Genomic DNA, 142,049 nt, shown 5'->3' with positions numbered 1-142,049 from the left:
GACATTTTAAGTTAAGAAACGGTGCCAGACCAATCCCCCCCCCCACCCCCCCACCCCCCTCCACTTCCCTCAAGGTGTATTATTGCAAGGTCAAGACCATGCAATAATACACAGAAACTCCAACCCCCAAGAGCAAGCACTTTGGCGACAGTGGGAAGGAAAAACCCCCTTTTACAAGGGGGAAACCTCCAGCAGAACCAGGCTCAGGAATGGGGTGGCCATCTGCCTTGGCCAGTTGGGGATGAGGGAAGGAAGGCATTTTTCTCATTTGCACTCATTTAGTGTGCACATGAGAAAATCCTAGAGATGACACTTCGTCTCTTCAGCTTGGCATGTTTTTTGAAAGCGTTGACAATTATTTCGTCAACCGTTGGGTTGCTTAACTTCAGGAACTGTCCTGGAGAATCCCACTTTTCACGGAGCTCATTGTATGCTGTCAAGCTGAGTTCTTCAATGTTCTCTAGGGAGATTTTATATTTTTTGGACAAAATTTTGTTCCAGATCTTTTGGCTAAGCCTCTGTACAATGAAGTCAGTTGTTCCTGAATGCCATGTCGTCGTCTCATTTAGTTCGGCCATGCTGTGTATTACCAGATCTCTAGTGAATTTTTCCACAAGTTCCCAGTACTCGTCCCAGTTTTTAGATACACTGAGTACTCTTTTTGGTAATCCCAGCAGGTGTTTGGTGAAGATTGGAACAGTAATGTTATCAAGCTGCTCCCTCAGACTAAAAATCAAATATTTTTCCTTGCATTTGTGTGTTTTGCAAAGATCCTTTAAAATGGCCTTGTGGATATTTTTTAGGCTTTTTGGAGATAGATCCAAATGCTTGTTATTAATTTCTGGCCACATTTTCTCAAGCAGGCGATCACCAATGCAGTCAGGAGTGAGGCGCTCTGTGAAGAGCTTGTGTTTAGAGGCCACGTTGTCTATGGCCTCTGAAACCACCATCTGAATGACTTTGTTGACACACAACTTTTCCTCGCTCAGAGAATCAGATAGTGGACTGATCTGACAAGAAGTTAAAGACTCACTGTCACTGAGGACTCCCTGAAATCTGGGGGTTGCCTCATCTTTCAGTCCTCGACTTTCTGTTTCATCTCTGTAGCTTGAGTTGTCTACAGATATGCAGCCTACAACTGGTTGAGCCTCCAATCCCTGGTCTTGTACAGAGCTTTCACTTAGAGAATCAGACAGCGGACTGATACTAGAAAAAGTTAAAGACTCAGTGTCAGACTCAGGTACTTCTAGCTTCACATTGTTTTCCAGGAGACAAGATTCTGCTTTGTCAAAGTCTTTTGTATCAGCTGTGAAGTTTGCTGTGTCTATTGTTTCGAGTTGTGTGTTTGAATTGCCCACAGATATGCAGTCTAGGGCTGCTTCAGCCTCCAGTCCTGGAGTTTCTAAGTTTTCATGATCACTGTGGTCATCCACAGAGCTTTCATTCAGGATGCTGTCCTTTGCTCCTGTATCCTCTGTTTTCTCGGGGCAGTCTGTGCCCATGGACTGAAGACAGACCTCAGAGGTCTGCATGGAGGTTGGATCTCCATTCTCTGTGGGTTCCCTGGTTGATCTCACTAACATTTTACAAAACTTCAGCATGTCTGTTAACAAAGTGGAAAGCAGACGAAAGTCACAGTACTCTGGTTTGAACGGTACCAGAGATTGCCACTGTGGTACAATTGTACCAAAAAAGTGGTTGATGAGTAACTCCCAAGTTTCCACTGAGGTGTAAGTGAGTGGAGTATTCATGTTAAAGTCTGTACTATTTAAACTCTGAACTGGAGAAGTGGGATTCATTTGATGTGTAGTTGGAGTTGGGCTAGACATGTGTGCTCTTTGTAAACTAAATGCGCTTAAATTACACTCGCTGCTCTGATGCGTAAATGCGTTGAACTGAGCTTTACTGGAATTGTGCAGGGGTATTTAATGCCTCGCATGTCCGAAGCCACGCCCACTCCGAAGAACGTTTTGATAGATCAAAGCAGGCAGCCAGCGTGACGTCGCACGCAGTTCTTGGCCCGAAGAAAACCGTTTAAAGTTAAAAAATAATAATAATAATAAATCCTGTTTCAAGTACGTATTAGCTCTCATGTGGCTCATTTATCAATAACAAAGAACCTTAAACGTTTTTTTAGGTTAACAGCGATAATATATCCATAAGCACCCCAAGGTGAAGAAATACAGACAGGCTTTGAATGCTACCTTGTTTTCATTGTCGCTAATAAAGTCTCGTACAAACGTCAGCTAACGACAGGAGCGAGAACAGCCTGGAAAGCCTTAAGATAGATAAAAGAAATCTAACTTTGATATGAACTAAAGTCTTTTTGTTGTTATTTCGTTATTGTATTTTGTGGCGGGGAAAGAACTCAACTAAGTATATCTGGTACTAAGCTGGTAGTATTTCCTAAATGTATATGTCATCCAGGGAAGGACGGATGTTGTTTTGCTTTGCTGTATTTTAATGTGAAGTGTGCTTATTTATTTTTTTATATTGCATGTTTTGGTTATACCGTCAATCTGTTCTGGAGAGACTCCGCCCTTTCCCCCCCGTTTTACTAAGTTAAGAGCTCTGCCCACCCGGGGTAAGTCTTTTGACTTGTCCCCTTTTAATGAATGAAAGCTGCCTAAAAGAGTAGTGACTGCCGCTGCCTCCCTTTCTTTAGCGCACCGGGGCGCAGAACGCGGAGAGGAAGGCGAGGACGCCGCCGGGTTTCCCTTCTGCACCGCTTCTGCACCGCTTCACTGGATTTTTAATTCTTAGTGACTCTTATACCGCGGCGGACGCCACTGGACTTTAAATGTTGTGTTTTATTGATTTTTACTGTGTTGTCCCCTGGCCAGGGTTGTTTTAATTCATTTTATATTTTGAACTATTTCAATATAATAAATTATATTTTAACTATACAGTTTTTATTCGTGTGCTTTCCCTTGGCGGCTCCACTGCTCTGTCCGTTTGGAGGAAGGTTTCCCTCCTTTAAAAAAACACTGTGGAAATAAAATCACCTTCGCTCCGTTACATATATTAAATTGCAAACCATTGGAAAGAGATCAACAAATGTCGCGTAGCTGTGATCATTTTGGCTGGATACACTAGGTGGAAGCAGCGATTTCTAATCCAAGGTACCTCAACCAAAGAAGCACAGAGGCGAGCGATCCTTTCTAACTAACGGTGAGCGAAGTCCTTACACATGGAACGTGTCCTGCAGGCAGTCGGTGTCTTGGAGGCGGTCATCCTTCGCGGTTTTGGCCCTGAAGGAGGACAGGTGCTGTTCACACGGGACAGGCGATGTTGAGCCGCAGTGGGACACGCATTCTTCTCACGGCACTACATCTGGAGCATCCGTTGGCCGGGTTAACAGCAGGCGCGAAACTTCTGACAGAGTGAACAGGATGTATGCAGGTAAACTCCAGATTGACACGAGCTGATCGGTGGAGTCATGGGGAAAATATTGGCTTGTGATCTACGTTACAGAAAGACAGAGAGAGGTACAACACCAGATGGAAGGTATTTTATTTACACACTAAACTAATCTGATATCCCATTTTCAGCAAATGAAATGAAACACAAAATGTATTTTTATTTCATTTTATTTATTTTATTTTTTTATTTATTTTGGTGTGGCACTGTTTCTTAACTTAAAATGTCCTGCTGTAATTGGACATTTTAAGTTAAGAAACGGTGCCAAACCAACCCCCCCCCCCCCCCCCCACCCACCCCCCTCCACTTCCCTCAAGGTGTATTATTGCAAGGTCAAGACCATGCAATAATACACAGAAACTCCAACCCCCAAGAGCAAGCACTTTGGCGACAGTGGGAAGGAAAAACCCCCTTTTACAAGGGGGAAACCTCCAGCAGAACCAGGCTCAGGAATGGGGTGGCCATCTGCCTTGGCCAGTTGGGGATGAGGGAAGGAAGGCATTTTTCTCATTTGCACTCATTTAGTGTGCACATGAGAAAATCCTAGAGATGACACTTCGTCTCTTCAGCTTGGCATGTTTTTTGAAAGCGTTGACAATTATTTCGTCAACCGTTGGGTTGCTTAACTTCAGGAACTGTCCTGGAGAATCCCACTTTTCACGGAGCTCATTGTATGCTGTCAAGCTGAGTTCTTCAATGTTCTCTAGGGAGATTTTATATTTTTTGGACAAAATTTTGTTCCAGATCTTTTGGCTAAGCCTCTGTACAATGAAGTCAGTTGTTCCTGAATGCCATGTCGTCGTCTCATTTAGTTCGGCCATGCTGTGTATTACCAGATCTCTAGTGAATTTTTCCACAAGTTCCCAGTACTCGTCCCAGTTTTTAGATACACTGAGTACTCTTTTTGGTAATCCCAGCAGGTGTTTGGTGAAGATTGGAACAGTAATGTTATCAAGCTGCTCCCTCAGACTAAAAATCAAATATTTTTCCTTGCATTTGTGTGTTTTGCAAAGATCCTTTAAAATGGCCTTGTGGATATTTTTTAGGCTTTTTGGAGATAGATCCAAATGTTTGTTATTAATTTCTGGCCACATTTTCTCAAGCAGGCGATCACCAATGCAGTCAGGAGTGAGGCGCTCTGTGAAGAGCTTGTGTTTAGAGGCCACGTTGTCTATGGCCTCTGAAACCACCATCTGAATGACTTTGTTGACACACAACTTTTCCTCGCTCAGAGAATCAGATAGTGGACTGATCTGACAAGAAGTTAAAGACTCACTGTCACTGAGGACTCCCTGAAATCTGGGGGTTGCCTCATCTTTCAGTCCTCGACTTTCTGTTTCATCTCTGTAGCTTGAGTTGTCTACAGATATGCAGCCTACAACTGGTTGAGCCTCCAATCCCTGGTCTTGTACAGAGCTTTCACTTAGAGAATCAGACAGCGGACTGATACTAGAAAAAGTTAAAGACTCAGTGTCAGACTCAGGTACTTCTAGCTTCACATTGTTTTCCAGGAGACAAGATTCTGTTTTGTCAAAGTCTTTTGTATCAGCTGTGAAGTTTGCTGTGTCTATTGTTTCGAGTTGTGTGTTTGAATTGCCCACAGATATGCAGTCTAGGGCTGCTTCAGCCTCCAGTCCTGGAGTTTCTAAGTTTTCATGATCACTGTGGTCATCCACAGAGCTTTCATTCAGGATGCTGTCCTTTGCTCCTGTATCCTCTGTTTTCTCGGGGCAGTCTGTGCCCATGGACTGAAGACAGACCTCAGAGGTCTGCATGGAGGTTGGATCTCCATTCTCTGTGGGTTCCCTGGTTGATCTCACTAACATTTTACAAAACTTCAGCATGTCTGTTAACAAAGTGGAAAGCAGACGAAAGTCACAGTACTCTGGTTTGAACGGTACCAGAGATTGCCACTGTGGTACAATTGTACCAAAAAAGTGGTTGATGAGTAACTCCCAAGTTTCCACTGAGGTGTAAGTGAGTGGAGTATTCATGTTAAAGTCTGTACTATTTAAACTCTGAACTGGAGAAGTGGGATTCATTTGATGTGTAGTTGGAGTTGGGCTAGACATGTGTGCTCTTTGTAAACTAAATGCGCTTAAATTACACTCGCTGCTCTGATGCGTAAATGCGTTGAACTGAGCTTTACTGGAATTGTGCAGGGGTATTTAATGCCTCGCATGTCCGAAGCCACGCCCACTCCGAAGAACGTTTTGATAGATCAAAGCAGGCAGCCAGCGTGACGTCGCACGCAGTTCTTGGCCCGAAGAAAACCGTTTAAAGTTAAAAAATAATAATAATAATAAATCCTGTTTCAAGTACGTATTAGCTCTCATGTGGCTCATTTATCAATAACAAAGAACCTTAAACGTTTTTTTAGGTTAACAGCGATAATATATCCATAAGCACCCCAAGGTGAAGAAATACAGACAGGCTTTGAATGCTACCTTGTTTTCATTGTCGCTAATAAAGTCTCGTACAAACGTCAGCTAACGACAGGAGCGAGAACAGCCTGGAAAGCCTTAAGATAGATAAAAGAAATCTAACTTTGATATGAACTAAAGTCTTTTTGTTGTTATTTCGTTATTGTATTTTGTGGCGGGGAAAGAACTCAACTAAGTATATCTGGTACTAAGCTGGTAGTATTTCCTAAATGTATATGTCATCCAGGGAAGGACGGATGTTGTTTTGCTTTGCTGTATTTTAATGTGAAGTGTGCTTATTTATTTTTTTATATTGCATGTTTTGGTTATACCGTCAATCTGTTCTGGAGAGACTCCGCCCTTCCCCCCCGTTTTACTAAGTTAAGAGCTCTGCCCACCCGGGGTAAGTCTTTTGACTTGTCCCCTTTTAATGAATGAAAGCTGCCTAAAAGAGTAGTGACTGCCGCTGCCTCCCTTTCTTTAGCGCACCGGGGCGCAGAACGCGGAGAGGAAGGCGAGGACGCCGCCGGGTTTCCCTTCTGCACCGCTTCTGCACCGCTTCACTGGATTTTTAATTCTTAGTGACTCTTATACCGCGGCGGACGCCACTGGACTTTAAATGTTGTGTTTTATTGATTTTTACTGTGTTGTCCCCTGGCCAGGGTTGTTTTAATTCATTTTATATTTTGAACTATTTCAATATAATAAATTATATTTTAACTATACAGTTTTTATTCGTGTGCTTTCCCTTGGCGGCTCCACTGCTCTGTCCGTTTGGAGGAAGGTTTCCCTCCTTTAAAAAAACACTGTGGAAATAAAATCACCTTCGCTCCGTTACATATATTAAATTGCAAACCATTGGAAAGAGATCAACAAATGTCGCGTAGCTGTGATCATTTTGGCTGGATACACTAGGTGGAAGCAGCGATTTCTAATCCAAGGTACCTCAACCAAAGAAGAAGCACAGAGGCGAGCGATCCTTTCTAACTAACGGTGAGCGAAGTCCTTACACATGGAACGTGTCCTGCAGGCAGTCGGTGTCTTGGAGGCGGTCATCCTTCGCGGTTTTGGCCCTGAAGGAGGACAGGTGCTGTTCACACGGGACAGGCGATGTTGAGCCGCAGTGGGACACGCATTCTTCTCACGGCACTACATCTGGAGCGTCCGTTGGCCGGGTTAACAGCAGGCGCGAAACTTCTGACAGAGTGAACAGGATGTATGCAGGTAAACTCCAGATTGACACGAGCTGATCGGTGGAGTCATGGGGAAAATATTGGCTTGTGATCTACGTTACAGAAAGACAGAGAGAGGTACAACACCAGATGGAAGGTATTTTATTTACACACTAAACTAATCTGATATCCCATTTTCAGCAAATGAAATGAAACACAAAATGTATTTTTATTTCATTTTATTTATTTTATTTTTTTATTTATTTTGGTGTGGCACTGTTTCTTAACTTAAAATGTCCTGCTGTAATTGGACATTTTAAGTTAAGAAACGGTGCCAAACCAACCCCCCCCCCCCACCCCCCTCCACTTCCCTCAAGGTGTATTATTGCAAGGTCAAGACCATGCAATAATACACAGAAACTCCAACCCCCAAGAGCAAGCACTTTGGCGACAGTGGGAAGGAAAAACCCCCTTTTACAAGGGGGAAACCTCCAGCAGAACCAGGCTCAGGAATGGGGTGGCCATCTGCCTTGGCCAGTTGGGGATGAGGGAAGGAAGGCATTTTTCTCATTTGCACTCATTTAGTGTGCACATGAGAAAATCCTAGAGATGACACTTCGTCTCTTCAGCTTGGCATGTTTTTTGAAAGCGTTGACAATTATTTCGTCAACCGTTGGGTTGCTTAACTTCAGGAACTGTCCTGGAGAATCCCACTTTTCACGGAGCTCATTGTATGCTGTCAAGCTGAGTTCTTCAATGTTCTCTAGGGAGATTTTATATTTTTTGGACAAAATTTTGTTCCAGATCTTTTGGCTAAGCCTCTGTACAATGAAGTCAGTTGTTCCTGAATGCCATGTCGTCGTCTCATTTAGTTCGGCCATGCTGTGTATTACCAGATCTCTAGTGAATTTTTCCACAAGTTCCCAGTACTCGTCCCAGTTTTTAGATACACTGAGTACTCTTTTTGGTAATCCCAGCAGGTGTTTGGTGAAGATTGGAACAGTAATGTTATCAAGCTGCTCCCTCAGACTAAAAATCAAAGATTTTTCCTTGCATTTGTGTGTTTTGCAAAGATCCTTTAAAATGGCCTTGTGGATATTTTTTAGGCTTTTTGGAGATAGATCCAAATGCTTGTTATTAATTTCTGGCCACATTTTCTCAAGCAGGCGATCACCAATGCAGTCAGGAGTGAGGCGCTCTGTGAAGAGCTTGTGTTTAGAGGCCACGTTGTCTATGGCCTCTGAAACCACCATCTGAATGACTTTGTTGACACACAACTTTTCCTCGCTCAGAGAATCAGATAGTGGACTGATCTGACAAGAAGTTAAAGACTCACTGTCACTGAGGACTCCCTGAAATCTGGGGGTTGCCTCATCTTTCAGTCCTCGACTTTCTGTTTCATCTCTGTAGCTTGAGTTGTCTACAGATATGCAGCCTACAACTGGTTGAGCCTCCAATCCCTGGTCTTGTACAGAGCTTTCACTTAGAGAATCAGACAGCGGACTGATACTAGAAAAAGTTAAAGACTCAGTGTCAGACTCAGGTACTTCTAGCTTCACATTGTTTTCCAGGAGACAAGATTCTGCTTTGTCAAAGTCTTTTGTATCAGCTGTGAAGTTTGCTGTGTCTATTGTTTCCAGTTGTGTGTTTGAATTGCCCACAGATATGCAGTCTAGGGCTGCTTCAGCCTCCAGTCCTGGAGTTTCTAAGTTTTCATGATCACTGTGGTCATCCACAGAGCTTTCATTCAGGATGCTGTCCTTTGCTCCTGTATCCTCTGTTTTCTCGGGGCAGTCTGTGCCCATGGACTGAAGACAGACCTCAGAGGTCTGCATGGAGGTTGGATCTCCATTCTCTGTGGGTTCCCTGGTTGATCTCACTAACATTTTACAAAACTTCAGCATGTCTGTTAACAAAGTGGAAAGCAGACGAAAGTCACAGTACTCTGGTTTGAACGGTACCAGAGATTGCCACTGTGGTACAATTGTACCAAAAAAGTGGTTGATGAGTAACTCCCAAGTTTCCACTGAGGTGTAAGTGAGTGGAGTATTCATGTTAAAGTCTGTACTATTTAAACTCTGAACTGGAGAAGTGGGATTCATTTGATGTGTAGTTGGAGTTGGGCTAGACATGTGTGCTCTTTGTAAACTAAATGCGCTTAAATTACACTCGCTGCTCTGATGCGTAAATGCGTTGAACTGAGCTTTACTGGAATTGTGCAGGGGTATTTAATGCCTCGCATGTCCGAAGCCACGCCCACTCCGAAGAACGTTTTGATAGATCAAAGCAGGCAGCCAGCGTGACGTCGCACGCAGTTCTTGGCCCGAAGAAAACCGTTTAAAGTTAAAAAATAATAATAATAATAAATCCTGTTTCAAGTACGTATTAGCTCTCATGTGGCTCATTTATCAATAACAAAGAACCTTAAACGTTTTTTTAGGTTAACAGCGATAATATATCCATAAGCACCCCAAGGTGAAGAAATACAGACAGGCTTTGAATGCTACCTTGTTTTCATTGTCGCTAATAAAGTCTCGTACAAACGTCAGCTAACGACAGGAGCGAGAACAGCCTGGAAAGCCTTAAGATAGATAAAAGAAATCTAACTTTGATATGAACTAAAGTCTTTTTGTTGTTATTTCGTTATTGTATTTTGTGGCGGGGAAAGAACTCAACTAAGTATATCTGGTACTAAGCTGGTAGTATTTCCTAAATGTATATGTCATCCAGGGAAGGACGGATGTTGTTTTGCTTTGCTGTATTTTAATGTGAAGTGTGCTTATTTATTTTTTTATATTGCATGTTTTGGTTATACCGTCAATCTGTTCTGGAGAGACTCCGCCCTTTCCCCCCGTTTTACTAAGTTAAGAGCTCTGCCCACCCGGGGTAAGTCTTTTGACTTGTCCCCTTTTAATGAATGAAAGCTGCCTAAAAGAGTAGTGACTGCCGCTGCCTCCCTTTCTTTAGCGCACCGGGGCGCAGAACGCGGAGAGGAAGGCGAGGACGCCGCCGGGTTTCCCTTCTGCACCGCTTCTGCACCGCTTCACTGGATTTTTAATTCTTAGTGACTCTTATACCGCGGCGGACGCCACTGGACTTTAAATGTTGTGTTTTATTGATTTTTACTGTGTTGTCCCCTGGCCAGGGTTGTTTTAATTAATTTTATATTTTTAACTATTTCAATATAATAAATTATATTTTAACTATACAGTTTTTATTCGTGTGCTTTCCCTTGGCGGCTCCACTGCTCTGTCCGTTTGGAGGAAGGTTTCCCTCCTTTAAAAAAACACTGTGGAAATAAAATCACCTTCGCTCCGTTACATATATTAAATTGCAAACCATTGGAAAGAGATCAACAAATGTCGCGTAGCTGTGATCATTTTGGCTGGATACACTAGGTGGAAGCAGCGATTTCTAATCCAAGGTACCTCAACCAAAGAAGAAGCACAGAGGCGAGCGATCCTTTCTAACTAACGGTGAGCGAAGTCCTTACACATGGAACGTGTCCTGCAGGCAGTCGGTGTCTTGGAGGCGGTCATCCTTCGCAGTTTTGGCCCTGAAGGAGGACAGGTGCTGTTCACACGGGACAGGCGATGTTGAGCCGCAGTGGGACACGCATTCTTCTCACGGCACTACATCTGGAGCATCCGTTGGCCGGGTTAACAGCAGGCGCGAAACTTCTGACAGAGTGAACAGGATGTATGCAGGTAAACTCCAGATTGACACGAGCTGATCGGTGGAGTCATGGGGAAAATATTGGCTTGTGATCTACGTTACAGAAAGACAGAGAGAGGTACAACACCAGATGGAAGGTATTTTATTTACACACTAAACTAATCTGATATCCCATTTTCAGCAAATGAAATGAAACACAAAATGTATTTTTATTTCATTTTATTTATTTTATTTTTTTATTTATTTTGGTGTGGCACTGTTTCTTAACTTAAAATGTCCTGCTGTAATTGGACATTTTAAGTTAAGAAACGGTGCCAGACCAACCCCCCCCCACCCCCCTCCACTTCCCTCAAGGTGTATTATTGCAAGGTCAAGACCATGCAATAATACACAGAAACTCCAACCCCCAAGAGCAAGCACTTTGGCGACAGTGGGAAGGAAAAACCCCCTTTTACAAGGGGGAAACCTCCAGCAGAACCAGGCTCAGGAATGGGGTGGCCATCTGCCTTGGCCAGTTGGGGATGAGGGAAGGAAGGCATTTTTCTCATTTGCACTCATTTAGTGTGCACATGAGAAAATCCTAGAGATGACACTTCGTCTCTTCAGCTTGGCATGTTTTTTGAAAGCGTTGACAATTATTTCGTCAACCGTTGGGTTGCTTAACTTCAGGAACTGTCCTGGAGAATCCCACTTTTCACGGAGCTCATTGTATGCTGTCAAGCTGAGTTCTTCAATGTTCTCTAGGGAGATTTTATATTTTTTGGACAAAATTTTGTTCCAGATCTTTTGGCTAAGCCTCTGTACAATGAAGTCAGTTGTTCCTGAATGCCATGTCGTCGTCTCATTTAGTTCGGCCATGCTGTGTATTACCAGATCTCTAGTGAATTTTTCCACAAGTTCCCAGTACTCGTCCCAGTTTTTAGATACACTGAGTACTCTTTTTGGTAATCCCAGCAGGTGTTTGGTGAAGATTGGAACAGTAATGTTATCAAGCTGCTCCCTCAGACTAAAAATCAAATATTTTTCCTTGCATTTGTGTGTTTTGCAAAGATCCTTTAAAATGGCCTTGTGGATATTTTTTAGGCTTTTTGGAGATAGATCCAAATGTTTGTTATTAATTTCTGGCCACATTTTCTCAAGCAGGCGATCACCAATGCAGTCAGGAGTGAGGCGCTCTGTGAAGAGCTTGTGTTTAGAGGCCACGTTGTCTATGGCCTCTGAAACCACCATCTGAATGACTTTGTTGACACACAACTTTTCCTCGCTCAGAGAATCAGATAGTGGACTGATCTGACAAGAAGTTAAAGACTCACTGTCACTGAGGACTCCCTGAAATCTGGGGGTTGCCTCATCTTTCAGTCCTCGACTTTCTGTTTCATCTCTGTAGCTTGAGTTGTCTACAGATATGCAGCCTACAACTGGTTGAGCCTCCAATCCCTGGTCTTGTACAGAGCTTTCACTTAGAGAATCAGACAGCGGACTGATACTAGAAAAAGTTAAAGACTCAGTGTCAGACTCAGGTACTTCTAGCTTCACATTGTTTTCCAGGAGACAAGATTCTGCTTTGTCAAAGTCTTTTGTATCAGCTGTGAAGTTTGCTGTGTCTATTGTTTCCAGTTGTGTGTTTGAATTGCCCACAGATATGCAGTCTAGGGCTGCTTCAGCCTCCAGTCCTGGAGTTTCTAAGTTTTCATGATCACTGTGGTCATCCACAGAGCTTTCATTCAGGATGCTGTCCTTTGCTCCTGTATCCTCTGTTTTCTCGGGGCAGTCTGTGCCCATGGACTGAAGACAGACCTCAGAGGTCTGCATGGAGGTTGGATCTCCATTCTCTGTGGGTTCCCTGGTTGATCTCACTAACATTTTACAAAACTTCAGCATGTCTGTTAACAAAGTGGAAAGCAGACGAAAGTCACAGTACTCTGGTTTGAACGGTACCAGAGATTGCCACTGTGGTACAATTGTACCAAAAAAGTGGTTGATGAGTAACTCCCAAGTTTCCACTGAGGTGTAAGTGAGTGGAGTATTCATGTTAAAGTCTGTACTATTTAAACTCTGAACTGGAGAAGTGGGATTCATTTGATGTGTAGTTGGAGTTGGGCTAGACATGTGTGCTCTTTGTAAACTAAATGCGCTTAAATTACACTCGCTGCTCTGATGCGTAAATGCGTTGAACTGAGCTTTACTGGAATTGTGCAGGGGTATTTAATGCCTCGCATGTCCGAAGCCACGCCCACTCCGAAGAACGTTTTGATAGATCAAAGCAGGCAGCCAGCGTGACGTCGCACGCAGTTCTTGGCCCGAAGAAAACCGTTTAAAGTTAAAAAATAATAATAATAATAAATCCTGTTTCAAGTACGTATTAGCTCTCATGTGGCTCATTTATCAATAACAAAGAACCTTAAACGTTTTTTTAGGTTAACAGCGATAATATATCCATAAGCACCCCAAGGTGAAGAAATACAGACAGGCTTTGAATGCTACCTTGTTTTCATTGTCGCTAATAAAGTCTCGTACAAACGTCAGCTAACGACAGGAGCGAGAACAGCCTGGAAAGCCTTAAGATAGATAAAAGAAATCTAACTTTGATATGAACTAAAGTCTTTTTGTTGTTATTTCGTTATTGTATTTTGTGGCGGGGAAAGAACTCAACTAAGTATATCTGGTATACACTGAAAAAAATGCAATAGGGTGGTTATTGAATTTGCATAGAATTACTTCATATATCCAGCATGACTAATTTAAATTTAACATCTAAACATATTTTTGTCTTTTAATTTTCACGTATTCTTTAAGAACATTCATTCTTTTAGAACAAATCATGTTGAAAAGAAACAAGTTAGTCGTGTTTTATCCTCAAGCTCCGCCCCCTGGAAAGGAAAAATCGGCTGCACTGTCCGCCATTTTTGTCTCTCGCTTTGGAAAATCTACTACCATCTGGAGTTTTACACTTGAAGGTAAATAAGATTTTAAAGCTAACACACCAGTGAGAAAGAGTGTAGACCCTTTATATATGTGGACTTTTACTGGGGTGTTGTTATTTTACAGGTATGTGGGCTGTTTATCGAAAACCATGAAAGGCTAATGTTAGGCTCCAGTTAGCTAATGGTAACCGAAATTATGCGATAAGCAAATTAGTAATTAACATATATAATGTGAGTTAATATTGTTTGTATATTCTTTCAGTCTAAATTAACAGACTATTACAAACTTGCATCGGTGTCTGTAGTAAGTGGTGGTACCTGCAGTGTCTTAACCATTAAACAAGCTAATGTAGGGCCGGGATATGACTAGTTTGTTGAAACATGTCTGCTGCCAATGTGACTGCTCACACACGGTAACATTACCAGCACATAGCCACAGCCGCTATAAACATGCTGAAAGGTCAATCTAGCTTCTGTAGTCAGCAGCTGGAAGACTCAACACAGACCCAAGATTCAGTGTAACGGTTATCTAAATGTTGTGTGTCCTGTTTGTAAGCCCAGAAAAAGAAATTAAATAAAATGACGACCTTGAGCTTCAAGCTAATGTAAGCCTAATGCTATAGCATAAAGCGACTAATGCAATGATGAGGTTGTTAAATTAGTAAAAATACAGTAAATATATCCAACATGAATCATTTATATTTTTGGTCTAAACATAATTAAGTCTCACGCCTTTCACTTGTTTTAGAAGGATGTTCAGTCTTTTAAAACCAGTCATGTCAAAATAACAGAAAATAGTTATGTTTTCTGTTGAAACTCCACCCCCCCAGGGTGTGTTCTGCGAGGGAAAATTCACTGTGGCGGTCCGCCATTTTTTGTCTTCGCTTAGTTTACGTTTGGTGCTGAGCTTTACTTTGTCGAGGTAAACTGAAAACTACATGTTTGAGAGGAAACGAAGAGAACATCCATTAGATGGGGAAGTTTTTCTCATGAATTGCTGTTGAGCAACATAATGGAAAAAACAAGTCATTCCTTAAGTTAACTAACGATAATGCTAGCTTAAGCTGCGGGACAATATTATGTGCATTAGCTTTTTTTCAGTGTGTGCCCAGTCACATTCGCTTGTTTTTTCTCAGTGAATACAGACTAACAAACTTGTGTCTATTTAGTTAACTGGTTGTACCTAAAAATGTTTTAGTTAAACAGTTAAATAAGCTAGTTTGCCATGGGGTGGGCTCTTGTGTGTGTGTGTTGGGGGGGGGGGTGGGGTGTCTTCACTAAAGTCGGTTTATTTAGGGCATGACACCTATGCAGTACTCATTAGGAGAGGAAGTGCATGACGTGGGGCTTTATTTCATGTTCTGGGGCAGTGAATGTAATGTACTGATAACATGTTAAAGACACACAAAAACCCAACAAATTATTTTAACTGATTTATAGAGAGACTGAGAGGAGGGCTTAAAGAGATAAAAATAATGACGATATAAATATGTTAAATTTATTTTTTCTGTATCGATATATGGTGCTTATCCCTGCTGAAGGGCAGATTGGTGTTGCTTCAGAACAATTCTCTAGCGCTGTTACGTAGAGGTGTTACAGTTAAGGTTTTAATAACATTATTTTATTTACTAGTGAAGATTTGCATATGTTATCTCACATTCTGTAAGGTAAATTTTCTGGAAAGGTCAAATTAACTAATTTAACTAAGTATTAATGAAAGACCTTGATGTGTATATGACAATAATAGATGTAGTTTCTGGGTCATTTGGCAGAACTGCAAAATGGCCAGAAGGAGGCAACTGCTGTGGTTGCAAACAGGCTTTGGGTGGTATGGAAGTAAGGGCAACTATGGAACTGCTCAGCAGCATGGGACCCATAGCTAATAAATAGTAATATGACAAAAAAATAACAACTTTGTGTGGATGTAACCTTGTGAGATTTGAGAGTTTGACAGCATTTTTATGTGACAACTTCTCTTTTTAGATAAATGCAGAGTTTAAGCGCATTACCACCATGCCACTGCAGTCTAGATTACTCTTGCAGATAGATGTGCTATCTGACAAACTAATGAAGGTCTTCAAAAGGCGAGGAGGACAAATAGGAAGAAGACTTCAGAACATTCTGGAGCCCACGGCCCAGGTAAGAAAAAAATTTATTTGTGTATACACTTTAGGGAAAATAATAATTTTAACAAAATGCTGCTTGTCACTCTATGCCAGGAGTATGTTGAAAATCACCTGGGATTTTCACAATTTACCATGGGTGCGTTTTTGTTTGTTTTTTCTTTTACCTGCATTTTTCTATGTGTGGAGTTCATAGTTGAACACCTCTCTATACTCTGACAGTATTCTGCTTCTTTGCATGGAGATTTCACTTCATGCATTACCTTTTTAAGCATTCTGAGGACTCAAATCACATGCTGTAATGAATCCATTTTTGTTCACCTAATGTGTTAATGTTAACATTTTTTGGAATAGTGACACAGATTAAAATAAGATTTGGTATAATGTTCTTTGACCAGTGTTCTGTTTAATTAAATTTTGGAATTCTGCATTTTCTAGGCCACAGATGAAGCCATTATCCAACGATCTAATAAGGAAACAACCATGGGAATTTACATCATAAAGTCAAGAGATGCCAATGGCAGCCCTGAGGACATCGGGATAGTCCTTGAAGGCCAGAGAGTCTGGCAGGATTTGGATAACTATACCCTAGCAGCTGCAGTGCTGTTTGGACTAATGTACACTTTGAACCTCACCTACCCACTGGAAAAGTATACCTTCGAGGTATTATAGAAACTGGTTATGGAGCTCAAAAGGAACAGCCTTTCAAAGAAGGCCCAGGTTTTCAGGACCAGACTGTACGATTGAACAGTTTTCCAGTTATGATGTGGGAACAACATGTTTACCTCTTCGAATATGTACCATCCTTTCTTTTAAGCCAACACTGGTAAAGTTGCAGTACATAGTGAAACTTACTTTTCTGGCACTTTTCAACTTGGGGCCTTTATTACTGCAGTTTTCACTTTTCAAGCCATGGCTCTTATAAAAAAAATTCAAACTTTGATTGTCCATTTTTCTCAATGGAAACGGTGCCTTGCACCAATTTCACCAGTTTGCAATTTTTTTCCCAAGGTGCACCACTACAAACAGATTGCATCGTCTAGTATTAGTGATTGTGATGTTTAGTGATAGAAGCAAGCCAATACTAATCAGTTTAGGTCTCTTGGTTTTGTGCCTGTGGGTTATAATGTTATTTTAAGTCTCTTCTTTGTGTCATTTTAATAATTACACCCCTGTTGCCATATTACCTTATGGCTCTTACATTTAAAAAACTATTTTTTACATAAGCGCGATGTCATAAGGCCCCACAATGTTGAATTCAGCTTACAGAAGATAACTTTGAGGAATGTTGTGGAATGTTTTTCAAGAGATGCATTGTACAAATATGACTCATATATATTTTTGGAAGCCTGAATTGAAAGTCCATTGTTACAACTGTGTAGTATTTTCAAAAATACAGGTCATTGTTCAAAAATGTTTTGCTTATTTCTTTGATTGAAGAGAAAGTGTACAGTACATACAGTAAGATCAGCCTTAATTTAGTTTTATTTATTGAACACTCAATTATATATTAGATTATATATATTAGAAATTTGTTATAAAATAAAATAAGCTTACCATAAAATAATCTTGTCAATATAACACATAGTAGTCCAATACAATTAACACAAAAAGTTCATGTCTGATAAACAAGTGGTTTCTATAAATATTTGACCGAATGAAAAACATAACAACAACATAAAGTCATGTTCATGTTACCAGAAAAATGTGTGCAGGTATAACATAAAAAACTAAGGTTAACCAAACAACTTAATTTCGTGCAACCGATTACAATAATTTTTTTACGTTTATCCCACTGATTATTTTTTTCAGTGTACTAAGCTGGTAGTATTTCCTAAATGTATATGTCATCCAGGGAAGGACGGATGTTGTTTTGCTTTGCTGTATTTTAATGTGAAGTGTGCTTATTTATTTTTTTATATTGCATGTTTTGGTTATACCGTCAATCTGTTCTGGAGAGACTCCGCCCTTTCCCCCCGTTTTACTAAGTTAAGAGCTCTGCCCACCCGGGGTAAGTCTTTTGACTTGTCCCCTTTTAATGAATGAAAGCTGCCTAAAAGAGTAGTGACTGCCGCTGCCTCCCTTTCTTTAGCGCACCGGGGCGCAGAACGCGGAGAGGAAGGCGAGGACGCCGCCGGGTTTCCCTTCTGCACCGCTTCACTGGATTTTTAATTCTTAGTGACTCTTATACCGCGGCGGACGCCACTGGACTTTAAATGTTGTGTTTTATTGATTTTTACTGTGTTGTCCCCTGGCCAGGGTTGTTTTAATTCATTTTATATTTTGAACTATTTCAATATAATAAATTATATTTTAACTATACAGTTTTTATTCGTGTGCTTTCCCTTGGCGGCTCCACTGCTCTGTCCGTTTGGAGGAAGGTTTCCCTCCTTTAAAAAAACACTGTGGAAATAAAATCACCTTCGCTCCGTTACATATATTAAATTGCAAACCATTGGAAAGAGATCAACAAATGTCGCGTAGCTGTGATCATTTTGGCTGGATACACTAGGTGGAAGCAGCGATTTCTAATCCAAGGTACCTCAACCAAAGAAGAAGCACAGAGGCGAGCGATCCTTTCTAACTAACGGTGAGCGAAGTCCTTACACATGGAACGTGTCCTGCAGGCAGTCGGTGTCTTGGAGGCGGTCATCCTTCGCAGTTTTGGCCCTGAAGGAGGACAGGTGCTGTTCACACGGGACAGGCGATGTTGAGCCGCAGTGGGGCACGCATTCTTCTCACGGCACTACATCTGGAGCATCCGTTGGCCATAGCTGGACTGGCCATCGGGCCCAGTATGCCCGATGGTGTTTTTATGGGCCGATTGTTTTTTTTTTTTTTTTTTTTTTCCGTAACGGTATAAACACTGGAAGGTGGTGGATTGGCCAGACGCTGGGAGATGTGTAAAAATAACTCGGTGTTTTGGTGGTGGCTATTGCGGACCTTCCACCGATTCAGTAACATTAGCAAGTGGTGGAGGCCAGCAGATGCAACATGCTGGCAGGTGGATGACGGAAAGGCAGGAGGAGCAGAGACCCGAGGCGGTGAACTGAACTTCAGGTAAGAAGTTATGACCTGCAGTCTGCAGTCGGGAGTTTTTGGGGAAGCTGTGAGAGGGCTGAATGACACAGCTTAGAGCTTTCATTTACAATTAATATTAGGAAAACATACAGTTGATATCAAATGTTAAAAAAGTATAAATCCAATATCTCGGTTACATTTTCCAGTCACCGGCATGCAGCCAGTGTCAGCCGCTCCTGCTCTTTTCTTAGTGTTTTACTCAGTATTGGAGTGCTGGGTTGTTCCCCTCAAACGAGTGGGTTGAGACAGTTTTGGTTCTCCTTGATGCTGAGGAACTGTTGCTTTCATTGAGGAACGTGGCCGCGGCGCAGCAGATACACACTGCACGCTTTGTGATTGCCCTGATGGCGCCGGTGTTCTGACAAACCATCCTACTCACGGCACTACATCTGGAGCATCCGTTGGCCGGGTTAACAGCAGGCGCGAAACTTCTGACAGAGTGAACAGGATGTATGCAGGTAAACTCCAGATTGACACGAGCTGATCGGTGGAGTCATGGGGAAAATATTGGCTTGTGATCTACGTTACAGAAAGACAGAGAGAGGTACAACACCAGATGGAAGGTATTTTATTTACACACTAAACTAATCTGATATCCCATTTTCAGCAAATGAAATGAAACACAAAATGTATTTTTATTTCATTTTATTTATTTTATTTTTTTATTTATTTTGGTGTGGCACTGTTTCTTAACTTAAAATGTCCTGCTGTAATTGGACATTTTAAGTTAAGAAACGGTGCCAAACCAACCCACCCCCCCACCCCCCTCCACTTCCCTCAAGGTGTATTATTGCAAGGTCAAGACCATGCAATAATACACAGAAACTCCAACCCCCAAGAGCAAGCACTTTGGCGACAGTGGGAAGGAAAAACCCCCTTTTACAAGGGGGAAACCTCCAGCAGAACCAGGCTCAGGAATGGGGTGGCCATCTGCCTTGGCCAGTTGGGATGAGGGAAGGAAGGCATTTTTCTCATTTGCACTCATTTAGTGTGCACATGAGAAAATCCTAGAGATGACACTTCGTCTCTTCAGCTTGGCATGTTTTTTGAAAGTGTTGACAATTATTTCGTCAACCGTTGGGTTGCTTAACTTCAGGAACTGTCCTGGAGAATCCCACTTTTCACGGAGCTCATTGTATGCTGTCAAGCTGAGTTCTTCAATGTTCTCTAAGGAGATTTTATATTTTTTGGACAAAATTTTGTTCCAGATCTTTTGGCTAAGCCTCTGTACAATGAAGTCAGTTGTTCCTGAATGCCATGTCGTCGTCTCATTTAGTTCGGCCATGCTGTGTATTACCAGATCTCTAGTGAATTTTTCCACAAGTTCCCAGTACTCGTCCCAGTTTTTAGATACACTGAGTACTCTTTTTGGTAATCCCAGCAGGTGTTTGGTGAAGATTGGAACAGTAATGTTATCAAGCTGCTCCCTCAGACTAAAAATCAAATATTTTTCCTTGCATTTGTGTGTTTTGCAAAGATCCTTTAAAATGGCCTTGTGGATATTTTTTAGGCTTTTTGGAGATAGATCCAAATGTTTGTTATTAATTTCTGGCCACATTTTCTCAAGCAGGCGATCACCAATGCAGTCAGGAGTGAGGCGCTCTGTGAAGAGCTTGTGTTTAGAGGCCACGTTGTCTATGGCCTCTGAAACCACCATCTGAATGACTTTGTTGACACACAACTTTTCCTCGCTCAGAGAATCAGATAGTGGACTGATCTGACAAGAAGTTAAAGACTCACTGTCACTGAGGACTCCCTGAAATCTGGGGGTTGCCTCATCTTTCAGTCCTCGACTTTCTGTTTCATCTCTGTAGCTTGAGTTGTCTACAGATATGCAGCCTACAACTGGTTGAGCCTCCAATCCCTGGTCTTGTACAGAGCTTTCACTTAGAGAATCAGACAGCGGACTGATACTAGAAAAAGTTAAAGACTCAGTGTCAGACTCAGGTACTTCTAGCTTCACATTGTTTTCCAGGAGACAAGATTCTGCTTTGTCAAAGTCTTTTGTATCAGCTGTGAAGTTTGCTGTGTCTATTGTTTCGAGTTGTGTGTTTGAATTGCCCACAGATATGCAGTCTAGGGCTGCTTCAGCCTCCAGTCCTGGAGTTTCTAAGTTTTCATGATCACTGTGGTCATCCACAGAGCTTTCATTCAGGATGCTGTCCTTTGCTCCTGTATCCTCTGTTTTCTCGGGGCAGTCTGTGCCCATGGACTGAAGACAGACCTCAGAGGTCTGCATGGAGGTTGGATCTCCATTCTCTGTGGGTTCCCTGGTTGATCTCACTAACATTTTACAAAACTTCAGCATGTCTGTTAACAAAGTGGAAAGCAGACGAAAGTCACAGTACTCTGGTTTGAACGGTACCAGAGATTGCCACTGTGGTACAATTGTACCAAAAAAGTGGTTGATGAGTAACTCCCAAGTTTCCACTGAGGTGTAAGTGAGTGGAGTATTCATGTTAAAGTCTGTACTATTTAAACTCTGAACTGGAGAAGTGGGATTCATTTGATGTGTAGTTGGAGTTGGGCTAGACATGTGTGCTCTTTGTAAACTAAATGCGCTTAAATTACACTCGCTGCTCTGATGCGTAAATGCGTTGAACTGAGCTTTACTGGAATTGTGCAGGGGTATTTAATGCCTCGCATGTCCGAAGCCACGCCCACTCCGAAGAACGTTTTGATAGATCAAAGCAGGCAGCCAGCGTGACGTCGCACGCAGTTCTTGGCCCGAAGAAAACCGTTTAAAGTTAAAAAATAATAATAATAATAAATCCTGTTTCAAGTACGTATTAGCTCTCATGTGGCTCATTTATCAATAACAAAGAACCTTAAACGTTTTTTTAGGTTAACAGCGATAATATATCCATAAGCACCCCAAGGTGAAGAAATACAGACAGGCTTTGAATGCTACCTTGTTTTCATTGTCGCTAATAAAGTCTCGTACAAACGTCAGCTAACGACAGGAGCGAGAACAGCCTGGAAAGCCTTAAGATAGATAAAAGAAATCTAACTTTGATATGAACTAAAGTCTTTTTGTTGTTATTTCGTTATTGTATTTTGTGGCGGGGAAAGAACTCAACTAAGTATATCTGGTACTAAGCTGGTAGTATTTCCTAAATGTATATGTCATCCAGGGAAGGACGGATGTTGTTTTGCTTTGCTGTATTTTAATGTGAAGTGTGCTTATTTATTTTTTTATATTGCATGTTTTGGTTATACCGTCAATCTGTTCTGGAGAGACTCCGCCCTTTCCCCCCGTTTTACTAAGTTAAGAGCTCTGCCCACCCGGGGTAAGTCTTTTGACTTGTCCCCTTTTAATGAATGAAAGCTGCCTAAAAGAGTAGTGACTGCCGCTGCCTCCCTTTCTTTAGCGCACCGGGGCGCAGAACGCGGAGAGGAAGGCGAGGACGCCGCCGGGTTTCCCTTCTGCACCGCTTCTGCACCGCTTCACTGGATTTTTAATTCTTAGTGACTCTTATACCGCGGCGGACGCCACTGGACTTTAAATGTTGTGTTTTATTGATTTTTACTGTGTTGTCCCCTGGCCAGGGTTGTTTTAATTCATTTTATATTTTGAACTATTTCAATATAATAAATTATATTTTAACTATACAGTTTTTATTCGTGTGCTTTCCCTTGGCGGCTCCACTGCTCTGTCCGTTTGGAGGAAGGTTTCCCTCCTTTAAAAAAACACTGTGGAAATAAAATCACCTTCGCTCCGTTACATATATTAAATTGCAAACCATTGGAAAGAGATCAACAAATGTCGCGTAGCTGTGATCATTTTGGCTGGATACACTAGGTGGAAGCAGCGATTTCTAATCCAAGGTACCTCAACCAAAGAAGAAGCACAGAGGCGAGCGATCCTTTCTAACTAACGGTGAGCGAAGTCCTTACACATGGAACGTGTCCTGCAGGCAGTCGGTGTCTTGGAGGCGGTCATCCTTCGCAGTTTTGGCCCTGAAGGAGGACAGGTGCTGTTCACACGGGACAGGCGATGTTGAGCCGCAGTGGGACACGCATTCTTCTCACGGCACTACATCTGGAGCATCCGTTGGCCATAGCTGGACTGGCCAACGGGCCCAGTATGCCCGATGGTGTTTTTATGGGCCGATGGTTTGTTTGTTTTTTTTTGTTTTTTTTCCGTAACGGTATAAACACTGGAAGGTGGTGGATTGGCCAGACGCTGGGAGATATGTAAAAATAACTCGGTGTTTTGGTGGTGGCTATTGCGGACCTTCCACCGATTCAGTAACATTAGCAAGTGGTGGAGGCCAGCAGATGCAACATGCTGGCAGGTGGATGACGGAAAGGCAGGAGGAGCAGAGACCCGAGGCGGTGAACTGAACTTCAGGTAAGAAGTTATGACCTGCAGTCTGCAGTCGGGAGTTTTTGGGGAAGCTGTGAGAGGGCTGAATGACACAGCTTAGAGCTTTCATTTACAATTAATATTAGGAAAACATACAGTTGATATCAAATGTTAAAAAAGTATAAATCCAATATCTCGGTTACATTTTCCAGTCACCGGCATGCAGCCAGTGTCAGCCGCTCCTGCTCTTTTCTTAGTGTTTTACTCAGTATTGGAGTGCTGGGTTGTTCCCCTCAAACGAGTGGGTTGAGACAGTTTTGGTTCTCCTTGATGCTGAGGAACTGTTGCTTTCATTGAGGAACGTGGCCGCGGCGCAGCAGATACACACTGCACGCTTTGTGATTGCCCTGATGGCGCCGGTGTTCTGACAAACCATCCTACTCACGGCACTACATCTGGAGCATCCGTTGGCCGGGTTAACAGCAGGCGCGAAACTTCTGACAGAGTGAACAGGATGTATGCAGGTAAACTCCAGATTGACACGAGCTGATCGGTGGAGTCATGGGGAAAATATTGGCTTGTGATCTACGTTACAGAAAGACAGAGAGGTACAACACCAGATGGAAGGTATTTTATTTACACACTAAACTAATCTGATATCCCATTTTCAGCAAATGAAATGAAACACAAAATGTATTTTTATTTCATTTTATTTTATTTTTTTTATTTATTTTGGTGTGGCACTGTTTCTTAACTTAAAATGTCCTGCTGTAATTGGACATTTTAAGTTAAGAAACGGTGCCAAACCAACCCACCCCCCCACCCCCCTCCACTTCCCTCAAGGTGTATTATTGCAAGGTCAAGACCATGCAATAATACACAGAAACTCCAACCCCCAAGAGCAAGCACTTTGGCGACAGTGGGAAGGAAAAACCCCCTTTTACAAGGGGGAAACCTCCAGCAGAACCAGGCTCAGGAATGGGGTGGCCATCTGCCTTGGCCAGTTGGGGATGAGGGAAGGAAGGCATTTTTCTCATTTGCACTCATTTAGTGTGCACATGAGAAAATCCTAGAGATGACACTTCGTCTCTTCAGCTTGGCATGTTTTTTGAAAGTGTTGACAATTATTTCGTCAACCGTTGGGTTGCTTAACTTCAGGAACTGTCCTGGAGAATCCCACTTTTCACGGAGCTCATTGTATGCTGTCAAGCTGAGTTCTTCAATGTTCTCTAGGGAGATTTTATATTTTTTGGACAAAATTTTGTTCCAGATCTTTTGGCTAAGCCTCTGTACAATGAAGTCAGTTGTTCCTGAATGCCATGTCGTCGTCTCATTTAGTTCGGCCATGCTGTGTATTACCAGATCTCTAGTGAATTTTTCCACAAGTTCCCAGTACTCGTCCCAGTGTTTAGATACACTGAGTACTCTTTTTGGTAATCCCAGCAGGTGTTTGGTGAAGATTGGAACAGTAATGTTATCAAGCTGCTCCCTCAGACTAAAAATCAAATATTTTTCCTTGCATTTGTGTGTTTTGCAAAGATCCTTTAAAATGGCCTTGTGGATATTTTTTAGGCTTTTTGGAGATAGATCCAAATGTTTGTTATTAATTTCTGGCCACATTTTCTCAAGCAGGCGATCACCAATGCAGTCAGGAGTGAGGCGCTCTGTGAAGAGCTTGTGTTTAGAGGCCACGTTGTCTATGGCCTCTGAAACCACCATCTGAATGACTTTGTTGACACACAACTTTTCCTCGCTCAGAGAATCAGATAGTGGACTGATCTGACAAGAAGTTAAAGACTCACTGTCACTGAGGACTCCCTGAAATCTGGGGGTTGCCTCATCTTTCAGTCCTCGACTTTCTGTTTCATCTCTGTAGCTTGAGTTGTCTACAGATATGCAGCCTACAACTGGTTGAGCCTCCAATCCCTGGTCTTGTACAGAGCTTTCACTTAGAGAATCAGACAGCGGACTGATACTAGAAAAAGTTAAAGACTCAGTGTCAGACTCAGGTACTTCTAGCTTCACATTGTTTTCCAGGAGACAAGATTCTGCTTTGTCAAAGTCTTTTGTATCAGCTGTGAAGTTTGCTGTGTCTATTGTTTCGAGTTGTGTGTTTGAATTGCCCACAGATATGCAGTCTAGGGCTGCTTCAGCCTCCAGTCCTGGAGTTTCTAAGTTTTCATGATCACTGTGGTCATCCACAGAGCTTTCATTCAGGATGCTGTCCTTTGCTCCTGTATCCTCTGTTTTCTCGGGGCAGTCTGTGCCCATGGACTGAAGACAGACCTCAGAGGTCTGCATGGAGGTTGGATCTCCATTCTCTGTGGGTTCCCTGGTTGATCTCACTAACATTTTACAAAACTTCAGCATGTCTGTTAACAAAGTGGAAAGCAGACGAAAGTCACAGTACTCTGGTTTGAACGGTACCAGAGATTGCCACTGTGGTACAATTGTACCAAAAAAGTGGTTGATGAGTAACTCCCAAGTTTCCACTGAGGTGTAAGTGAGTGGAGTATTCATGTTAAAGTCTGTACTATTTAAACTCTGAACTGGAGAAGTGGGATTCATTTGATGTGTAGTTGGAGTTGGGCTAGACATGTGTGCTCTTTGTAAACTAAATGCGCTTAAATTACACTCGCTGCTCTGATGCGTAAATGCGTTGAACTGAGCTCTACTGGAATTGTGCAGGGGTATTTAATGCCTCGCATGTCCGAAGCCACGCCCACTCCGAAGAACGTTTTGATAGATCAAAGCAGGCAGCCAGCGTGACGTCGCACGCAGTTCTTGGCCCGAAGAAAACCGTTTAAAGTTAAAAAATAATAATAATAATAAATCCTGTTTCAAGTACGTATTAGCTCTCATGTGGCTCATTTATCAATAACAAAGAACCTTAAACGTTTTTTTAGGTTAACAGCGATAATATATCCATAAGCACCCCAAGGTGAAGAAATACAGACAGGCTTTGAATGCTACCTTGTTTTCATTGTCGCTAATAAAGTCTCGTACAAACGTCAGCTAACGACAGGAGCGAGAACAGCCTGGAAAGCCTTAAGATAGATAAAAGAAATCTAACTTTGATATGAACTAAAGTCTTTTTGTTGTTATTTCGTTATTGTATTTTGTGGCGGGGAAAGAACTCAACTAAGTATATCTGGTACTAAGCTGGTAGTATTTCCTAAATGTATATGTCATCCAGGGAAGGACGGATGTTGTTTTGCTTTGCTGTATTTTAATGTGAAGTGTGCTTATTTATTTTTTTTATATTGCATGTTTTGGTTATACCGTCAATCTGTTCTGGAGAGACTCCGCCCTTTCCCCCCGTTTTACTAATTTGACACACCTGAGAGGAAGGAGTGGTAATTTACAGAGAGTGCTCAGTGACACTAAGACTGTGTGGAGCTTGGCGTTGGGGGGAGGAAGATACAGCAACCAGCGACGCGGAGCGAGCGGTCCGACTGCTGCAGCAACAGGAGGCCAGATTAGAGGCGGCGGACGGGCCGGTGCCGATATATTGGTGGTTACAAAGAAGCGGCGGGCAGAGTTAAGAGCTCTGCCCACCCGGGGTAAGTCTTTTGACTTGTCCCCTTTTAATGAATGAAAGCTGCCTAAAAGAGTAGTGACTGCCGCTGCCTCCCTTTCTTTAGCGCACCGGGGCGCAGAACGCGGAGAGGAAGGCGAGGACGCCGCCGGGTTTCCCTTCTGCACCGCTTCTGCACCGCTTCACTGGATTTTTAATTCTTAGTGACTCTTATACCGCGGCGGACGCCACTGGACTTTAAATGTTGTGTTTTATTGATTTTTACTGTGTTGTCCCCTGGCCAGGGTTGTTCTAATTCATTTTATATTTTGAACTATTTCAATATAATAAATTATATTTTAACTATACAGTTTTTATTCGTGTGCTTTCCCTTGGCGGCTCCACTGCTCTGTCCGTTTGGAGGAAGGTTTCCCTCCTTTAAAAAAACACTGTGGAAATAAAATCACCTTCGCTCCGTTACATATATTAAATTGCAAACCATTGGAAAGAGATCAACAAATGTCGCGTAGCTGTGATCATTTTGGCTGGATACACTAGGTGGAAGCAGCGATTTCTAATCCAAGGTACCTCAACCAAAGAAGAAGCACAGAGGCGAGCGATCCTTTCTAACTAACGGTGAGCGAAGTCCTTACACATGGAACGTGTCCTGCAGGCAGTCGGTGTCTTGGAGGCGGTCATCCTTCGCAGTTTTGGCCCTGAAGGAGGACAGGTGCTGTTCACACGGGACAGGCGATGTTGAGCCGCAGTGGGGCACGCATTCTCAGTAGAATTGTAGTTCAGGTGACCTGCATGCCTTTGCACTTTAAAGACACTAGAGCACCTAAAGGACGCATGGAAACATCATGTTTCCTGTTCCAAACACACTGTTACAAAAATAGTAATGTCCAAGTATCTTACTGTATATTTTAGTTTTGTACTGTCGTGCTAAAATATCATTAAATTCACATAAGTAGACTGTGATTTGTCAAAGGTAAAATAACATAACATCACTAACCGTATTTTTATGCGGGAGTTATTTTCTGTTATTTTACGGTTGTATTTTGGCGCCCCAGCTGCCGGAATATTACCGTTTGTTTATTTTTTAACAGTGCACCCTACTTGAAAATGGAGGTAAGTTCAGTAAAGTCCTTATCACGTTAGAGTGCGTACTTCCAATTTAAATAGTGCTCTTCAAACACATTCAGATAAGACCCTTCTCAAAGTCTAATTAAAAAATTCAGGAGACTAATTTTCAATTAAGTATATTTGGAAAAAATGTACTATTTTTTAATTATTCAATAAATAATGTTTGATTAAAACGTAACTATGAATGTGTTTCAGGGAACGCTGAGGACTACTGCGCTGTTTGCTCCATGTTAGATGCTGACGCTGACCGCAGCATGATTGAAATGGTAAAGCAAAAGAAAAGAAACACACAAGTCTTAGTATCATTACTTGCTAATCATGTTTAAAATGTTGACTAATAGGATTCACCAAACAGAATATGAGTTTTTTGTTTTTCGCGTGGTGTGTCCTAGGACAGCGGTCCCCAACCTTTTTTGCGCCACGGACCGGTTTATGCCCGACAATATTTTCACGGACCGGCCTTTAAGGTGTCGCGGATAAATACAACAAAATAAAACTAGTACTGGTACCGAAAAAAAGAAGCTTTATTCATAACACACGTAAAAAGACCCAGGAAAACAGAGTAAACGATAACAAACTAACGCTGAAAAGTGATAAAAACCCTGTGTAACTACTCTGGTCGAAAGAATCCACGCTTCGTACTGATGTCCACAATTCTTTTATTCCTCTCACAATCATGGAGCACCGTGAAAACTAGAAACAAGTAAAATAATATCAATAGCACATATGATATTCATCTCAGCCACTTATTTCGTTTCACAAAGTGCACAAGTGTTAAACAAATAACAGCATAATGATTTTTACCGTGTACGCCTTGTAAAACCAGCAGTAGAAAAGTTGTACATTCCGAAAAGTCCGCCGTGTTACCGTTCTGTCTTGTCTCTCCCGCGCACAACTTCCGGTTCCCGCGACTCACAGGAAGTGACTACTTCACAATAATATTTTAACAGAAACATTTCTTATAAGAAGGATATATCACTGGATTCATAGATTATCTTTTCCTACTGCAAATGTACACAAGCATGAGTAGCAAATAAAGAAAACAAATAGAAAACAATAACGATCTCAGATGCATTTTGGTGTTGTCATGGCAACCCACACAAACATTTCAGCGTCAGCTACACTCCCACCAATTACCTTTGATTATTACAATTGTGAACGTAAATACACTTGCATTGCTCATTAAATCAATGGTAATTCCCAAACACCATGTTGATGTTTTAAACATTCTTGCATTGGCATAAACAATATTCTTTTCTCAACAAATGAATTCAACAATATGAACAGTAGATTTTACATCTCCATAACATGTGCATGAAGTACAGCATAATGACAACTTCTATTTTAGAAGGGAAATCTGATCAATGAATGAAATTTTCCCAATTTTAGCTGTTTTTCACCAGGACCACTAATTTCTGAATGGGTCTCTGAATGATGGAGGGTTGGACGAGGCGTTCGCCTCCCTTTCCTAACTTCCGATCACCAATCTGGATTGTCACCTTCCGTACAAGTCCATCATCATCCTCATGTGCTTCCACAACCCTAGCGAGTTTCCATTTATTGCGAGGAACATCTTCCTCTTTGAGAATCACAAGGTCACCCACCTCCACATTACGTCTTGGTGTATGCCATCGCTGTCTCAGAGCAATATTGGCCAGGTATTCCTTTCTCCATCTGTGCCAAAATTGCTCAGTCAAATACTGAACCCTTCTCCACCGTTTCTTAGCATACAGGTCCTCCTTGACAAATTTACCTGGAGGTGGAAGTGGGACTGAGGATTTCATGGTGATCAAGTGGTTCGGTGTGAGTGGCTCCAAGCTCTTGGGGTCGTTGATGTTATCAACAGTGAGTGGGCGGTTATTCACGATGCTCATAGCTTCATAAAGGAATGTCCTTAATGAAGCATCATCCAACCTTCCCACACTGCAGGCAAGGACCATGCTCAGTACACTTCTCACTGTCCGGATTTGACGCTCCCATGCGCCTCCAGCATGACTAGAGTGGGGCGTACTCATCTGGAAGTCGCACTGATTTTCTGCTAGGTATGCAGTCACTCTTTCCTTATCAAGTTCTTTCAGAGCCTTTGCCATCTCGTTTCTTGCCCCCATAAAGTTAGTTCCCTGATCGGACCTAATGTGCCTAACAGCTCCACGAAGGGCAATGAAGCAGCGCAAAGCATTGATGAACGCGTCAGTCGTCAAATCCTCCAACATCTCTATATGCACTGCCCTTGAGCAAAAACATGTGAAGAGGAGGCCGTACCGTTTTTGATCTTTGCGACCTTGTTTGGTGTGAAAAGGACCAAAGCAGTCCATACCACAATAAGTGAATGGTGGTGTGGGATCAACACGGTCACTAGGTAGATCTGCCATCCGTTGCTCCTCTGGTGGCGTGCGGGCTCTCCTGCACTGTACGCACTGCCTGATGTATTGGGCTACAGCCTTACTTCCACCAGCGATCCAGTAACCATTGGCTCTCAGTGCATTGAGGGTTTGTCCTCTGCCTTGGTGTTGTATCTTGGTATGATGGTGTGCAATGATGAGATTTGTAACAGCACCATCTTTAGGAAGGATCACTGGGTGTCTTATCTCGAGAGGCACAGATGCCTTCCTCAGTCTTCCTCCCACTCTCATTATGCCATCTTGGAGGAATGGGTCAAGCTGAAAGAGTTGGTGGTTGCAAGGCAGCCTTCCTAGTTTCTGGCTGAGTGTGTTTAACTCCTCTTGAAAAGCATCTTGTTGTGCAAGCTTGACGAGAGTCTGTGCAGCTTGCTTTCTCTCTTCCACGTTTAAAGGCTCAGCGGTCCTGATCCTCTTTGCCAGCCGCTGGATACGAGCAATGACGTTGACAGCTGTAGTCCATCTTGAGAACCGCAGCAGATGCTTCTGGATGTCAAACTGCCTTGCTACATCAACCTTCAACGCCTGAGTAGTCCTCACCTCTGGGTCTCCCACCAGCAAATCTGAAGTAGCCTGTTTTGTGGCTATCTCTCTTTCCCATAGAAAGCTGGGACCAGAGAACCAATTTGACTTGATGAGGTCAGCTACTTTGAGGCCTCTCGAGGCATGATCAGCAGGGTTTTCTCCTGTGTCAACATAATACCATTTCCGTGCATCGGTGGTTTCTCGAATTCTCTGCACGCGGTTTGCCACGAACACATGGAACCTTCTTGCTTCATTATTGATGTAACCAAGCACGACCTTTGAGTCTGTCCAAAAATATTCGTCATCAATCTTGAGTTCTAGCTCCTCCCTTAACATGCTGCTCACAGATGCCGAGGTTACTGCTGCAGTTAACTCAAGTCTCGGTATGGTAACTATTTTGGTTGGTGCAACCCTCGCCTTGCCCATGACCAAGGAGCAGCATACCCTTTCTCTGCTTACCACTCTGATGTAAGAGCACTGGCCATACCCTTGACTGCTTGCATCAGAGAAATGATGAAGCTCGGCTCTCTGGATCTCACCAAGGCTGTCAGGTATGAAGCATCTTTGAATTTCAATTCTTTCCAGGTTCTCCAAATCCTTCATCCAAGTCTCCCACCTTAACTTCAAGCCTTTGGGTAGTGGTTCATCCCACCCTGTGCCTCTCTGACACATCTCTTGCAGCACTCTTTTCCCTTCAAGAATGACTGGGGCTAGAAACCCCAAAGGGTCATACAAGGAGGCCACAATTGAGAGAATCCCTCGACGTGTTGCTGGTTTCTCCTCAAGTGACACCTTGAAAGAGAAGCTATCATTTTCAATGTTCCACCTTATACCTAGCACTCTTTGAACTGGTAAATCATCGTGATTAAGATCAACATTCTTTACCTCCGTAGCACGCTCTGCAACATCAACAGAGTCAAGGACCTCTCGGCTGTTGGAGAGAAATTTGTGAAGGTGCAGCTTTCCTTTGGCACACACGGCTTGGGCTTCTTTGACCAGTTCAATTGCCTTACCCACCGACTCTACACTTATGAGACCATCGTCAACATAGAAATGTTTCTGGATGAAGTTAGCTGCGGAGGGGTACTCTTTCTCACATTGGCTGGCAAGGTGTTTCATGCCATAATTGGCGCAGCCAGGGGAGGATGATGCTCCAAACAGGTGAACCTTCATGCGGTACTCTCTGGGTTCAGAGTTTGTGTCTCCATTTTCCCACCAAAGAAACCGCAGGTAGTCTCTATCATCCTCGTTCACATGAAACCTGTGGAACATTTTCTCCACATCACACATGACTGCGATGGGAAGTTTACGGAAGCGGCACAGCACGGCTGTTAGGCTATTTGTGAGGTCAGGTCCTGTTAGCAGATGGTCGTTTAAGGAGGTGCCTTCATACCTTGCAGAGCAGTCGAAAACCACTCTGATTTTGCCTGGTTTTCTGGGGTGGTAAACTCCTTGATGTGGGATATACCAGACTTTCCCCAGCTCTGCTTGGTTTTCCACTTTCTCTGCATCTCCATCCTTGAGGACACCTTCCATAAATCTCACGTAGTCCATTTTGAATTTGGGATCTCTGTCCAGCTTCCTCTTTAGATGCTTCAGCCGTACTAACGCCAGTCTTTTGTTGTCTGGGAGATGCGGACGTGCTTTGAAAGGGAGAGGCATCTCCAGGTGACCATCCTTATTTTGTTGGATTCTGTCTTTCAAGATCTGCAGGAAGCAAATATCTTCTTGAGATATGCTTCTGTCACCAGGTTTTGTGTCTGCAAAATCAGACTCCAGGGCCTTGATGACAGCAAATGGTGTTATGGGTGGCACCTGTCTGACAGACACTCGATGGCAAAAACCAGTCACATCTTTAGCCTGCACACGCTGTGGTGCGCTTCCCACAATGCTCCAACCAAGATCCGTCTCAATAGCATAAGGCTCATAGTCACCCCCAGTGACGACCCTTCTTGGAATTAGCGCTCTGGAGCAGTCGTATCCAATCAACAATCCAACACCACAGTCCATCAACGGGGGTATCTCCTGGGCCATGCCTACAAGGTGTTTCCATTTGTTGGCTGTCTGGCAAGTGGGAATATGTGTGCGGTCAAGAGGAATGAAGTCCCTTGTGTAGGCTGGAGGCAAACTGATGGAAACATTAGAGGAAAATCCTCTAACTTTGAGCTTGCATACTCTTTGACTCTTCACGACTGAGTTTCTCCCCATCATGGTGGAAAGTTTAAGTTTCACTGGTTCCATTGTTGTTTGTAGCTTTTCGCACACCTCCTGATCAACAAATGTGTGACTGCTTTGAGTGTCCAACAGTGCATACACTAGGGTTTCAGTGTCCGGAGCACTAAGTGTTGAGATCCACACTGGGACTATCATCGACGTACTCCCACCTTCACCTCCACTCACACAACATGATAATGACGACGTACTTTCTTCGACTGCGCCTTGTGTTGATGCTGCTGTAGAACGATCTTCATGCAATGGCGTTGGGTGACTCTTTCTGCATATGCCACACATGGACCTGTTTCTACAGTCTTTAGAATTGTGACCCTTTCTTAGACATGCAAAACACAACTTATTTTCAAGTATGCATTTTTTCTTATCCTCTACAGACATGTCCATAAGCCTCTTGCATTTATGTATGGAATGGTTCTCACTACAGCAAATACACTGGCCATTATTGGAATTTTGTGTTGGTGTGGTCCATTTCTTTGGTTTCCCTGCATCTCCCAACTTGATTTCACCAGGGTCAGATTTGGCGGTGGAGCTTGATGGAATTGGGGGTTTCACATTTGTGGCAAACGTGTTTGCTTTTGAACGCTTCATCTCTCTTGGTGGTGCCTCTGCAGAGTGCCTTAAGGCATGTAAGGATGACACTGGATTGCATGCTATGCGTGACTCCTTAGAGATAAAGGAAGCAAACTCATGAAAGCTTGGATAGTCGTTGCCCCGATCTAGCTACTTTGTGACATAACGGTTCCATCTAGATGTCACCCAATCAGGAAGCTTGACTAGTATTTTCTGATTCTCCTCACAGTCGTTAAGAACCTGTAAGCCCTTTACGTGAGGCATGGCATTACTACATGTTTGGAGGAAATCACTGAACTCTCTTAACTTGAGATATTCCTTTCCACCAATCTTCGGCCACCCATTTAGCTTCTCTCTGAAAGCCCGCTGCACTACAAAGGAATGGCCATATCTAGCATTTAACCTATCCCATGCTTGTTGATAGGCTTCTTCATCTTTTCTGTAGAAGCTGCCTTCAAGAGAAGATTTTGCCTCACCTGCTATGTACTTTTGCAGGTAGAATAGCCTGTCTGCAGGGTCAGAGCATCGTCTCTCTATGAGGGCTTTGAAGCTTATGCTCCATTCTGTAAACTTCAGAGGATCGCCCGAGAATACAGAAGGTTCTGGAGTTGGCAAGCGAGTGAGAGCTAATGACTCTTGTAGCGATTGGACCAATGATGTCTCGTTTTGCACAACCTGCCGTTCTTGATCTGGGATGCGGAGAGCAAAGGGGTGTGCATCACTCACTTTGCTGAATGGAGGACTACGTGTCCCATCCCTTCCCTCTTCTTCAGTGTAGACATTTAGCTTTGCCTGAATTACATCAATGTCCCTCTGATTTTCAAGTTTTCTCAACTGCTGACGTTGAGCTTCGATGGCAGCTTCCATATCAATTTCGGCTCTCTTTGCAGCCAGCTGAGCAGCCGCTTCCGCCCTCCTAGCTGAAATGCTAGGTGACTCTGAGAGATGGTTAGAATTGTGACAACTGGGTGCAGTAACTCTGGAGGCTGTGGATCCATATATGGACCTAGCATATTCATTATCAAGTAGCATGCGTAACCTTGATCTTTCTGCCACCGTGTCAAACTCACCTTCATCTTCAGTCAGACGTACTCTCATCAGCTGCAGCAAGTCGGCCGTCACGGCTGAGCATGCATCGATCTTTCTTCGAATTACTTGACTTGGTGAGGTTTGGAGTCGAATTCTGTCATACTGTTCCTTTAATTCAGACTCTAGCTTCTCAGCCTCATCCATCATATCATACATGTCACTCTCAGAGCATACTTGCTTTAACCTTGTGCGAATGTCTCTTACGTTGCTTTTCCATTTCTCATATGTTGCTTTGAACCTATTCTCCTTTTGAGTTAACTCTTGGTCTTTCAGTTCCTGCATTTTTGGCGTTAATCGCCTTTCACGAGAGGATTTTCTTGTTTTTGTCTCAGATTTCTCAGACACTACACTTTTTTCCTCTTCCAAATCAACTGCATCATGTACTTCTGACATAACATCAGGGTGACTATGACCATCTTTAGACATTTTCAGACTTTAAAAGGGGTATCTTATGAAGAGGACAAGATATCTAAGGTAATTACAAGAATGGAATGGATGTAATAGGCGGAGAATTATTAAATTAACACAAAGGCACCTTAGCTTAGATTCTTGCGTATGACAGCAAATAAATCTTCAGTTTCAACCTTCATAAAGCTTGCAAACAATAGGTAAGAAAACAACAATAATTTCCAGAACTTCAACAGATTGTCTCTTTTTTTTTTTTTTTTTTTTTTTTTACACAGTCCGAAATTTGAACACTATTAATTCCTTGTCCATTACAGCAAATTTGTAGCTCATGTTCTATCCATCAACTCATGAGGCATAATAACTGCGCAATATAGCCTGAGGACTCACGCTTTAGCCTGAAACCGCTTCTTGGAGTGTCCGCTGAATCTGCAGCTCCCGATTGGTTGTCACAAAATGCAAAGCAACGTGTCCACTGAAGCCTGTAGCTCACTGCAGGATGAGAAGCAACCGAGACCTGTAGCTTGCTGCAGGATGAGAAGAGCTTTGCACACCGAAGCCTGTAGCTTGCTGCAGGAGGAGAAGCGCGTTGCAAACCGAGACCTGTAGCTTGCTGCAGAATGAGAAGAGCTTTGTACACCGAAGCCTCCAGATAGATTGGGACACGTTTTCACTGTAACTACTCTGGTCGAAAGAATCCACGCTTCGTACTGATGTCCACAATTCTTTTATTCCTCTCACAATCATGGAGCACCGTGAAAACTAGAAACAAGTAAAATAATATCAATAGCACATATGATATTCATCTCAGCCACTTATTTCGTTTCACAAAGTGCACAAGTGTTAAACAAATAACAGCATAATGATTTTTACCGTGTACGCCTTGTAAAACCAGCAGTAGAAAAGTTGTACATTCCGAAAAGTCCGCCGTGTTACCGTTCTGTCTTGTCTCTCCCGCGCACAACTTCCGGTTCCCGCGACTCACAGGAAGTGACTACTTCACAATAATATTTTAACAGAAACATTTCTTATAAGAAGGATATATCACTGGATTCATAGATTATCTTTTCCTACTGCAAATGTACACAAGCATGAGTAGCAAATAAAGAAAACAAATAGAAAACAATAACGATCTCAGATGCATTTTGGTGTTGTCATGGCAACCCACACAAACATTTCAGCGTCAGCTACACCCTGAAAACTATACATTTCACACCTGAGCCTCAACTCTCGCGGCCCGGTACCAAACGACTCACGGACCGGTACCGGTCCGAGGCCCGGGGGTTGGGGACCGCTGTCCTAGGATGCTAAAGGCTGTGCTGCTGAACTTGGAGAGCCGCTACGAGTCTTCAACCTCCAACAGAGGCTGAGGTCTTTTAACATCTGCAGGAAGCTCCTGAGGATGTTTGACCAGTTGGTGGTTGAAAAACTCCTTTGTCCCACATCATCAAGCTGTTTAACTCCTCTCTGGGGGGGAAAGCGAGGGGATACAGGGGGACAAAGGAGGGCGGGAACAACTGAGCTGTAGTGCCTTTTCACTGTGACTCACTCAAATGTGGAATCCACTGGTATTCCCATTTATCCATATTATATATTCTGCATTTATATATGTGTTATATGTATATATGGTATATTTATGCTTAAATCCTTACTCTCATTCCCCTTTATTGCATCTGTAACATGCAACTTCTGTCGGTGCTGTGCTGCTGGAAACTAAAGTTCCACCCACCTGAGGGATTAATAAACTTTCATCTAATCTAATCTTTACGCTCAGCAGAGTTCCATGAAACACATGAAACTACAATAAACCACAGTTTGATCATCCAAGAACAGCTGACACAGCAGAATATCAAGCATTATATAATATGTAATGAGGGGGCTCAGCTGTTCATATGGCTCGAATACAAAGACGACTCCTCAGCCAGGCCTCATTTCAAAGCCCTGTAGCGCCACCCTGAGGCCCCAGTCCTACCTGTACACGGGCAGGGGCTGTTGAGGCCAGCAGGAGGCGCTCCAGTTGAACTTGTTTTCCCATCAGTCACTGTGTGGACGCAAACACATGTTTGTGTCATGCTCGCACACTTCAGCTGCATTTATGAATCATTTGAACCCTCCTTTATTTATTTTGTGCATCTCGATGATGTTTTATTCTGCCGGGCTGTTCTTTTGGTCCGGCTCTCAGACTAAAGGTCAGCTGTCACATCACATACATGTTTTTTTACAGGCTACTGACAAAAAAACAAACACTTTTAACCACATCCTCGTTGAAAACACAGAAATGCAGAACTTCAGCACAGGAAGTTTTTTTTAGTTGTTTATTTATCCAGGTAAAAAAAATCTCATTTCCAACAGAGTCCTGGTGTTAAGATAAGATAAGATAAGATAAAACTTTATTAATCCCTCGGGTGGGTTCCTCTGGGAAATTCGGTTCCAAATAAGCACAGCACCGACAGAAGTTATAGAGTTACAGAATATTATATATATATATATATATATATATACACACACACATATATAAATACAAAGACATATATAGATAAAAATATACAAAGGGGATAAATAGAATAAATAGGAATAAAATAAAAATAAAAATACAAGTGGATTGCACATTTCAAGTATGGAGTCTATTGCACCGTTGACTATTAACAAAAAGTATTGCACAAAGGTAATTGCACAGTGAGGTGAAGAGGCACTACAGCTTAGTTGTTCCCCCCTCCTTTGTCCTCCTGTTTCCCCTCCCTCTCCCCTCCAGAGAGGAGTTAAACAGTCTGATGGCGTGTGGGACAAAGGAGTTTTTAAGTCTGTTGGTTCTTGTCTTGGGGAGAAGCAACCTGTCACTGAACAGGCTCTTCTGGTTGTTTATGGCCGTGTGCAGAGGATGCCCAGCATTGTCCATAATGTCCAGCAGTTTCTTTAGTGTCCTTTTCTCTGCCACTGTCACCAGAGTGTCCAGCTTCATGCCGACCACAGAGCCAGCCTTCCTGATCAGTTTTTCCAGCCTGGATGAGTCCTTCTTTGCTGTGCTGCTCCCCCAGCACACCACAGCATAGAAAAGGACTCCAGCAACCACCGACTGGTAAAACATCCTCAGGAGCTTCCTGCAGATGTTAAAAGACCTCAGCCTCCTGAGGAAGTACAGTCGGCTTTGGGCTTTTTTATACAGGTGCTCTGTGTTGCATGACCAGTCCAGTTTGTTGTCCACCCACAGCCCGAGGTACTTGTACTTGTTGACCACCTCCTCCCCCTCTATCTGAACCGGCAGTGGACCTGCTCTGGACCTCCCAAAGTCCACAACCAGTTCCTTGGTCTTTGAGGTGTTGAGTTGCAGGTGGTTTGTGTGACTCCATGCGACAAAGTTCCTCACCAGACTTCTGTACTCCTCTTCCTGATCATCCCAGATACACCCCATGATGGCTGTGTCGTCTGCAAACTTCTGAATGTGGCATAATTCAGAGTTGTAGCAGAAGTCAGAGGTGTACAGGGTGAAGAGAAGAGGGGACAGCACAGTTCCCTGTGGTGCTCCTGTGCTGCTGACCACAGTGTCAGACGTGATGTCCTTCAGCCTGACGTACTGTGGCCTGTCGGTGAGGTAGTCGGAGATCCAAGCGACCAGGCAGGGGTCCACCTCCATCCTGTTCAGTTTTTCCTGAAGCAGACAGGGCCGGATGGTATTAAAGGCACTGGAAAAGTCAAGAAACAGGATCCTGACCGTGCCTTTTCCCCCATCCAGGTGTGAGTGGGCTCTATGCAGGAGGTACAGGATGGCATCCTCCACTCCGACACCCGCCTTGTAGGCGAACTGTAGTGGGTCCTGGGCATGTTGTACCTGTGGTCGGAGGAGGTTGAGGAAGAGCCGCTCTAGAGTCTTCATAAGATGTGACGTCAGTGCCACCGGTCGGAAGTTATGAAGGAAGAAAGGCTCAGAGTTTTAAGTCATTGCCATCACGGGCTCATCTGATTAGAATGAGAATAAGCAGTCATCAATCCTTTAAAGGGTTCTCCTTTTATTCTCAGAATCAATAAGGAAAGACACACATGGAGTGCTAACGCTGAAAGGAAATAAAGTGTGATTTAAGTCACTCAATAACTCAAGATAACACATGAACTCAGGAGACTCCAACAGAAACTCACCTCAGCTGCTGCCCCATGTGTGAGCGAAGAGTGAGCTGTAGGTGAGTGCAATCAAGGGCAAACACCACACCCAATCAAAGGTGAGGAAAAGAAACAAGGTGCATGTGGTGAAGTGAGTGTGCTGAAAGGTGAGTCTTTACAACACCTGGCATCACGTCAAATATACACGTACCACATATAACATTTAAAACAAATACAATATTTCATACAAACATCTGAAAAATACACAATAACAGATCCTTAAGAGCGACATTAAAAACAATCACACTGAGCAAAAGAGTTGTTCTCTCGTTCCTTTAAGATGGAGGCAGAGCCTTCAGTTTTCAGGCCCCTCTTCTGTGGAACCAGCTTCCAGTTTGGATTCAGGAGACAGACACTATCTCTACTTTCAAGATTAGGCTTCAAACTTTCCTTTGTGCTAAAGCATATAGTTAGGGCTGGACCAGGTGACCTTGGCTGTCTCCCAATTCAGGGTCTGCAGCCTTAAAGTACGCAGCCTCAACGATCCTCAAGGGCCGCGTACTCCAAGACCGCTAAGGCCGGAAGTGCGAGGCTTGTGTAATGGGACGGTCTAGCCTCCGTTGCGCTGATACTGTTGTTTGTCAATAAAGTTAAAAAAAAAAAAAAAAAAAGCCTCCGTTGCGCTGCCCAGGTTGCCTAGCAACCATGATACTAACCACTGGAAACGTGTCATAGCTTTGTTTGACAGAAATCAAGGAGAAAATCTTTTGTTCATTTGTTTGTTTCTACATGAGCTTTGATCATTCTCTGTAAGATTAAGCTCAGCTATTGAACGGCTTTTGAAGTAAAGGCTTTAAAACCAAGTTAGTACAAACTTCACTAATGTCACATAACTTTGCCGACATGTGGCCAACAGGAATGTTTAATGTTCTTCGTTATTAAACATTTGCACATAAATAAGTGACATAATATTCAGTACTTAAAGTGTACTCTTCGGCCGCCCCTCATCCGCCGTTTTTTTCTGCAAATTTATCCACACCCATCGCCGCGCTATGCATTCTGGGATATGTTGGGCCACGAAGTCTACACTGCCACAGCCTTAAAATTCAGGGAAATGAAGGACGCATTTCAGGGCCGCATTTCGAGCAGCCTTTGAATTGGGACAGCCTTCGGCGCGCCGCTGTGACGTAATTGGCCTTGAAGTCCGTACTTTAAGGCTGCAGACCCTGAATTGGGAGACAGCCCCTGAATCCTCCCTTAGTTATGCTGCAATGGACTACTTGCACTAGGGCATGTGACGTATTTCCGTTTCCAAATACTACCGCTTGGGCGTTTCCGGTATGTTTGTTTATCTGTCGATAGCTATGCTAATGTCGCTTCAGAATGAGTATAAAAAGGAAAGTATTTAAAACAGAACATTTTCAAAAACAGGAGAAGAAATACTCCGAGCATTGCTGTGTCCCACTTTGTTCGGCTTCAGCCAAATTTAACGGCATACTAAGTTTTCATGGCGTTCCGACCCATTCCGACTTGAGAAGACAATGGCTGGTATACATACGCCGGGATCATTTCACGATTACCTCTCACACCAGGGTCTGCCAGTCTGCCAGTGATCAACTCATAGAGCCAACAACCCTCGATGGTCGAAGGCGGCTTATTAAAGGTGCTGTACCAACACTTGTGGAATGGCTATAAAGTTGAACCACCGCGGCTTAGTGTTTGGGAGAGAACGGAGCGACGCCCTGAACTAGTTCCTGCTGACGATCAAGAAGAGCACAGTCTTACAAGAGATCATGACTACTGCTCAGTCCCTGAGCCGTCTGCATTGGACATATCTGCATCAGCTGCAGAAGACCTGTCCAAAGACGTGGAGACTCTGAGAAAGGAAATACAGGAGTGTCCAGCGAGAATTTGGGTTACAGTGTTTTGCTGGCTCCGACACTGACATCCGATTCTATACCAGGTACACCTAAGTTCTATTCAAGCTGACTGTTTAAAATATACCAAGGTTAAATTTCAAGTGTTTCCAGTCTTAATGAAAACAAAATAGATATTTACTTTTTCTCTGCTGATTGTATGTTTCATGTAGGTGCTTTAGTATTTAAACCATATCCTAATGCTACAGGTAAAATACAACACCAAATAGACTCTTAATCAGACTATTTTATACAGCATACCATTAGCATATTTGTCAGAGTTTACATTATTTTTATGCCAATGTTGGATGTTAATTAATGATTGACACGATGTATGTCTCTCTCGTGAATAGATTTCCAAGCTATGATCATTTGATGGCATTTTGGTTTTTGATTGAGCCTTGCATCTATAAAATGATCCGGGTTTCAAGAGCCAAGTCAGCTGCCAATCAGAACGAAGAAGTGTTGACACCTGCACGAACATCAACGGTAGGTTATGGGTTTGTTGGTAGTTAGAACTAGAGGTGTAATGTTATTGTATTTATGTACAATAACATTACATAATGTACAATAGCATACATACACCTGTGTATGTATGCTAGACTCAGTATCCTTTACATACTGTGTACTACAGCACCTCATTGTTTACCCCATGGTACAGTATGGTATGCATAACCATTACAAAACATTTAGCCAAGAAAAGCATAATTTTACTAGTTCATAGCTTAAGGACTAACATTTTCCCTTTTGTTTTCACCTTCCAGAGGCAGCTGCTACAGCCAATTGACGAGTTTTTTCTTTTCCTGGTTTTCCTGTCAGTTGGTTTGAAGGAGAGGGACCTGGCACACCGATTTAACATACACCAGTCCACAGTGAGCCGCATTATTGCAACATGGACAAATTTTCTTGCCACTGCACTGCGGTCTCAATGCATTTGGCTTACACGTGAAGAAGTGCAAGCTTACCTCCCTGAGGAATTCAAAGATTTCTCAGACACCCAGATGATCCTTGACTGTACAGAGCTGCGGTGTCAGACACCATCCTCACCACTTCTCCAAAGTGAAATGTACTCTTCGTACAAATCCCACTGTACGATGAAAGCCCTGGTTGGCATAGCTCCACATGGTCCAGTGACATTCATCTCTAATCTGTATGCTGGTTCGGTTAGTGACAAGGAACTATTCAAACAATCAGGCATTGCTGAGAAGTTGACTGAAGACATGGCTGTGATGGTAGATAAGGGCTTCCTAATCACCGATTGTTGTAAATGCAAAGTGTACTGCCCACCTTTTCTATCTAAGCAGAAGCAGATGCCAGCATACCAGGTTAAGGAGACGCAGGCCATAGCCAGATTCAGGGTGCATGTGGAGCGAGTCATTAGGAGGATCAAACAGAACAAACTTTTTGATAGCATCATTACCATGTCACATGTTTACAATATCAACCAACTGTTTGCAGTAGCATGTATGCTGTCAAATTACCAGAACACAGCATTAGTTAAAAAATGGGTTAAGTGAGACAAGATGGATTTTTCCCAAGACACCAGTGCCAGTACAAGTAACTTATGGAAAATGACCTGCAGCTGAGGCCACTACAGTTGCATTTCTTCCTTCTCAGCTGACAATACTTGATTACAGAACTGGCACTTGAGTGCTGATAGTTGAGTTTCAGTTATTGATAATTCAAATTCATTGCAAATGTTGAATGTTAATAATACTGTTTAATTATACTACTATATTACTATTCAGATTCAACAAAATTGTTTATCACAATTATAAAGTAAATCACTAAATCGTTTTAAAATCATAAGTGACATTGTGCTTTTGTAACATCAAAAATACCATTTGTCATTTTCTTCATTCAGTTGTGTTATTGTCTAAATGTATATCAGTATGCTAGGCATGGAGTTTTAAATACTATGTAAATAAATTCTACACAAATTCAATGTTTTAATGTGTGTTTTTAAAAAATGAAATTGATGCCATTGCTTAAATAACAGTTTATTGATTTCACATAAAAGTAACATGTAACAACAAAATAATTCATGAAATACATTGCAAATAAAACATCAGTTATTTTGTTCCAGCCAGCCTGAAGGATCTGTTTTTCTTTTTGCTATGTTTTCACTGTTCATTTTTCCAAACACAGGTATCTTGGCATATATATGTAAAAAAAGAAATAGTCTGCCTTTTCTCTGATTGCATTGTGCACATCTGTATCCATGTATATTCTTTGCACTAGGTAGTCCTCTTGTGCCCACACAACAAAGTCACACCACTGCATCCCACTGATGAGCAGTTGAACAACAACTAAACTAAAAACTAAAAGGTGTAAAACAGTGGTGCATAAGTTAGAGACTGGGATGTATATGTACATGACTGAGTTAGCAGTCTTCAGAAAGTGTAATGTTGTATGTAAATTAATACCTATTCTGACACATGTATGTATGAACAAATAGCAACATACATTTGTAACACATGAAACCAAATTTTACAAATCTAATTACCGTACTCCAGTCTGGGCCATCCTATTTGGTACCGGCTTAGTGAAGATCATGGAGTTGATGGGTCCTGGCTTCACACCCTAACAGAAGACACATTTACTATGGATAGTGTTGCTGTTCATATGTAAACATGGACTAATTCAAAAACTTTAACCTCATTTAAATTACCACTGTCCGTGGCTTGTGCCATTGCTGTTCAGATTCCGTGCAGCTATGCACAGGGGGGACAACCGGCACTCTGAGTTGTGAGTAGTGTGCTGTTTGTGTAACGGGTGTATTAAAAAATAATTTATATTTCACCAAAGATCCATCCTGCAGTGTTATCTTGCTTTGTCAGTATTGGTTATGTATATGTGTTTATTTATATATGTTTATTTTCTGTATTTATATTTTGGGAGCTTTTATTTTGTTTATATGACCTTTGACTTCCCACGAAGTCACTTCCTGTAGCTGCGCGCTATTTTTCTCAGTCGTGTAGAGGCCCCGCTGAGGAGAGGTGAGCGTGTTTTCAGTTACAGAGCGAATAAACACAGTTAAAGTAACTAAAAAGTAATTCAAACACTGCTCGTTCCCTTTGTGCATTTTGTCTCACAGTTCTGTTTGATGTTTTAGTGTGAATTATTGTTTTTCTGCCAAGTACAGCACTTTATTGTAACATGCTAGTTAGCCAATCTCAGATGAGAGCATAGGAGCATGCACGTGGCTTCTCATGTGGTCCGCTATCCTTCTCTCTCCCTTGAAGGTGTTCATGCAGAAGTCCAGTAAAGTGAAGTTGCTGTACTGTTTTGTTTTTATTTTAAACAGGTATGTGAGCTCCCTCTTTTATTTTTGTGTCATGTGAACTGGTTATATCTTCTGTTTGTTTGTGATTCATGTTCACTGTTTCAACTTACTGTAAATATGTAAAATTGCCACTGGTAAATGAAGTCTCCCTAAAGTATAATTTTGTTGATGAGGTAATTGTCACTATATGTTCACGATGCAGTGCATTTTCTTTTGTTATATATGAATATAAATACATTTTAGCAGTATTATTTGGTAATTGGATTTGTTGTCATGTTGCACCTCAGTCGCGTAGAGGCCCCGCTGAGGAGAGGTGTTCATGCAGAAGTCCAGTAAAGTGAAGTTGCTGTACTGTTTTGTTTTTATTTTAAACAGTTCTGGGAGAATAAATCCGCCCAGCTGGCAAAGTGAGAGCTGACTCCTCTGGTCATTCGCACAACACAACGCAGAGAACTAACGGCAATAAGAGTTAAGGCCAGACCGGCTACATTTGGAAGAGCAGTGCCACTGTGTGATTGCACATAACAGCGCCTGCCACACAGGAGCACTGACTATGTGTCAGTATCACCAGCGATGAATCCAGAAGCTTAATCTAAGAAGAAAGAACAAAAATTTAAAAATGTAACATCTTCATGGAAGAGCCGAACAGGAACATAGTTCAGTGTTATGGTTACTGACCCCTACAGGCTTACCCTCCTGAATGCTTAGTGTTTCTGTCTCTCCCTATTAAAACAACTTAACCATCCTTGATAACTGTAATAACTTTGATTGTGTATATTTGCAGTATTAACTTGGTGTCAAATGTTTCTGATCACCCAAACACACGTTGATTTAACTAACTGACTAGTCAAATTAGGAGTGATAAAGCAGGGAGACAAGGAAAACATTCAAGTTGATGGGCCTTTAGGAATGAACTTAACTAATGCTTAAATGAACTGAACCCCACTGAACGGGGATTAACAACTTTACACAGCTTCCTGCCTACACTTAGTCTGTGTGGTGCCTCACTCTTCCTCATTGACCTGTAGCACAAGGCTCTCACACCGACCTCCCCTGACAACCTGTCTTTATTAGACACTGAATAAAGATACAAGTACCATTAGCATTATTTCTGTATTACTCATGTCAGCACGTCTTAAACATATATATTTTACACTTAGCAAGAGTAGCATTAGGTAGTTAACTACCTCCTTAGTTAGCCAACTACCTAACGCTATTATAGCAGTGTCTAACAACAAAAGTGACATTAGTTAAGAAAACCTCAACTATAGTTTCGGACTACATAAAATACCGTTTAATAAAACATGTAATATAGAGAATTGACATCAAATGAAGGACATAGCGGAGTAACGTAGCGTTTGCATTTGACGCTAGCTAGCGTTTCTTTGTCGGTTAATTTACGTTTTCTTACCTTCGTAGTTGTGTATATATGATGCAGCATATAACTTAAATCCTTTATCTAATTTGCTGGCGGGGGTAGTTGTCACTCTGCAAATCCGATGAACATCAGTGATGTTCAATTTTGGGAGCTCTTGTAGGCAGCGAGTGTAGAACGTTGCCATGGTTTAACCACACCGGAAGCACTGGGGCAGGACTACATAGAACGCGGAAGTGATTGTGCAAGTAGTCCATAGACGTAGGCTGCCGGGGATTCCCATGATGCACTCGGTGTTTCTTCTTCACTCTCTTAAACAAAGTCTATTTTATGTCTGTGAAGGTTCTCAGTCATCCAGGTCATCGTAGTCAAAGGAGCTTGCAAAGAAAAGCATCTGGACTTCTTTAAGTTTACTTGAAGACGTTTCACCTCTCATCCGAGAAGCTTCTTCAGTTCTAAGGTCAAATGGTGGAGAGTCCCAGATATAAACCTAGTGGGAGTATCCCCCCACAGAGGGACAAAAGGACCCCCTGATGATCTTCTAATCGCCTGAGCCAAGGTGTGAAACTGGGTGTGGGTCCCAATCAGCCAGAGTTTCGGGTGTGTTCATTGTGAAACCTGGCCCCACCTTATCATGCGAATTCCTGAGGTCAGATGGCCCAGGATGTGAGTGGGCGTTAAGGCGTCTGGGAAGGGATCTCAAAACTGGATTATAGATGGCAGAGAGTTGGTGTCGTAAACCCCCGCCTCTGTTCAAAGATGGTCGCTCACAGTGGACATAGATGGCTTCTTTCACTCCTCTTTCAAACCATCTGTCCTCTCTGTCCAAAATGTGAACATTGGCATCCTCGAAAGAGTGTCCTTTATCCTTAAGATGCAGATGGACTGCTGAGTCTTGTCCTGTGGAGGTGGCTCTTCTGTGTTGTGCCATGCGCTTGTGAAGTGGCTGTTTGGTCTCTCCAATGTAGAGGTCTGGGCATTCCTCGCTGCACTGTACAGCACACACCACATTGTTAAGTCTGTGTTTTGGCGTTTTGTCTTTCGGGTGAACCAGTTTTTGTCTGAGCGTGTTGCTGGGTCTGAAATGCACCGGGATGTCATTCTTGGAGAAAACTCTCCTAAGTTTTTCTGATACACCGGCTACATAGGGGATGACAATGTTGTTGCGTCTGTCCTTCTTATCCTCCCTCGTTGGTGTCTGGTCTTCTTTTCTGTGCCTCTTTGCTGACTTTAAGAACGCCCATTTAGGATAGCCGCACGTTTTGAGTGCTTCCTTTACATGTGTGTGTTCCTTCTTTTTTCCTTCAGGCTTAGAGGGAACATGTTCTGCCCGGTGGTGTAGGGTCCTAATTACTCCAAGTTTGTGTTCCAAAGGGTGATGGGAGTCAAAGAGGAGGTACTGGTCCGTGTGTGTGGGCTTCCGGTAAACTTCGATGTTGAGTTTGCCGTTCTCTTCAATGTGCACAGCGCAGTCCAGGAAAGGCAAACAGTTGTCCTTTGTGTCTTCCCTGGTGAATTTGATGTTTTTATCCACAGCGTTGACAACAGTGATGTTGTCACTGTTTTACCAGCTGATAAGGGAAGATGCACCGTGGTCCTAAACACTACAGATTACCATACAAAGATCACTACTCTCCTCAGTGACAACAATACCTACGAAGCCTTAAAGCGAGACCCCACAAGCAGCTACAAAAAGAAAGTTATAGTTTGCCTTCAAGACTTTGAAAAGGACAAAATTATTGACCGCCTTACATATCACCGCCTTTACCCAGGGGATGCCATACCCTGCATCTACGGACTTCCTAAAATCCACAAGGAAGCTGTCCCACTCAGACCCATAGTCAGTAGCATAAACTCAGCCACTTATAACATTGCTAAACACCTTGCTACCATCCTTGCTCCTCTTGTGGGGAACACCCCACACCACATCAAGAACTCCACCGACTTCACCGACAAGGTCCAGAAACTTACCCTGGATCCAGATGAAACCATGGTGTCCTTTGATGTAGTCTCTCTCTTCACTTGCATACCCACCACGGAGGCCGTGGAGACTGTCAGAAAACGACTACAAGAAGACAGCTCCTTGGAGGACAGGACCAACTTCACACCCGATCAGATTTGCACACTGTTAGACCTCTGCCTCACCACTACATATTTCAAATACAACGAAGGCTTTTACAGACAAAAACATGGCTGTGCCATGGGCTCCCCCGTGTCACCTATTGTAGCCAACCTTTACATGGAGGAAGTGGAAAGGAAGGCTCTTGGCTCTTTCAAAGGAAGAGTACCCAGCCACTGGTACAGATATGTGGACGACACCTGGGTCAAAATCAAGACACAAGAAGTGGAATCCTTCACTGCGCACATTAACGCTGTGGATAAAAACATCAAGTTCACCAGGGAAGACACAAAGGACAACTGTTTGCCTTTCCTGGACTGCGCTGTGCACATTGAAGAGAACGGCAAACTCAACATCGAAGTTTACCGGAAGCCCACACACACGGACCAGTACCTCCTCTTTGACTCCCATCACCCTTTGGAACACAAACTTGGAGTAATTAGGACCCTACACCACCGGGCAGAACATGTTCCCTCTAAGCCTGAAGGAAAAAAGAAGGAACACACACATGTAAAGGAAGCACTCAAAACGTGCGGCTATCCTAAATGGGCGTTCTTAAAGTCAGCAAAGAGGCACAGAAAAGAAGACCAGACACCAACGAGGGAGGATAAGAAGGACAGACGCAACAACATTGTCATCCCCTATGTAGCCGGTGTATCAGAAAAACTTAGGAGAGTTTTCTCCAAGCATGACATCCCGGTGCATTTCAGACCCAGCAACACGCTCAGACAAAAACTGGTTCACCCGAAAGACAAAATGCCAAAACACAGACTTAACAATGTGGTGTATGCTGTACAGTGCAGCGAGGAATGCCCAGACCTCTACATTGGAGAGACCAAACAGCCACTTCACAAGTGCATGGCACAACACAGAAGAGCCACCTCCACAGGACAAGACTCAGCAGTCCATCTGCATCTTAAGGATAAAGGACACTCTTTCGAGGATGCCAATGTTCACATTTTGGACAGAGAGGACAGATGGTTTGAAAGAGGAGTGAAAGAAGCCATCTATGTCCACTGTGAGCGACCATCTTTGAACAGAGGCGGGGGTTTACGACACCAACTCTCTGCCATCTATAATCCAGTTTTGAGATCCCTTCCCAGACGCCTTAACGCCCACTCACATCCTGGGCCATCTGACCTCATTAATTCGCATGATAAGGTGGGGCCAGGTTTCACAATGAACACACCCGAAACTCTGGCTGATTGGGACCCACACCCAGTTTCACACCTTGGCTCAGGCGATTAGAAGATCATCAGGGGGTCCTTTTGTCCCTCTGTGGGGGGATACTCCCACTAGGTTTATATCTGGGACTCTCCACCATTTGACCTTAGAACTGAAGAAGCTTCTCGGATGAGAGGTGAAACGTCTTCAAGTAAACTTAAAGAAGTCCAGATGCTTTTCTTTGCAAGCTCCTTTGACAAAGTCTATTTTAGTTTCATGATCTGTAATGAAATGATCTAAATCATTTATAAAACAAACTGACCTCTACACCTGATCTTAAAACCTATTTTCTCACATCTAAATTGTAATTGGGACATGAGATGAAAATGCACAAGTTTTCTTTTCTTCACTGTTACTTGTGTTGTTGCAGGATGGGGTTAAAATCATATTTTCCTGGGTATGAGCCGTGCTCCTGATCCCTCAGCTCCCAGTATGAAGTGGTTTAGTGGTGTTCTTCTCACAGGCATCTGTGTCACCTTCCCTGAAGCTGCTGGTTTAATCTTTTAAACTTGTAGATCCTGAAACAATCTTTGCTTTCCAGTAAAATTCCTTTTGTGTCTCGTTTGTCCTGAAAAGTTTATCTGGCTGTGTTTCCTACTGACGTTGGAACTGTGACAGTTTCAGTATGGGTGTTGAGGACAGCGTGCATACTAGGGCTGCCTCGACTAGTCACGATTACGTCGGCAATCAAAATCGTCGACGACTGATTTAATAGTCGACGCGTCGTTTGAAGCTTTGTAAGATCCCAAAAGACGCAGGAATAAGCAGTAGGATTTAAGAGTGGGGCGGCACGGTGGTTAGCACTGTTGCCTCACAGCAAGAAGGTCCTGAGTTCACTTCTACCATCAGGCCGGGATCTTTCTGTGTGGAGTTTGCATGTTCTCCCCGTGTTTGCGTGGGTTCTTGCCGGGTACTCCGGCTTCCTCCCACTGTCCAAAGACACCCACTTATTGGAGATAGGTTAATTGATTAATCTAAATTGCCCATAGGTGTGAATGTGAGTGCGAATGGTTGTCTGTCCCTGTGTGTTGGCCCTGTGACAGACTGGCAACCAGACTGGCAACCTGTCCAGGGTGTACTAGCACGGGCGTCCACACAAACGCAAAGCAGGAGATGAAGCATCGCTGAATATGTTTCCAAACCAACTTCATTCTAAGCCAGAGAATAGAAAATATGGTGAAGCAAATCTTCCCTTTGGTTTCACCTGCACAAGTGCCGAGGTAGGTCTCCCTGCAGAATTGGGTTTCCCTTCATCAGGAGCAGCGCTGGGCTGTTTAAATCACAGACAAACAGGATCCCACATTCTTGATTTTTAGTTCACAAATACTTGTTGTAATGACTAACTACTCCTGACATTTTGGAGATGTTTGCTCTTTATACAGTAAAGTTACAGCGGGATACAAATAACATCAGGCTGATCCTGCCACGATTTGTTCCCCGGTTCAAATCACGGACAAACAGGATCCCACAGCTGTTTATGTTTTTAAACCCATTTTGCACAGAGAGGCATTTTTTGAAAAATGTATTGACAGCAATGTTGAATATTATTACACAGGAAAAAAACAACTACAGTAAAATAATCACACCGTGACGCCTCTGCCTTTGTAAATGGAGGGACAGTAACTGCCTGTAAAACCGGCAGATAGTCAGATTAACAGTATTGTGTCTCTATCTGTCATTCTGCAATTCATCCCATGTAAACAATAACGTGGCGCACAGCGTGACGTGAAAAAAGGCACATCCCAGATAGCAAGGAGACATTGAACAGATGTTGATTTTCCATCTGAACCATCAGAATCGTCGGGATTGAAATGTCAACACAAAACCAATGTTGAAACAACATTGAAATACTGATGAAACCTGACACTGACATTGAAATAACATTGATTCACTGTTGTTCTGTCATCGCTGATTGTTGATCTATTTATAGTTGACAAGGTGACAACAATCACGTTGAAAAACCATCGATTTATGGTTGAGCGGGAAATTAAAGCTGCTACCACTTGGACTATTCCATAGCACCCCTCTCACAGTGGTACATCCCTCCAGGTAACCATTGTCTTGTACAGTAGAGCGGGACATTAGATTTACTCTCAGCGGAATTGACCGAGAAGGCATCAGTTCATGCACTGCACTGGTCTGCCACGATTAGTATAAGGTAAGAATGAATGACTTTTGTTCTATTCGTTATTTCCAAACAACAAACAAACAAACTTGTTAATGTAAAGTTTCGGACAAAATGTGGGAGCCCGAAATTGTGTCTACTTTCATCTTACAATCCGGCAACAAATAAATTGCACTGCGAACAAAGTCTATCAACAAAGAAAACATTTTCGTTTCATACTTTTCCGTTATATTCCCTTACAAAGCTAGCTTTAACGCTTCGAGGGTTCCTTTGTTCTTGCCGTCGCCTCGGCGCTTGACCCAGACTTTCGCTCTGTAGTTGCTTTTTAGCACTACAAAAAATTGTAAATCTGTGATATATGATTGATAAACGTAAAGGTAACTGTATAAATGTGTTCAATGACTTTGTTACTTTTAATGATTGGAGAGCACCCGCTTCGATTCGCACTCAATTCAAACTTTACGTTGCACGCTCACGTAACTTTACGCTGCACGCTCACCTACCTTGCGTTTGCACCTTTTGTCCACACGTAAACTGCGTTGTCGTTAACTGAAAACTGAGATTTTTAAAGACACCTGCCAGGGTGGATATTTTCGAAAACTCCGTTTTAGCATTTACGTGTGGACGAGGAAGACGGAGAAAACGCAGCGTCAAAGGTGTGCGCCTATTTTGACGCCACACTGTGCGCCAAGTTTTTGTCTCGGTGCCATGAATTCCTACAATGGCAGACTTAGACAAAATACTGTTAATTTTATTATCTTCAGTGTTTAAATGCTTACATATACACACGCAGTTGTATGTTAAAAAAAAAAAAAAAGAGTTTGTTTTATCGGGTTTGCTTGTAATTGTTGCCTATATACATTTTAAGCTATTATTTATTATTTAGTTCTATCAATAGATCAAGTTTTGTAGTGACTATGAAATATATTGTAATTATCTGTTTCCTGTTTATCCTAGACAGGGCAAAAAAGGACTCCAAATTTAAAAAAAAAAATGAAAGACTGGTGCATTGTGCAGTTCAGCACTGGTGGTACAGAAATAGTCCCTAGTTCATGGATAAATGGGGAGAAATTGTCATGGCCTCCATATCCTCCGTGAGACACATTCAGGATCCACGCTGCAGTAAAGAGGAGAGTTCATCCTGGTGCAACATGGCTCACCTATACACCAGTCCGACTTCTAATAAGCCATGGTGGGTATCATCTGGATTGGTGTTGTATAAATGTAACAATAACAAGTTTTTCGTGTCCTAATTTATGTCTGGCCATACATTGTGTTTGTACTTCCAGACACATTTCACGAAGCAGAACGCAGTCTCCAGAAATATCTAATTGAACACTGTGATACGTCTGACCTTCAGTCCGAAGCTGAAACTCAGACCAGTCATAAAAGAAAGCACAAGTAAAACTTTTTTTATTTCACAAACATATCTGTGATTGCTAAGAATTTATGATCTTGTCTTTTATACATATCTGTGGTGCTTGCATACTGCAATATCACCACATAATATAGTCCAAAAAGTGGAAGCTTGTAAACTTTTTATAAATGCAAAGCCGTGTACACTTGTGCACTTCAAAAATTCCTTGTATACTGTACCTTCTTGCACATCTCCGTTTCCTGTGTGTGTTGTTATAAATCAAACTGTAACTTTAGGAAAAAATATTCCAAAAGCACATTTGTAATTACTTATGACCGTTTTCAACTTTTTTTCTTTAGACCAAATCCCCTGTACACATATAGTGACTCAGAGGATGAGCAGCCCACAAAAAAACGGTTTCCCCAGGCCCCTCGAGTGAAAATACCAGGTAATAAAATACTGTCTAGTGTCTTTGTACATACCTGTGTGTGACACAAGGAAACTTTTGACAAGTTGTCTGTATTCTTAAATACTTAAAAAGAAATTATCTTTTTCTGTCAGACCTGACGAGAGCTGTTAACGAACTCTGTGAGGAGGTCAGAGCCATCCGCAATACCGGCTGCAATGAATCGGTAGATGCTGGGGTTCTGCCTCTGGATTTGCCCTTGCACAACATTGAGGAGCTAAACAATGCAGAGGCAGCTCTTCAATCACAAGAGGCAAATAAGGCAATGGTAAGTATATAAAGGTTATGTACACTTTGTAACTATAAAGTGTAATAGCTGTCAGATGTGATTTAAATACATAACAACGGCCTGTTGATTAAACACACAAGCACTTGCATACACATTTAAGACATGAGACACGCTAATTCCATCTCTTAAAATGTGTCTATAGGTGAGATGCTTTTCCTTGATTGGAGGGACCACACTGGAGGTGCGAGTCCGCTGTGTAATGGCTTATGCCATTACAAAAGAGCTGGCCTCGGTACTAAACTGGGCAGGGGAAAAAACCAAGGACCAGACAAAGCAAAAAATGGCATTTAAAGATACAGCGCTCTGCAAATGCATATTTGGTAAGTTTTACCGTTTTTTTGCTATATTACTTTGTCTTTCTTAATAACAAGACTTTCATGTCCGGTTAATCTGGAGATGGAGTCTTTGGTCTTTGGCTTGTTTAGTCCTCGGGTTGTAGTTTGTACAGCCCGAGGACCCCATGTTTATTTTGTTTTAAAGGATACACGGCACACCATGCTAAGACTTATCACTTTTTCCGCTCATAGCTCTTTGGGAATCAAATGCAGCAGTTTGCAGATTTACGCCTGGTGACTTTCATGTTTATCAGCCTAGGAGTTTACATACTTTCTCCCCGCTGAAGACAGTTAACAAGAGCTTATTCATGTGCTCTAATTCACTTTTTTTGTTTGTGTGTGTCCTAGATGGCCTGACGCAGCAGTTAGGAGCAAACTCTATGTCCGAGTTTGTCTTTGCACAAGCAGTGCAGAAATGGCTCCGATACGCCCCAGATCGTTTGGGTGGTGCAGGACGCACATCATGCATCCCCATCCCAGAGTAAAAAATTACAAACTTCTGTGAAACATATAAATGTAAATAGGAAACTGTCTTTTGATAAAGTGTTTAGCAAACGAAGCATGCCTATTGAACTTTTTTTGTTTATTTTTTTTCTCTGTTACATCACATGCAATGCTTTCTTATTTTAGGATATTAATATTGACATGATACATTGTGAGACATTTGTTTGTTTTTTTTATAAAGGGTGTCCAATTTGAGGAATAAGTACAATTATGTGTTTAGGTGGTTTAAGTATTGATGGAAACATGCAGTAGTTTAGTATTGGTTAAAATACCTATAAAGAAAGGTAGATTTCCAGTCATGATTTAACTGTTGTTTTAATAAAAAGCAACTGTGCGAAAGGTGGAAAATCAACACCATAGCTCAACAGTGTTTCAATATCAGAATCTGACATTGTTTCAATGTCAACAGTATTAGAAAATATAACGTTGAATCAATGTCATGTTTCAACATTGATTCAACATCAAAACCTGACGTTGTTTCAACATTAAAAAAGGGTGCAAGAGTGACGTTAGGTCAACGTCACACTTCAACGTTGATTCAATGACATCGCCTGATATTGACTCAACATTGTTTCAATGTTTCCTTGTTATCTGGGATACCTTTGATGTTGCGTGATGAACTCTGTATTCCTCGTCCACACGTAAACGCAAAAAAGGAGTTTTAAAAAATCTCCGTTTTCGCTGATTCGAAACGCCGTTTACGTGGACGAAACAGCTGCGTGTTCAAAAATACCCGTGTAGGTGTGGACGTAGCGTAAAAGAGTTAGTAGTTTATTTTATTACTACCTGTAATTTACTCCTCTCTGGAGGGGAGAGGGAGGGGAAACAGGAGGACAAAGGAGGGGGGAACAACTAAGCTGTAGTGCCTCTTCACCTCACTGTGCAATACCTTTTGTGCAATACCTTTTGTGCAATACTTTTGTTAATAGTCAATGGTGCAATAGACCTCAATACTTGAAATGTGCAATTCACTTGTTTTTTTATTTTTATTCCTATTTATTCTATTTATCCCCTTCGTATATTTTATTTATATATGTCTCTGTATTTATATATGTGTGTATGTGTGTGTGTGTGTGTGTGTGTATATATATATATATATATAAAAATAATATTCTGTAACTGTAACTTCTGTCGGTGCTGTGCTTTTGGAAACAGAATTTCCCAGAGGAACCCACCCGAGGGATTAATAAAGTTTTATCTTATCTTATCTCTTATCTTATTGCAGATTACTTGTATTTGCTTAATTGTTTACTAAATGTTTGAGGTGTGAATTAAACCACAATGGAGCAAAATATGTGTGTGTGTGGTTGGAGGATGTGTTAGTGCATGTGCGTGCACGCGCGGGGGTGGGGGCCGCGAACATTTTTCTTGTAAAACAAAGGGGGGCGGGGCCTAGCAAAAAAGTTTGGGAACCACTGACGTAGCACATGATTATCTACTAGCTAGCCCAACTTCAGTAACCCTACAAACGTCACTGCTGTTTAGTTTTCTGTCTTCATTTATGTTGGAAGTGATAGCAGAGCTGTACGTTTGAATTTTTCAGAAATCTCTCAGTCAGAACATGCTATATCATGTTTAGGTGGAAACTAGCGAGCTAACTTCCTGCTAACTTCATGTTATGTAAATCCTGTTTTCATGGATGCCTGGATGTTAAACTTCATTTTTACACCTGGTAAAGCAGCAACACTGATCATTTTATTACAGATTAAAGAATTTAGACAGTTTTTAACTCTCAGTGATGCCGCAGTGACACAGTCCCACACAAAGACAACAACAACGGCGCAGACGCGTCTCAGACCGGACATTGATTGAGGCCCCGCCCATTCTTTTATTTTGAAAACCACGCCGGAACAGAACTCTGTGAATTACAGAGAGAGAGATACGTGCCGAGTCAGTCCGATCCGTGAGTCGGTGAGTCTGTCGGTGTGGAAGTTTCTCGGTCCGTGGGTCCTGTCAGCGGCGCGATGTCCGCCGCCCCCCGCCACAGCCTCGCTCTTCTTCACGGCCTCCTCCTCCTCTTCTTCTTCTGTGGTAAGTCCCGCAACTGGCTGCGTTAGCATAGCATGCTAGCCTCGGTCCGTGCTGCTTATTTACTTAATTTTCTTCGAAACTACAGAGCGAGGCTCACCTGTGTGCCGCGCGGGTCTCTCACCTCGCCCGCGGTGGGGTTTATATTTGAGATTAAAGGATCGTTTTAGCCCGCAGCTGTGTGTGTGTGTGTGTGTGTGTGTGTGTGTGTGTGTGTGCGCGCGTGTGCACAAACGGGAAGCAAACGGGTTAAACTGGCACGGACTGGCTCGGTGTCACAGTCAGGAATGCCAGGTTGGTGGGGCTGAAGGCTCTACGAAGCAGACAGAGTGTGTTAAAGTGGATAAAATGAGTGTGTGTGTGTGTGGGCAGCTCTGGCATAAATCAGCGGTGACTGTTATTGGAGTAAAAGCTGTAATCATAATATTTCTGTGCGGTGACACATGATCAGAGAAGCCTGGGTGTTCGGGACATGAAGTCGATCATGTTTCACAGTGGGGGGGATTCCCTCTGTACAGGCGTCCCACGGGGTTTTTTTTACAGTGTATTTACCGGATGAAATGTATGATAATATTTCCCAGAGCAGGTTTGGGATGTGCGCTTCGTCTCATGTTATGATTGTGCACAGAGACACGAAGATGCGCCTCGGGCTGCTGGACTGACTCACCTTTCACTTTGTCTTTCAGGATTCTTTAAACCGGAGATAACGGAGATAAAACAAGAGTTTTTATTCAGAGTCGTGCTCCTAAATACAGTATTACAGTAAATATAATCCAAGTATTGCATTAAAGTTGTACTTTGTGTGCGCGGTGTTTTCAGTTTGTTGCCTGCGGCCGTGTCCGTGAGCTTTGATGGCGTCTGTGTTTTCGGGAAACTGATCTGAGCTCACTGCAGTTCCTGATTGTCTGTTCCTCATAGCTGCTGGATGATGTGAAAGAGCTGACAGGAGAATGAACTCGTGGTGTTAAAGTTTCTGCGGAAATCATCTGTTCCTGGTAAACATAAATGGGAAGAGGTCAGGGATTTACTCAGGGACAAAACGATTTGACAAACAGCATAAAAACGTCGTGTTCCACTTCCTCTCTCGCCGCTCTCTTCTGCTTTTCTTTGAAAGACTGAGGCTGTGTTCTCACTCAGGATAAAGATTGTCGAACAGCACCCACAGAATGAAAATAAACCTGCATGACTCTGAAACCAAACATGGAGGAAAAAGCTCCGTGTTTGCACAAACCGAAGGCTGTTCCTGTTCCTATGTTTGAAGCATCAGAGCGGCTCTGAAACGGGCAGCAGGGTCAGCGTGCTCTGGTGTAAACGGTGACGGTCAGGAGGGCTGCCGCTCCTCTGCGTTATTGCGCTGACCAGCTCACCACAGCCTTTCGCAGGTGTGCCGATGGTGGACAAACCCCATGATCTGCTGGACGCCCACCATCATGCCACAAACAGGAACTTCAGATGAAGCAGTTGTTCCACACGCTCACACCTCTGGAGCTGGAAGCCTGTGGATCGTCAGCTCACACTGAGTCCATTTCAATCAGAGTTCAGCAGGTCCTCGTTCAGCTGCCAGGCGTCTGAGCTCGTTTGACCTGAAGCTGTCAGAAAGGAGGGAAATGATCGAGTGGAAAGTCCTCTTCACAGCAGTTATTCTTCCTTCACCCTTTATGTGACAAAAACTAGAACCACAGGAGTCCGATGTGTGTCCACTCTGAGAAATCAGGCGATAAAGAAGGAAAAAACTTTATTAACCGCCCTGATCTCGCTGTGAGCGCACGCCACTCTGACAGAGCTTCTTCTGTCTTGTCTGTTTTCTGTTTGTTGTCATGTATCTGTTGTGTGACTGCTGTGTGCGAGCGACACACACCTTTTATTGGGGTCAATAAATTGACCTGAATCAGTAAAATGGATAAACTGGATCCGAGCTTTGAATAGAGGCTCACAGAAATGAGGCTGTTCTTCAAACAATTCTGTTTTTATGCCGGCGTCATCCAGCCCCACAGGTTCTTCCACTCTCAGTGTGATGCATATTTGTTTAGTGTGCACACCTCAGCCTTTGTCGTGTGTGTGTGTGTGTGTGTGTGTGTGTGTGTGTGTGTGTGTGTGTCATATCAAAATATGTGAGTACATCATTCCAACAGCAAAGTCTTCATTTGGTGTGTTTCCCTTTAGTGATCAGCTTCTACTGGTGTGTGAGGGTCGGCTCATGCAGTGTAGGGTGACTGGTCAATAACTGGTCAATAACTGGTTAACAGTCGGCCAGTGTGAGGCTTGGTGGTGCTTTATGGTTAAACGGTGGCCATAATAGTTTTACAGGGAGTCATTTAGAGTCGGTCAGCCTGGATGAACCTGCAGGACGAAGGTAAGCGGTGCTGTCATGACAGGTTCCCAGTGGTCACATGGGTTTAGTACTGATCTGTTTCAGGTGGCTGCTGCTGTAACGCACAGCTCTCCCCGTCAGTATGTCTCTAGTATTTGTGTGCAGACTCTGGTGCTGTGTGAGCTGCTGATTGTTGTGTGGATTCACTTTCATTTCACTTTGCCTCGGTGTGTTTCTCTCTGATTCGTGACTTGAGTTTCACTGTGAGTCTGAGGCCACGCCTGTGTCAGTGGCGTGTCTCTGCAGGCTGAAGGACACTTCCCCTCCTCACCTCAGGCACAGATCGCACAGACACAGTTTCCTGTAGTTGTGTGCTTGCGGTGGTGAAGGCTGGCACGTCGTTACTCAGGGCGGGGAGCCGACACCCTTTGTTGAGCCGACAGTTCCACCTTGAAGTTGTTCTGCTTTGGATTCGCATCAGTAACACGTTTAGCGCACAGACCCCCCACACTCAGCTCCCTGTCACTGCACTGCATTTAACTCATATACACCATCAACATGTCCACGCTACACTCGCTTCCAGTACGTTTGATGCTTGCAATGAATTTTCCCGTGTTTCTGGTCCTTCAAAAGTTCAGCAGATCTCCACCTGCAGGGCTGAAAAACGTCAGCTCTGAGGAAACCATCGAGTCAGCTTTAAAGCCACTGCAGGAGTCCCGGTCTGAAGACTCGGCCTGTGTTTGTTAAAGCAGCTGTGAGCAGCTGTGTGATGCTTCCTTTATATCCTTTAGATTTCTTCTGCTGCGTACAAATAGCTCTGCTGTGTGTATAAAAGAGTAAAAGTGGTGAGAAAATCAAGTCAGTCAGTTCTGTCCCTCACAGTCAGTGATTTCAAAGCGGCAGCGCGTTGAAACATGAAATAAATGCCGTTCCTGAATGTTGGTGACTTCCCAGGAGCGCTCAGGCTGGGCCGCTGTGTTCAGAGAGGTGCACAACCCAGCGCTGGTAGCTTCTCAAAGTGCATTGTGGGTAAACTTTGAGGCTCTTTGTCTGCTCGGAGCGTCGTCAGGCAGATAATCCTCACCGCTGAATAATCTGAGTGGCTGTGATTCTGGGGGATTATTGTTTTGTTGCTGTGGCCAGCACATCTGGATCCAGGTGTGGGGGAAGCTCGGTCTTTAGCCACAGTTCCTCCTTCACTCTCACAAATGCTTTCTCGCTCATATTTTTATTCTGCTCGGAAACACCTGTGCTTTATTTTTGTCCCTGGGGCTGCTGGGTAAATAATCACTCTCACTCCCAGTGTGGTCAGGTTAGTCGCAGCACTTCCTGTTCCTCGGCAGACGCTGTGCTTGTGTTTTTACTCGATGTGCAGACGCTTGTTTTCGTGGCTGATACGATTATTGTTATTCTGATCTAGGGCTGTTCGATATAACCATATATATCGGATGACGATATAAAAACGTCGATCGTTTCATTTTACGCTGTCGTTTGTTTCGTGGTGTCGGAAAATAAACTGTTTACGGCTATTTGTTCATGGTTCTGATGTCACTGTAGTGGCTATATTACTTTATTAAAGTTCTCTTTCTCTTATATTTAATATAACCACACCACGGACGGACAAGCGCCTGTTTTTATGCGTTGTCGTTAGCAACAACGATGGTAACAGCATCGCGTGTCCGCTTGTTTATGTTCCACATAAACCTTTCAGAATAAAGCTCAAGATCCTGTTGAGACTTTTCAAAATAAACTGAATCACGTGAAAGATGCAGATTATTTATGGATGAGAAGTAAAAAGGAGCCACCAGGTGCTAAAAAATAAACCTTAGACTCAAACGTTAGAGCAGGCTTTTCCCCGCAGCACGCCGTGGAATAAACACTCACAAAGAAAACGGCGGCCGTTACAACTTATGTCTAAAAATGTATCGTTTCATGCATCGGTTAAAACACTGGACTCCGGGTAAAGGACGCCGAGCTGGAAACACTTCACGCAGCTCGAGCTGCCCGAGATTCACAGAATTTACAGAAAATGTTACATTTTTGTGATTTATGTCGTTATCGGACGATAGAATTCTGATATCGGGATATGAGGTTTTGGTCATATCGCACAGCCCTGTTCTGATCACAGCCACGTGGACCTGATTTACAGCTGCGGGGCCAGCAGCTAAGGACGAAGGAACAACATATGGGTCATGTGACAAGTTGATGGCTATTTTTCAAAATAAAAGCCTCACTTAGTTATAGGACCTAGGGATGGATAATTGGGGAGGGAATCAAACACGGGGTTCATGTCCCAGACTGAGGTCACAATGACCACCTGTGGACACCTGAAGACCGAGACTAGAGGCAAGATGGCGGCAGCTGATCTGCTGCGTGTGCGCGTGCGTGTGTTACAAACCCTCAGACACACACACACACACACACAGCAGGGCTATAGACTAACGTTTACTTCTGTAACTTGTCCTTTTCCCCATGTGTCTGCGATGACACCTGTAACCTCGGTGCACGTGACATCATTACTGGAGGTGGGGTTTATTTTCAAGCCATTTGAACTTTGAACGGAACATCTTCTTTGGGAATATCGTAGGCAACGTTAAACCTCATGTCGGCGTCCTCTGACGACCTGTTTGCTGCTGCCTGAAAGGCCGATGTCTCGGGACTACTTCCTGTGAGGTCGCGCTGACGACACACTGAGCGGGAAAGATTTCTGTTTTTCTCTTCGCACACACATGTTGACTTTCTCAGAGTGCGAGAGATGGTGAGAGATAGCGATATAGAATGCATAGTATGCGAACTGTTAACCCCACTCCAGCCAATCCCCCGCTGCCCCGCCCTCTCCTCCCTGCCCCGCCCTCTCCTCCCTGTGCAACAAGCAGCAGGCACACCTGGCAAACAGAGTGAATATCTCTGATTGGTTTAGACCACGATATGAGCACAACGTGTGTCTGTTGTTGACCACGCAGAGACTTTCTTTTCTTTCAGCTGGTCGCGGTCTTGTGACCTACGATTTTTTTTTTCAGTCGCACCTTTGAGGAAGTAGGTCACATGTCTAGAGCCTTGCACACACACGTTTACTTTCTCAAAGACAGAAACAGAAATCTTTTCAGCTCAGTGTGTCGTCAGCGCGGCCTCACAGGAATCAGTCCTGAAACATCAGCCTGATTTGATTACTGATTGATTGATTACCAATAATCAGCATCAGGCCTGAGGAATCCTCATCGATCGGTCCTGTCTGATATCTCTTTTTATTTGGACCCCGCCCTCTAACAGCTGGGGTTGGATGGCTCTTATAATACAAACAGAAGATGAATGTGTGTCACTCTGTTTCTGCCCTGCAGGTGGAGCCGATGGATCCGAGGTGCCGCCTCCTCAGAACGTCATCACGAAGACCTTGAACACCAACTACACGCTGAGCTGGGACTGGCCGCCGGGCGCTGCAGGGACCCACGCCGTCACCTTCACCACGCAATATGTGCCGTAAGTCTGAGAATCACGAGGGCAGGGCTTATTTACCTGTCAGACGGTGGACACAGGGGGCGTGGTCCACCTGAAACACGTTTTCTTGATTCAGGTTTGAGCTGAGAGAAACTAACTGTGAGCCAGCTTTAAAGTCAGTTACCATGGTAACACAGAGCGCTGCTGAGAGGGAAACCAGCCCTGAGTAAAGAAAGACATCATCAGTGGAGCTGTGGCACCAGGATTCACCATGGCGACGGGCCGCTGTGGTAACCCCGCTAACAGCTGATGGAGTCGCCTTTCATAACTTCTGTCGTTACGACAACGCCGTGAACGATGCGAGGAACATTTCAAACCTGCAGCGGAGTCTGAAGTTCAGCTTCTTTTCCTCCTGTTTCTGTAAATAAAACCGAGCTGTGTGAGTGATGGCTCCTCTGCCGCTCTTAACATTAAACTTAGCCTTCCTCCAAATGGAGGCTCTGCTCCTTATCCCGCCGTTGCCATGGTGACTCCTGGTATCGGGCTCGCTTTCATGGACTCGGGCCTGGGTGAACTTTGATCGGCTTCACTGGAAGTGAAACGTCAGGGTCTCCCTGGGTTGTTAGTCGGGTCCTGATGGTGTCAGCTGATGCGTTTAATCCAAACCAGCAACAGGAAGCTGTCAGAGAGGCTTACTGGAAACCGGCTCAGGCTCAGCCATCTCTTCCTCATACTTGAAGCAGAGCTCGTGTCCCGGCTCGTGTTTCTCCTCTCTGGTTTCACTGGAAGTCATTCGGGACGTTTATCATCCACCTGGCCTGCCATCATGTGATCACAGAAAGACCTTTTAACTCCTCGCTGGTATTTTAATACGAGTTTAAGTGTAAGGCAGAGTGTGCTCCATGCCTCAGAGAGCCGTGGAGCAGCCTTCCTCTTCGCAGTTTTCCTCCCTCGTCCCCATCATCCTGCTTCCACAGGCGTTAACCTCCCAGCCCCGACCTATGAAACAGACACGTTTATTGAAACATGGCTGGTGTGTTGCTGTTGTAATTCGATTTGCTTCAATGAAAGCTCTCCCTCCACTAATGTGTTTTCATGTTCTCGTATCCTCAGGAGGTACCAGCTGAAGTTTAGGAAGAGGAAGACAAACTGGATCACGGCGTGCAACCAGACGTCACACCGGTCATGTGACCTCACACGGTTCAACCTGCACTACCTGGGCATCTTCGTGCTCCAGGTGCGAGCCACCGTGGACGGGCAGCACTCGGAGTGGGCGCAGACGGAGTTCTGCCCCGATAAGGAGGGTAAGACGAGTACTCGGCTTTCCAGGAACTGCGATGTGCACATGCTGCAGCAGCGTGTGAGCTCACGTGTGAGCTCACCACAAACCATGAAAAACAAGGTGTTATGACTCAGAGGCGAACAGCCTTCGCACTTTATCGGCGCAACAGCCGAGAGCTGCGCTCAGTACAGATAAAGATCTCCAGCTTCAAATATCTGGAATCGTGCGTCCGTGTGTGAGGCTCTCATCACTGCAGTAAATGAACCAGAATCAGCCAAGCAGTCACAGAAAGTCTGTGCAGGTGTTCATTACACATCCTGGGACCTGAGCTCACCTGTTGTCTGAACCATTAGTGTAGATACCCTCAAGCCCACAGTTCTGACCTAACTTTTATTCAACCAGCGAGTTTTTTATTTTGGTTTTTTTTTTTTACCCTAAGTGATGCAGGAGTCTCTCTAAGACGATGTCCAAGAGGTTTCTCAGCTTTTATTTACATTTCAGCAAAAAGTGTCACATCCAAAATGATTCATAGTCTTCTTAGAAAAGCCTTTATTGGCAAACTCAGATCAGTGTTTCGCACGTCTCCACAGGTATTTTTGCTCATTGGTCTTTAGCAGTGAGCTCAGGTTGGAGGGTCTCCTCGCCCTGGTCTTTAGCTCGTCCACAGAGTCTCAGTTGGGTTGGAGTCAGGACTGTGGCCGGGCCGCTGCACAGCGTTAATGGTTTTGTCTGCTAACTGTTGGTTTTGCTGTGAAATGTCCGCTGGTGCCTGAGGCCAAGTCTCTCTGCAGACTGCCTGATGTTGTTGTTGAGAATCTTCATGCTCTTCATTCATGGTGCCGTTCACCGTGATTCGGTTCCCACCTGCATGTTCGACAGTGGGGATGGTGTTCTTTGGGTTCAATTAAAGAAACCTCATCGTTACTAAACAATTACATTTTTTCTTCCTCCAACCAAAACGCAGACGACCAGACGTCCTCTTCTTTGTCCAGATGAGCATTTGCAAAGGCCAAGCGGGTATTTGTGCGCCTCCTCTGGAGAGGTGGCGTCCTCCTTGAGATGCATCCGTGGAAACTGCAGCCACTGGAACTTTGGAAAACATGAGATGTGGCCTCGTGACAGTGTGTTATAATTATGGGCTTGGCTGTATTTGCCTAGCTGAGCCTGCACTGTGTGCTGCCTCACATATACCAACATGCAAATATGCAGCCCGAGCAGCGGAGCTCTCTGCATGTAGACGACGGACACCACGAACGTGTCGCATTGATTTGAGTAATCGAGTATTTCATCGATTGTGGTCTGTCGCCTCCCAGTAACAAGGTCCTGGGTTTGAATCCAGGCTGTCTGCCTAAAATGGCAAAGCCTTAAAATAAGTATGGTAGTCCACCCCGTGCCCCCCTTTAGACGCAGCCCTGCCATGTAAGGATGAGTCTGTTTTGACGCCTGTGGCTGTAAGTTAACGGCGGGCGATGCAGAGCTGGAACGGGCGCTGCTACAAACACATTTTGTTTCTACCTGTGGAAGAGGCTCCGCCTCTTTGTCGACAGACTCCATCTTAAACTATGACATCAGACTGCAGGCTGCGTGGGCACGCCGCTTTCGCACACGTCTGCACTGTAGCGGTTTTTTTGTTGTTTGGTGCGGTGATAACATCGAAGCACGCTGTGAGTTATTCCAATTATTCAGCGCAGCCTGATATCACTGATCAGAGCGAGGCGCAGGTCTCAGGTCAGCGTGGGCGTCTCCAGACTCACCTGCTGGTTTGTACCTGTGCTGATGAAGATGACGGGTCAGGAGGAGGAGGAGAGGTTTATGTAACGCCTGCTGAGTGTGTGATAGTAGAAAATGTTCCTGCTCTTATTTGTCTCTGGTCAGCCTTTGAATGTTACTATTAATATTTTCTGTTCTTTTCCTCGTGTCTTTATCTCTGTAGACGATTTCAGTTGTTTTTGTAAGATTGCAGTCAGGTGTTGCTTAAATCTGCTGCTGGCGTCGGACAAGCAGAAAGAAAGAGGAAGGAAGCAGCCGACGGGGAGAAATCAGGACAGCTGTCACTTCCTCTGTGGTTGTTATTTCAGCGTTGGCGGCCTGAGCTAAAGTCCGGTCCAGCTGCAGAGGTTTCAGGCCCTGTGCAGTGTGACAGCAGTCTGCCCGGGCTCCATCAGTAGACGGTCACATGGTGTTTAAGGACCGCCTCACAGGTGCCAGAGCAGGTAAAACACCTGCTCATCGGGTGAATAAATGTGATCTCCTCTCTGTCCCGTCTAGCGGCTCTGGGGCCTCCCAGCAACGTCACCCTCGCTCCTGCTGGAAGCGACCTGGACGTGGTCGTCACCGACCCGCTGACCAGCAACAACACCTCCATGAGGGAGCACGTCCCCAACCTGTACTACCACGTCCAGTACTGGGAGCGCCAGGCTGATGGGCAGGTAGGAAGCTCCTCCCACTTCAGTGTTACCTTTTCTCCTCGTGCATGTGTGTGTGCGTGTGTGTGTTTATTCTCGCCTCCCCAAGACGTTTCGGTGGAGAACAGACGTATTTCCTGTGTGAATCTCGCCGTACTTCCTGCCGCACTTCCTGCCAGCTGGCTGCAGTTGAGCAGCGAGCTGAAAACTGGTTTGATGAAGAAGAAACGGGTCACTGCAGCACGCCCCAAAATAAGCCGAGCGCGTGACGAGCGAGTCGATGATGAGGGTGAACGCCACACAAACACGACATGCACGGAGGAATCGGGCGCCACCGTGTCAGACAGCTCAGAGCCTGACACAGAAACACGGGAACCTATCAGAGCCCACCACATCTGCAGAAGGACCCGCCCCCTCAGGTCAGCTGACTGACTCGGACTGTACAAAGGCGGTCGAGTGAGTAGACGGGACACGTGAGCGTCTCAGGCCTGTGTGTGTGATAAAGGTGACGATGATGATGAAGACGTGGTCCGGCTGCAGAGGTGCAGCCTCAGTGTTTGTTCCTGAGCACAGCTGCAGTGAGAGAAACGTGTTCAGCACCAAACTCACAGGAAACCACACAGACGTTTACACTCGTGGTGGAGTTTAAGTTAGGCTGACACACACACACACAGACACACACACACACACAGACACACACACAGACACACACACAGACACACACACACACACACACACACACACAGACACACACACAGACACACACACACACACACACACACACAGACACAGACACAGACACACACACACACACAGACACACACACACAGACGCACACATGCACGCACAAACAGACACACACAGACACACACACGCACAGACACACAGACACACACAGACACACACAGACACATGCACGCACACATAGACACACACACGCACAGACACACAGACACACGCGCACACACACAGACACACACAGACACACGCACACACGCACAGACACACACACAGAGACACGCACAGACACACACACACACACAGAGACACGCACAGACACACGCACAGACGCACACACGCACAGACACACACAGACACAGACGCACACAGACACACACGCACACAGACACAGACACAGAGACACGCACAGACGCACACACGCACAGACACGCACACACACAGACACGCACACACACAGACACAGACACACACACAGACACAGACACAGACACACACACAGACACGCACACACACAGACGCACACAGGCACAGACAAGCACAGACACGCACAGACACGCACAGACACACAGACACGCACAGACACACAGACACACACAGACACACGCACAGACACACAGACACACGCACAGACACACAGACACACGCACAGACACACAGACACACGCACAGACATGCACAGACACGCACAGACACAGACACACACAGACACACACACACGCACAGACACACAGACACACACAGACACGCACAGACACACAGACACACACAGACACGCACAGACACACGCACAGACACACACACACAGTCCTGTTTGCAGTCTGTCCTGATTGGCTGCCGTCAGGCTGACTATTACAGGACTGATGATGATGATGATGATGCATGTTGATGCTGGTGCGTGGCGGTCCGCTCAGAGCGATGCTCTCTGCCGTTACCCCTCTGACCTTTGCCCCTCCCCCTCAGGAAAAGCAGCTGAGGATCAACACCACCATGGTGACGCTGCCGGGCTTGAAGGCGTGGACCTGGTACTGTGTGAGGGTGCAGTCTCGCGACGACTTCTACTCGAAGACCAGCGACTTCACGGTGCCGCACTGCATGCAGACCGAAGGTAACGCCGTCACTCTCACTAAGCTTGGCGCTCTGCTTCCTGCAGCTGTGACAGCACAGCCACACTCTCTCTCGCTCTCTCTCGCCCTCTCTCTCGCCCTCTCTCTCTCCCGCTCGCTTTCTCTCTCGCCCTCTCTCTCTCCCGCTCGCTCTCTCTCTCACCCTCTCTCTCGCCCTCTCTCTCTCACCCTCTCTCTCGCCCTCTCTCTCTCGCCCTCTCTCTCGCCCTCTCTCTCGCTCTCGCCCTCTCTCTCGCTCTCGCCCTCTCTCTTTCTCTCTCTCTCTTTCTCTCTCTCTTTCTCTCTCTCTTTCTCTCTCTCTCGCCCTCTCTCTCGCCCTCTCTCTCTCCCTCTCTCTCTCTCTCTCGCCCTCTCTCTCTCGCCCTCTCTCTCTCCCTCTCTCTCTTTCTCTCGCCCTCTCTCTTTCTCTCGCTCTCTCTCTCTCGCTCTCCCGCTCGCTCTCGCCCTCTCTCTCTCGCCCTCTCTCTCGCCCTCTCTCTCTTTCTCTCGCCCTCTCTCTCTTTCTCTCGCTCTCTCTCTCTCGCTCTCGCCCTCTCTCTCTCGCCCTCTCTCTCTCGCCCTCTCTCTCTCGCCCTCTCTCTCTCTCTCGCCCTCTCTCGCTCTCTCTCTCTCTCTCGCCCTCTCTCTCGCGCCCTCTCTCTCGCCCTCTCTCTCTTTCTCTCTCTCTCGCCCTCTCTCTCGCCCTCTCTCTCGCCCTCTCGCCCTCTCTCTCGCCCTCTCTCTCTCGCCCTCTCTCTCGCCCTCTCTCTCTCCCTCTCTCTCTTTCTCTCGCCCTCTCTCTTTCTCTCGCTCTCTCTCTCTCGCCCTCTCTCTCGCTCTCGCCCTCTCTCTCTTTCTCTCTCTTTCTCTCTCTCTCGCACTCTCTTTCGCGCTCTCTCGCCCTCTCTCTCTTTCTCTCGCCCTCTCTCTCTTTCTCTCGCCCTCTCTCTCTCGCTCTCGCCCTCTCTCTCGCCCTCTCTCTCTCTCTCTCTCTCGCCCTCCCTCTCTCGCGCCCTCTCTCTCGCCCTCTCTCTCGCCCTCTCTCTCTTTCTCTCGCCCTCTCTCTCTTTCTCTCGCCCTCTCTCTCGCTCTCCCGCTCTCTCTCGCCCTCTCTCTCGCTCTCCCGCTCTCTCTCGCCCTCTCTCTCCCTCTCTCTCTCTCTCTCGCCCTCTCTCTCTCTCTCTCGCCCTCTCTCTTGCCCTCTCTCTCGCCCTCTCTCTCTCCCGCTCGCTCTCTCTCTCGCCCTCTCTCGCCCACTCTCTCGCCCTCTCTCTCTCACCCTCTCTCTCGCCCACTCTCTCGCCCTCTCTCTCTCGCCCTCTCTCGCTCTCGCCCTCTCTCTCTTTCTCTCTCTCGCCCTCTCTCTCGCCCTCTCTCTCGCCCTCTCTCTCTCTCTCTCGCCCTCTCTCTTGCCCTCTCTCTCGCCCTCTCGCTCTCTCTCTCGCCCTCTCTCTCGCCCACTCTCTCGCCCTCTCTCTCTCACCCTCTCTCTCGCCCTCTCTCTCTCACCCTCTCTCTCGCCCACTCTCTCGCCCACTCTCTCGCCCTCTCTCTCTCGCCCTCTCTCTCTCGCCCTCTCTCTCTTTCTCTCTCTCTCGCCCTCTCTCTCGCCCTCTCTCTCTTTCTCTCTCTCTCGCCCTCGCTCTCGCCCTCTCTCTCTCTCTCGCCCTCTCTCTCGCTCTCTCGCCCTCTCTCTCCCCCTCTCTCTCTCGCCCTCTCTCTCGCCCTCTCTCTCTCGCTCTCCCGCTCGCTCTCGCCCTCTCTCTCTCTCTCTCGCCCTCTCTCTCGCCCTCTCTCTCTTTCCCTCTCTCTCGCCCTCTCTCTCGCCCTCTCTCTTTCTCTCTCTTTCTCTCTCTCTCTCGCCCTCTCTCTTTCTCTCTCTTTCTCTCTCTCGCCCTCTCTCGCCCTCTCTCTCTCTCACCAGCTTCTGTCTGAGTCAAAACTGAATCGAATTGATTGTAGGAATTAAATCCGATACCAGCACAGCCTCCACGCAGGGACACATCAGAGGAGAACCAATCAGGTGTCAGTGTAAACTCGTCCAATCACAGCCTGCAGAGGTGATAAGTGAAGTTCTCTGAGGGTCTGAGAGGCTGGTCACATGGTCTGCCACCATCTTCATGGTGACAGCTGTGACTCTGAAGGCGGAGCTCCTCCATCTAACGGCGTCGGTTTGTTTCCAGGTTCGATCCCCTGGTGGAACATCTTCCTGTACTTCCTGGGCTCGCTGCTGTTCTTCTTCCTGATCGTGCTGGGAACCATTTACGGTTTATTCAGGTGCTGCAAGACCATGAAGGATGTTCTGAACCCGTCCGACCAGATGCCCTCCCACCTGAAGAAGGTAGCTTGCAGTTGATGAGCGGGTGGTGTTCACCTGATTGATCTGTTTTATTTAAACCATGAACTGGAACACTTATGATGAGGTGTGATCGGGGCGTTTCTCTGTGATGTGCGCATCATCAGCAGCTCTTCTTCTTCTCTCCTCTGTCCTCCTGCAGTACCTCTGCAGCTCTCCGGGCTCCGACATCCCTCGCCTCCTCACCCCGGACTCTGAGTCTGAGCTGCTGTGTGAAGGTGTGACCATCTGTCCACCGCCCGCCGTCCTGGAAATCCACATCCCTCCTGCCGAGGAGCTGGCAGCGCCCCCCTCGGGCCTGGAGCCGAACAGCAGGTCAGTGTTGGCGAGTTCATTAGAGAGCGTTCATGATGGCAGATCCGGCAACGCCAGTTAAACCGTGTCTCTGTGTTTGCAGTGTCAGGCACAGCCGGCAGGACAGCAGCAGCAGCGGCGACTCCGGCGTCTACTCCTCTGGCGGCGGCTCCTCAAGCAGCTCTGCCCTGAAGCATCTCAGCGCCGTTCGCCACAACCACATGGGGAGCGATGACAGCTTTAAGGGTTTGTTGGACCCTGAGCGGGTGAACCTGCGGGAGATGACGGCCCACCTCAAGAGCCAGCCCGAGGTCGCAGACGAGGGTGTCGTGGACGTGTGCGTCTGAGCGAAGAGGAGACGGGTCCGTGGGACATGTGTGGCGTGCCTTTTTTCCGCCAGTCACTGTGAAACGAGCGTCTCTTTTTAAACACAAACACTGAAAAAGACTGAACTGCTGAGCCACGCCCCTCACGCAGAAGGAACGAGTCGTGCTGGAGCGTCGCCGTTTGCAGCTGCTGATCCTGGTTCAGGCAGACAGGAAGTCCTGCTGGTGCTGACTGAAACATTCCTCCTTCAGCCGCTACCGTCGTCTTAACCCTCGCCACACAGCTCGACTGCGCGCCATCACGCATCACTTTAACTTTCACAGGTAGCTTGCAGGTGCTAGCATTAATCAAAGAGGAAGCAGTTCATTACGTGAGCGCACCTGGCTACAAGCATGACATCTCTGCGGGCGGCGGCCTCTGTGTCGCTTTCATTTAATCTTCGTTTTACCGTAACAGCACGTTTTATTCTTCCATTTATGGTTCTTATAGAATCTCTGTTCTGGTAACTCTTGCTTTCTTTATGGGTCTGTCTCACCTCCATCTGCAGCTTATGCTCCGCCCACATGGTGATGTAGAAACCGAATCTGTGGCATGTATCAGCAGGACAAATCAAACGGTAATTATAATCAAAGAAGCGTCAGTCGTGTGGTTTGACTTCCTGCTCTGAATCGCCCCGCCCATCTGCTGACCTCTGTTAACCTTTGTATATAAGCTTGTTGTGCAGCTGTGTTTACAATCAGAAACTAAATAAACTCCTGAAAAAAACCAAACTCGCTTCATGTTACTGTGTGCAACATCTTCTCGTTCCAAACCCTCGTTTCACATGTTTGATGACGCAGTTCCTGTGACGTCCAGCAGAGGCAGCAGTGAGTCAGTCCCCATAAACTCCCGTGTTTACAGCAGCAAAGAGCCTCTGTGCGGACTCAAACTCACGCCCCTGCGTTTCTATGGTACACTGTTGCCCAACAGTGCAAAAACATGAAACGAGTGATTTTTCACGTGACGGGCGTTTGCTCTGCTGCAGAGCTTTTCTTTGGTCTTTTCCACGTCATGAAGAAAAACTTGAGTGTCGCTGATAAACTGCAGCCAGTTCTGTTCCCGTGGCAGAAACAGCGGAGAGCGGCGGTCGAGCCCTGTGATTCACAGCTGCTCCCTCTCCCCGCTCTCAGCTGGTATTCCCCGTCACTTCCCCGAGTCAGACAGAAAATGAAATCGCTCCGAGCACGACCAACAAAGGGTCGCAGCGGGGCCAAGAACCAAAACAGTTCCAAACATGTGGTGGGAGTCTGATCAGCTGATAAACAGCTTGATTTCTGTTTATTCTCTTCTCTTAATCTGTCCTCTGTTCTCCCGCCTGAAGCTTTCTTCTCCCCGTTTCTCATTTCCAAATATTCCAGATATCTTTTTGACCTGGGGTCCTGTTACTCCTCATACAGGAAGTGATTGGGTTGAAAACCTGCTGATTTTATTGAAAGAACCAGATTTAAATGTGGTTCAGGTTTTAATTGTCTTTGATGTTTTTGACTTTTTGTCTGATTTTTGTAGTTTTATCCTGTTTTTCTTCATTTTCTGGTTTTCCTGTGTGCCTTGCTGTCACCGCCAGTCTTTCTGATTATGAACCTGTGCCTGTAGTTCTCCGGTCATTCTTTGAAGTATGGATTTAGCTCCTTTGTTTGCGTGCTTATGGTCTCAGGCTTTGATGCTTTTGGTGTTTGTTTAGGGCTTCTGGACTTGAGTCAGTCAACGCCTCTGTTTGTTTTGCCGTCCTCTCCTGCTTAGCAACGTTACCTGATATCACTAGTTTAGCTTCTGTGCTGTTGTTCAGTATATTGACAAAAGGACTGGCTCAGCTGGCTTCACACGGATATCAGCTTGAGTGGCATTCCCATTCTTAATCCATCCATAGGTTTAATATGATGTCAGCCCCCCTCTTGCAGCGATAACAGCTGCAAATCTTCTGGGAAGTCTTTCCACAGGTACGGGATTGGTCACCCTGATGTTGGACGAGAAGGCCTGGCTAATTCATTCCAAAGGTCCATCCATCAACCTAGGCATCATCCATCCATTCATCATCCCATATACCCATCATCCATCCATCCGTTCTGTCAGGACTCTGTGCTGGTGTGCAGTCATGTTGGAACAGGAAGGGGACATCCCCAAACTGTTCCCACAAATTTGGGAGCCTGAAATTGTCCATAAAGTCTTCTTATGCTGAAGCATTGAGAGTTCCTTTCTCTGGAACTGAGAGGCTGAGCCCAGCTACTGCAAAACACCCCCACACCATGGCACAGTGCGGTCAGACAAGTACTGTTGACTATTGAACCCAGACTTCTCCATCAGACTGAGTTTGCTTCTTAAATACCAGGTACATAACTGGCAGGAACCCTAAACCTGACCTCCAACAAGAACACAAAAACTCTGTCCTGCTCAGGGAGGGGTAGCCATCTATGTGTCATGTGATTTCACAGATAACTGTAACTGAGTATCCTCTGCGTAGCAATCAGTATCAGGTTTTCTAGTAATAGTACCAAAGGGAAGCATCTGCATTGTGGATTATACTTTCTGCACAGGCTGGCTCGGTTTTAGAACATTACTTGCTTCAGTATAGAAGTAAAAACTCAGATGTGACTGAAGGAGGGATTTTTGAATCTCCTCTCCATGTGTTTAAGCCACCTGAATGTATGACTGTACGATCACATCACAATGCCCAGTTATTGTGGAAAACTATTATTCATGGACAGGTTGGGAGGACAGTGGTAAGGAAATATTCACCAGAACTCTGTTTGCCTGTCTGGCTTCAGAGCTGAAAGGAAACCTGGGTTTGTTCCTGTTTTCCTCAGAGGACAGTAAGTTGTCCTAACTTTGCTTCTTTTTTGGAAAGTCTTAGACCTTAGAATACCATTTTGTTTCTAGCGTATGACTCATGTGGTTTAAGGCACGTGACTGTGAATTATTGCAGGGATTCATGCATCTCTTTGTTGGGTCTTGTTGAGGTAGCTTCTCTCTCAGCCTTGAGTTTGTGAAGCAGAAAGTCTAAGCTTCCTCTGGTCTTTCAGAGTGAGCAGCTCAGAGGTTCACACAGGTTGTTGGTCATGTGTAACTGCTCGGTGCTGTTATGAAGAATACTTAAGCCACCATGGCTCTGAACACAGCGCATGTAACAACTACCAGTGGGAGGGAAGTGTACAGATCAATGGCGCCCTCTGATGGAGGGAGCTGGGCAGACTGTTTGTCTCTTAGTGCCATCTTGCAGTGAAAATGTTTCAGGCCAATGATTTATTGATGCAAAAAATAACCTGATTTATAAAGTCTGTATCAGAGTAAAACTTTAAGCAGAGATTTGATGAAATATGAGTCATGGCACAGAGAATCCTGACTTTAACTCAAGGAAGAAGGTTTCCACCATGTCAGCGGGATCCACCGCCTTGTTCCAGTTTGATTATTGGTCCTTCTTTATGTCTTTCGTGATCCTCCCTGTCCAGCTAATGGTACCGCAGTTATGGAGCTTTACATGATGAGCTGCTCAGTGAAAGAAGCAAATGCAAAAAGGCCCTCAGATGTGCTGGGATGCCTCAGATTAAGTGTGATTGTCCTGATGTTCCTGTGGGAATTAAGGTCCCGTCAACATTTAAGGTGCTGATGGTAAAGGTGGCTTCTCTCTAGGGTCTGTAACATGCTGATCCATACACTGCTCAAATAGATGCACACAGCACAAATGCCCTGGGTTAACCCTGGGAAGAGTGAGGCGATCACAAAGATGAAAGAAGCACAAATGTTAGTGAGCTTTCCCAGGATTCATTCCCAGCTGGCAGAAAAAGCCTTCTGGATCTGGGATATGGATCGGCTCTGTCATCAAAATGCTCCAGAAAGCTCCGTCTCCTGCTGTGCTCATCATGTATGACCAAATACATCCTTCATCTCGTGGCCTTTGCGCTTTTTTTTTTTTTAGTCCAATTATCTGCCGGCCTTATTCAGGCCAGTCAACGTTCACTCTGTCTCACAGACTCCTTTGTGCAACCCACCTCCTCCCATCATGGCCTCTCCCTGCTCACTCAGGCTCCATTCAAGCCTCCGTCTCTATCTCCACCAGCAGAGTCTAGACTCCAGGGGGTCAAACATGACTCTGTACATCAATAAATCATGTTCACCCTGTGAAACTCCATAATTAACCTCAGTGTGTGAAGAGGACTCTCCATTTACATGCACATACTGGAGTCTATTAGATAGATATGATACAAACCACTGCAGCACAGTACCTGTAACACCTACAGCATGTTCTAATCGCTCTAATAGGATATTATGGTCGACAGTATCGAACGCTGCACTGAGGTCTAGCAGGACAAGCACAGAGATGAGTCCACTGTCAGAGGCCATAAGAAGATCATTTGTAACCTTCACTAAAGCTGTTTCTGTGCTGTGATGAGCTCTGAAACCTGACTGAAACTCTTCAAATAAGCCATTCCTCTGCAGATGATCTGTTAGCTGTTTGACAACTACTCTTTCAAGGATGTTTGATATAAAGGAAGGTTGGAGATTGGCCTATAATTAGCTAAGACTGCTGGGTCTAGAGATGCTTTTTGAGTAAAGGTTTAACTACAGCCAGCTTGAAGGCCTGTGGTACATAGCCGATTATTAGAGATAGGTTGATCATATTTAAGATTGAAGCATTAATTAATGGCAGGACTTCTTTGAGCAGTTTTGTAGGAATGGGGTCTAAAAGACACGTTGATGGTTTGGAGGAAGTAATTATTGAAGTTAACTCAGAAAGATCAATTGGAGAAAAAGAGTCTAACTTAACATCAATGGTACTAAGAGTAGCTGTAGATAATATTACATCTGTGAGACTGTTCAGAAGGCAGCTCATATATATTCATTGCCATGCAGATGCAGTCTTTCGATCCCTGAAGCCTGATATCGAACACTAATTAGTTAAACTGCAGGAATGTCTGTGAATGCTTAGGAATGTTTATTTAAATGCTTTAACTAATTATTTTATTTAACTTAGATTTGTACTTTTTAAGCTCTGTCATTTAATATTTTAAAATTTTTAATTTAAGTTCTTTCTTTTTGTAATTTCTAGCTTACTAAGCTCCACCTCCCGTGGAAACTGTGGTCAAACATGCCAAAACCTCAGTCGGGTCACATGACATCTGAGCTGTCTGTGCTTCCTGAGCTCGCGCACACACACACACACACACACACACACACACACACACACACACACACACACAGTTGAAACAGTGCTGAGCTTCTCATTCTCGCCGTCACCATGCTGCTGATCCTGCTCTGCTTCCACACCTTCACCTGGGGTAAGGAGCCGCCGCCAACCACTAACCACAGATGAAGCAACACCCTGTGTGTGATTTTCTCCTTTAATTATGTAAATCGATTATTTTTGCTCCTGAGTCACACTTTAAAGCTTACTTTCATTTCTTCAGCTGACGGTGACTCATTTAATGGTATAACAGAGTCAGCAGTAGGTTATTCCTGATAGGTCAGTTCAGCGCGTCTAACATGAGAAAATGTCCTTTTTCTGTTTGCTGCGACTGTTTCAGGTTAAAAAGGTGAAACAGTCGCAGCTGCTGGAGGGTTAAAGGTTCGTGTGAAACATGGAAGTGGGCTATAAATGTCCAAAGCTCCTGACATGACAGGATCTGTGAAGCTTTCAAAGAGTTTGTTTCAGGTTATAATCATCACTTCTGTGTTTGTTTAAATCAGCCTGTAAACATGTTTAACCTTCATTATTACTGATGCAATAAATGTTCATTCATCTGTTCACTGTAAAGACTTTTGACTCTGACACTCTCAGTCAATAAATAACTGATCTGTCCAATCAGAAAACAGACATGAAAGTGAATAAATGACAGAAATCCGATTTAATGACGTCACCACAAACATCAGGTTCACATCTGTTTAGTTTTTAAAAACGTGCCGTGTGCAGCAGACAGATGTTATTCCTCGTTTTTGAATCTTTGTCCCTCTGAGCTCAGACGTCATGGGGTCGATGGTTCCTGCTGTCGCGTCTCAGGCGCCGCCGCCTCCACAGAACGTCCAGGTGGAGAAGGGTCAGCTGACGTGGACTCCAGGGGAGCCGGACGTTACCTACACTGTGAATTACCGCAGGTGAGACCTCACAGCCAAGGAAGGTGCTCTGTTTTAAGGTGGAGCTTCCTTTTCCTTTAGTGATAATTAAAATGAATGAAAGAATTTCATCTCATGCTCCAAACTATACTCAAGATATCATTTACTGGATTTAGGTCATCACTTTTACAGAAGACAAAACAACAAACAAATAAACAAACAAACAAACTGGATGGGTTAAATAAAACATTTTAATAAGCTAAAAACTACAGAAAGAAATTAAATAGAAATATTTTTAAAATAAAAGGAGCCCAGAACGTACCATTTGAATAATAATTTGAATTAAATAAACTACAGTAAAGATAAACATAGGTTAAAAAAAGAAAAGAAAAAGAAAGCTAATAACAAGAAATAAAAGTAAAAATGAGAATAAAATCCATGCAAACAGAAAGTGGAAGGCTGACTGTGCCACATAACCACTTCTGTTTTTTGAACAGTTTCAGAGGTTCGTCGGTTTATCGATAAATCAGATCATTGACTGAGAATGAGTCTGCAGCTGTTATTCAATGCGGTTTTATTTATATAGCTTCAAATTAGAACAGGGGGTCCAGAAAAAGTACGATCCTGCCCAGCAGGCAGCTTTGGAAATGTGAAGGAGGGCATACAGCTGTGTTTTTCAGATCATTAAACAAATTTAAATATCAGGCAAAGATAAGACAAAATGCAGTTTCTAAATGAAGGTGTTTATTATTAAGGGAAAAACTCCAAACCTACATGGCCCTGTGTGAAAAAGGGATTGTTCCTAAAACCTAGTAACTGGTTGGGCCACCCTTAGCAGCAACTGCTGCAATCAAGCAGCACTGACCCACTCGTCTTTGGACAGTTGATGTCATTCAGCCACATTGGAGGGTTTTCGAGAATGAACCGCCTTTTTGATGCCACAGCATCTCAGTCAGATTCAGGTTCAGACAAGGCCAGTAACCAGGTCTGATTACTAGCAGACCAGCTACCACAACTTGTACTTTAGCCTGACACATTTCTTTCTTACTATTTAAACCAATACAGTGGAACCCCGACCTAGGAAATTAATCCGTTCCCGAGGGTCTTTCGTAAGTCGAAAACTTTCGTAAGTCAAAGCACCCATTGCACGTTTTGAGTGAGGCGATGCTGAACGATAGGGTATAGGCTAATTGCTAACTAGAACAACAATACGTCATTCAAGTGGAACAGCGAAGCGCAAGTACGGAAGCCAAGGGGTTGTCACATGATTCGGATGGCATTTTGTTACTTGGGCATTTTGCCGTAACACGGGCAGAAATATTGCCGTTCAGTGGCTTCGTAACTTGAATTTTTCGTGAAACGGGGTATTCGTAAGTCAGGGTTCCACTGTATAGTCGTGCTGATAGATTTCTTTCATTAGATACAGCAGCAATTCTTTATCATGTGGAACAATTGAGATGTACTGTTGAAACTGCACTTCACACTGACTGAAAGGGTTGTTTCACTTGTCAGGCCTGCAAGGATCGAAGTGTAAACTGAGTTGGAAATCCCTGGCCTACAGGAAGCACGTTTACTGTATGAATGCAATGCTGTCCAGCCGAGAGATATAATTTCTCCAGTGTGTCCTGGGTCTGCCCCGGAGCCTCCTCCGGTGGGACATGCCCAGAACACTTCACCCAGGAGGCGCCCAGGAGGCATCCTGGTCAGATGCCCGAACCACCTCAACTGGCTCCTTTCGATGTGGAGCAGCAGCGGCTCTACTCTGAGCCCCTCCCGGATGGCCGAACTCCTCACCCTATCTCTAAGGGAGAGGCCAGCCACCCTTCGGAGGAAGCTCATTTCCGCCGCTTGTATCAGCGATCTCGTTCTTTCGGTCACTACCCACAGCTCGTGGCCATAGGTGAGGGTAGGGGCCTAGATCGACCGGTAAATTGAGAACTTCGCTTTTACATTCAGCTCTCCCACAGCACCAATCCGTCTGTCGATCTCCGGCTCCCTTCTCCCATCACTCGTGAACAAGACCCCGAGATACTTAAACTCCTCCACTTGGGGCAGGAACTCATCCCCGACCCGGAGTGGGCACTCCACCCTTTTCCGGCTGAGAACCATGGCCTCAGATTTAAAGGTGCTGATTCTCATTCCCAGCATTTCGCACTCTGCTGCAAACTGTTTCAGTGCGAGCTGGAGGCCCTCACCTGATGAAGCTCCAGAAATATTTGTTCAGTTCTCTTTCAAACCCCAGCAGCTATTGTAACTTTTGAGTGTCCACTAAAACAAAAATAAACTCGTTCTAACATCTCACCTGTTTGTTTTTATTAAGGCATACATGTACATTATTTTTATTAATAGAGATTTCGCTATTGAGGTTAAACATGATATATAAGTCACTTAGATCACTTCACAGAAGGCAACACAACACAACACAACACAGTAACTTAAAGTGGATTTTTTTAAGGTGCAGGAGAGGTATGAGCAAAGGAATGACTTAATAAATCAAAGAATGAACGTATGTTTATTGCACATTGTTATTGTTATTGTTATTCTCCCCACCCTCCCTCTAAAAATAGTCCAGGCAGGTAGCCAATCAGGTCAGCTGTTTGCATTGATTAGGGCTGGTGCCCTGTTGTAAAAGCTGTCCTTGAGTCAGTTTGTCTGGACCCTCAGCAGCCTGACTCTCCTGCCAGACGGCAGCAGCTTAAACACCCGGTGTCCTGGGTGTGTGCAGTCCCGTAGGATGCTGCACACCCTCTTGAGACAGCGAGTGCTGTACAGGTCAGGGAGGAAGTCCAGTGATTTTTTTGGGCCATATTAATGACCCTCTGGAGTGTCTTTCTGTGTGCTATGGTGCAGCTGGAGAACCACACACAGATAGAAAAGTGTGTATAAGAGAGGGCTGAGGACACACCCCTGTGGGACGCCTACGTTCAGAATGAGGGTGGAGGAGGTGTGCTCTCCCATCCTGACGTTATGGGGTCTAACGCTCAGGAAGTCCAATATCCAGCTGCACAGTGAGCTGCTGAGTCCTAAGTTGCTTAGTTTATTAACCAGTTTGTGGGGTTGGACTGTATTGAAGGCGGAGCTGAAGTCCACAAACAGCATTCTCACACAGGTGTCACTACTGTTCAGATGCAGGATGTCAGCACACTTTCAATGGAGCAGCAGTAGAAGCTCCTTCTTCAGGTCCATTTTTCTGAGGATTCTCAGAAAGCGGAGACACTGTTGGGTCTTCTTTACAACGGCCGAGGTGTTTGAGCTCCATTGGAGGTCTGTGTCTATGTGCACACCCAGGAACTTGAAACTGGACACCTTTTCCACGCACTCCCCATTGATGCTGACAGGCTGCAGCTCAGACTTCCTCCTTCTGAAGTTGACTACCAGCTCTGTTGTCTTGGTGGTTTTGAGGTCCAGGTTGTTGTCAGCACACCAATCTGACAGCCTCTGAACCTCAGCTCTGTACGCCGTCTCCCCAGAGATGAGCCCCACCACGGTGGTATCATCTGCAAACTTGATGACTGCGTTGTCTGGGTGGGAACTAACACAGTCATGTGTGTACAGAGTGTACAGTAGGGGACTCAGTACACAGTCTGGTGGAGAGCCGGTGTTAAGGCCCCACTCTAACTCTGTACACGGTCTGACAGGAAGTCTCTGATCCAGCGGGAGGTGGTAGAAGGAAGTCCGATATCCAGCAGTTTTACTGTTAGTCTCGCCGGGAGTATGGTATTAAAACCAGAGCCAAAGTCAACAAAGAGCAGCCTGGTGTCACACCGCTGTTGTTCCAGGTGAGAGATGGTGGTGTGGAGCGTTGTAACAATGGCATCTTCAGTAGATCTGTTAGCTCTGTGTGCAAACTGGAGCAGGTTGAGTGTGGGTGGCAGGCAGGACATGATGTGATGTCGGACCAGTTTCTCGAAGCACTTCGCGCCCTGCCGACTTAAATATTGTACTGGGTCCTGTGGTGGGTTGTTGTTGGGCTGGCAGCGGGAGAGCTGCATCTCTGCGTGTATTGTGAACAGCATCGTGTGTGTGCTAATAAAGCATGCTGCAAAGCATGTTAATGTCACCGGGTCTGCCGTGGTCATTCACGATCTCTAAAGTTAGAAATATCCTGTCTCAGAGTGACGCTGAAAAACTAGTTCATGCATTTATTACTTCCAGGCTGGACGACTGTAATTCATTATTATCAGGAAGTCCTGACAATGACCCTGGCTCTGCTGGAGGTTTCTTCCTGTTAAAGGGGAGTTTTTCCTTCCCACTGTTGCCAAAGCGCAGGGTATTATTGTAGGGTCTTTACTTTACAATATAAAGCGGCTTGAGGCAAATGTTGTTGTCATTTGTTGCTATATAAACAAAATTGAATTGAGTTGAATCGATTCGTTCATGTTAATGGAGAATCCTCTTCACACACTGGGGTGACTGGAGTTCCATGTAGGTCTGTCCCCAGTCAATCTGAGCAATTGGGGTAGAAGAGCCTTATTTAGGTAGATGACCAAGAATGTTGGTCACTCTGATATCGCTCCAGTGTTGCTTTGTGGAGAAAGGACTACAATTTGTGCAGCATCCCACCAATCAGGTCTGCATGGTGGAGTCACTCTTCTGTAAAAGAACCAAAGTTGTCGTAGGATTGTGGAGGGGTGTGGCTTGGGCGCGGCTGCAGGGGAGGCTGAGACACACCGGAACTCCATTAGCTCGTCACGCCTCCCCTGAGTAAAAGAGTGTGCCGGGACCTGAGGTTGTGGTTGTGTGTAAGAAGGAGCACCTGAATAAAGAAAAGTGTGTAAAGAGTGAACTACATGGTCAGGTCCGTCACAGTGGTGCTGAAACCCGGGAGGTGGCATGGCGGAACCTCGACCGGGCCAGCATGGCTGGCCCGAATGGTGGTTGAGCTTGCAGCTACGTGAAGGGAGCAGGTGGTGGTGTTTCGCTGCCAGTTGGAACAGCTGCAGGACCGTTCCGAGCTCCAGATGCAACTGATATTGAGTCTGGAAGCTTGGTTGGTTCTTGTCCGACACCGCCGCCAGCCTGACCGGCGTTCCTCGACCGCATTGGGGAGGGAGACGACCGCCATGGTGTTGCGGATGTCCATGCACGAGAGGGACCTGTTTTGCGAGCCAGCGGTCTGCGTGCTATCTGGACCAGCTCATGCCGAGCCAGAGGTCGCCCAGAACAGGGACCTGCCCAGGCTGAGTTGGAGGTCTGCGCGCCATCTGAACCTGCCACATTCATGTCAGAGGTCACCGTGCCGTCTGGTCCAAGCGGCGTCCTCGGCAGAGGCCAGCACCGTCTGAACCTGGATTGTTTACACCAGAGGTCAGCGCTTGTGGTCCAGCCTGCCGGCGGCCTGCCAAGCTGCATGTGAGACGCGGCTTACCTCCCATGAATAAGAGCGTGCCGGCACCTGAGGCTGTGGTTGTGTGTGGGGCTGCAGCTGGAAAGCTGCGACCGAGTGAGCGAACTATGTGATCTGTCATTCCTGTCGCAAGGATAAAAAATGAATTTTGGAATAAAGCTGTAACATGAAAAATTGTAGAACAAGTGAAGTGTTGTCAAGACCTTTGAGGTGCATTGTGTTCATCCTGCTGTAACCATGTTTCTGTAACACAGAACAAATTAATATATTGATAAATTACTAGCACATGTACCAGCAGCGACTTTACTGCGCTGTTCTTATTATTAAATATGTTGTTGATGTTTGGACAGTAGTCTGCAGTGCTGCAGTTCTCCACCCGCTGCAGGGATTTTATGGAGAGAACGCTGAGCAGATGTTTTCTCTGACTCGTTTCTGTTCATCCTCAGATTTAACTCTGATAAATGGGAAGCTCTTCCAGCCTGCATCCAGACGCCTTTCCATTCCTGCAACATATCAGCGATTGGGCCGCGCGACACTAACGACTCGCCTGAGAACAGCTGCGTGACGCTGCGTGTGCGGGCCGAGAGACGGGGGCTGAGATCTGAGGGTGTTAACGCCTGCAGCAGATACGGTGAGAAACCTCAGATATGTGTCAGCGCTGTCTGTGGGTGAAGCTGTGAGACTCGAGGTGTTAACCATCCTGACCACAGTGTGAACCACGAGCTGCTGCTGCGCTGACGCTCGCTCTGCTCTTCCAGGTGACGTCTGCACGCCTCCGTTAAGCATTTTGACCCGGCCTGGATCACTCACCGTATTCCTTAACGATGACCACGAGCTGGCGAAGGAACACGACAGCAATGCCAAGCACAGGATTTACTTTGGCAGAGAGGGAGAGAGTCCTCTGCAGGTGAGAACACGGAGTGATTCCTCCAGGTGCTTATGCTCACCTGATGTTACAGCACGTGTCACTGCTCAGAATATATCTGATATTTTTATTATTTTTTTAAAGAAAGATGTGCACATGTGTCTGTCAGTGGTCAGTGTGTGCAGGGAGGTCCATGCATATTTGGACAGTTTGCCTCTGCACCACCACAGAGACTAACGGACAGTCTGCACAAACTGTTTCAGAATTACAGCTATTTTTACACAGTTCCCATTTTCAGAGACTCAAAGTGACTGAGAAGCAGTTTCGTGTCCAGATGAATCCTGCGCCTTCATTTTTAGGACTAAACCGAAGCCAGAGAGTCATGGGTCCACCACTTCAGGCTGTTACTGACTGCAAGAGATTTTCAGCCACATTAAAAACTATATATATATATATATATATTTAAAATTCAGTTAGTTTGTCCACTTACTTTTAATTGTTTTGGTTAAATTATTATTTCAGACATCAGCAGCAAAAACTAAACCTGCATGTTTAACAACTGGAATCGCTCAGAGAGTCAACATTTTAAAATTACAACAGGAGCCCAAGCAAAGTAAATATCAAGTAAATATCTTCTAATTTCATATTGTCAGGAGTATGAAGACACCATAGCCTCCATGACCATTGAAGAGCTGGAGGAGGGGCAGCGGTACTGTGTTCAGGTGGCCTATACGGTCCACGGGGACCTCGTGGAACCACGCAGCTGCATCCAGTGTGAGGTCATCCCTGCATCAGGTAAGCTGCTCTTCTTGGTGTAACGTTCCTTTAACGCGCTCCGACTCCAACCAGAGACACAGATGTAAACGACTCTGCTGCTTTTGAATCAGCTGAAGGTTTTAAAGCTGCAGCAGTAAAATCACTGCGTCTGTTTTCTCAGAACACGTGAACAGGACGCCGATGATCGTGGGGCTGCTCGTCGGCATCGTGGTCCTCGCCATTCTTGCATTGGGATACCTTGGGTTTTTCCAAACTGAGAAAATCAAACGCTGCCTACACTTACCATGATATGCCTCACCGGTAAGAGGCAACACTGCTGCACACACTCACCACACAGACACCAGTGGGTGCTGTATCCACTCCGAGCGTGTCAGCGGGGCACGTAAAAGAGCTGATTCGACAGTTTGAAAGCATTCTGCTCACGATTACTCAGTGTGTAAGACTGATGTGATTCTTCTTGGTGACTGGTGAGTCAATGAAATGTCCAATGGTGTTAAACACTGGAGAGTACCAGAGTTTACTCGAGAAAGAAAAGTCATTTTCTGTGGTAGAAAAACTTGTTTGACCTTGAATTTCCTGTTACAACCAGCTCTGGTTGTCACGCCAGTTTGCTCGGCTTTTGGTTTGTCTTCCTATCAGACAGCGAGTCTCACATCTTTGTGTTTACCAACAAACACGTGACATTTAACATTTAACCAACAGAACGTGAGCGGCTGAAATCTCCCAGAGTGACACTTAGACATAAGATCGGTGTTTCACTCACACTGAAACTGACACAGAGTGAAGTGAAACACACAAACAGAACCATATTTACAACACTAGTTAACTTCTGGTAAATCGGCTCCAGTCATCACTCTTGCCTCCTGGGAACTCTCTCTGTCACTTCCTCTTTGTCTTCTAACTGACACCCAACCTGTGGGCCACTGACAACATTCAGCATCAACTATTTGATTTCAAACTTCAAACTCATGATCCCGTCTGACCCTCTCTTCACCTCCACTGTTCACAAACACAAACGATTGCCCATCCTCCATCGGTCTTCCTGTTGACACCACGGCACAACAGTTTGAATCCACCTCCAATGATCCTGCTCTTACTTCCCCTCTATCTGTACAACTCATAGTCCCTACATGCTTTAACTTCCTGCTCTCATGTCCACACTTCTGTCTTTCCTTCTCTCTCACTGCCTGCTAACATGCCTTCCCCCAAATCCACAAAACCCCACAACAAAGAAAAACAAAGAAAGGAAAACACTGAGCCACAAACTCTGTCAATTCTAAAAGTGTGGAAAAGTTAATAACAGGCTAAAATTCTGACATGAAACTAAAACAGAGAGCATACTGAACCGGGAACCTTTCAGCATCCTCTGGGTTCAAAGGCACTATCAAGCTGAGCTAACCAGCAGTGCAGCACCAACATCACAGCTAAAAACACTCTGATTGGTTCTCTGCTTCTCAGTTTGACATTCACAAGATATTGTGTTTCACTAAGTAGTTTATGTGTTCCTCCTTAAAGAAGGAGCAGTTTTTACAAGCTGACCATTAAAAGTTTTAAAGCCCATGAGTTTGTCAGCGCTGAAGATGGTCAAGAGGAAAAGAAAACTAGAAAACCTGGGATCACGCCTCAGATATGGAACAATTCAAAATTGGGAACCGAAAGAAGGTAAGGTGCTTTAACACTGGGAAATAAGACAAGAAACACACAAATGACTCAACAAAAAAACAATCACAGCTAAAAGTGAAAATGAGTAAAAAAAGGTAAAAACCTAAACAAAATAAATTAACATCACATTAAATATTGTTTTATGTAAATGGCTGTGATAGACACACAGTGTTCAGCTCAGTTATTTATGACAACAGCGCTCGTCTCAAGGCTCTTATATTGTAAGACTAAGGCTATGTTACACGTACATGGGTATTTTTGAAAACTGAGATTTTCCGTTTTCGTTTTAAAAAATAATCCCGTCCACACGTAAACGCAGAAATGAAGGAAAACGCTGCTAGGAACATGCCAAAGCAACAGGTGGCGATATATTCCTAACCGTGTAGAAATGTTGGCCAATCAGAAGTCTAGAAGCCTCGGTGGGAAATAGTAAACAAGGATGGGGCATAGAAGCGAGTCGTATGTGTGGAGGGACAGTAACTGTGTGTGTATATGTCAGCATTTAAACACTGCAGAGAGGACAATTAACAGTAACAGTATTGTAGAAATTCATTTCACCGAAACAATAACGTGGCGCACAGTGTGACGTCAAAAAAGGCGCACACCTTTGACGCTGCGTTTTCTCCGTTTTTCTCCACACGTAAATGCAAAACCGGAGTTTTCGAAAATATCCACCCTGGCCGGAGTTTTTAAAAATCTCCGTTTTCAGTGACCAAAAACGCAGTTTACGTGTGGACGAAAGGTGCAAACGCATAGAAAAATCTGCGTTTTCAAAAATACCCGGGTACGTGTGGACGTAGCCTAAGACATAAGAGGAGGGAGACGTGAGCATCCTCCGCCTGTGAAACTGTTTTGGGGGATGTGTCCTTGTTGAACCTGTTGTTAGTTTCATTAACACCAAAGCAGCTGAACCTGATTAACACCTCTGATACTGAACTAATCAGATCAATATCCCAAAGTTTCACTGACTTGATGTTGAACTGCTCCTCTATTTTGTAACATCTTCTGAGCAGCGTACACCAGACACACTAAAGGCTGCTGGTCACATTAACACTATAAACTGATGTTTTCTGCTTGTGTGATTACAGATGCAGTGAGAGTCGTGTTTCCCAGGCTGCTAATGGTGACATCCAGAAGCCTTCAGCAGGCAGCAGGTAGAGGACGTTCAAGAAGTTGTGCTGCTGTCCAAGACGACGTCTTACTTCTTAAACCTAAACACACAAACTTCTCAAAACAGAGTCTGATGGAGGACTTTGTTATGGCAGAGCTTGTGTGTTTCCTACAAACTGGACTATCAGATGAAGCGTGACATCCAGAGATGTTAAACAGAGTTTTCAGATTATTTTCGTGGGCTGCTGGGATGTATGCGTTTGGACCGTGATGAGGGGAAAACAAGATTTCTGAAGTAACGTAATAGGATAGGTTAAAAAAGCTGATATCAGAGTCTGCTCGACTGCAGGAGGAGGACGTCTCCTGAGAAGCAGTTCAGAGGATTCTGACTATCCTGGTAAGACAGCTGACAAAGCAGGAGATGGGACCTGGAGTAGCAGCTGTTTATGTACCTAATCTATGTTTACGTCACCGAGTTTTTGTTATATAGCTTCAAAACATGAATTCTAGACAAACAGATATGGATTTTGAGGTTTATTGCTAACACTGATGTCTGAATGCCTTCAAATATGTTGTCAAAGTTGAAATGCTTGAGATTAATAAAACATGTTTGGCCACAGTTTATGGACATTAACTTATATCAGTAATGTTTAACTTTTTTATTAGAGGATATCATCAGTTCTGCTTTACTGGAGACGAGTGTAAGCATTTACAATATGATCTAATATCAGCCTTCACTGATGGCTCTCTGACAGCTACAGCAGAGTCACTCTTTACAAAATGCAATGCAAATATGACAATGACCGTGGAATGCATATGCGGCAAGATACGCCGATCCTGCGGCTCCACCAGGCCAGGGTGAGGTGTGAGCAGAAGGTGTTGGCATCACAGCGCGCAGGAAACATGCCTGGTGAGACAAAGGAGGAACCAGACCCGGAGTCACCCCACAGTGTCCGGAGCCTCCAGGTGATGCATGCCCTCGAAGCTCACAGGTCATCAGAACATCGTCGGGTGAAGTGGCCTCAAGCTAGCAAGGAGAAGGCGTGACTCCAGTTCGATGAAGACGTTGATACCATCTTGCAAGCAACTGCCAAAGGACAAGTTGAACAACGCCTAAAGACAATGACCACAATGATAGTCAACCTACCTGTAGAGAGGTTTGGACAAGAGGAGAAGCGGACAGCGAAGCCTCTCTACACCTTGAACAACGAAGCCAACAAGATAGATCAGCTAAGGCAAGACCTGAAGAGCCTAAGGCAGCAGTTCAAGGTGGCGAGTGAAAAGGAGAGGGTGGCCAGCAAGTTGCCTACCCATCGAAGTGGGGTGTCGAGGATTCGCGGGTCAGTCCCTTTGCAGGGCATACAAAATGCTAGAAGCAGCGTCGAGGTGGCTGTGGATCAAAAGAGGAGAGGCATGGCATGTAGGGTAGCGCTACCTGGATACAAGCTGGGGCTTGACCAACCCTGGCTGGGTCGCCTGGGAGAGGGGGTCTGATTGTTGAAAACCCCCAATGACCCCAGGTTACATCACTGATGATGTGTCCAGGGGCTCCAGAGGGTGTATCATCAACTACATACACACACTTTCACTGCTTTTACTCTTTCACATTTAAATACAATTAGCCAGCTGGCATGTTTACACTACTGTGTGTATAAAACATTTTTGTACAAACAATACTTTAACAAACTTGAATAATATCAGCCATTAAAAATGGATAAGAATGAAAAAAGTGTCACTGCGTCTGTTAGCTGCTGTTAGCCAGAGCAAGTAAAATCTCCAGAGTTGTGTTATCGCTGTAGTGCAGCTGTTTCTACTGTACCATCGCGCTCTCCTTTTGTGCAATACAAATAAAAGTAATGTCCATATTCAAGCTGTAGTGTCCAAACCAGTGTCCATTTTAGTGCAAACAGGAAGTGCAGTGGGATCTCTGTTAAATACAAAAACACGTTTAATTGTAAATCGTTGGCTAGTCTTGGTGCTGTGAGAGTGTCACCTCCTATAGTTTCTTGGGTTTTGAGTGTTTCTTAATAGTTTCGTTATATTTGTGGCTAATCTTGTCGTTTTTTAAGCACCACAGACCGTAAATAGTTTTTCCTGTGTTTGTCATGATGGGGGGGACCATAGCTGGACTGGCCATGTTTTGTTGTTGTTGTCTTTTTTTCCGTAACCGTGTAAACAGTGAAAGGTGGCAGATTGGACAGATGCTGGCAGACGTGTAAAAATAACTCAATTGTTTGGTAGTGGCTACGGTGGAGCTTTCACAGATTCAGTAAAATTAGCAAGTGGTGGAGGCCAGCAGGTGGATGGGGGAAAGGGGAGGCGGAGGAGGAGAGACCCAAGGCGGCCGCCGGTCCGACTGTCAGGTGAACTGAACTTCAGGTAAGACGTTATGACCTGCAGTCCATCTGGGTCAGATATAAACCAAGTTTAGGTGGAGTTTATTTTCGTTATGCTGACTTTTTCGTACTGTGTACTAGCTAGCATGACGGAGTTTCTATACAGTTGGGTGGGTGCTATGTTACTGGTGAACTTTATTTTTATTATTTTATTCGTTAGTAGAGTAACCTTCCCCTAAAAAGCGGAATCCTCTGGTATTCAGAGTTAATATTACGCGTTTCGTATTGAGCTGAAAATAAACGTGATTTGTCCCGGACTTCAGCTACAATAAAAAAAAAGAAAGACACAAAGCTGGATTTATTCTGCGTCTTTACGCTGCAGCTGCCTTTTCTTCTCTCATTCTCTCCCCTCCCTCTCCTGTTGCTACTTCAATCATGAAACTGAAATAAATCTTGTTCGCAAGATTCAGATAATTATTTAATAAAAGCTAGATATTTTAAATAAGAAAGAAAAGTATTTCTTTGTGCCCCCCTCTCCCTGTTAATGCCCTCCCTGCCCCCCTGGCAACACTTTGCTAGACCCGCCCCTGCACAGTTACCAGCTGTCAGCTACTTAGAAAAGGATCCTGGTGTTATTTGTCTCTCAGAAACAGTTCATAACTTCAACTCATTCCTGTCACCTAAAAGGTAAACCTGTTTCTCCATCACCTGTTCAGCTCTGATGATTCAGTAAGGACATCTCCTGGTTTCATCTTCATGTTTCCCTCTCACCACATATCCAACCGACATCATGACCAGCAGCTTTACAGCTGTGGCTCCAGCAAACATCAGCTGATACTAGAAATTAATATTAAATAAATTCTAACAACAGCTGATCAAGCTTAAACGTGCTGCTGTTGTTTACCGCGACATCCGCTGGTTTCCTCTTTCTGGCGCAAAGTGGGCGATAAACAAACAAGAGAGATGATCAGCTGATCATTGATCAGTTTCATGATTGAAGTAGAAACAGGAGAGAGAGGGGAGAGAATGAGAGAAGAAGAGGCAGCTGTGCAGCAAAGACAGAATAACTCCAGCTTTGTGTCTTTTTTCATTATAGCTAAAGTCCGGGACAAACTGCGTCTCTTCTCAGCTCAATACCAAACGTGTAATATTTTCTCTGAATGAGGGACCATTCCATTTTTTTAAGGAGCGGTTGGCAACTCTACTAACTAACCTTGTGAATAAAATAAAGTTCACTATCAGTAACATCATAGCACCCGAACAGCTGTATAGAAACTCCATCATGCTAGCTCACGCAGTACGAGTTATTGTAACTGACTGTAAAAAGTCAGCACAACGAAAATAAACTCCACCTAAACTTGGTTTATATCTGACCCAGACAGACTGCAGCTCATAACTTCTTACCTGAAGTTCAGTTCACCTGACACTCGGACCGGCGGCCGCCTCGGGTCTCTGCTCCTCCTGCCTCCCCTTCCCTCATCCACCTGTTGCCTCTGTGGAAGCTCCGCCACAGCCACCACCAAACAACTTTTATTTATTTTTACAAATCGGCCAGCATCTGGCTAATCCACCACCTCTCATTGTTCATGCCGTTACAAAAAAAATTATAATAAGTCATCAGCCCACCGTGCAAATGTCCGATGGCCAGTCCAGCTATGTTAACTTGTTAATCTTTCCCCGAAAAAATGTTTTCTGCGGTGCCGTCTTTCGTGCTTGGCTCTCCTGCATCCATGATGCTCATGGTGCAGAAGCCGGTGCTGCATTCACTTACCCTCGGATATCTGAGCTTCACTGTGAAACCATAATCGTACATTTGATATTTCATTAAATTTTATTGTTTTAACTTCGGGGTGGCACCTGGGGTGGCCAGTCTGGTTGGGGGGGTGGCCTGTGCCCCCCCAGGCCACCCCGCTGGACACGCCACTGACCTCAGTGCCACAGTATCTGGCTTTTTCACTGTTCGGGCTGGAACATGTTACTGTGAAGGCTCTGCTCACCAGACTCGTTACTGTAATAGGTCAAAAGAAACTAAGTTAAGCAGGTGGTGGGGGGATTCATGCAGGAACTGACTACCTCCATCTTCATGCCCATGCTGTCTGCTAGATGATGCACCCCACTAGCAACCCTCAGTAAAGTTCAATCAACAGCCACAGTTATTAACGGTAGCGCTCCTCTAATGATCTACGGCACGTGGAACTTTGCTAGGATTCACATCAGTGGCCGGAGAAGGCCATGGAAAAAGACTCCCTCGAAGCTTTCTGGCCAGCTTTCAGGGAACTCAGGAGGGTAAAGCGGTGCTTTCCCTCACTGTGTGTAGTACAGGTGAAGCACTGCTGGTTTCAACTGAGGATATTGTTGGGTGGTGGAAGAAATTCTTCGAGGACCGCCTTAAGTCCAGTGACACGTCTTCTGTAGAGGAAGCAGAGTCTCTGGACTCGTCCATCACTGGGGGCGAAGTCACTGAGGCAGTTAAAAAACTCCTTGGGAGTTGGGAAGAGTTCCTGCCTTAAATGGAGGAATTTAAGTGTCTCCGGATCTTCAGGAGTGAGGGGAGAGGGGAGCAGGAGATCGACTGCTGCTGCAGCTGCAGTGATGTGGATACCAGTCTGTCGTGGTGAAGAGAGAGCTGAGTCTAAAACCAAAGCTCTCAATTTACCGGTCGATCTACTTCTCTACCCTCACCTATGGCGACGAGCTGTGGTAGTGACTGAAAGAACGAGATCATGGATGCAAGCGGCGGAAATGAGCTTCCTCCGAAGGGTGGTTGGCCTCTCCCTTAGAGAGGGGGTGAGGAGTTTGGCCAGGGAGGGAGGGGCTCAGAGTAGAGCCGCTGGTCTTCCACATGAAAAGGAGCCAGTTGAGGTGGTTTGGGATCTGACAAGGATGCCTCCTGGATGTGGTGTTCTGGGCATGTCCCACATGCTGGAAGAGAAGGCCATGGAGAGGGAGGTCTGAGCTTCTCTGCTTAGGCTGCTGCCCCTGCGACCCGGCTTAGGATAACTGGAAGAACACAGATGGATGGATGACCTGAAAAGTAGGCGCCAGGGATCTGTTCATTTTTAAAGACTAGAATACTCAATAAGAACCTCCTCAAAACTGACTTTAATGGCAGATACAATATTTTATTTAAGCAAAGAGCTCAAACAGTTAATAATAATAATAATAATAATAATGGATTGCATTTATACAGCGCTTTTCGGGGCCCTCAAAGCGCTTTACAATACCACTATTCATTCACTCTCACATTCACACACTGGTGAAGGCTACAGTTGTAGCCACAGCTGCCCTGGGGCAGGCTGACAGAGACAATCATAATCAGAAATCAGTCAGATCGTTTTACAATTTAAAATAAAAAAAGTAAAACTAAAAAATTAAAGTAATGTAATCTAAACTGTTGCTAAATATCTACTGCCAGCTTTGATGAGTTTTTAGTCAGGAGAGAGAGAACACCTCAGCTGTAGATGAGTTCTGGCCTTAGCCACGCTGGACGAAATCCTTTCTGAGGAGAAACAAAAGTTGTCAAATCTTCCTCTAAGATCCTGTCCAAAAGAAGGAGTGAATCCACTTTGTGATCCACAGTGAAAACAAGGTGAACATTTCTATTTCTCCTTCTCTGCTCCACTTTCATCACATTGTGTTTGTTAGGAATTATCTCTCACTTGGGTGGCTGTAGCTCAGGTGGCAGAGCAGGTCAGCCAGGAGGTCGGTGGTTCGATCCCAGGCTGCCTCCTGCATGCCAAATATCCTTGGGCAAGATACCAACCCCATGTTTGCCTACTGGTGGTGGTCAGAGGGCCCGGTGGCGCCTGTGTCCGGCAGCCTCGCCTCTGTCAGTGCGCCCCAGGGCAGCTGTGGCTACAATGTAGCTTGCTATCGCCAGTGTGTGAATGTGTGTGTGAATGGGTGAATGACTGAATGTAGTGTAAAGTGCTTTGGGGTCCTTAATGACTAGAAAAGCGCTATACAAATGCAGGCCATTTACTTACTCAGAGAGTTAACTTCAGCTCATAATTTCTGGTGATTAAACTACACTAACTAATGGCTTTCATAAGCTTTATGATGATCATCCATCCATCATCCATCCATCATCCATCCATCCATCATCCATCCATCCATCATCCATCTATCATCCATCTGTCCCTCCCTCCCTTCATCCATCCATCCATCCATCATCCATCTATCCCTCCCTCCCTTCATCCATCCATCCATCCATCATCCATCTATCCCTCCCTCCCTTCATCCATCATCCATCCATCATCCATCTATCCCTCCCTCCCTTCATCCATCCATCCATCCATCATCCATCTATCCCTCCCTCCCTTCATCCATCATCCATCCATCATCCATCCATCCATCCATCATCCATCCATCCATCCCTCCCTCCCTTCATCCATCATCCATCCAGCCATCCCTCCCTCCCTTCATCCATCATCCATCCATCATCCATCCATCCATCATCCATCCATCATCCATCCATCCATCATCCATCTATCCCTCCCTCCCTTCATCCATCCATCCATCCATCATCCATCTATCCCTCCCTCCCTTCATCCATCCATCCATCCATCATCCATCTATCCCTCCCTCCCTTCATCCATCATCCATCCATCATCCATCCATCCATCCATCATCCATCCATCCATCCCTCCCTCCCTTCATCCATCATCCATCCAGCCATCCCTCCCTCCCTTCATCCATCATCCATCCATCATCCATCCATCCATCATCCATCCATCATCCATCCATCCATCATCCATCCATCCATCATCCATCCATCATCCATCCATCCATCTATCCCTCCCTCCCTTCATCCATCATCCATCCATCCATCAATCCATCCATCATTCATCCATCCATCCCTCCCTCCCTTCATCCATCATCCATCCAGCCATCCCTCCCTCCCTTCATCCATCATCCATCCATCATCCATCCATCCATCATCCATCCATCATCCATCCATCCATCATCCATCCATCCATCATCCATCCATCATCCATCCATCCATCATCCATCCATCCATCATCCATCCATCATCCATCATCCATCTATCCCTCCCTCCCTTCATCCATCATCCATCCATCCATCAATCCATCCATCATTCATCCATCCATCCCTCCCTCCCTTCATCCATCCATCATCCATCCATCCATCCATCCCTCCCTCCCATCATCCATCATCCATCCATCCATCCATCCATCCATCCCTCCCTCCCATCATCCATCATCCATCCATCCATCATCCATCCATCCCTCCCTCCCTTCATCCATCCATCATCCATCCATCCATCCCTCCCTCCATCCCTCCCTCCCTTCATCCATCCATCATCCATCCATCCATCCATCATCCATCCATCCTTTTCCTCTAATCCATTTACAGAGTAGCTGCAGGTGCACATTAGAAGAAAACTTAGGAAAATAATACTAAAATACATGATTATTGTTACTCTTACTAGAGTAATTTTTAGAAATCCTCTGATAAGCGTCCTCTAAAAGGGTTTAAAGTCGCCCATTGTTTTCTGTCTTCTTGCTGCAGCAGATGGACACTAGCAGAACAGTCTGTGTTCAGTACACATAGAAGGCCACTAGATGGCAGAATAGACAGACACGGGGATGATAGGAGGGGAGGAAGAGGAGGTATGAGGCAGCTCTGCAGGAGAGATGAGGAAGATAGCTCAGTCAATGATCAGTTTATTATCAGGTCAACAGGTTAATTCATGGATGTAAACAGGAAGTGATGTCAGTGTCCTCGCCTCTGGCCCTCGAAACTTCAAAGAAAATTTCCAAACCAAGAAGAACACGAGTACAGACATTCACCAGACTGCTGCACATTAGTGATGATGAGCTCTGATTTGGATTAAAAAAGCAGATAGAAGAAGACTTTTATTCATGAAGAAATCAGAAGAAATCAGTTGCAGCTGAGGACAGCACTCCCACCTTCACAGGAAGGGTAAGAGACCAACAGAGACACAGACAGAGTCATACAGAGACAGTTTAGTGCTTATCAGTGTGATGATAGATGTGACTGAACCTGAGCAAACTAAGATCTGCTGTTTTTCTGCTGGAAAATAAATCATGTAGTAAAAAATGACAACTGAGTGAAAGACTAAAACTAAATGAAACCTTTAATTTTGGGGACAGACAGGTCCTCTACCATCCACCAGGAGGAGCTGCAGCATCTATTGCTGTCGTGTTCCGGGTGGGGGACAGAACTACTTCACTATGCAGTCCTGTCGGCGGCTCAGACTGATGTTTCCATCGGTCTCTGAGTCAAACCGAGCTCCTACACTCACTCGCTCATTCACTGGGCCTCATTTACTAATGTGTATGTGCCCAGAAATAGTCTCACTCTGCACAAAGAGAAAGAGTGCAAGTAAAATTATGCAAACTGTGTGAAATGTGCACACTGATTAGTTTTGCTCTCATAGTTATGGATCTGCTAGTACATAGGTGTCAAACTCTGGCCCGCGGGCCAAATTTGGCCTGTAGCCTAATTACATTACGCAAAGCCATACAAAATTACTATTAGAGCTGGCCTACTGGTATTATACGGTTCATGTACTGCTAATACTACAATTCCCAGAATGCTCTGTTGGTGTTTTGGCGCGTCAGTCACGACAGGACCCATTAGCACCCTCTCCTCTGTTGACCATAGTCATAGCAACCATGCAAATACTGCCATGCTCCCTATCCCAAAATGGCAAAAAGAAAGGCAGAAAACAGGAGCTTTCTGGACAGGTGGGAGAATATGATGAAAATTTGATAAATGATAAAATGATAAAATTTAATTCAGAAGGCTGCGAATACAATTTTTATTTAAGAAATGAATTCCACTGATGTGTTTTTTAATTGGAATTTCGATTTTGCATGTGTGCAATATTAAGTTATATATACGTTTATATAAGTTATATATTGTTTAGTATTAAGCTTTGCTTGTTCCATATTCAGTTTTTCAGCAAAACTTGTTTGAGTCCATAAGAAAAGATTCCTTATTATATTTGGAGGAAGATTGTTTTTCAATGAATATTAATGTTAGCCCGCGACTTTGATCCAGTTTTGAATTTTGGCCCACTGTGTATTTCAGTTTGACACCCCTGTGCTAGTAGATCATAATCCAGGCTTGTGTAGTCTGCACATCCAGTGGTATCCAATGGCGCTGGTGTCCTCCTCAACTTTGCGTTTTTCTTATGTTTGCTGTGTTATTTCTTAGTTTCTTTGCAACCTGTAATACTCTCATCACCTATGTGAGACAAACTCTCCTGGACATTCGTCAGAATTCGCAATCTGGACCTTCATGAATTGACTTTTTTCTTAACAGTGGTGACTCACCTTGGCTACCTGAGAAGAAGGCTGAGAAACCAATAACATTGCACCCTGCTTCCCAGCATTCTTCTAACAAACGTCCAGTCTCTGGAAAACAAGCTGGATGAAGCTCACCCGAAACCTTGGCTGATTGTGACCTACACCCGTTTTCACACCTTGGGTTGTGTGATTAGGTAGAGGATCATTAGGGGTCCATTGTCCCTCCTGGGGGGACGGTCCCACAGGGCTTAAATATGGGAGTGAGAGACAGAGAGAGGCGTTGAAAGGCTGCTCCAACAGAACTTATTGTTTCGGAGGAAAACAGGAACACAGTGTACAGTCGAGTCTTAATAGCTTACTTACAACTGGGCTCGTCAGGCTGCAGTGGTTATTATTATATTTACATGCTTCCAGCTCCTGTTTCTGCTCGATGACAGCTCGTACTTTTCCTTTTTCTCCCTCCTCGCTCACAGACACATAACAGGTATGACAGTCCATTCTCCCTGCAGCACGGACTACACTGCCCATCAGGCTCCATGCTTTAGGGCGATGCCTGTAATTCTGCCTGTTGCCTCTGCCTGACTCTCCAACACTGTCCATGCTGTACACCATGCAACGAGCAACAAAATGTCAAAGTGCATAAATCATGTGAAAGAGGTAGGCGTCTTGTTTACATCAGACTTCTTTTCGCATCTGAGGTTTTCTTCCATGGAAACAAGGAAGTGGTGAAGCTGTGTTCAGGTTCCCTGAAACAGTGTTAATACCTGTGTCCTTTTATATTTATGTATATATTTATATGTTTAATTCTACACTTAATTTTATACAACTGCTTTGATGTCTGTTTGTTGCTATGACAACTCAGTTTCTCTCTGGGATTCATGTCTCTGATTCTGATTCTGAACATAACAGGTGATCAAACTGAGTTCATTCATTAGACAGATGTTGAAATAAAGTTTGTATTCCTGTGCTTTAACATTGTTTTATTACATATAAAGCACATATGTAGATTCAGTTTCTTTTGCACACAAAGGGTAGAAATGTAACCAAACAACTACCGTTTATGTTTAGGAGGTGGAGGAGTACAAATACCTGGGTCAATAACAAACTGGACTGGTCCACAAACACAAATGCACTCTACAAAAAGGGTCTAAGTCATCTCCACCTGCTACGGCTGCTGAGATCCTTTGGCGTGAACAGGACACTCCTGAGGACATTTTATGACACTGTGGTGGCGTCTACTATTTTCTATGCTGTGGTCTGCTGGAGTGGCAGAGAGGGACGGGGGGAAACTCAACAAATTGGTCAGGAGGGCCAGCTCTGTCCTGGACTGTCCGCTGAAGTCCATCGAGCAGGTTGTGGAGGAGAGGATGTTGTCTAAGCTAACAACAAGGGCGATCGTGGCTCAAAGAGTTGGCAGTTTGTATTGTAACCGGAAGGTTGTCGGTTCGAGCCCCAGCTTGGACAGTCTCAGTCGTTGTGTCCTTCGGCAAGACACTTCACCTGCCGCCTACTGGTGATGGCCAGAGGGGCCGATGGCGCGATATGGCAGCCTCGCTTCTGTCAGTCTGCCCCAGGGCAGCTGTGGCTACGACTGTAGCTGCCTCCACCAGTGTGTGAATGTGAGAGTGAATGAATAGTGGAATTATAAAGCGCTTTGAGGTTCTCGAAAAGCGCTTTATAAATGCAATCCATTATTATTATTATTATTATTATCCATCATGGACATCACCTCCCACCCCCTGCATGAGACTGTACGAGCACTGAGCAGCTCGTTCAGCAGTAGACTTTTACACCCACAGTGTAGGAAGGAGCGCTACCGCAGGTCATTCTTACAGCAGCTGTCAGACTCTATAATGCAGTTTAAAAAATTCTTTTGGTCATCTTCTGTTTGTTTACTGTACATTTTATAGATAGCTCTGTAGATTTTCTCAATTTTTCTATACATATTCTGTACCTGTATATACCTGTATATACGAACTTTGGCTGCCTATATTTATAGGAGCACCTTGTGTCTTCCTTTTATATTTTATTTTCCCGTGCTGTAAGAGCTCTGGAACACCGAAATGTCTCATCTGTGGGATAATAAAGGTTTATTCTATTCTATTCTATTCTATTCTATTCTATTCTTTTCTATACCTTGAGTACATTTCTGACCCTGTACTTGAGTAAAGAAGAATCATAAGTACTTTAAGGAGTATTTTCTAACAAAAGTATCTGTAATTCTACTTAAATGCAGAATGCAAGTACTTGTGCCACATATGGTATTTTACTTCCTTGCTAACAGGAAGTGGTGAAGCTGAAGGTGTCTCACTGCTCAAACTGATGTTCAGTCAGCATCCGGACGACATGAAGACTCCAGCTGTCTCTCTGCTCTCGGTGAGTCAAACACAGCTCCTACATCCATGCATTCATCATCCACCCATCATCCATCCATCCACTGACTGAGGAACCAGAGTGAGTCCAGGTCCAGCTGAAGGACAGTTGATGAATAAATGCTGGGAGTTTTTGGTTTCTTTAAATGAGCATGAAGCAGAAGCAGCTGATCCACCTGACCTTCAGTGACCTCTGACCTTTACTGACCCGTGTCCTGTTGCAGGTGTGTGTGTGCTGCTGCTGTCTGCACTGGCTGTTTCTGCAGGTGAGTTGATGAAGTGAAAACAATCAGAGACTCCAAAAGATCACAAATACATTTACTGTGTGTCTGTGCTCAGTCTCTCTGCAGGTCAGTCCAAACCTCCAGCAGATCTTCAAAAAATACGCTTCTTCTGTGTCTCTGAGTTGTGTTGATGATGAAGGAGAGACAGCTGATGGATGGAAGGTGATGATAACAACAGATGACTACAGTTATGACTGTGCTGACAGTCTAAGCTGGCATGGATATGATGTGGGATATTACTCTTTCTGTATTCTGGATTCATTCTTCTCCTCTGATCATTTTTACTTCTGTGAAAACTCGTCTGGACAGCAGAGCGATGAAGTCTCCATCAGCATTTCAGGTACAGGAAGTGAGCTGTCTCTGTGCGACTCTGCTCTGCTGGTGGATCTTTGTCTCTGTATCACCCTTTTGTGTCTCTGTTGGTCAGATAGAAGTGTGATCCTGGAGATCCCTGCACTTCCTGTGAGGGCAGGAAGTAATGTCACGCTGCGCTGCAGAAACCACAGGGGTTCAAAGGTTGAAGCTTATTTCTTCATTAATGGGAGTCATGTTGGAGCTGAACACAAGTCAAAGCTCATCATCACTAACGTGCAGAAGTCTGATGAAGGCGTCTACTCGTGTTCTGTCGGTGTAGATAAAGAATCTCTTAAGAGCTTTCTGAGGGTCAGAGGTGAGGACACTGACATCACTTCCTGTTTAAAGACGTGACCTAACTAAACTGATCGCTGACAGACCCACCTTCATCATCTCTCCTGCAGAGCCTGCTGTCACCCCTTCTTCTTCCCCTCCGCCCCCTTTTCTTCCTCCCTTCCTCCTCCTCCTCACTTTTTGTCTGTACTGAGACTCTCCTGCCATCTAGTGGTCTTCTGTCCATATTGCATCTCTGCTGGTGTGCTGCTGTCCATCTGATGCAGCAGGAAGACGGCAAAGAAATCAGCCATCTCCATGGAGATGACCCGGCACGATGGAGGATGTCAGGGTTTGGATGGAGACTATGAATGCATGTTTGCTGATATGCTTTATACAAGCCCAAGATGTCTTCATGATGTGTTTATCATCTGCTCCTGTACTGATGATGTTCAGCCTCCTCTGTGTATAAATAGTTTTTGGGGGGTTTTTTTGGAAATCAATCCTGTTTCTCCCTCCAAGTGAGAAAACACTTTACGTTTTATTACTGGCTATGGAAATCGTGTACATCATTGTTCTTTGTATGCTGCTGCTAAATGTCCATCTTTGCATATTCACAGACTTTCCCATCGGTTGATCTTTATCTATAATCTCTGCTTGGGCTGGTTCCCTCTTATTTATGTGTTTATATGTGTAAAAAACGCAACCAATACAGCCTTCGTTCTCACAGTATCATACAATTGATTGTCCCAAAAATTAGGACAGAACTGAGGAAAAAGGCTTTTCAATACGCTGCCCCTGCTTCCTGGAATAATCTGCAGAAGGAACTGAAATGATCAGAATTTGTTACCTCGGGGGAGTTTAAGTTCAATTCATTTTTATTTATACAGCGCCAAATCACAACAACAGTCACCTCAAGGTGCTTTATATTGTACAGTAGATCGTACATTAATAGATACAGAGAAAAACCCAGCAATCATATGACCTTCCCACTGTCGCACTTTGGCAACAGTGGGAAGGAAAAACTCCCTTTTAACAGGAAGAAACCTCTGACAGAACCAGGCTCAGGGAGGGGCGGGGCCATCTGCTGTGATTGGTTGGGGAGAGAAGGAAGACAGGATAAAGACATGCTGTGGAAGAGAGACAGAGATTAATAACAAGTGCGATTCAGTGCAGAGAGATCTGTTAACACATAGTGAGAGAGAAAGGTGACTGGAAAGGAAGTCTGTCTTAAAGGAACAAGAGAATAACTCAGTGTGATTGTTTTTAGTGTTGCTCTTAATTTGAATGTTATATACACATGTGGTAAGTGTATTTTGACTTTTGTTGCCATGATACCAGGTCTCTCTTTGGAAATGAGATTTTTTTACCTGGATAAATAAAGGACTAATAATTATCCTGTCATCAGATCATCGTAGTTTCTGTGTTTGTTCCTCAGTGTGTTTCATGTTTCTCCTGATTTATTTGCAAGCTTTGGGAGTTGTGCTCATTCCTCATGGTGACCTTCTTATTTCATCCAATGAAACAGTGACTTTCTGTTGTTCCTCCTCCCTGCACCGTGTACAGTACGTGGGGATCTGTCTGGATTCAGCCTGACATCATCGGTCTGGGTAAGCAGTCGCCATCAGATGGTTATCAACTCGCTCAGGTAATCCGGGGTTTTCACTGCACGTTCACGTGACAGAGCTGGTGCTGGGAGCATCTGACCAATCACAAACATGGATAAGACTCCACCAACAGCAGAGCGGAGGATGAAACTATCATAGTATAAAAATATGAAGCGATTAAACACAAAATACAAACTAAAAAGAAGACAGCTGCTGTTTGGATGTGTGTGTGCTTTAAGCAGCAGCACTGGAAACACCTTCTATATTTATACAGTTTAGCTGTTTGAAGCAGAAATGAGGAGACTTCTCAATATCTCAGTTGCATAATTCAGACACTGGAGAATCTGTTGGCTCATAACACAGAAGATCATTAAATTCATGTTTAAATGACAGTTATCCTGGCACAGCTCAAGGCTGTTGTGTAGAAGTAATACGTCTTAACTACAAGTAAACAGAGTATTGAACAAACAGCGCCACTGAGTCAATGCCAAGTCAGACTCATCTTCTGAACTGAGGAGTCAGAAACATGTCCTAGTTTACTGCCGTGTTTTATTTCCATACCTCAGTCTCAGTTCTTGTTTCCCGCTGATGTACACATACAGAATGTAAGCTGTGCAGCATCATAGATGCTTTATAGCAGCGGCCCTCAAACTGGGGTCCCCAGACCCCCGGGGGTCCACGAGCCATTGACTGGTTGTCTATGAAAACACGTCATGGCAGTAAACACATGTGCATCATCTGGGGTTGAGCTAATTAGCACAGAGGACAAACATTTATTCATCGAGTTATGCAAAAGCAAACCAGCTAAAATGAGAACGCATGACAACAGTTGCATCGAATCAGCTTCATCGAGGATGATGATGGAAGACCAAAATTTGTTGTGTCTTTTTTTGCGACTCCTTTCTTCGTGTGTTCAGAACTTTCCTCTGTGTTATTTCTCATTATTACACATAACTTCTTTTATGGACATCTGTGCTTTGATTTCTTTGAATGTGGATTGGATGAGCTGTTACCAACATCTGGTGAGAATTTGATGTCAATAGCACCTTTAGAAATATATTGGTGTTCAGTACTTGTTTTACCCCCTGTGTAACTTTTGTTCTTGGTCTCTAATTTCTTCTGATTTCCTTTTTATGAACACTGAATCAGGAAAGCTGCATCCTCCTGCTCTGCTTCTCACAGAGAGCAGTATAATAGTAGCATAGCTCAGCTCAGAGCCCACATTAATGCCTCACAGAGTTCAAGTAACAGCAGCAGGTGAGTGAACTGAATTCTGCTGAGAGCGTCTTTGTCCAGCAGAGGGCCCCGGTGAGTTTGACATGACTAAGGAGCAGCTTCAGAGTGGATTTCAGGTGAAGCTCCATCAGCAGTGTTAGGCTGGTGTGCAGTTTGTTTCTCTGTGTCTTGCAGCCAGTTTGAGGCTCTGTGACTTTTAATAAATGTCCAACGTTCACATGAAGCTTTCAGGGACACACATGCGAGGACCAGAGCGGAGCACAGTTTCCTACAATCACTGAGTTTGTGTTTCTGTGGAAGCTCTGCCAACAAAGTGCTCCAGAACAACTCAATTTAATGTCAGCGGGTTATAAAAACTGATGCAGGCTGACGAAGCACAGTGTGACAGAGCAGCGCCTGTTTTACAGTCACATGAAGAAAATCCAAACTCTCATTCTAACGTGTATTCAAATCGTGGCCTGTGGTCGGCCACACAGTCACACCGTGAAGATAAACAAGTGTGGCTGTTAGACGTGCTGCAGGAGAACGCCTCTTCTCTCTAAAAGAACATGTTAGCATAGCTTAGGTTTGCAAAGACTTCAGGAACAAACGAGACCAAAGTGGAGATTGTCGTGGAATTTTGTAAATAAAGTCTGTGGTCATGCTATTTATTACTGTGCGCAGGAGAACACACATACACATCAAAACATAGCAGGTTCATAGTAACGAACGTCTAACCTCGGGGCATCGCAGCGCCCCTTTCATACCATCGCACAAACTTTTGTCCAACCCGGGCTGTTGCTGTACACAGAAGACTCCCACTATCCTTTCCCAGGCCAGCACCTGCCGCTGACCCTGAGCTTCATCCCTCTGAGCAAAACAGTTTGCAGATAACATAGTGAAACATCGTTAGGCCTAGCTAAGCAGTTTTCACAAGGTCATGCTGACACATACTTGCTTCATCTTAAGCAGGCAAAGGTTATACAAGAATCATACAGTAAGATTCTAAACACATAAATCTAATGTGAGGATAAACTAGAATTTTCCATAACAAGATGTTTGTCTAAACGCACAGCAGCACATTTGGAGGAAACAACTGTCAGCAGCTGTCAGCACAGCAGTGGAAGGACGATGATCTGTGTGGAACATGAACTGTATACCCAAGTAGTCAGTGTGAGGCTGTCTGTCCCACGGCTAAACTGGGTCATCAACAGGACAATGATCCAAGCACAGCAGCAGATCTCCAACGGAACAGCTGAAAAAGGAAAGAATGGAGCTGCTGCAGTGGTCCAGTCAGAGTCCAGACCGCAGCCTGACCGATGCTGGGGTCGGACCTCCAGACAGCTCTGCATATCTCAGCTAAGGCTTGTGACAGAGCTGTCGAGTTCATATTAGTCACGTGTCATACCGAATGTGTCGACATTTTGTAAAGGTTAAATCAACAGCATACAACATTTTTGTGAATGTTTTATGTTGTCATATAATACACTTTATTGTTTATTCTCGATTAGAACACCTTACTGTGAAAAATGATTATTTTATGTTGCTTTGTACAGATCTCATGGCGTCGTTGGTGCACTTGTGTCCAACAAATGCCCGTAAGACTGAACAGCACCGTGTGTCAGTTATTGAACAGGTTTCTAGGCCTTAAGCACATGATTTCTCTTTTTGTGGTGGTGTATACATGCTGATAATAAAGAACAAGGAAGAAGGATGAACCAATAGGAATGTATGAGACATGATGGAAAGGCTTAAGTGAAAATGGATTGGAATGGCTCATTCCCAGTCAGTGGTTGACATCAGCTGTCAATGCTGTGTGATAAGTGACCTTTATTTCATTTGAAAGAGGCTGTAAAACTTTGTGAATGTTGGACACCAGTTGATGAGTGAGAGAGGCTCACTTTTTTTCCCATGTCAGCCATACTAAGGTGGATTTGTGAGATCTGTTGGTAAGCGCTGCTGTTTTTGCTGCTGTTGGTCTCTGCTAGCTGTTGTTAGCCGCTGTTGGTGAAACTTGAAGTGGGTTTAGTGTTGTTAGACTCAGACACTTAAGCCATGTCACAATATGTGTACTTGTTTGCAGTGTTGGGCAAGTTACTGTGAAAAAGTAATTAATTATAGTTACTAGTTACTTCTTCAAAAAAGTAACTGAGTTAGTAACTGAGTTACAAGACTCTAAAAATAATTAATTACTTGAAAAGTAATTATTGCGTTACTTTAAAAAAAATGTTTGTAAATAACCCTAAATGCTTTTACTCAATTCCTTGCACCTTATTTTGGCACTCATCGCTGTTTTCACCTACCAGCTTCCTGTTTGGGTTTAAAGCTTTTATTTTGATGGGACGATTTCCTGTAAAAATGTTTGCAGTTTTTGCAGCAGTCGCGGGAGATTTGAAGTGTGATGGTTTAACGGAGCCCATGGAGATTTCTTTTGTCATTAGCAGCCCCCTTGATAAAGGCGCAAGGTATGTTTATGACATAAATAAGGACACGTTTAGATGTTTTGTGTGACAGAGGCTACATTTGTTACATTCTATGTTGAAGCTTACTTTATGTAATAAGGTTTACAATTGTAAGAGTGTGGAATTTTTCTTACACGCTGCTTCTGTGTATATATCCCCATCTCTTACGGTGAGATTGATGGTTTACTGCCATTAAACTTTCAAAACTTCATCAGTAAAGTGGCATCCTTCATTTGGGGGGTTCGCTACAATGTTTAACCCTCTGGGGTCCAGGGTATTATTGTCCATTTTTAACTACTTTTGATGTTTCCTCCACATTTCACCTTTAAAAACTGTTTATTTGCCTTGTTTGGTATCATCCTTTTCAGCACAACCTCACGTGTCTGAATTTACAGTTATGTTTAACCTTTTGACAGACTGTATTAACACAATTGATCTAAAATCAGACAACAAACATAAAATTTGAGTAAAAAGTTATATTTTTTTACTGTAACAACCACAAACATGTTTAATGAATCATATTTCATAACTTTAAATGCAAATATAAATCGTCAATTTTAATTTATATGCACAAGTTTTGCGAACAACAAAGTTATTTGCATCCATTTACCTTTTACCCCTTTTTAATAACCATTTTAAACTATTTACAGAACAATCAGCTGTTCTTCAACAAGATGCCACAAATTATTTGTGCCACTCCAAAAAAATAATTTCTGTCCACTATAAAGGAGAACATCACAGCCTGATACCTGCAGGTCTGACAGCAGCAGGTGTATCACTGCTGTTTCTACCTGGAGACAGCAGTCGCCTCATTGTTCTGACACACAACACAAAACTATCCACAACACTACACACTAACTACACAAGACAACACACTAACTACACACTCCAAACACGCTAAATGTCACAAATCTCTCTCTCTCTCTCTCTCTGTCACTCCTAAATCTTCCCCCTCTTCCTAAACAACCAAATGTCATGTTTCCATATCATTTTTTGATTGGTCGACATGGTGCATTTTTCCACCAACACCAAAGGGCTGTTTTTGTTTTGGGATTTTTTTTGCTCATAAGCAGAGAGGTCTCGCTGCGCTGTCCTTAGACAGTAAACGTGGCCAAACTATTGAGGAAAAAACGCCGCGTATATCTCGTTTATCATGACTCTGGTTTTACGTGGCCTATCAGCACAATTTAAAAAACGGTATATATCACCTTGTTGCTTTGTCATCTTGAAGTGTGTCATGTGATTGGCTTACCATGACTACTTTATTCTTCCTCAGTCAAACAGCAGCACTCATGCGATTGTTTTGCCCCTGTATTAATAAGTCTGTAATACGCTCTATCTTATTTTACAGCGCTGTTATTCAATCGGGGGAAGTTCTCCGTTGAGGAGAAAAGCATGAATTTGTTTGTATACAGAGGTACCGAAAAAGTGCAGCGGGGCCTCGGGTCCTTCTGTCGGGTAGTCCAGTTTACTGAAGAACTCCTCAGGCTGTCAGGTTAAAACGGTCGTGTTTTCGTAACGTAAACGCTGGCCCTCCTCTCAGAGCCTACGCTCTCTCTGCTATTCCCGAACAGAGATACGCAAGTTTCTCCGTGACTGCAGCTGCCAGTCAAAGCTGTTATGATGACATTTCACCCCAATTTAACATCACCGCGGTAGGAATTAGAATCAAACTTATGGGAAAGGAGACCCCTTGGACATAAATCAGCATGATGATAACTATTGATAACAAAAGAAAGAATCTTTGGAAAAAAAATTATCTGAGGAGGCGGGGTTTATGACCTATACTGCAGCCAGACACCAGGGGGCGATAGAGACGTTTAAGTTTTGGCTTCATTTTTGGGGAGCTGTCGCATCATCCATGTTTTCTACAGTCATTGTGTCTGTCACTACCCGATCCATACCGGATACCCGATCCGTACCATGCATGTGCGAACGGTGTCTACTTCCGGTCGAAGCATTTTACGATAGTTACAGGTCAGAGTATCTGTTAAGATGTTAAGGATAATACGTATCTCTTAAAATGTTTGCAATAATGAAGAATTTCAATATAATGTAGACAAAAACGAAAAATAAAAAGATAGTTACGTAGCAGGACTCCCCGATCCGTACTGCGCATGTGCAGATGTTTTCTTCTTCTGTTTCGTTTAATGGCAGTTTACTCCCCAGTGTACGAGGATACCGCCACCTGCTGACCGAGCGAATGAACCGTATTGTAAACTGAATTAGCGTCATTACAAACGTGTGTTAAATTTGATTTAGTGATAGTCGAGTGTGTTTATGCTTGTCTGTGTGAAGAGGATTGATTGGAATAGTGATGATGATGTCCGCTATCACTGTCAGTTGTCAGTAAACACTTCATGTGGCTGATGAATCTTCACGTGACACATTACTAAGTCTGTATTATTAACTCTGTAATTAGGCGCCATTCTTCTTATTTTACGGCGCTGCTGTTCAATCGGGGAACGCTCTCTGTTGAGGAGAAAAGCATGAATTTGTTTGTATACGGATTATCCATTGTTTAAATGTCCCGGTAGTCGTAAAGGAGGCAGAGCTGTTGAGAAATGCTAGGAGCTAACTGGGCGCTAACCGTGTCACTCGAATACATTAACTGTCGCAATGTTGGCAAATAGAGGAAGTGACATAAGATTTGCGCATGCGTGGTACGGATCGGGTTTCCGGTACGGATCGGGTAGTGACAGTAGCTGTGTCCGAATTCATGGGCTGCTTCCTCCTGAGGTCGCATTTGTAGACCGATTACGTCACAGCGAAGCGCCGAAGGCTGTCCAAATTCGTAGACTCCTCCGAATGCAGCCGACAAATGCGTCCTCCTTTTCCCCGAATTTGAAGGATGGGTCGGGTGTGTCCTTCATGGCCCACCATATCCCAGAATTCAAACCAGCCAAACTCAAGTTTCCGGCAATGGCGGCCGCTACTAAGTTTTAAAATTACTCTTATTAATCTTTCTGGGTCACAAAATAAACTTTTAACATATTTGGGTGTGTAAACTTCAAATATCTGCTCGGTTTATCAAGATATCGCATATTTGCAAAAGTGCTTTGACGTTTTCGGAGACATCTGCTACCCACCAGCTCGATAGCTCGCCGGGAGCTCGAGGGTCACTAAAGCCGCCGAGAATGGCACAACTCCCGGCACATCACTTTCAGATCACCGCGGACTTTCGCTACTCGGGTTAAACGTATAAGTCACTTAGACAACCTAAAATGTAATTGTTGGGCTTTTTTCAGTGTTTTATTTGTTCGTGAGTAAATCGGTTTGGCTGAGATTAAAGTTATTAGATTAGATTAGATAAAATAAAACTTTATTAATCCCCCGGGTGGGTTCCTCCTTGGTTTTTACACAGCTGAATAAACAGCAAACAGAAAACTGATTAAACAGTGTGTGAGACGGTCGAGAATTTACTCCAGTGTCCTGTTATATTTTAGACAGCAAGGAGCAGACGGCCGAGTTTATTAAACTCCACCGAGACAGCGGTGACGCTAATCTGAAGGCTAGACCGTCCAATTCCACAGCCGTTTACTTCCGGCCTACCCGACCTCCTGAGGACCCGGCCCACGTAGACCGCGAAGGCCGGGTCCTCATGAGGATGCAGCCCATGAATTTGGACGCAGCCAGTGTCATTCAAATACATTAACTGTCGCAATGTTGGCAAAGAGAGGACGTGACGTAAGATTTGAGCATGCGTGGTACCGATCAGGTTTCCAGTACAGATCGGGTACACCCACACATGGATCCTCCTTTTCCGCAGATTTGAAGGATGGGTCGGGTGTGTCCTTCGTGGTCCACTATATCCCAGAATTCATAGCGCGGCCCAGCCAATTCCAGTTTTCAACAATGGCGGCAGCTACTTAGTGTTAATATTACTCTTATTACTCTTTCTGGGTCACAAAATAAACTTTTAACATATTTTCAGGCGAGAATCTGTGTAAACTTCAAAGATCTGCTCGGTTTATCAAGATATCGCATATTTGCAAAAGTGCTCCGACGTTTTCGGAGACGTCTGTTACCCACCCGCTCAATAGCTAGCCGGGAGCTCGAGGGTCACTAGAGCCGGCTGAAATTAGCTGACTCTGAATTAAATCTAACATTAAAAATATTTCAATTCAGGAGGAAACATTTTCACCGGGAACAAAAACAGCAGGTTAATACGTGGAGATCCTGAAGGCTGCTCCAAAAGTGATCAGATTAGATTTTAAGTATTTGTTCAGTTCTCTTCCAAACCCAGCAGCTGTCAGTTGTCATTTTTAAGTGTTTACTAGAATAAAAATAAAAGCGTTATAACATCTCACCTGTTATAATTTTTAATCAGGCATACATGTGTACTATTTTTATTAATAGAGAGATTAAGGTTGTGTTTCGCTCATTTAGTGATTGTGCTTAACTGTATGAAGCTTATTAGACATTATCAAACAGATGATATGTATGCGAGGTGTAGCGCATTTTGCCAAAGTGCTTAAGATAATTTTTTAATTATCTTTTTTTCGTTAAAAAAATCTACTACATCATGTATAATTCTTTTCATGTCATGTGTAATTTCCATTGCAGATATTAATCACAGTTAAATCAAACTCCAGAGCTGTGGTGTCATCAAGTACGCTGGTGTACATAACTCGCTGCGTTGCTGAGAACGCGAGTACGGACTCGAGTACTCGCGAACTGAGAAATGGCCTTAATGGAAATGTAACCAAACTGTTTATCAGGGGAAAGTATAGCCTGACATTAGTTGGTAAATTGTTAACTTTTAACCAGCTGTTATTGTTGTCAGCTGTCTGGAAACAGCAGGGTCACGTCCGATCTGCTGATAATAAGTAATAGTCACAATATCAGGAGTAAATGAGCACGTTTATGCATATTTCCATGCGTTAGAGACTTCAGCTTGAGGAGGAAGAGGGTGGGATTTGATTAAGGTGCCGGTGGCGTAGTCCCTTTCGTTCATATTCTGGTTTCTTTGGTGAAGGCTTCCCCTTCTCAGATGATCAAACAGGTATGATGCAGGTATGAATCTAGCTGTCCGTCCACAGTATGCAAACATCTACAGTTGCTCTTGTCCTCTGCCTTTGGCGTACTCCAGCCTGATGCGTAAAATGTGATAAGGCTGAGCGGCAGGGTGCAGTATCCAGATATCTTTGCCGCTGTGTTCAGCATGACAGCCTCCACAAACTGGTGCCCGTTTCTATTTTAAGAAGTTAATTCTAAACTTATCAGTTAGTTGGAAGATGAAATTACAGACTGACGTGTAAGTTTATGAGTACAACATTCTTTTTTTGATTAAATAACTTCAAAAATGACTGATTATATCTTTAATATATTAAAAACTAAAACCAAACCTGACATAAAATAAAACAAAAACAAACAAAAACCCAGTCTGCATATTTCAGATTTTCAGTGCACTGTACACAGTTACCAAAGTGCAACACTCTGTGTTAGAATGCATTTCGTTTTCCTTGAACACAGCACAGAAAATCATAAAATAAACGGTTCATTTATTTATTTATTTGGAAGATTTAACTTTCGTTTCCTGTGATTGATCACATGCTGCTGACGTCACCCTCGCGTGAACGCGCGAGGGAATCCCCGGTCGGTCGATACTCAGCGAGTCCACACACGGGCATTGCTGAGCTTCGACGTGCAGGGACCGGGACCCTCAGGTGGGAGGGCAGCGTAACTCACCTGGCTACACAGGTGAGGTGAGGCTGAGCTGATTCTGAGCTCTGCTGGTAAACACAGTCTGTCCCAGCGGCTGTGAGCGGTGATCAAACACCGTGTGGAGCAGTTGTTGGTGTTTTGTTATCGTTGTTATCGTTTGTCACGTACAGCTTTAAGAGGCGGAACCGGAAATCCTCCAAGACAGAAGCAGTCTGCGGACGGAGACGTCCAGATTATCCAGCTCCGCGAGGAAGTCGGTGTGTGTTTCGATTCTTCAGCTCCAGCCACCACGTTCGGACACCGGCCACAGACCGAGGAATGAGGCCGACACCATGCTGCTGATCCTGCTCTGCCTCCACGCCTTCTCCCGGGGTAAGCAGCCGCCGCCGCCGGACAATACCTGCCGAGCTACCGGCTAACAACGGCCTGTAGCCCCGCAGGCTAACCACGGATGTAGCAATATTGTGTGTGTGCGCGCGTGAGTGAGACAGACAGATTTTGTGTTTTAATGATGTTTTCGCTCCGGAGTCAGACTGAACTTTAAAATAACCGATGTTAAAATTTCATTTTCTAATGTCTTCAGTTATTAATGACTCATTCAAGCTGTTTTATTGTAATCGGCGTCAGGTGTTTCCAGCTGAACACGAAAGGCTGCTGTTACCTGTCAGCTGGGTTTCACCTGTGGATTTAGCGTCGACGTCACAAAGTCACATTTAGGTTCAAATGTCAGAGTTTAGCTTAAAACTGATCATCCGGATAAAATACGGAACTCGTTGAGCTCAGACCAGGAAATGTTAAGTTCAGCGCGTCTAACATGAGAAAATGTCCTTTTTCTGTTTGCTGCGACTGTTTCAGGTTAAAAAGGTGAAACAGTCGCAGCTGCTGGAGGGTTAAAGGTTCGTGTGAAACATGGAAGTGGGCTATAAATGTCCAAAGCTCCTGACATGACAGGATCTGTGAAGCTTTCAAAGAGTTTGTTTCAGGTTATAATCATCACTTCTGTGTTTGTTTAAATCAGCCTGTAAACATGTTTAACCTTCATTATTACTGATGCAATAAATGTTCATTCATCTGTTCACTGTAAAGACTTTTGACTCTGACACTCTCAGTCAATAAATAACTGATCTGTCCAATCAGAAAACAGACATGAAAGTGAATAAATGACAGAAATCCGATTTAATGACGTCACCACAAACATCAGGTTCACATCTGTTTAGTTTTTAAAAACGTGCCGTGTGCAGCAGACAGATGTTATTCCTCGTTTTTGAATCTTTGTCCCTCTGAGCTCAGACGTCGTGGGGTCGATGGTTCCTGCTGTCTCTTTAATAAATCACCTGAGGCTGTGATCACATGAATAACAATAATCTGGATTATGCAGGGATTTCTCTGGTTTGCTTTCTTCACCTTTGCAGTCGCGTCTCAGGCGCCGCCGCCTCCACAGAACGTCCAGGTGGAGAAAGGTCAGCTGACGTGGACTCCAGGGGAGCCGGACGTTACCTACACTGTGAATTACCGCAGGTGAGACCTCACAGCCAAGGAAGGTGCTCTGTTTTAAGGTGGAGCTTCCTTTTATATCGTCACGGCCGTTGGTGGCGAGAGGTCAGCTGATGACATTTTATTTACTCCATCGTTCTCACAGTTTCACATGAAAGCCGCCATCAGAGAGCAGCAGGCTGAGTGTAGTGTCACTGTCACAGATTATAATCCACAGTGGGCTGGTAAAATGTTTAGGAAGAGGTCAGAGGTCGGCAAAGCTCCTCCTTCAGTAACACTAAAGCAACAAGAGTGATTGGGTTTCACAGCAGAGAGAACGCTGAGCAGATGTTTTCTCTGACTCGTTTCTGTTCATACTCAGATTTAACTCTGATAAATGGGAAGCTCTTCCAGCCTGCATCCAGACGCCTTTCCATTCCTGCAACATATCAGCGATTGGGCCGCGCGACACTAACGACTCGCCTGAGAACAGCTGCGTGACGCTGCGTGTGCGGGCCGAGAGACGGGGGCTGAGATCTGAGGGTGTTAACGCCTGCAGCAGATACGGTGAGAAACCTCAGATATGTGTCAGCGCTGTCTGTGGGTGAAGCTGTGAGACTCGAGGTGTTAACCATCCTGACCACAGTGTGAACCACGAGCTGCTGCTGCGCTGACGCTCGCTCTGCTCTTCCAGGTGACGTCTGCACGCCTCCGTTAAGCATTTTGGCCCGGCCTGGATCACTCACCGTATTCCTTAACGATGACCACGAGCTGGCGAAGGAACACGCCAACAATGCCAAGCACAGGATTTACTTTGGCAGAGAGGGAGAGAGTCCTCTGCAGGTGAGAACACGGAGTGATTCCTCCAGGTGCTTATGCTCACCTGATGTTGGGTGGTATCTGCTCCTTTGTGTAAAGAGGAGCAGGATGAGTCCTGCCAGAGCTACAAAATGACTTCTGGCAGCACATTAGTGTGAATGTGTTTGACCAAACGATCAGAAACAGACTTCATTCTGGTTCCACAGAAGAGGGGCCTGAAAACTGAAGGCTCTGCCTCCCATTCTACTTTTAAATACTCTAGGAACAACAAGTAGGCCTGCAGAGCGAGAGCGAAGTGCTCTAATAGGGTGATATGGTACTACAAGGTCATTAAGATAAGATGGGGCCTGATTATTTAAGACCTTGTATGTGAGGAGCAGGATTTTGAATTCTGGATTTAACAGGAAGCCAAAACAGGAGAAATCTGCTCTCTCCTTCTAGTCCCTGTCAGGACTCTTGCTGCAGCATTTTGGATTAACTGAAGGCTTTTCAGGGAGTTTTTAGGACTTCCTGATAATAATGAATTACAGTCGTCCAGCCTGGAAGTAATAAATGCATGAACTAGTTTTTCAGCGTCACTCTGAGACAGGATATTTCTAACTTTAGAGATGTTGCACAAATGGAAGAAAGCAGTCTTACATATTTAATATGTGCGTTGAAGAATGTCCCTTGCTGGGCTCTGTAGTTTTTAGTGTTCTTTTAACTCCTTTGAGCAGTTTATTTTAATTATTATTATTCATGCCAGTGTTCTTGCTGATACAGCCACATGTGTCTGTCAGTGGTCAGTGTGTGCAGGGAGGTCCATGCATATTTGGACAGTTTGCCTCTGCACCACCACAGAGACTAACGGACAGTCTGCACAAACTGTTTCAGAATTACAGCTATTTTTACACAGTTCCCATTTTCAGAGACTCAAAGTGACTGAGAAGCAGTTTCGTGTCCAGATGAATCCTGTGCCTTCATTTTTAGGACTAAACTGAAGCCAGAGAGCCACAAACGGGCAGCAGCTGCAGTGAAGCCCTGAAACAGCATGTGGTCATGGGTCCATGGGGGGATAAACATCTGCTCTTATCAATGTTAAGCTGCACAGCTGGGTTACTTTCCGTGGAGCTCTGACAGTAAATAAAAAGACTGATAATTCAGCTGGGAAACACAATCTTATCTGAATACAGGAGAAGACGAGCAGAAGCAAACACTTCAGTTTAATTCACTCACTCTGTGTCTGTGTGTGTGTGTGTGTGTGTGTGTGTGTGTGTGTGTGTGTGTGTCATTGTCTTCATCAGAAGTATGAAGACACCATAGACTCCAGGACCATTGGAGACCTGGAGGAGGGGCAGCGGTACTGTGTTCAGGTGGCCTATACGGTCCACGGGGACCTCGTGGAACCACGCAGCTGCATCCAGTGTGAGGTCATCCCTGCATCAGGTAAGCTGCTCTTCTTGGTGTAACGTTCCTTTAACGCGCTCCGACTCCAACCAGAGACACAGATGTAAACGACTCTGCTGCTTTTGAATCAGCTGAAGGTTTTAAAGCTGCAGCAGTAAAATCACTGCGTCTGTTTTCTCAGAACACGTGAACAGGACGCCGATGATCGTGGGGCTGCTCGTCGGCATCGTGGTCCTCGCCATCATCATTCTTGCATTGGGATACCTCGGGTTTTTCCAAACTGAGAAAATCAAACGCTGCCTGGAGCCATATAAATATGAAATCCCACCGGTAAGACCAACACTACTGCACACATTCACCACACAGACACTGGTGGGCGCTGTATCCACTCCGAGCGTGTCAGCGAGTAAAAGAGCTGATTTTGAAAGTGTTCGCTTCACGATCAGTGTGTAAGACCGACGTGGTTCTTCATGGTGACTGATGAGTCACTGAACTGTCCAATGGTGTTGACAGAGCCGTCAGTCCAGCAAAGTTAGATCCAAAGTCAGATTGGTTTAATTTTGTATTTGTTGTTGGTCGAGTGTGTGAGACAAACACGGTTAGAGTGGAAAAAAGTCCGTTCTGTGTTTTTTTTTTTTTATTTGAATAAGTTGTTTGTTTTTAAACAGGCTGCTGCCGTTCCTTTGTTCTGTTATGCGTTTGAGTAAATGAATCGCTGCATTTGTTCGCAGCTGGAAGAGTTAAAACCGCTTCTCTGAGCTTCAACCAACATTATTAGCAGACGTACTCATGGGCAGATAAATAAATGACTGTTGTAAAAACAATCGGTGAAAGGCTCAGCCTGTCGTCGATATATTTGTCCAATCGCCCATCGTTAGTCTTCACTGCCTCTGAGGTTCCTGTGTCTTCTCCTCCTTCAGAATCCGTTTCCTGGGGAATTTGAAGTCCGAACATTTATTCCCACTGTAGAGCGCTATGACGACCTCCAGATCTCTCACGGTAACTACGAGCCCAGATCAGCACTCTGCCCTCCCGCCGCTGCTTCCTGAACTCTTGGAGAGGCTCCGCCCACTCACAGAGACTCCATTCAGAGTTTACCAACAGAGGCGACTGAGTCGCTCACCTGCTCCAGGTGATGTAACCGTGCACCATTTGGATTATTTACCTGTGAGCACCTGATCTCAGAACATTTGTGAACTACTCCCATGAGGACAGCGGGTGGAGTAAAACCAGGATGGAGCGCAGCGAGCAGCTTCCTGACACTAATTTTAACCACTGCGCGCTAACAACCATCGCAGCAGAGAAGCGGGTCACTCTAGCATTAACCAAGTATCGTTTCTGAATGACCACGCCTCCCTGAACATTCTCCACGCTGCCGCTGCTTCAAACCTCGGATGACAGAAAATAGTAGAAAAACAGGAACTGCAAACACGTCTGCGTGCTCTTTCTCAAACTTCCTACAGTCCTGTTTAACTCTGAGAGTTAGTTTCTTTATTAATAACTGTCGGTGAGAGCGTTCCTGGGCAGGTGGGAATAACACGCTCACTGCTGGATCTGACTGGCTGCGGTAAGAGGACAGTCGTGGCCAACACTTCCTGTTTCAGTGAAATAGGAAGTGTCGCATGCGCCTGTAACATGAACACTGTTGGGTAAATGTTTGTCTACGGGAAATTTGCATGTAATTTTTTTTTTTTTTTGGGGGGGGTCACAGGAAGCCCCTCCTCCCTGCAGAGGTCAACTCCCCGTCCTTCTGAATAAGCAGAGTTCACCTTAATAAAATGTCTGAGTCACTGGTGAGGCTGAGTCATTGCTTCCAGTAAACAGCAGGTCAAAGGTTACAGTAACAAACAAAGCAGCAGCTCACAGCCACGCCCACAACACTTTTTATTGTTTCAGAAAAATGACAGTTTGAGTTCTGCTCCGAGCTTCAGGAACGACTGAAGCAGCCGAGATTTTAAACTTTAATACTGAAAAATCATCAACACAAACAGGAAGTTCAGGAACAAAAAACGTCCTTTTATAATCCAGTGTCAGACGGAGACGAGACAGCAAATGTGCTTCCAGCTATAAATTAGCCCCGCCCCCTTGAAGTGTCAGCCTGGAAGATTTTCATTAAAAATACATGTAACAATCACAGACTTTTAATTTGGAGGAGTCACAGGAAGTACAATCTGGAAACCAACCAGGTACAGTCTGAGGTAAAAAAAAAAAAATCTAAAACGGTCCAGAGTGAGTGTGACCTGATGGACGAGGTGAAACTGTGTGTGTGTGTGACACCTGTGGATAACAGGTTAGCATCCGTCCTGTGGCGGCTACACATCACTCCGCTCGACTGTGCTACATCCAACCACAGCAGGACGGGGCCGGTTTGTTCGGCTATTTGTTTACGTCTTCTTGTCAGAGCGAGAGGCGAGTCTCACATCCAGCTGTTTACGGCTAACATGTGACCTTTAGCATTTAATCAACAGGAAGTGAGGCTGAAATCTCCTAGAGTGACACTTTAACAGTAAGACCGGCGGTCCTGCCCGCCAGCAGGAATTCCCTCATTTTACAAAACACACAGACTGACACAGAGAGAGAAGTGAAACATAACAACAGAACTATATTTATGTATGTGTGTGTGCGCGCGCGCGCGCGCGCAGCAGCACTGATTGGTCTCCATTTACAAAGCAACAATACTAAAAGTGTTTTTACAGCTTCGATTAAAACAGCAGAATACAAAACATCTGAAGGCTGTGTGTGTGAGTGTGTGTGTGTGTGTAGAGACGTCTTAACCCCATAAATCTTCAGTGCGGCCGAACTTGTAGATCAGAGTGCTGCAGAGAGAGGAGACAGTGATGTCACACACTGAGCAGACAGATCCAAACTCACAGCTCAGCTCCACAGTGCTGTGATGTTTGGAGGCTAATGAAGCTCTCTGTCATGTAATAGCTATGTCACTACCCGAGCCGTACCGGAAACCCGATCGGTACCCCGCATGCGCCAAAGGTGTCTACTTCCGGTTGAAGCGTTTTACGATAGTTACAGGTCAGAGTATCTGTTAAGATGTTAAGAATAACAAGTATCTCGTAAAATGTTTCCAATAATGAAGAATTTCAATATAATGTAGACACAAACGAAAAATAAAAAGATAGTTACGTAGCAGGACTCCCCGATCCGTACGCGCATGTGCAGATGTTTTCTTCTTCTGTTCGTTTAATGGCAGTTTACTCCCCAGTGTACAAGGATACCGCCACCTGCTGACTGAGCGAATGAACCGTATTGTAAACTGAATTAGCGTCATTACAAACGTGTGTTAAATTTGATTTAGTGATAGTCGAGTGTGTTTATGCTTGTCTGTGTGAAGAGGATTGTTGGAATAGTGATGATGATGTCCGCTATCACTGTCAGTTAGGGCTGCCACGATTAGTCGACTAGTCACGATTATGTCGACTATTAAAATCGTCGACGACTGATTTAATAGTCGACTCGTCATTTGAAGCTTTGTTAGATCCCAAAAGACGCAGGAATAAGTAGTAGGATTTAAGAGTGTAATAACGGACTGAAACAGAAGATGGCAGCACTGCATGTACAAGGATGCCAGCTGCCGTTTAACCCCGAAGAAGAAGCTGTGTCCCATAATTCATAGCGCGGCCCAGCTCAGTTTCCAACAATGGCGGCAGCTAGTTAGTTTTAATATTACTCTTATTATTCTTTCTGGGTCACAAAATAAACGTTTAACATATTTTCAGGCGAGAATGTAGCTGTGTAAACCTCAAATATCTGCTCAGTTTATCAGGACACCACATATTTTCAAAAGCGCTCCGACGTTTTCGGAGACGTCTGTTACCCACTAGCTCGATAGCGAGCTGGGGGCAAGGGTCACTAGAGCCGTGAGAACACCGGACTCCCGGCAGATCGTTTTCAAACCCACCGCTGTCTTTCGCTACTCAGGTTAAACATGATATATAAGTCACTTAGATAACTTAAAAATGTTATTGTTTGGCTTTTTTCAGTATTTTATTTGTTCCTGAGTAAATCGGTTTGGCTGAGATTAAAGTTATAGTTTTTACACAGCTGAATAAACGTCAAGCAGACAGCTGATTATCAGAAGTGTGAGATGCTCGAGAATTTACTCCGGTGTCCTGTTATATTTTGGATAGCAAGGAGCAGACGGCTGAGTTTATTAAACTCAGCTGTCTGCAAATGTCATTAACATTTAATAAACTATCATCTTGTCTTTATTTTTAGTTAGCACATACCTTAAACACTTAAAGCTGTAAGCTAATGATAGTTATATAAGAGCAGATGCTGCTGGTGCAATAAGCTGTTCGTTTTCTGTCCAATGGATGATGATCTGATTAGTCGACTAATCGCAAAAATAATCTGTGACTAGTCGACTATCAGAATAATCGTTTGTGGCAGCCCTACTGTCAGTAAACACTTCATGTGGCTCATGAATCTTCACGTGACACATTACAAAGTCTGTATTATTAACTCTGTAATTAAGATAAGATGACCTTTATTAGTCCCACAGGTGGGAAATTTGTTTTGTTACAGCAAAAGTAGCAAAATTTGGCACCATTCTTCTTATTTTACGGCGCTGTTGTTCAATCGGGGAACGCTCTCTGTTGAGGAGAAAAGCATGAATTTGTTTGTATACGGATTATCCATTGTTTAAATGTCCCGGTAGTCGAAAAGGAGGCAGAGCTGTTGAGAAATGCTAGGAGCTAACTGGGCGCTAACTGTATCATACAAATATGTCACAATGTTGGCAAAGAGAGGAAGTGACGTAAGATTTGCGCATGCGGGGTACCGATCGGGTTTCCGGTACGGATCGGGTAGTGACAAGCTACACAGCTGTGGTTAAACTAACATGAACACAAGGCAGGTGGACTGAGACAAACTCCAACCAAGACGGTGTGAATCAATCATTAATCTGCAGCAGGTTAGAAAACAGAAACACTCATTTAGAGCTGGAAACCCCCTCCCTGAGAAATCTGGTATTTACAGTCTGTGTGGATGTTAAAGCTTCTTTTCACGCTCGTATCCATCCACCCGCCTTTAGTTCTTCTTTCTGCATCAGTTAGTGGAACAGAAACGGGCCTGAATGGGTTAAACTGAGCCAGGCTTTCCCGGCAGGAGCTCCCGCCCATTACGGGAAATAAGATGCAACAGGTTTCATGTAATGTGTCGCAACGCTGCAGGAAGCACATATTTGGCACCAAGCTGGTTAATTACAACAGGCCTGTGCGCCGTTTCAGCTGCTTCAGTGTCAGCGCTGCTGCTTTTCACTCACCTAAAAAAGATGAAGGCGTTCTGAAAGAACACAGCCAGCCCCGGAGCCACTTCTTTCTCTGAGGGAACACAGCGACATGTTATCAGTCACATCAGGTTTCACTGTGACTGAGCATGCTCAGAGAGAGCCGACTCCCTGCGCAGGTCTAAGGAAGTCAGATTAAAATCACGTGTTGTATTTTTAGACTCCACAGTGTAATAACCACAAGGCTTTTCTTCTGCTGCTCACACAGCAAGCGCAGCAGGGTGAAGACTGCAGCGTATGGAGCTGCTGCAGGAGCAAAGCTGAATTTAAAATAAGACTCCCTGATCCATCATTTGGTTTCAGGATCAAATCCGACCAACTACCAGGTCTACGCTGCAACCTCAAACACCCTGCTGTGGTCACGTGTGAGAGGCCACAAACTGCACCCGCTGGAGGTGAAATGAACCGAGGGCTGTCCCTGAGTGCTACCTGCGCCTCAGTCACGAGAACAATGAGCAGTTTGAACCTTCTTGTGTGGTTTGTAGTGATTCACTGAGGTTTGCTTTCAGTTCGTGTGGATTTTTTCTGTGTGTGAAACGAGACCAAACCACAGGAAAAAGCTCCAAGTTTCCAAAATGGTCATGTGATTCAGAGCAGAAGAAAACACCATGAAGCAGCTGATAAAGGCCAGCAGTGACTTCGAGCTCCAAACCATAACATACTCTGACTTTGTCCAGGCTGAGCTGTTATTAACTTAAAGATATAACTTCTGGTTTTCCCTCCAGCCTTCTGATCATTTCCAGATTTGCATGTTTGGATGTTCAGCAAAGACCAGCAAGGACAGATTGAGGGGAGAAACTCACTCGGCACTACGTAGCCTCCAAACAGGATCCAGATGGAGCCGATGAGCGAGCCGAACATCATCATGAAGCCGATGAAGAGCCAGAGACGAGCTCCTGCAATCGCAGACACATGCAGTACATATGAGCAGTGTCTGCTGTGTTTATCCATCCTGACGGCTGAGCAAAGGGCAGGATTCACACCGCCGTCAGATATACGTTTTTTAAAATATCCTTTTAGCTTTTATTGGATAGATACAGCGAAGAGAGACAGGAAAGCAGGGGGAGAGAGGGGCGACACGTAACAAAGGGTCAGACTCGAACCCACGCCGGCATGTGGTCTGTGCACCCACTGAGCTACACCACATATTAGTCTCTTTACAGCCACACAGACAGCTGAGGCTCTGCACTTTACTCTTAACATCTGCCTCACGTGTGCGTTTCTCACACCTCTGAGCTCCACAGCAGATCCTGACAGGTGACGAACACTCACCTGTCCGGCCCATACAGCCTTCTCCGTACGTGTCCCCTCTCACCTGGCCGTTGGAAACTGCATTAATCCTGAGAATGAACACAGAGTCACATAGAGGAGTCTGAGCGCTTCATGCTGCTCACACTGCAGACATAAACAGGAAGTGATCACATGATGTTTCAGAGTCTCTGCTTTGTTTTTGACCTTTGTTGATTCACATTTGACTGCAGCACCAGTTTCCAAGCACACCGTGAAATCTGGCAGGTCTGTAACTTCCTCGGAGTCTGAGGTCAAACCTGTCTGACACCGGCTCAGCTCATTAACAGCATCGAGGTCAGAGTAACAACAGACTGAATGATTCTGCAGTTTGGCTGCTCTCCTGTCACATCGTGAAAGGTTTTGGTTCCTCTTTGGTGAAAGAAGAGTTCTAAGTAATTAGGCGTCATCAGAGGTCACAATTTGTCCTTTCAAAGCCTCGCTGAGATGTTTAAGCTGAAATTACATTTCACTGCAGGAGGAAACCATATAAAGTGGCTGCTTGTAAAGAGGCTGTGAGGCACATGAACAAACCCAAGCAAATCTTACATGTGTTTTCATGTGGATAACTCTCCCCCACCCACCCACCCGCCCGCGCCTCAATGGTCTAACAACTCTGAAAGCATGTACGGTATGAAAGCAACGTTTCACACTTACATGAAGAAAGCGATGGTGGAAAAGACGCCACAGGTGTGGAAGGCGTGGTTCATCTGCTCCTGGGTTGGATACGCCACAGCGGCGTCAATCATGATCCACCAGCCGGTGAAGAACTAAAAGAAGAGAACATGCACAGCGAGACGTGACGTTTCTAAACGTTTTACTTCCTGTCCATCCTTAGCAGACATCCGTGCTGTCACTAATGTCTGAGTGTTTACCGATCATGGGGTGGCTGCAGCTCAGCTCATCTGGCTGCTCCAGTCTGCTTACCAAATATCCTTGGACAGATACTAAACCTCACTGCTCTCCGATGGATGAATGTGTGTGAATGTTGGATAGAAAGAAAAAAGCAAAAAGTGTTTGTGTGAATGAGGCTTTGACTGATCAGATGTAAAAACCAGTCCAGCTAAGACACATCAGACTATCACAGCAAACTTCTGGATTATTAACAGTGATGTTTGAGGTAAACAGATTATGGCATTGTTCTGGGACAAACAGGAAACAGATCACTGAGACGCGTGAAGCGGAATATTTACAGCTCCAATAAGACCTCCACCATTCACCAACCTCCCAGCAGCGAACATTTATCTTATCGGAGATTTCAAACAGACTCCGCCCCTCTCTGCCTCACACTAACCAGAACTCCGGCCACGATGGAGGCCACGGCATTCCTCCTCTCGCCCCAGTCGATGCATTCACACTCGGGCCAGCGGAAGTTATCCAAAAAGCCGGCCATCCTCCGCCTTCTTCTTCTTCAGTTGTCCTGACAGGCGAGTCTGCCGCCCCCTCAGCAGCTGCTCACACTCTGTGAAAGACGCCTTTAAAACAAACACAGGCCGTTAACAGCGTCCTGCAGCGGGTGAAGGACGTCTGGACCTGAAGATTCAACCAGAATCAACGGACATTGATTTTCACCACATCTGCTACAAACTGTCAGAAATATGAGGACACATAGTCATTCAGAAGGTTTTTTTCCATTTTAATCGCAGAAGAACTTTTTGAAAAATAAACAGACGGGAGAAACAGATCCATGTTTAGCTCACTGTCACGCAGCAGCTTACAAACTCAGCAGCAGGTCAGAATCACACAGAACAACATTTAGACATTTCCTCCAACAGCACGTGATCAGAAGATCACAAGTTCAGTCTGAGATTCACAGCCGGGGTTCTTTCACTGCTCTCAGGAAAAAGCTTCACGAATCGGAGGAAACTCTGAACATCACCTCCTCCTGACCAGGTGCAGGTTATGACCAGGTAAGGTGTTGAGCATCAGTTACCATGGTGACTTAGTGGGTAAAAAGAGAGGCCCAATTTTAGGAGTGTCACCTGTCCCGGCTCCAACACTGAGATGCTTCAGTGATGGACTGAAGCTGCTGACCTGCTAACACCTGCTCGCCAGTTTCCTGCAGGAACCTGATTATTTCACTGTTAGTTTCTTTATTCTTATTTATTTTTTAACAAGCCATTTCGTGATATAGTTACTTTATTTTGACTTATTTTTCAGTCTATGAGATCTTTTACATTTAAAGGAGCTTCTTTTGTGGTTTTTTAGAATTTAATTGGTATTTTATAACTTTACACTGTGTAGTTCAGCTTTTTATTTCGTTCATATTTATTGAGGTCTGTTTTGTTCCGGCTGGTTCGCTTGTTCTCATGTACATATTTAAAGCGCAGGTGAATCCGCAGGGCAAAGTGTTTGCTAGCTGGTCAGGGGCTAACTGTTAGCTCCACCGCAGCACAGGCGTAGCTGCTCCGTCAGCCTCCTGCAGGTGTGCGGATTCCCACACCGTCAGGGTTGTCAACACCTGTCTGTTCTTCGCTCCCTGCTGGATTAATAACCGTACACCTGTCCTGTGACGGTCACAGCTCACCGAGCATTTGTTCCACCGAGCTAACGGAGGCTAACGCTAACTGCTCGTAACCCGCCTCGTTTCCCGCTTTATTCCTTCAAGTAACATCTGAAGCAGCGCGTTAGTCGCACCTGCCTGCGAGCCTCCCAGCTGTCTGAAAACTCACCTGATATCAGTCACCCCCATGAAACAGAGCCGCGCAACAACTTTTTTCACTTTCCATTTACGGCACAGCGCCTCGTCTGCGGCTTCATTTCCGGGAGCCTCACGGGCTCTGCGGCACACTGCTGCCTCCTGCGGTCAGGACCAGGCTCTGCATCCTGTAAAGTCGCTAACTTTAGCAGTAGTGAAGCGCTGTATGCTGGCAAACAAATACCACGTATACACACATGTGATGAACGAGTCCCCAAGGCTGGGGAGGCCGTTTATAAAGAATAATTATATAACCATATAAAAATAGATTTTTACATAAAATGTTTTAAATTAAAAATCTTTACACATGGGGAGGTTTTTGCATTTCATTCATTCATCTTTATTTCCCATCAGCATATCGATCTCCATTCATTCACACTTCAGTCCAGCACAGATGAAAGATGTCTCAGGTCTTATCTGTGAGACCCGTGTGATGAGCACCATAAACACAGCAGCCTTCTTAATATGTTTTGTTCTATAAGCTGGTTTGTTGTCCATGAACTAAAAATGAGAGAGAAGAGTAGAACAGCAACGGCATTATCACATGTGACCACAGTAAGTGTCCAGTAGGTGTCGCTGTTGTCACTGAGTCTTCTCTGTTGCTGCCCTGGTTTGATGTTTGAATCCACAAACCAGCAGAGACGGATTCATGAGAAAACCTCAGAAATCTCCTGCTTGTTCGAGCCGAACATCAGCATGAAAGTCTGAAACGGCTCCAGACTTCAGACACAGACAGACGGCATCTTTACTCACCGAGAGAAAAAGGCTGCGAGATTGACCTGAGAGCTGCTGCTCTGAACGAGCTTCAGTCAGACGTGAACATGAAGCAGAGCGGTGCTCTTCATCATCAGAGAGCCTCAGACTGAAGCGTTCCTGTCATGGACAGACCTCTGGGCTTCGTTCAGAAACACAGGCCACAGCTTTTCTCTTCCACCAAAGGACAATCGGCCGCTCTCTCACTTCTTCATTTTATTGAAACGTCAGCTTTCATTTACTAAAAATATATTTTTCTTCTAATGACCAGAACAGCATGTGGAAGGTCAGATTTCTGTTCAGTGAGGCGATGCAGACTCACAGCACCGTCACCTCCACCCACTCCAGAGAAAGCCTGATTACTTGCCCTAACCCTAACCCTTTCAGCCCTGATACTGATACATGTACAAATACTGATGCTGATAAAGGTACAGGCACACATACAGATACGGATAAAGGTCCTGATACAGATTAAATACAGTCAGGTCCATAAATATTTGGACACAGACAACTGTTTTTGGTTCTGTGCATCAACACAATAAATTTTAAAGGAAACAGCTCAGATGCAGAGCTTCAGCTTGAACTCAGTGGGTTGGACAAAAAGATTGGATTAAAATGTGAGGAACTAAAGCATGTTTAACACAATCCCTTCATTCCCACACAGATTCAATAAGTGATAATGAAGTGTTCATTTCTAATACGCTGTTGAAAACCCTTTGCTGGGTTTGCTGACGGTCTTAAACTCACAGACATCACCAGATGCTGGTTTCCTTCTCTCTCTCAGGCCTTTACTGCAGCAGCTTTCAGCTCCTGTGTGTTTGTGGGTCTTTTTGACCAAAGTTTAGTCTCCAACAACTGAAATGCTCAGTTGGGTGAAGGTCAGGTGACTGACTTGGCCACAGATAAGGATGTAATGAAGAAATTCCCCACACCTGTCCATGAAATAGCCTTTGAGTCAACTGTCCAATTACTTTTGGCCCACTTAAGAAGAGGGTGGCACACGTTAAGGAGCTGAAACTCCTAAACCCTTCACCCAGTCTGAACGTGGTTACCCTCGATCGAAAGCTGAGAGTCTAACCATCATATCCACGTCCATTATATAACTATAACAGGTCAAAACACAAAACTTGTCAGTGTCCAAATATATATGGACCTAACTGAACAGATACTGATGCAGGACGACTCCTTCACTCTCCTCCTGAGACTGAAGCAGGTTCATCCGTGAACATTCAACACTGAACAGCTACACACTCAGAGCAGTAAACTCACCCCGATCACTTTCCAGCTCCTAATCTTTGTGTGGATGGTTTTCTTCTTCTTCTTTTTAGGCAGCCAGATGTTCAGAGTCCAGCTGTGGGTGTCGGTGAAGGTTCAGACGTGTCAGCAGGTGAGATAGCAGATGGAAACATGTCATTAAAGCGATGATGGTAGGCGATATGGTAGGCTCTGAGTCTGCTTTTGTTCATATCTGCAGACTCACTGATAGATCACTCTGAGGTGTTAGAGTCTACCGAGAGAGATTCATTTTTCCTTCAACATAACACAAGATAAGATAAGCTAAGATTATTTTTCAGCAGCTGAAACTAAAACACAACCTAAAACTGTATAAAGTTCAAATATCTGACTCAGGCACATGAAATAAAGCACGGTTAGTAAAAATGTTAATCAAGCTTTTATATCCACTTATTAAATAATTACAGAGAGCTCTGTGATGGATCGAAACCTGTACAGGTGTACCCATCTCTCACCCTATGAGACCTGTGATAGGCTCCGCCCCCACCATGACCCTGGACTGTATGAGCAGTAATGAAAATGAACAGACTCTGCTCACTCAGCAGGAGAGGATGCCATCCCATAATAACCACCAGCCTGCTGACATGTTTGAAGCTTCAGCGTCTGTGAAGCCAAAATAAATCCCTCTGTATGAAAATATGATCCTTAAACAAACTGATCAGAGATCACAGATTTATTCACACTTTTATTTACATCACAACCACAGGCTGAATCGTATCCATCCACTGGATCCTGATCACTGATTCATTGATCTCATTCAATGATTTTAATGACAGCTTCATCTGTAAACAATGAATCAAATCTACAGTATGACAGAGTGGAGTACACAGGAAGTAACAGAACACAGAAACAGTAGCAGTTTTAGATACGGGCGACACGGGCGGTTGCCCGGGGCGGCATCGTGGTGGGGGGCGGCATCACGGGCATCGGCAAAAAAAAAAAATGCTCGTACTCATGCTGCCCCGACATCAGCCAGCGCATATTGGGAATGGTACAGGCACCGATCGGTTTGGAGCAGCATCTAATAACCAACTCGCAAAATAAAACAGAATAAAAAGAAACCAACAAACACAAAAACACCAGACATCATGATACAGACTTATCATTTGCACCGATGTTTTTTCGAAATTCTATAAGTGAAAAGTGAGCGAGAGCCCTCGGTGCGCCTGCTCGCTGCTGAAGTCAAAGTAAACTTTATTGTCATCTCCGCTACATACAGTCCAGTATACAGAGAGACGACGAGGCTCCAGTTACAGTAGTGCAAGTAAACAAACAATAAATATAAGAAGAGTAAGAAAATAAATATACACTTTAGGACTCGGGGTAAAGGATCAATAACAATTTAAAATTTACAGTTTGATGATTTAAAGTCTCACACACAACCCGTCGAAAGGGGAGGGGGGGCGGCTGCTTCCAAATAGAGCACATTTCATTTATAATGTTGTAAATCCGAGCCCATCATGGATTCATGATTTGAATCCTGGGTTGTGTGAAATCCCAGAAATACACCCTAGACAAAGTGAATCTGTGAACTAAGGTGTAGGTCTGTTAGATCATGTTGTGGTGATCCTCGGGTTGAGGGATGGGTGTTCATACTGGAGTGCAAAATTAAAACCAATGGAAGATGGACAAGAAAAGGTCAAAGCCATCAGAGAAAAGTGAAAAGAAGAGGAGGAGAAACGAGCAAAAGATGCAGGTAAGCAGATGCGTCACTGGATAATGGCAGGTCATCCTGAAACAATCAGAATCAGAATACTTTATTGATCCCTAAGGAAATTATGTGCGTTACAGTTGCTCCAAGAAGAAATGGTAAAAATAGCAACAGTAACAGACTAAACTCCAAACAATACAATATGTTACAGATTTTAATATTAATTAGTCATTGTCAGTTGTTGATTTGTCCTGTTCTCATTGTATGATGGCTGTCTGTTAGCCGTTTGCATACTATGTATACTCTCTCTCTCTCTTCATATCTCTGTGTGTGTACAACAGCTTTATGTTAATGTACAATCCTTAATATGTTTTGTGTGTGTGGGGGGGGCGCCAGCGGGAGTGTTTGCCCAGGGCGCCAAACAGGCTAGGACTGCCACTGCGAATGTGAATCGCATCATTGGCTGGACTATGGGATAAGGTGGCATCGTTGTGATCCCATACGGGAGCAGCCAGTCACTGACTAACACTGCACTGAACTTTATGCTGAACACAGGTTTAGAAGTTGAAGTTTCTGCTGAAAAGAGGTGCAGAAGCTGAAGTCCATATTGCTGAAAAAGTTGATGAAAACATAAACACTTTGCTGAATTGTAAAACAGCTGAAAAGAAACTGCACAAGCTGAAGTTCGGTCAGTTTGAACTGTCTGCGCACATGGCACCCCTTTTGAGCGGAAAGTTCAGCTTATTTACCTGTTTTCAGGAAAAAGTGGAGCTTGTTCACCTCTTTTTAGCAGACAGTAGTCAATTTCTCACCATTTAGCTTCAGCTTTTGCAGCTTTTTTCAGCTCACTGTTTTTCTTGGTCAATATTTCTGCTAATTTATCACAATTCTGCAAAGCTTTTATGACAGTGCAGCTCCTTGACTTCTTTTCAGCAGATTGTTCAGCTTCTTCTGCATCCTGCACATTTTTTCTCTCATCTTTCTTTTGGATAAAAACCAGTTTGGCTCACTGAGATGAGCAGCTGCCCTGAGACCGGGGTGATCCTACCCATGGCTGCTTCCACACGTCTTCCCTGCTTACGCTTGCTCTGATTTCTTGACACATTTGAATCTTAACCATAACCAAGCTTTCTGCTAATGCCTCGGTGCTCATAACCTTTATACTTTTTGAAATATTAAGCTTTTTATGCAATTTTTTTTGCCCCATTGAAATAGACCAAGTGTGTTCGCTGATTTAGCTCGCCGGGGCAAGCTGTGCAGGAGGCCGGGGTTCAAATCCTCTAAAATCTGATGTAACACTATAGATTGAAATGCTATGAAAGGCACTCAATTTGTATTTAAAAAAAAAAAAAAGTATCCATGGTGGAATCAAACCCACGGCTTTGGGGCTGAAGATGCACTTGTTTACTCATCACGCCACTGGCAGGAGTGAGGTGGACAATCAGAATCAGACCATCATGAGAGGTGAATCTCAAAAAGTAGGTGGGACAGTAGACTCATTAACATTACAATACAATTTTATTTATATAGCACATTTAAAAACCCAAAGGCACACCAAAGTGCTTTACAGTAATACAAAGAGACAACAAAAGTACAGATTGGGCACAATTTAGCACAGACAGAATGGAGGCACTAATAGACCGGAGAAGTTAAATAAAATGGGTATCGAGCGTCAATACAGGGAGGAAGGTCAGAAATACAAAATATATACTAAGAAGATAAAAACAGCAGGAAAATTTATAATAAAATTAAAATTAAACAATTAAAATTGGGTATTAGGCAAGGCAAGTTTATTTGTATAGCACAATTCAACAACAAGGTGATTCAAAGTGCTTTACAGAGACATTAGAAACAAAAACAATGATTTAAAATTGATTAAAACAAGCAAACTAACTAACAAACAAACAAAACAGTATATAAAATCAAAAATCAAAACAGATAAAATCAGAAGTTAAAATGTAAGTTTTGAAATTTAAGCTTAAAAGTAAAACTTTTAAGGATTTGGTGCTTTATTCAAATGCAGCTGAGAACAGGTGAGTCTTCAACCTGGATTTAAATAAACTGAGTGTTTCAGCTGATCTGAGGCTTTCTGGGAGTTTGTTCCAGATATATGGAGCATAAAAGCTGAATGCAGCTTCTACGTGTCTGGTTCTGACTCTGGGAACTGATAAAAAACAGGATCCAGATGACCTGAGGGATCTGGAAGGTTCATACTGGGTCAGGAGGTCACTGATGTACTTTAAAGTCTATCCTCTGACGGACAGGCAGCCAGTGTAAAGACCTCAGAGCTAGACTGATGTGGTCCACTTTTTTGGTCTTAGTGAGGACTCGAGCAGCAGAGCTCTGAATGAGCTGTAGATGTCTGACTGATTTTTTAGGTAGACCTGTAAAGATGCTGTTACAGTAATCAAGCCTGCTGAAGATGAATGCATGGACTAGTTTTTCCAGGTCCTGTTGAGACATCAGATCTTTGATCCTTGAAATATTCTCGAGGTGACAGTAAGCTGATTTTGTTATTGTCTTAATGTGTTTTTCTAAGTTTAGGTCTGCATCCATCACTACACCCACATTTCTCACCTGGTTTGTGGTTTTTAGGTGTAAAGATTGAAGTTCTCTGGTGACCTGTAATCGTTTTTCTTTGGCTCCAAAGACTATTACTTCAGTTTTGTTTTTGTTTAGCTGGAGAAAATTGTGGCACAACCAGTCATTAATTTCCTCGATGCATTTACCAAGAGCCTGTACAGGGCCTCGGGCTCCTGGTGATATTGTGATATATATTTGTGCGTCATCTGCACAGCTGTGATAGTTTATTTTGTTGTTCTTTATAATCTGTGCCAGTGGGAGCATGTAAATGTTAAACAGAAGGGGTCCCAGGATGGAACCTTGGGGAACTCCACATGTGATACTTGTCTGCTCAGATGTGAAGTTACCTGTTGATACAAAGTATTTCCTGTTTTCTAAGTATGTTTTGAACCAGTTTAGTACAGTTCCTGAAAGACCTGCCCAGTTCTCCAGTCGTTTGAGTAATATGTTGTGGTCAACTGTATCAAATGCTGCACTGAGATCCAGTAAAACTAAGACTGACATTGTTCCACTGTCTGTGTTCAGACATGTGTCATTAAACACTTTGGTCAGAGCGGTTTCAGTGCTGTGGTTCTGTCTAAAACCTGACTGGAAGGCATCATAGCAGTTATTCTGTGTTAAGAAGTAATTGAGCTGTTGAGAAACTGCTTTTTCAATGATCTTACTTAAAAACGGGAGATTTGAGATCGGCCTGTAGTTGTTCATTTGTGTCTTGTCAAGATTGTCCTTTTTCAGTACAGGTTTAATTACAGCAGTTTTTAGTGGTTCTGGAAACACACCTGACATTAAAGAAAAGTTGACGATCTGTAACAGGTCTGACTCCAAAGTCTTTGAGACCTTTTTGAAAAAACTTGTTGGCAGGACATCTAAACAGCAGGAGGAGGAGTTCAGCTGACCTAAGATGTCCTCCAGGTCTTTGCTGTTAACAGGGTGAAACTGTTTCATGGTGTTTAAACAGTTTTTCGGTGGACACAGTACATATCCTGAATCTGCTGTTGATGTACCAATTGCTTGTCTAATCTTTTGGATTTTGTCTGTGAAGAATTTGGCAAAGTCATTGCAGGCCATGGTCGAAGTTCAGCTGCCACTGACACAGGAGGGTTTGTTAGCCTGTCAACTGTAGAAAATAAGACCCGAGCATTATGACTGTTTTTGGTGATGATGTCAGAGAAGTAGGACCTTCTTGCACTCCTCAGTTGTAAATTATAATTGTGAAGTTTCTCTTTATAGATGTCATAATGAACCTGGAGGTTTGTTTTTCTCCATCTGCGCTCAGCTTTCCTACACTCTCTTTTTTCATTTTTCACCAGTGTGGAGTTTCTCCATGGAGACTTCTTCCTTCCAGAGATAACCTTCACCTTAATGGGAGCAATAGTGTCCATGAGATTTAACATGTTAGCATTGAAGCTATTGACGAGCTCATTGACTGACCCTCTGGACAGGTCAGGTGTTAATGGGAAGACCTGGTTAAAGATCTCACTACTGTGTTCAGTTATACACCATTTTGTGATCACTGCTGTTGATATATTTGTGTGGGCTGAGATTTTACTTTCAAAGAAAACACAGTAATGATCAGACAGGCCCACATCAGACACAGTAACCTCTGAAATGCTCAGGCCCTTGGAGATCAGTAGGTCAAGAGTGTGTCCTCTATTATGTGTGGCCTCTGTTACACGCTGAGTCAGCCCAAAGTTGCCCAGAGTGTTACTCAGGTCTTTAGTCCCTTTGTCCTGAGGGTTGTCCACATGGATGTTAAAATCCCCAACAATAATTACACAGTCGAAATCAACACAGATCAGACAGCAGTTCACTGAGGTCATTAACAAAGTCTGTGCAGTGTTTGGGAGGCCTGTAAACATTAAGAAACACAACTTTGGATGGGGCCTTCAGCTGTAGAGCCACATATTCAAAAGACTGAAAACTTCCAGGAGATAGCTGCTTACAATGAAATGATTCATTAAATAAGACAGCGACCCCTCCTCGTCTCCTGCTCACCCTGGCCTCACTGAGAAAACTGTAGTTAGGGGGGGTCGTCTCGATGAGAACGGCTCCACTGTTACTTTGGTCCAACCAAGTTTCAGTTAGAAACATAAAATCAAGGCTGTGCTCAGTGATTAAATCGTTAATTAAAAATGTTTAATGTGACGGACGGACACACTACCTTCTGTCCGTCCGTCTAAGGACACTACGGACGGGTAGTCAGGAAGTGAGCGGCTGTGGACAGCCCCCTTTTTTTCTCCATAGAAACTTTATTGAACAAACAATCCAACATAACAGACGGGCTGTGCACAGCCTCCTAGCCTTCAACTCCGCCCTTACTTGCGTGTTTTTCCGGTCGCTAGCGCCACAGCGCGAAAACTTTAAAATTGACCCAGAAATGTCGCTCAGTTGTTTGGACAATTTTAATTCTCGAGGAGCTAGAAAAACTTTATCGTCGTCGCCCGCACGTTTTGTACCTTAGGCTCATCAGAGACAATCATGTCCAGGTAAAATAATGTCCTTTAATCTACACGCATTTAGGAATTACTCAGCTAATTACACGATAATTGAATTATTGCCGGCGTTGTGCCAAAAAGTGTTCGCCTGCCAAAACTGATTTCCAATGTTTCCGTGTGTAATATCTTTATGTATGTTGGTAAATAGACTTCGGTGAACATGGTTTACAAAGGAGTTTTATATATACAATAATTACCTGTTGTTCAAGTATCTTTATAGCTCTGGTTATAATGTAGGTACACTTGATATATTTGCTTTGCTGTCTGCTGTCCTCTTGACCAGATTACTCTTAAAAAATAAATTTCTAATGTCAACAAGATTTTTTTTTTTAACTGGATAAATAAAGGATAAAAGTCACTGCCAAAAACTGATTGCAGCTTCTCCTGTTACAGGAATGTTGCTGGTGGCTCAAAGTGACCTGATATCATTAATGAGGGAAACATTTGACATGTTTCACGTATTATAGACCAACAAGTTATTCATAGCAGGTTAAATACGAGCAATCAGTTTAGGGCAAAAACCGGAAATCAGTTTTTGGCAGACGATCATTTTTTGGCACAACATCGGTCATTCTTACACATGAACTGTATCATATAAAATATATAAACTAAATATCTTTGGATATAGAATCTAATCTTTTTTTGTTTTTTTTACATAGCACTTTATCAAACTGTTGTCTGCTACAGAGTTACAAGTACTATACTAATAATATAGCCTCCACCATCTCCTGCTTGTATATTTCTGAAAACATCTTAGTGGTGTGGCAGCCACGAGTGAGCCAGCCCTGCAAACCCTGTGGATGGACGATGCAGTGGACAGTGGGAGGAAGCATCCTAAAGCTCTCTTTGCAGATCATCCTGTGTGATTCTCCACTCGCCGACCAGAAAAGACAAACCGCAGGTCTCAGTTGCTGAACCCCATCCACGTCTGATCTTGCTTGGGCAGATTCAGCAACACTGCCAGAGACTTCCTGTAATCTATTACAGTTGTAAAAGAAACGGTCCAGGAACAGGTCACTCAGGTTATTCCTGTGTGAACAACTGAAAATGTTGTTTTTCCATCTTTACATACTGTGTATTTGAAATATTCTTGTTTAATTGTTATTGTTATTTACTTTATTGCTATCAAATAAATATCCAAGTAATATTGTTCAAAGTTAGCGTTGTGTTCATACTTGAGTTCAGTGACAATTACTGTTTGTTTGAATCAATTTATTAATAACATAAAACCTTTAAACTAATGCAACACATAACAATGTAACAAATATATTAAAATAAGTACATTTCTCAATACATAAATCATTTTGGAACGAATCTTTCTAGAAGTGAAAACAGTCTGTCCATCCTCTCCCTGCTCTCCTCTCCTCAGCCTCTCTTTGCTGCCTCATGTCCTCTGTGATGAGGTCTAGCAGCTCATCATCTCTTCTCCTCTTCCTCCCTGTCGTAGGTGGCTGAGCCGCTTTGTCATCGCTGTCGTTTTGGTCACCCACTGCTGCGCTTGGCCCTGGAGTGTCCTCAGGGAGCGAGGACATTAGGACAGGAGGCTTAGTGGAAGGCATCTGTCCTATCACCTCATCCATGAGGGCAAACCAGGGCCAAGTAGCATGTAACGTGCGGTGGAGATGAAGCCAGCCGCGGAGGTGTGCAGGTGGATCGCGAATGAGCAACAGCTTCTGACTTTCCAAAAGTACTCATTTATTTACAATATCAAAAATAAAAGTGCTACCTCTACCACACATTACACTAGTCCGCGTACACACGGGAGCATCCATTACAGGAGTGCGAAGAAGAACAAAAAGGGGGTGACACGCCAGTCATGAGACAGGAGGCGCCGCCATGTGGTAATACACTGCATTACAATAGCAACTGTTACAAGCAGCAGTGGGCTTCCCACTGACCCCCTCAGTCTGCCTGGATACTTGCAATCCTAAAGGCAGAGGAAATCAAAGATGACAGCAGGCAAATAAAAACACCACAACAACTCTTAGTAACTGCACATTTATTAACTTGTGTTCTTAAGAATTATCTTCTTGATAACACACATACGTACTTTGTATTCTTTAAAGTTATCTCATGTCTTCTGGCCTGCAAGGGGGTCACTTTCCCCTGCAGGCCCATCTTTGAATTGTCCTGATCACACACAACAAATAAGAGAAGAAAGGAAACCATGGCAACTATGTTAATACCTAAACCCAAAGGTTTTCACAGCAGAACACCAGAGAAACGCCGTCTGGACATCACAGGTTCCGTGAGTCGTTTGGTACCGGGCCACGAGAGTTGAGGCTCCGCTGTGAAATTTATGGTTTTCAGGGTTATTATCATTAACTCTGTTTCCCTGGGTCTTTCCCTTGTTGTAGTTGTGTCTTATTTTGAAAGAAATATTTAGACGTTACCATAGCGACCAGAGAGCATTAAGCGGCAGAGAGGAGGATGTTACTCTCAATGTTGGCGCATTTTCAGGAGGACGCTGCTAATAAAGTTACACAATTACACAGTACATTCACGTTTATTATTATATTTACAAAACACCAAAGTACTCTTTGAATTCGGACAGCCTTCGTCGCGTCGCAGTGACGTCATTGCCTCCAAATATGACATTTTAAGCATCCTTCCCCTGGATTCTGTGGGTCTGAGATCAGCAACTGATAGATAGTGACAGAGTTACAGGGGTGATTATTCCTTCTGACTTTTTGTCTTTACATTTATCTATAACAAGCTGCAGCTTTCACTGACAGCACATGTGGTACTTTGTGTCTTCAGTGAACATGTCTGCTGTCACTGCTGAGGTCTGAGTTTGAGGGCAGCTCCTGTAATCACAAAGAGAACACAATCATCACATAAAGTTTCTCTCAAATCTGAAATAAAGCTGATCGTTCGTTCCTCAAGCCTTATAGGTTATATATAATCTTTACCTTTGAGTTGTTGGAGCTTTGTAAATGCAGATCTTAAAGATGAGATGATGGAGCAGGTTTGAGGGTTTTTATTATTCTATATTTCCTGTATTTTAGGATTAAAGCTCAGCTCTGATCCTTTTGCTCCTGAGGGTGATATGGTACTACAAGGCCATTAAGATAAGATGGGGTCTGATTATTTAAGACCTTGTATGTGAGGAGCAAGATTTTGAATTCAATTCTGGATTTAACAGGTATTTTTAACATGTATGAACATAACGCTAACTTTTTTATTTGATGAAAAATGTTTGTTTAGTAAAAGGACTGAAATTACACAGAAACTGTCACAAACAGTTGTTTTCCACACAGTTAACAAGGCTCCACCGCATCCTAACATCTAATCTGAAAGAAAATAAAAAACAAAATCTGTTTTACTCAAGGGAAGACTTTTGATTTCATAAATAAGGTAAGTGTTACCTTTAAAATATTTGTGTGAAAACTCTGATGGTACCCCGAGAACACAAAGCCACACTGGAAACCATGACAGCCTTCCAGCCCTCTGTCTTCCTGGAGTGAGGTGACTGAAGTCAGGTTCTATGAGAGCAATCAAACAATGACACTCTGGCCACTTGTGTAGCTCCTAATAAGCTGAAATATAGGCACGAATGTGTTCTGAAAAATACAAAAAATAAACAAACAAACCCCAAAACAATATTTTATTGGTGTTAAGGCCTAAAAACTACAAATGAACAATATTGACATACCTCATAGGTGCTGCAGGCCACATAACCAGAATCCTGAGCAATCTGAGGCTGTCATTTTTAACATCTACATGGATGTTAAAATCACCCACAATAATTATTTGATCTGAGCTGAGCACTAAATCAGATAAAGAGTCTGAGAAATCAGAGAGAAACTCTGTGTAAGGCCCAGGTGGACGATAGATGATAACAAGTAAGACTGGTTTCTGAGTTTTACATGCTTGATTATAACCTGGTTACCACATGCTTGGTTATAACATGGTTATGACATGCTTGGTTATAACATGGTTATAACATGGTTGTTATCACACGGCTGGTTATAACATGGTTATAACATGGTTGTTATCACACGGCTGGTTATAACATGGTGGTTATCACACGGCTGGTTATAACATGGTGGTTATAACACGGCTGGTTATAACATGGTTATAACACGGCTGGTTATAACATGGGTATTATAACATGGTTGGTTATCACATGGGTATTATAACATGGTTGGTTATCACATGGGTATTATAACATGGTTGGTTATCACATGGTTGGTTATCACATGGTTATAACATGGTTGGTTATAACACGGTTATAACATGGTGGTTATAACATGGTTGGTTATAACACGGTTATAACATGGTGGTTACAACATGGTGGTTATAACATGGTGGTTATAACATGGTTGTTATAACATGGTTGTTATAACATGGTTATAATAACATGGTTATAACATGGTTATAACATGGTTGGTTACGACATGGTTGGTTATAACATGGTTGGTTATAACATGTTCTGTGAGTGCCTTGGTGTGTCCCAGCTACTAAGATGAAGTAAAACTGAACACCAGCTTTTCCAACATCAGCTCTGAATGCGTCTCTTTGTCCTCGACTACAGACTGAACTGAAAATGATTGGGTTTGTAACTGTTAACTGAATCAAAATAAATGCATCATGTTTAGCTGTGACAAATTCTGAGATTATATTTTGTATAATGTCTAAAGAAACAGAAGGAAAGTAAAATAAACCAGGCCTCTCAGTAGTCTGTAGGTACACTCGGCTCAAGGTTGGAGTTTTCGCTCAGTTCTCCACTGATTTTCATGAAATTGAGTTTGGTGATTGGTGCTGGAAATAAATCTGTCCTGTGGCTGTGGTGGAGGAGGTCGAAGAGCACCGGGAGACAACTTTCAATAAAGCCATCAACAAAGACTTCCAACAAAATCAGCAGGTTTGTTCAAATCTAGCTTTTTACATTTGAGGCAAATCAAGAGGCTAAAAACACCAGGCGCACACAGATTTAAGAAACAACCACTTTCCTCGGGTCCTGATGCCAGAAAATCTACATTGTTGTGACATGTTGGTGTCACATGTTGCCTTTAGTCCAATGCTGCATGCATTTTGACATTAGTATATTAGAGGCCACAGAGATTACAGGTTTTTGTCCTGTCACTGCTGCTATAACATGCTGGGATTCGTGCTGCTGTCAAAGGCACCTTGTGTCTAACTGAGATAAAGCAGCTGCGTGTTCTTTGTTCCCGGTGAGAAAATAAAGACAAAGGTGTGAGGGAAGCTGCGGACCCCTGAAAACCACAGGACACCGCAGAGAGCGCAGCCCAACAAAATCCCCTCTGGGCTGAAGCTGATAGTTTGAACACAGAAGAGGAAGAAAGAGCTGCAGTCAAAGTAACAGGAACTTGAATCACGGACGTTTCTAACTAATAGCAACGCACCAAGCTAGAACCATGACAAAGACTGATTTACATTTAATCCTGAACTTCAAATTAAAAGCTTCCCTCTGGAGTTTTCTCCTAAACAAGAAGCAGCAGGTGTACTGTTAAACCACCAAAGCACACAGGTGTTTAAAGGGTTTCATTCATTCCTTTAATTGACTCTGACACCTACAGGAGCTTTTATCATTGCATTCCCGCGGGCATTAATATGGACTTGGAGCTATGACTATCTTCTGGGAAGGCTTCCTACATGATTTTGGAGTATGTGGGAAATGTTGCTGTTCATCCAGAGGAACATTTGTGGTCAGACACTGATGCTTCTGGTTCATCTCAGAGATGTTTGATGGGTTTGAGGTCATTCAGGTTCCACGACACCAAACCTATCCAACAACATGTTCATGGAGCTTGGCTTGTGCAGCGATCACACTAGAACCCCAAAGTGTTTCCACAGCACTGGATGAACAGGATAGTCCGAAGTGCCGCAGCTACAGATAACCAGCTGGTTTATTTAGATGCATTCATATTTTTAGCTCATTGGTAGAAATTTAGCACAGAAAATGAATCTTCTACAGATTCTTGATGTCACTCACTGAGAACACAGACCTGTGTGTCCAATTTCAATTATACGTATTGTAATTTTTAAAAAGCAGGTGCTTCATATTCAAAATAGCTCAAGTTGATCAAAAGGAATAAGCTGAACTCAAATGGAAGAAAATGTTAGATTGGAGTTGAAGTTAAGTTAACATTACAGTACAGCAGTGACTGGTCCAAAACACCAAAGCGGAGCATGAAAAATAAACTAATACCATCAGCACTTGTAAATAACCAATTACGAGCCAGTGCGGGGACACCACCCGAGCCTGAGCGTGGCTATCAGTTACAGGACGCTGGGGAACAGAAACACATCGCTTCTGCTTTTGCCTCCTAATTATTTTATCTTAAAGTCAGCGCAGATAAAATGAATGAACACATGCACGATGAATGTGGATCAGCAGCTCTCCGCTCTGACCACACTCAAGAAGCAGTTCATTATCTGCAGGGTTCATTTCTATGATTTCAAATTGGCCAGATTTAAAAAAAAAAAATAAATGACGCCACAAGAGGGCGCCCAGCTGGCAAGTCCTGTGCATTGCATATTAAAGGTGTTGCAACTGCACTCACATGTGCTGTTTGTGTAAAAGAGAGAGAGACACACACACACTCACACACACGCACACACACACACACACACACACACACTCACACGCACACACACACACACACACACACACACTCACACACACACACACACACACACACACACTCACACACACACTCACACACACTCAGCGGCTCAGAGATGAGGGAAAAACAACAGAATTGAGGAGAGATTTCAGTGACAGGAGAGGCGCTGTGATGCTGGGAGATTTTGTGACAGTGCATGCTTTACCTGCGGGCTGGTGGGTGCTCCCTAAAGGTCCCAGGAGGAGGAGGAGATGAGGAGGCAGCGGTCGGCTGGCTTTGAGCTGGGTCTCAGGAACGTGATTTGCTTGTGTTGGTGGTCGTGTCCTGTCAAGCTTAGATGGCTCCCCCTGATGCTCTGTGATATGAAAAAGTGTTTCTCCAAGGTTATACTGCTGCACCTCTCTGAAGGCAGTTAAAGCTGCCGGCAAAGATCTTGTTTATTTTTTTTTTTAACTTCTTTTTGTTTTCTGGATCCAGATCCCATTTATTTTACGTTAAAGCTTAAAGTTACACAAAAAAAGTAATTAGTACAATACAAAAGTGAAAAATAACAGAAAAATATAGAGAAAGCCTCGTACACAAAACTACTTTCCCCAGATAATCCAAAACAATAAGAGTAATGCATTTTAACACATTTTTGTTGGCAGTGTAAAAACAGTTTGGTCAGCGGGGACAATAACATGACGTTTAAATGCAAACGTGAGAGCTCACATCCACGGCCTTTTATGAAAAATGTCCAAAAGGGGAAGAAAAAAAAGGTTTTTGTTCGCATGACATCTATTACTGTGTGTGACTGCTTAAGTAACACTGACTTATAACGTCAGACACTTGTCTCCTTTTTTTCTCTTGTAATAAAAAGTATACTAAAAGACTGTTAGTTCAGTCTTTCCTGTTCCTTTCATCTCCTCGTGCACGCATGCGCCTTATCATCAGTTACTGCTATAAGACAATCGCCTTGCGTGCCTCTTCTTCTCTTTGGTTTTTCTGTGTGTTTTTTTAATGCACAGCAAGTGTCTCTCTCTCTCTCTCTCTCTCTCTCTCTCTCTCTCTCTGAGTGCGCCAAACTTTTTTTGTTATGCGCACCATTAAGAAAATTTGGGCGCACCCAAATCAGCGTTCAAAGATTGATGTCTCCTTGTCAGAGCACTGGCTATGAATTTCAGATGGATCAGGCCTTAACTTAACAAAAAAGTTATCAATCGTTCCTTTCATCTTTTCTGATTACCCACAGTCAGTTATATCCACTTCTGTCGGGCCTAGGCTATTCACTGATTTCTACAATCCACTCGATTCCGATTCACAAGGTCCAGATTTGGTGCAATTTCTCCTCAGACAGTCAGAAATCTTATAATTCTGATCATTTATCAGTCTACTGACACTAAACCTTATCAGAGATGTGAACATCACAGCACATGCCGTTGTGTCAAAGTAACTGAGAATAAAATACAAAAAAAACATGGAGATTTTCCTGGCATGGATTTTATAGCAGATAACCTTAAAAATATTCTGCAATTATACCTAATTTGAAAAAGTTTAAATTTCTTCAGTATTGAACAGCAGAAATTAAGCTTTCTTGTCCGAGGTCATTTAAGTACAAAGAAAAGAAAAGACAGCGGCCGCCAGCGCTATAAACAACGGTAGACTGATGGGTAATAAGCGAAGGAATAATGCGGAAAACAGATGTTTGAGATGGGAAACGGTTCTTGAAGTACACAGCGAGAGCTGTGCATGAACTGTGGTTTTTATCGTGTTGGAAGCAAAACAGCAAAAGTAAGAGGGAATTAATGGATATTTATCAAATGTGAAGCGTAGTTTGGTTCTTCTTTGGCTGCTGGCCCAGTGAATTTTGGTTGGAGAGAGACAAAACCTGCAGCCCAGAATATTGCGCAAAAAAGACGTAAAGACGATTCAGACCCGGCGAGCTTTTGGCTTTCAGCCCCCACGGCTACTAAGCTCACTCTGATGCGTCGGGTCCGCTCTGCGTTTACGTCTGCGTGTGCAATGCGTTTCCTGCTCTCATTTGCTGGTTGTTGTTGAAATAGTTTTGTGAGCTTTAACCTGAGATTCTGGCGTTTCTGGTAAAAGACATTTATATTCAGTCAATTCAGGATTTAATGAATCGATATCGCTTCATTCAAGCTACTCACCTTTCTCTATCCACCTGCACTTTCAGCTGGACCACGGCCAATTAGAGAGGTCCCGCCCCTGACTATCTCTGATTGGTTTACACCACGATAGGGGCATGACGTGTGCTTGTTGTTGATCATATGGATGTCTGTGGCAAATTTTAATCAGAGAGATGTTTTTTTTCTTTTGTGTCCTTTCTCACTGTCCCTGTTCCCCTGTTTTTCTGTTCCTTCATCTTTCTCTCTCCCTTTTGCCGTACCCCAACACTGTCTGTCCTGTCGATAGCAACTGAAAATAAAATTAAATAAATAATAACAACAACAAAGATTGATCAAATGGTTTTAATGTTCTTCATTATTCAACATTTGCACAGTATTCAGGTGAGTATTCGCTACGGGACCAGGTAAGTATGTAGGTAGGTGTGTGCTTGGTGAACAGGTATGTATTCAGGTGACTATGTGGGGAAGGTGTCACGGTGTGCAAGGTGGAGTCACGCGCTGGACTCCGGAGATGGATGCACACAAGAGAATTTATTAACGTACAGTGTCCAACAAGTGTATATACAAAAGGTATAAAGATTTAAAGGTTTAAGGTTAAACATGAGTTTCCAAAACGTTTTGCTGGAGAACAGTGAACTATTTGACTGAGTTTCAATTATTACATGGATCCGGGGGGAAATCCAGGGGAAAACTCTCGTTTCTCTCCAAACAATCCACACAGGAATCCACTCGAACACTCACCGCTCAGGGAACACCAGGGAACACAGTCCAGTTTTTTTGTTTTTTTAAATACCTCTATTTACAGTGGAACTTGTGAACTCCACAACATGAACTGAGATCACACTTCTTCAAGATCAACTACAACATAAATCAAATTCACACTTGTCTTAAAGTGGATTCAAAAGATAAACAAAAATGTCCTACTCCGCTAGCTCTAAGCATAAAGTTAAAATAAAAAAAGGACATGATTAGCCAATGAAGGGAAGCCAAAACAGGAGAAATCTGCTCTCTCTTTCTAGTCCCTGTCAGGACTCTTGCTGCAGCATTTTGGATTAGCTGAAGGCTTTTCAGTGAGTTTTTTGGACATCCTGATAATAATGAATTACAGTCGTCCAGCCTGGAAGTAATAAATGCATGAACTAGTTTTTCAGCGTCACTCTGAGACAGGATATTTCTAACTTTAGAGATGTTGCGCAAATGGAAGAAAGCAGTCTTACATATTTGTTTAATATGTGCGTTGAAGGACATGTCCTGGTCAAAAATGACTCCAAGGTTCCTCACAGTGTTACTGGAGGCCAAGGTAATGCCATCCAGAGGAAGAATCTGCTTAGATGCCATATTTCTAAGATTTTCAGGGCCGAGTACAATAACCTCAGTTTGATCTGAATTAAGAAGCAGAAAGTTAGCGGCCATCCAGGTCTTTATGTCTTTAAGACATTCCTGCAGTTTAACTAACTGGTGTGTGTTATCTGGCTTCATGGACAGATAGAGCTGGGTGTC

At 44.1% G+C, this 142,049-nt stretch overlaps 9 protein-coding genes across 12 annotated transcripts; 7 read left to right on the top strand and 2 right to left on the bottom strand.

Moving 5' to 3' along the window:
• Window positions 1–28,400: 28,400 nt before the first annotated feature.
• Window positions 28,401–33,534, bottom strand: LOC146370152 (uncharacterized). Its single transcript, XM_084907585.1, has 2 exons — window positions 28,595–33,534; window positions 28,401–28,483 (listed from the first exon to the last, which is right to left on the bottom strand). The coding sequence occupies exon 1, from the start codon at window positions 33,532–33,534 to the stop codon at window positions 29,176–29,178; it is 4,359 nt and encodes a 1,452-aa protein (XP_084763711.1). The 3' UTR covers window positions 28,401–28,483; window positions 28,595–29,175.
• Window positions 33,535–38,905: 5,371 nt separating this feature from the next.
• Window positions 38,906–44,715, top strand: LOC146370151 (uncharacterized). 2 transcript variants are annotated; one of them, XM_084954477.1, is made up of 3 exons: window positions 38,906–41,065; window positions 41,372–41,507; window positions 41,783–44,715. In XM_084954477.1, exons 2-3 carry the CDS (start codon window positions 41,394–41,396, stop codon window positions 42,533–42,535), a joined length of 867 nt encoding a protein of 288 aa, XP_084810603.1. In that variant the 5' UTR covers window positions 38,906–41,065; window positions 41,372–41,393; the 3' UTR covers window positions 42,536–44,715. The 2 variants fall into 2 exon arrangements, with proteins under 2 accessions (XP_084810603.1, XP_084810602.1); XM_084954476.1 differs by having other exon boundaries at window positions 38,906–41,507.
• On the top strand, window positions 44,215–52,525 carry LOC146370150 (uncharacterized). Its single transcript, XM_084908972.1, has 3 exons — window positions 44,215–44,282; window positions 47,147–52,339; window positions 52,437–52,525. Exons 1-2 carry the CDS (start codon window positions 44,215–44,217, stop codon window positions 49,044–49,046), a joined length of 1,968 nt encoding a protein of 655 aa, XP_084765098.1. The 3' UTR covers window positions 49,047–52,339; window positions 52,437–52,525.
• LOC146370149 (uncharacterized) lies at window positions 52,200–55,312 on the top strand. Its single transcript, XM_084908966.1, has 6 exons — window positions 52,200–52,269; window positions 52,386–52,548; window positions 52,864–52,952; window positions 53,066–53,238; window positions 53,402–53,579; window positions 53,943–55,312. The coding sequence occupies exons 1-6, from the start codon at window positions 52,200–52,202 to the stop codon at window positions 54,077–54,079; spliced, it is 810 nt and encodes a 269-aa protein (XP_084765092.1). The 3' UTR covers window positions 54,080–55,312.
• Window positions 55,313–55,929: 617 nt separating this feature from the next.
• LOC146370148 (interferon alpha/beta receptor 1b-like) lies at window positions 55,930–71,150 on the top strand. Its single transcript, XM_084954474.1, has 8 exons — window positions 55,930–56,129; window positions 61,776–61,914; window positions 62,986–63,176; window positions 65,423–65,583; window positions 67,261–67,405; window positions 69,587–69,744; window positions 69,902–70,074; window positions 70,157–71,150. Exons 1-8 carry the CDS (start codon window positions 56,063–56,065, stop codon window positions 70,398–70,400), a joined length of 1,278 nt encoding a protein of 425 aa, XP_084810600.1. The 5' UTR covers window positions 55,930–56,062; the 3' UTR covers window positions 70,401–71,150.
• Window positions 71,151–75,590: 4,440 nt separating this feature from the next.
• On the top strand, window positions 75,591–86,841 carry LOC146370147 (uncharacterized). Of its 3 annotated transcripts, none has more exons than XR_014802883.1 (7): window positions 75,591–75,689; window positions 76,371–76,503; window positions 82,255–82,439; window positions 82,567–82,715; window positions 83,327–83,468; window positions 83,611–85,112; window positions 86,201–86,841. XR_014802883.1 is itself a non-coding variant. In XM_084954479.1 (7 exons), the coding sequence occupies exons 1-6, from the start codon at window positions 75,650–75,652 to the stop codon at window positions 83,736–83,738; spliced, it is 777 nt and encodes a 258-aa protein (XP_084810605.1). In that variant the 5' UTR covers window positions 75,591–75,649; the 3' UTR covers window positions 83,739–83,750; window positions 86,201–86,841. The 3 variants fall into 3 exon arrangements, 2 of the variants coding, with proteins under 2 accessions (XP_084810605.1, XP_084810604.1); XM_084954479.1 differs by having other exon boundaries at window positions 83,611–83,750; XM_084954478.1 differs by having other exon boundaries at window positions 83,611–86,841.
• An 11,315-nt stretch (window positions 86,842–98,156) lies between these two features.
• Window positions 98,157–100,533, top strand: LOC146370146 (uncharacterized; the record flags this gene model as incomplete). The annotated part of the gene is made up of 5 exons (XM_084908959.1): window positions 98,157–98,232; window positions 98,453–98,494; window positions 98,568–98,852; window positions 98,940–99,182; window positions 99,271–100,533. Coding segments are annotated over 5 exons (729 nt in total), but the record flags the coding sequence as incomplete, so codon positions are not given.
• Window positions 100,534–110,018: 9,485 nt separating this feature from the next.
• Window positions 110,019–116,586, top strand: LOC146370145 (uncharacterized). The gene is made up of 8 exons (XM_084907981.1): window positions 110,019–110,126; window positions 110,261–110,462; window positions 111,503–111,608; window positions 111,946–112,130; window positions 112,258–112,406; window positions 113,666–113,807; window positions 113,950–114,098; window positions 114,689–116,586. The coding sequence occupies exons 2-8, from the start codon at window positions 110,423–110,425 to the stop codon at window positions 114,815–114,817; spliced, it is 900 nt and encodes a 299-aa protein (XP_084764107.1). The 5' UTR covers window positions 110,019–110,126; window positions 110,261–110,422; the 3' UTR covers window positions 114,818–116,586.
• Window positions 115,629–123,152, bottom strand: LOC146370144 (transmembrane protein 50B). The gene is made up of 7 exons (XM_084907982.1): window positions 123,030–123,152; window positions 121,652–121,832; window positions 121,015–121,127; window positions 120,343–120,410; window positions 119,874–119,966; window positions 119,047–119,104; window positions 115,629–116,584 (listed from the first exon to the last, which is right to left on the bottom strand). The coding sequence occupies exons 2-7, from the start codon at window positions 121,748–121,750 to the stop codon at window positions 116,539–116,541; spliced, it is 477 nt and encodes a 158-aa protein (XP_084764108.1). The 5' UTR covers window positions 121,751–121,832; window positions 123,030–123,152; the 3' UTR covers window positions 115,629–116,538.
• Window positions 123,153–142,049: the final 18,897 nt, after the last annotated feature.

The sequence above is a fragment of the Perissodus microlepis genome, chromosome 16 (genome assembly GCF_051167445.1).
Source record: "Perissodus microlepis isolate ML-2025 ecotype Zambia chromosome 16, ASM5116744v1, whole genome shotgun sequence".
NCBI classification, from domain to species: Eukaryota; Metazoa; Chordata; class Actinopteri; order Cichliformes; family Cichlidae; genus Perissodus; species Perissodus microlepis.
The sequence above is the reverse complement of the archived record's forward strand: the minus strand, read 5'-3'. Positions and strand labels throughout refer to the sequence as shown.

Bases quoted from the DNA above. Each gene is read 5' to 3' on its own strand.
- LOC146370152 (XM_084907585.1), bottom strand. From the start codon at position 33,534: ATGAAGCGTTCAAAAGCAAACACGTTTGCCACAAATGTGAAACCCCCA.
- LOC146370151 (XM_084954476.1), top strand. From the start codon at position 41,337: ATGATTGACACGATGTATGTCTCTCTCGTGAATAGATTTCCAAGCTAT. The intron at 41,508-41,782 runs GTAGGTTATGGG...TTCACCTTCCAG, and splicing joins CACCTGCACGAACATCAACG to AGGCAGCTGCTACAGCCAAT.
- LOC146370150 (XM_084908972.1), top strand. From the start codon at position 44,215: ATGCACGTGGCTTCTCATGTGGTCCGCTATCCTTCTCTCTCCCTTGAA. The intron at 44,283-47,146 runs GTAAAGTGAAGT...CAATGTGCACAG, and splicing joins GGTGTTCATGCAGAAGTCCA to CGCAGTCCAGGAAAGGCAAA.
- LOC146370149 (XM_084908966.1), top strand. From the start codon at position 52,200: ATGGATAAATGGGGAGAAATTGTCATGGCCTCCATATCCTCCGTGAGA. The intron at 52,270-52,385 runs GTAAAGAGGAGA...AACAATAACAAG, and splicing joins CATTCAGGATCCACGCTGCA to TTTTTCGTGTCCTAATTTAT. The intron at 53,580-53,942 runs GTAAGTTTTACC...TGTGTGTCCTAG, and splicing joins GCTCTGCAAATGCATATTTG to ATGGCCTGACGCAGCAGTTA.
- LOC146370148 (XM_084954474.1), top strand. From the start codon at position 56,063: ATGTCCGCCGCCCCCCGCCACAGCCTCGCTCTTCTTCACGGCCTCCTC. The intron at 61,915-62,985 runs GTAAGTCTGAGA...TCGTATCCTCAG, and splicing joins TTCACCACGCAATATGTGCC to GAGGTACCAGCTGAAGTTTA. The intron at 63,177-65,422 runs GTAAGACGAGTA...TGTCCCGTCTAG, and splicing joins GTTCTGCCCCGATAAGGAGG to CGGCTCTGGGGCCTCCCAGC.
- LOC146370147 (XM_084954479.1), top strand. From the start codon at position 75,650: ATGCTGCTGATCCTGCTCTGCTTCCACACCTTCACCTGGG. The intron at 76,504-82,254 runs GTGAGACCTCAC...GTTCATCCTCAG, and splicing joins TACACTGTGAATTACCGCAG to ATTTAACTCTGATAAATGGG. The intron at 83,469-83,610 runs GTAAGCTGCTCT...CTGTTTTCTCAG, and splicing joins TGAGGTCATCCCTGCATCAG to AACACGTGAACAGGACGCCG.
- LOC146370145 (XM_084907981.1), top strand. From the start codon at position 110,423: ATGCTGCTGATCCTGCTCTGCCTCCACGCCTTCTCCCGGG. The intron at 111,609-111,945 runs GTGAGACCTCAC...GTTCATACTCAG, and splicing joins TACACTGTGAATTACCGCAG to ATTTAACTCTGATAAATGGG. The intron at 112,131-112,257 runs GTGAGAAACCTC...CTGCTCTTCCAG, and splicing joins TAACGCCTGCAGCAGATACG to GTGACGTCTGCACGCCTCCG.
- LOC146370144 (XM_084907982.1), bottom strand. From the start codon at position 121,750: ATGGCCGGCTTTTTGGATAACTTCCGCTGGCCCGAGTGTGAATGCATC. The intron at 121,128-121,651 runs GTTAGTGTGAGG...CTCTTCTTTTAG, and splicing joins CCATCGTGGCCGGAGTTCTG to TTCTTCACCGGCTGGTGGAT. The intron at 116,585-119,046 runs GTGAGTGAAAAG...CTCTCTCTGCAG, and splicing joins AACGCCTTCATCTTTTTTAG to CACTCTGATCTACAAGTTCG.